General features: G+C 26.5%; 22 protein-coding genes across 22 annotated transcripts; 8 read left to right on the top strand and 14 right to left on the bottom strand.

The window, feature by feature from the left end:
* Positions 1–15,793: 15,793 nt before the first annotated feature.
* OCT59_015561 (uncharacterized protein) lies at positions 15,794–16,741 on the top strand (the record flags this gene model as incomplete). Its single annotated transcript, XM_025329599.2, has 1 exon — positions 15,794–16,741. One exon carries the CDS (start codon positions 15,794–15,796, stop codon positions 16,739–16,741), a length of 948 nt encoding a protein of 315 aa, XP_025166504.1.
* A 6,228-nt stretch (positions 16,742–22,969) lies between these two features.
* Positions 22,970–27,603, top strand: OCT59_015560 (uncharacterized protein; the record flags this gene model as incomplete). Its single annotated transcript, XM_066140098.1, has 5 exons — positions 22,970–25,380; positions 25,465–26,185; positions 26,265–26,383; positions 26,476–26,784; positions 26,872–27,603. 5 exons carry the CDS (start codon positions 22,970–22,972, stop codon positions 27,467–27,469), a joined length of 4,158 nt encoding a protein of 1,385 aa, XP_066002913.1. The 3' UTR covers positions 27,470–27,603.
* Positions 27,604–30,201: 2,598 nt separating this feature from the next.
* OCT59_015559 (uncharacterized protein) lies at positions 30,202–30,825 on the top strand (the record flags this gene model as incomplete). Its single annotated transcript, XM_066140097.1, has 1 exon — positions 30,202–30,825. The coding sequence occupies one exon, from the start codon at positions 30,202–30,204 to the stop codon at positions 30,823–30,825; it is 624 nt and encodes a 207-aa protein (XP_066002912.1).
* A 1,147-nt stretch (positions 30,826–31,972) lies between these two features.
* On the top strand, positions 31,973–32,602 carry OCT59_015558 (uncharacterized protein; the record flags this gene model as incomplete). Its single annotated transcript, XM_066140096.1, has 3 exons — positions 31,973–32,149; positions 32,365–32,454; positions 32,525–32,602. The coding sequence occupies 3 exons, from the start codon at positions 31,973–31,975 to the stop codon at positions 32,600–32,602; spliced, it is 345 nt and encodes a 114-aa protein (XP_066002911.1).
* Positions 32,603–41,925: 9,323 nt separating this feature from the next.
* OCT59_015557 (uncharacterized protein) lies at positions 41,926–43,347 on the bottom strand (the record flags this gene model as incomplete). Its single annotated transcript, XM_025328467.1, has 1 exon — positions 41,926–43,347. The coding sequence occupies one exon, from the start codon at positions 43,345–43,347 to the stop codon at positions 41,926–41,928; it is 1,422 nt and encodes a 473-aa protein (XP_025166509.1).
* A 5,131-nt stretch (positions 43,348–48,478) lies between these two features.
* OCT59_015556 (uncharacterized protein) lies at positions 48,479–49,771 on the top strand (the record flags this gene model as incomplete). The annotated part of the gene is made up of 1 exon (XM_025311972.1): positions 48,479–49,771. One exon carries the CDS (start codon positions 48,479–48,481, stop codon positions 49,769–49,771), a length of 1,293 nt encoding a protein of 430 aa, XP_025166512.1.
* Positions 49,772–52,130: 2,359 nt separating this feature from the next.
* OCT59_015555 (uncharacterized protein) lies at positions 52,131–52,364 on the bottom strand (the record flags this gene model as incomplete). Its single annotated transcript, XM_025328468.2, has 1 exon — positions 52,131–52,364. The coding sequence occupies one exon, from the start codon at positions 52,362–52,364 to the stop codon at positions 52,131–52,133; it is 234 nt and encodes a 77-aa protein (XP_025166513.2).
* Positions 52,365–54,789: 2,425 nt separating this feature from the next.
* Positions 54,790–55,219, top strand: OCT59_015554 (uncharacterized protein; the record flags this gene model as incomplete). The annotated part of the gene is made up of 3 exons (XM_066140095.1): positions 54,790–54,817; positions 54,888–55,052; positions 55,185–55,219. The coding sequence occupies 3 exons, from the start codon at positions 54,790–54,792 to the stop codon at positions 55,217–55,219; spliced, it is 228 nt and encodes a 75-aa protein (XP_066002910.1).
* Positions 55,220–60,776: 5,557 nt separating this feature from the next.
* On the bottom strand, positions 60,777–66,443 carry OCT59_015553 (uncharacterized protein; the record flags this gene model as incomplete). The annotated part of the gene is made up of 11 exons (XM_066140094.1): positions 60,777–61,236; positions 61,312–61,617; positions 61,708–61,807; positions 61,906–61,930; positions 62,002–62,885; positions 62,971–63,099; positions 63,164–63,596; positions 63,686–64,865; positions 64,946–65,075; positions 65,140–66,162; positions 66,266–66,443. 11 exons carry the CDS (start codon positions 66,441–66,443, stop codon positions 60,777–60,779), a joined length of 4,848 nt encoding a protein of 1,615 aa, XP_066002909.1.
* A 7,343-nt stretch (positions 66,444–73,786) lies between these two features.
* Positions 73,787–74,332, bottom strand: OCT59_015552 (uncharacterized protein; the record flags this gene model as incomplete). Its single annotated transcript, XM_066140093.1, has 3 exons — positions 73,787–73,882; positions 73,943–74,215; positions 74,294–74,332. The coding sequence occupies 3 exons, from the start codon at positions 74,330–74,332 to the stop codon at positions 73,787–73,789; spliced, it is 408 nt and encodes a 135-aa protein (XP_066002908.1).
* A 9,229-nt stretch (positions 74,333–83,561) lies between these two features.
* Positions 83,562–84,764, bottom strand: OCT59_015551 (uncharacterized protein; the record flags this gene model as incomplete). Its single annotated transcript, XM_025315543.2, has 3 exons — positions 83,562–83,808; positions 83,885–83,975; positions 84,050–84,764. 3 exons carry the CDS (start codon positions 84,762–84,764, stop codon positions 83,562–83,564), a joined length of 1,053 nt encoding a protein of 350 aa, XP_025182512.2.
* A 938-nt stretch (positions 84,765–85,702) lies between these two features.
* On the top strand, positions 85,703–87,751 carry OCT59_015550 (uncharacterized protein; the record flags this gene model as incomplete). Its single annotated transcript, XM_066140092.1, has 8 exons — positions 85,703–85,833; positions 85,900–85,946; positions 86,006–86,323; positions 86,404–86,451; positions 86,532–86,618; positions 86,706–87,098; positions 87,182–87,308; positions 87,379–87,751. The coding sequence occupies 8 exons, from the start codon at positions 85,703–85,705 to the stop codon at positions 87,749–87,751; spliced, it is 1,524 nt and encodes a 507-aa protein (XP_066002907.1).
* A 903-nt stretch (positions 87,752–88,654) lies between these two features.
* On the bottom strand, positions 88,655–89,222 carry OCT59_015549 (uncharacterized protein; the record flags this gene model as incomplete). Its single annotated transcript, XM_066140091.1, has 2 exons — positions 88,655–89,147; positions 89,218–89,222. The coding sequence occupies 2 exons, from the start codon at positions 89,220–89,222 to the stop codon at positions 88,655–88,657; spliced, it is 498 nt and encodes a 165-aa protein (XP_066002906.1).
* A 109-nt stretch (positions 89,223–89,331) lies between these two features.
* Positions 89,332–94,005, bottom strand: OCT59_015548 (uncharacterized protein; the record flags this gene model as incomplete). Its single annotated transcript, XM_025315544.2, has 10 exons — positions 93,766–94,005; positions 92,783–93,664; positions 92,589–92,718; positions 91,411–92,521; positions 91,065–91,320; positions 90,872–91,000; positions 89,903–90,789; positions 89,803–89,827; positions 89,620–89,719; positions 89,332–89,509 (listed from the first exon to the last, which is right to left on the bottom strand). Exons 1-10 carry the CDS (start codon positions 93,941–93,943, stop codon positions 89,332–89,334), a joined length of 3,876 nt encoding a protein of 1,291 aa, XP_025182514.2. The 5' UTR covers positions 93,944–94,005.
* A 2,687-nt stretch (positions 94,006–96,692) lies between these two features.
* OCT59_015547 (uncharacterized protein) lies at positions 96,693–98,197 on the bottom strand (the record flags this gene model as incomplete). Its single annotated transcript, XM_066140090.1, has 2 exons — positions 96,693–97,860; positions 97,944–98,197. The coding sequence occupies 2 exons, from the start codon at positions 98,195–98,197 to the stop codon at positions 96,693–96,695; spliced, it is 1,422 nt and encodes a 473-aa protein (XP_066002905.1).
* A 2,003-nt stretch (positions 98,198–100,200) lies between these two features.
* OCT59_015546 (uncharacterized protein) lies at positions 100,201–100,705 on the bottom strand (the record flags this gene model as incomplete). The annotated part of the gene is made up of 3 exons (XM_066140089.1): positions 100,201–100,433; positions 100,524–100,603; positions 100,680–100,705. The coding sequence occupies 3 exons, from the start codon at positions 100,703–100,705 to the stop codon at positions 100,201–100,203; spliced, it is 339 nt and encodes a 112-aa protein (XP_066002904.1).
* A 1,595-nt stretch (positions 100,706–102,300) lies between these two features.
* Positions 102,301–103,528, bottom strand: OCT59_015545 (uncharacterized protein; the record flags this gene model as incomplete). Its single annotated transcript, XM_066140087.1, has 5 exons — positions 102,301–102,730; positions 102,808–102,871; positions 102,982–103,042; positions 103,115–103,428; positions 103,492–103,528. The coding sequence occupies 5 exons, from the start codon at positions 103,526–103,528 to the stop codon at positions 102,301–102,303; spliced, it is 906 nt and encodes a 301-aa protein (XP_066002903.1).
* A 4,357-nt stretch (positions 103,529–107,885) lies between these two features.
* OCT59_015544 (uncharacterized protein) lies at positions 107,886–113,421 on the bottom strand (the record flags this gene model as incomplete). Its single annotated transcript, XM_066140086.1, has 11 exons — positions 107,886–108,387; positions 108,464–108,769; positions 108,869–108,968; positions 109,050–109,074; positions 109,150–110,021; positions 110,104–110,232; positions 110,297–110,609; positions 110,694–111,843; positions 111,917–112,046; positions 112,123–113,187; positions 113,289–113,421. The coding sequence occupies 11 exons, from the start codon at positions 113,419–113,421 to the stop codon at positions 107,886–107,888; spliced, it is 4,725 nt and encodes a 1,574-aa protein (XP_066002902.1).
* Positions 113,422–117,029: 3,608 nt separating this feature from the next.
* OCT59_015543 (uncharacterized protein) lies at positions 117,030–119,007 on the top strand (the record flags this gene model as incomplete). The annotated part of the gene is made up of 3 exons (XM_025325162.1): positions 117,030–118,267; positions 118,332–118,643; positions 118,728–119,007. 3 exons carry the CDS (start codon positions 117,030–117,032, stop codon positions 119,005–119,007), a joined length of 1,830 nt encoding a protein of 609 aa, XP_025182517.1.
* Positions 119,008–122,814: 3,807 nt separating this feature from the next.
* OCT59_015542 (uncharacterized protein) lies at positions 122,815–128,080 on the bottom strand (the record flags this gene model as incomplete). Its single annotated transcript, XM_066140085.1, has 12 exons — positions 122,815–123,103; positions 123,221–123,523; positions 123,598–123,697; positions 123,779–123,803; positions 123,886–124,195; positions 124,259–124,781; positions 124,856–124,984; positions 125,161–125,314; positions 125,572–126,685; positions 126,757–126,898; positions 126,973–127,842; positions 127,918–128,080. The coding sequence occupies 12 exons, from the start codon at positions 128,078–128,080 to the stop codon at positions 122,815–122,817; spliced, it is 4,122 nt and encodes a 1,373-aa protein (XP_066002901.1).
* Positions 128,081–131,151: 3,071 nt separating this feature from the next.
* On the bottom strand, positions 131,152–133,219 carry OCT59_015541 (uncharacterized protein; the record flags this gene model as incomplete). Its single annotated transcript, XM_066140084.1, has 5 exons — positions 131,152–132,083; positions 132,173–132,515; positions 132,584–132,756; positions 132,837–132,912; positions 132,995–133,219. 5 exons carry the CDS (start codon positions 133,217–133,219, stop codon positions 131,152–131,154), a joined length of 1,749 nt encoding a protein of 582 aa, XP_066002900.1.
* A 7,767-nt stretch (positions 133,220–140,986) lies between these two features.
* Positions 140,987–142,602, bottom strand: OCT59_015540 (uncharacterized protein; the record flags this gene model as incomplete). Its single annotated transcript, XM_025325165.1, has 5 exons — positions 140,987–141,534; positions 141,608–141,899; positions 141,976–142,157; positions 142,225–142,297; positions 142,387–142,602. The coding sequence occupies 5 exons, from the start codon at positions 142,600–142,602 to the stop codon at positions 140,987–140,989; spliced, it is 1,311 nt and encodes a 436-aa protein (XP_025182521.1).
* Positions 142,603–144,179: the final 1,577 nt, after the last annotated feature.

The following is a 144,179-nucleotide window of genomic DNA, read 5'->3' as shown; positions in this document are numbered from 1 at the left end:
TTGCATATAGGACAAAGAAGCAATCATCAACAAGAATTAAACCTTTTTATGCAACATACGGAAGAAGAGCAAAACTACCATTAGATAAAGACGAAAATAAAATAACATTAACTGATAGAATAAAAATATTAATTGAAGAGCTACCGGTAATAAGAAGGAAAATAAAAGAAAATGTGAAAGAAGCTCAAGAGAAACAAAAACAACAACATGACAAAAGAGGAATTAGAAAACCTAAATTTGAAATAGGAGAAAAAGTATTATTATATGAAGCATGGAGAGAGAAACAATGGTCTGGAAAATTACAGAGCAAATGGAAAGGACCATATTTAATTCACGAAGAATTTGGAAATGGAGCATACAAACTTAAAGAATTGGATGGAAGAATACTAAAAACACCACAAAATGGAGAATGGTTAAAGAAATTTTATGATCGAAGGGGATTTACACCAAAAATAGTAATTAAAGGAAAAGAGGTATTCGATAAGACCCGAGTTCGATTCGATTAAAATTATTATGAATGAGACCCGAGTTCGATTCTTTTAAAGTTATTTGTGAGGTCACAAATAGCGAAGAGGGGGATAATGTAAACGGCCGAATATCAAGCATGAGAAGATGATAAAACACCACCGCCAAATGTAATTATCAAGTATTAAGAACGAACAAATTAATCGTGGATTGGTGTGGATGGATAAATAATTAGCCGAAAAGGATAAACATTTAAGAAGAATAATGATCTGCATGATGTAATATTTATTGAATGATTGACAAAGAACCAATAGGATAAATAGAGTCGATCATTTGCGGCTTAGCGATCTTTAATAATGAGAACGATAAGAAAGAATAATTATAAGCCACAAAAGATAGATTATAAGCAAAACACATAAAGTGGATTAAAAGAATATATAAAATAATGTCGGAAAGATTGGAGAACACAAAATAATATAAAGGATAATATGAAAAGATGGCATAAAGATGGAATATAAAAGATAACATATTAAAAAGAATATATATAAAAGATAACACAGCCACAAAAGATGAATTATATCTTTACGACATAATATTTGAAAGATTATTTAAAGAAAAGGTAGCACAGCCATAAAAGATGGGTTATAAATTATTTCTTTGCGATGTAATATTTGAATAATAGAAAAGATAACATATAAAATAATATAAAAGATAGCATATTAAAAGATAGCGTATTTAAAATATAGATAGTATATTAGAAAGATAGTTCAAAGATAATATGTAAAGAACATAAAAAATAGTATATAGATAGAATAGAAAATAGCATAAGAATTGTATATATAGAGAACGGAATTCAAAGTAATTCCATAGTTCGCATCCACAGAACTCAATAAAATATAAGTTTTATTTTTTAATTATTAATGAAGTTTAATATTAATTAAAGGTAATAGGTTCGCCCTAAACTTTAATTAATGTTTGATTAATTAATTTTAATTAATGAAAATTTAAGAAGAATTAAATATATGTTTTGAAAAGTGATAATTCGTAGCGAGAGCTATCGAAGTTTGAAATTAAAGGTAAAAGTGGATATAATTTGAGGAAAGAGAAGTATATTTTATTTTATATCGTTTAATGTTTTGTATTACTAACGCTATTTATTTTATGAACCAAGAATGTTGTTGTACGTTGTTCGCTGATGTTGTTGTTTGTTAATTATGTTTTGATCACGTGCTTGTTCGTTTAATTGTTCGTTCGTTCGTTTGTTTGTTCGTTCATTCGTTCGTTCGACCATGAGAATGCCCGTTCGATGTGGCAACCTTGTAAATTGATGACAGGGGGAATTGGGGGATCTCAGCGTTCTACTGCGTTGATTTCTCGATTGAAAATCAACTATAAATCATAATTAAAAAATCAAATAAATTAATTAATAAGAAAATCGTTAGCGTCCTATTGCGTTGAATTCTCAATTGGAAAATCAACTATAAATCATAATTAAAAAATCAAATCAATTAATTAAAATTAAGAAAATCGTTAGCGTTCTACTGCGTTGATTTCTTGAGGAAAATCAACTATAAATCATAATTAAAAAATCAAATAAATTAATTAATAAGAAAATCGTTAGCGTCCTATTGCGTTGATTTCTTGATTGAAAAATCAACTATAAATCATAATTAAAAAATCAAATAAATTAATTAATAAGAAAATCGTTAGCATCCTACTGCGTTGAATTCTCAATTGGAAAATCAACTATAAATCATAATTAAAAAATCAAATCAATTAATTAAAATTAAGAAAATCGTTAGCGTTCTACTGCGTTGATTTCTTGATTGGAAAATCAACTATAAATCATAATTAAAAAAAACAAATCAATTAATTAAAATTAAGAAAATCGTTAGCGTCCTACTGCGTTGATTTCTCAATTGACAAATCAACTATAAATCATAATTAAAAAAGACAAATAAATTAAAATTACGAAAATCGTTAGCGTTCTACTGCGTTGATTTCTCGATTGAAAAATCAACTATAAATCATAATTAAAAAAACAAATCAATTAATTAATAAGAAAATCGTTAGCGTCCTGCGTTGATTTCTCGATTGAAAAATCAATTATAAATCATAATTAAAAAAGACAAATCAATTAAAATTACGAAAATCGTTAGCGTTCTACTGCGTTGATTTCTCGATTGAAAAATCAATTATAAATCATAATTAAAAAAGACAAATCAATTAATTAATAAGAAAATCGTTAGCGTTCTACTGCGTTGATTTCTCGAGGAAATCAACTATAAATCATAATTAAAAAATCAAATAAATTAATTAATAAGAAAATCGTTAGCGTCCTATTGCGTTGATTTCTCGATTGAAAAATCAACTATAAATCATAATTAAAAAGACAAATCAATTAATTAATAAGAAAATCGTTAGCGTCCTGCGTTGATTTCTCGATTGAAAAATCAACTATAAATCATAATTAAAAAATCAAATAAATTAATTAATAAGAAAATCGTTAGCGTCCTATTGCGTTGATTTCTTGATTGAAAAATCAACTATAAATCATAATTAAAAAATCAAATAAATTAATTAATAAGAAAATCGTTAGCATCCTACTGCGTTGAATTCTCAATTGGAAAATCAACTATAAATCATAATTAAAAAATCAAATCAATTAATTAAAATTAAGAAAATCGTTAGCGTTCTACTGCGTTGATTTCTTGATTGGAAAATCAACTATAAATCATAATTAAAAAAAACAAATCAATTAATTAAAATTAAGAAAATCGTTAGCGTCCTACTGCGTTGATTTCTCAATTGACAAATCAACTATAAATCATAATTAAAAAAGACAAATAAATTAAAATTACGAAAATCGTTAGCGTTCTACTGCGTTGATTTCTCGATTGAAAAATCAACTATAAATCATAATTAAAAAAACAAATCAATTAATTAATAAGAAAATCGTTAGCGTCCTGCGTTGATTTCTCGATTGAAAAATCAATTATAAATCATAATTAAAAAAGACAAATCAATTAAAATTACGAAAATCGTTAGCGTTCTACTGCGTTGATTTCTCGATTGAAAAATCAATTATAAATCATAATTAAAAAAGACAAATCAATTAATTAATAAGAAAATCGTTAGCGTTCTACTGCGTTGATTTCTCGAGGAAAATCAACTATAAATCATAATTAAAAAATCAAATAAATTAATTAATAAGAAAATCGTTAGCGTCCTATTGCGTTGATTTCTCGATTGAAAAATCAACTATAAATCATAATTAAAAAGACAAATCAATTAATTAATAAGAAAATCGTTAGCGTCCTGCGTTGATTTCTCGATTGAAAAATCAATTATAAATCATAATTAAAAAGACAAATAAATTAAAATTACGAAAATTGTTAGCGTTCTACTGCGTTAAAATTTGATATACTTTAATGCGGCAAGTTATACTTTGTCGAAATTTGCAGTAAAATCGAAAATATATTGTTATTATAGCAATACCACTTCGATTAATACAAAATTGTTACTTTTCAACTTTCGCTAAAATTTACAGTTTCTTTTGATAAGGTTTGTTTGGCATCCGAAAATGATAAAGGGATGATAAAGTGATTATCTTGTAAATAAAAGTTATTTTAAAATAAAATAAGCTTTTTATTTTAAAAATAAGCTTTTTATTAAAAATAAGCTTTTTATTTTAAAAATAAGCTTTTTATTGTAAAATAAGCTTAAATCATATTGCAATTTTTAAAAGTATATTAATTAGAAAATTCGCAAATTTATTATATAAAATTGCCAAATTTGCGAAAAAAAAATATTAAATCCTAAAAAATTATTGAAATAATCATAGAAGCCAGGATTACATTAATTATACATACAAATTATACAAATTTTGTGTTATTCCAAATTTTATAAAAATCGGCCTTTTTACAAATTTGGATTTTGCCAAACTTATTAAACTTATTCAAATACTAAACAAATGAGCAGAAAAAGGTCAGTCTTTAGTATACTTGACGATCTTGATGATGAAGAATCACCTTCAAATCAGCCATCTTCTACTCGTAGAAATAGATCAATTTCTGGTATAATAAACGAAGAAATAGTATCTTCTGCTAGACCAACAAGTAATAAAAGAAAACTAGTAGTTTGTAATTGTCCTGATTGTGATGGCAACTTGGTGGATTCTCGCACAAAAGAAATTCACGATTCTAGACATCAAGAATACCAAGATTCACAAGGTACAATTTCGTCTCAAGTTCGTCAACTTGAAATAGGTGAAACATCAATACCCGCTTCAGCTGGACGAATGATTGATGAATCTATTAGACAAGAATCGGAAAAATCAGATAACAGTAATCAAGATGATGTTGATGATGAACATCAAGATGTCGAATTTAACTTCTTACCTCGACAACGTGCAAGAAAGTATACAAATCGTCCGGAAATTTCAGAAGATCCAGAAGATTCATCATCATTCGAATATACTACAGAGGAAGATATCTACAGTGATACATTGTCTATAGGCAGTGAATCAGATAATGATCCAATTTCTGGAATTTCTGAAATTTTTGAAGACTATTCACCACCTAGTTATGAACCATTTCAAAACCCACCATATTTAGAATCGAATTATGATCGATTTTTATGGATTTTACTTTGGATAATGAACTTTCGAACAAGATTCAATATCGCAGAGACAGCTACTGAGACTCTAATAAAATTTATGAAATTGGCCCTGTGCGAGTTCAGTAGTGACGATTTTAATGATTTCCCAGATTCGCTTTACTTAACAAGAAAGAAGCTTGGATTAAATGACCAATTTCATAGTTTTGTACCTTGTCCGAAATGTCACAAATTGTATAAAAAAGAGGAAGTGGTAGATTTCAAACAAGAGGACAATCCTGCTATAATGAAATGTCAACACATAGAATTTCCCAATTCTTCAGTTTGCAGATCACGTCTTTGCAATACGGCATTGTCTGAAAAAATTAGCGCATCGACAAATCGAACAATAATACGACCTAATTTAATGTATCCATTTGCTGGAATCAATCAACAACTTGCCACTATGTTTTGTCGGCCTGGGTTTGAAAATTCTCTCCGACATTGGGCTAATCGGTCGAATTTTGATAATATTTTGACCGATATATATGATGGGCAAGTGTGGAAGAATTTTAAAGAATCGGACAATGAAGATTCGCCAAATTTTTTCAGAAGCGAAGTGGCCGATTCTCATCTTGGCTTGATGCTGAATCTTGATTGGTTTCAGCCATATGATAGTACCATTTATAGTATCGGTGTCATATACGCCGCTATATGCAATTTGCCACGCGATATCCAATTTAGACGTGAAAATTTATTGACTCTCGGCATTTTACCTGGGCCAAAGGAGGTCAGCCTACATAAAGTGAACCACTATTTAGCACCAATAGTTAACGAATTGAAAACACTCTGGGCTGGGTTAACACTAAATCGTACTTATGAATGCGAAAATGGAAAGAGAGTTCGTGGCGCTTTAATCTTAGTATCATGTGACATTCCCGCCGCAAGAAAAATTTGCGGTCATGTTTCTGCCTTAGTTTCATGTCACAGGTGTGAGAAAAAAGCAAATTATGAAAATGGGCAGCATAATTTTGCTGGAATGGATGATGTAGGGTATTCTGCTCGAGATTCAAATGAGCACCGGCAAAACGCATTAGGTTGGCGAAGATGCAACTCAGACGTTGCATGTGAATCTTTAATATTTTGTGAATTCAGCCAAAATCGATGCATCTCATCTGACGAAAATTCATCAGTAACTGAAAGGGACCCGATAGTACGCTGACTGTTTAGCAATTCAAGACCTTTTACTTCGATACCTGAACTTATGATATTTTCGATTTGTTTATCAAACATTAATCGACGCATAAGTTCAGACTCAATTTTCCTGTTGCTGTTTGGTAACGAACCTAAAAGTGCGAAATCAATAAATTATAAGCTAATATTGAAATCGTTAAAATCGTTAAAAAATCGTTAACGGATATTTACCTATACGTAAATCTTAATGGGTTTAAGGTCTTCTGGACTGTTTTCAATGTATTGATTGAGTGAGTCACGTGTTTTGAAGAATATGGTGAAATATCTATAAGTGGATGTTGTGTTGACTTCAAATTTGTAAGCATTACTGTCATTAAGAAATGACGTTTTTAATAGGTTGATTATTTCATTGTACAGATTTCTGGCAAAAAAGGCTTCCCAGGTGAATTTCTTAAGCCGGTATCTCATAATATACTACTTTCAAGTGAAATGTTAAATTTAATGGTCGAATATTACAATGCGACTTACGAATCATTTGGATTTCAGAGGCCTCTTGTAGAAGGTTTAGATAACGATATAATAATTAGGGTCAAAATTAACCAATTCGGAAGGTGTCGGATTGGTTCAGAAGTCTTTGGATCGTCATTATCGTTAAGACATGTAAAAAGTTCGTACGTCTTAGCGAAATTTATTACGGATGATGAAGATGTCGACACCTACCCAGGTCAAATTCAGTATTATTTTACTCACGTAGTAGACTTTCTGGATGGTCCCGTCGAACATTTTCTAGCATACGTTCATTGGTATAAACACGCAAATTCAACCAATATTTGATACTATTTCAGCAGTGATGAAATTTGTAATGTTGAGTTGTGGAATACCGAATTTTATCCAATAAGTCGTGATTGTATAATACCTGTGCATCATATTTTAGGTAGATTTGTACCAGTAAGTTACCAAATCTCAAACCGGCAAAATGCAAGAGAGTATTTAGCCGTAAATCCAATTAGTAGAAAATACCAATTATAAACTTATAAGTTTTAGACATAAATTTATAATAAATTGAGTAATTGACTATAAATTTGGTGTTGATTTTTCCGAATTTCTGAATTTTAATGACAAATCATGTTTTTCAAAAGTTAATTTTGATGACTTTTTTTGTATCAATCAGCCGTCAATCAAATATAATGATTTTTTGCCGAATTTTTATTGAATTTTTATTGAATTTTTATTGAATTGTCAATTTTCCATAAATTGGAAGTACATATTTGAATATTGGGCAAATTTTAGGTTGATTTGTCATTTTGTCTGATTTTTTTTTTGATTTCAACCAGCATCAATCAGCCGTCAATCAAATATAATGATTTTTTGCCGAATTTTTATTGAATTTTTATTGAATTTTTATTGAATTGTCAATTTTCCATAAATTGAAGTACATATTTGAATATTGGGCAAATTTTAGGTTGATTTGCCATTTGTCTGATTTTTTTTTGATTTCAACCAGCATCAATCAGCCGTCAATCAAATATAATGATTTTTTGCCGAATTTTTATTGAATTTTTATTGAATTTTTATTGAATTGTCAATTTTCCATAAATTGGAAGTACATATTTGAATATTGGGCAAATTTTAGGTTGATTTGCCATTTGTCTGATTTTTTTTTTGATTTCAACTAGCATCAATCAGCCGTCAATCAAATATGATGATTTTTTTCTGGATTTTCATTAAATTGTCCGATTGGCATCAATCAGATGTGCCGATTTGTAATGTCAGTCGATTTTGGTCTGATTTTTAGCTGATTTTCCATATGTCCGATTTTTTTGATTTCGACCAGTGATTCTTTCGGTAGTGGAGGGGGATCAGGCTGGTTCCAACTTTTTTAAAGAAGTTCAGGTCCGTCCTGGTGATGGATGATAGCTAGAAGTAGGATAACTCACGTGTGGTATATGTCCTGTTTAATAGTCTGTCCGGCTTCACATAAAATAAATAAATAAATACTGTAAAAAAAATCTTTTCCCCTTTTTTCCCTTTTTTTTCAAAAGTACAAACTAACACATAATAAACTCTTTTAACTCAGTTTTTATTACTTGTTCTTGTAAAGTTATAATATTTTATATAATATATAGTACCTTAATTTCTTCTTTTTACTTTTGTATTTTTATTTTCTAGTTTTGAAGCGTAATTTCACACAGAATCTCCTTTGGCCAAATGAAGCTATCTTTTATGAAGCAAAGTTGTCCAGCAATGTTAAATTATACTTATTTCATATGCATAGGTATGATAATTATAGAGGAAATCATGATTTTTTATAATAGTACTGGTTTTCAAAATTTTCGTTTTTCTGTTTTAAACTTCAGAGCGTAATTTCACCACTTTCACCAAATGAAATTACCCTTTTGTGCTTAAGTAAAGTTGTTCAATGAGGTCGAAATTACTTGTAACTTAGATTTTCATAAGTGTAGGTACAATATTCATAGAGTAAGTTGCATTTTTTAATTGAATACTAATTTTTAAATTTTACTTTTCTATTTTTCAACTTTAGAACGTAAGTTCATCACTTTATTCAAATGAAACTACTCTTTTATGCTTAAGTAAAATTATTCAGCAAGGTTAAAATTACTTGTATCTTAATTTTAATGAAAGTAGATTATAATATTAGTGGAGGCATATCGTATTAATTGATTAATTTATAATAAAGTTATTTTTTTTATAATATAATAAATAGTCTATGATTTTTATTGTTATGCTTTTAATTTGAATAAATAAATAATACTGCTAAAAAAACTATAAAGTAAATCATATAAGCAAATTACTTATTTATGAATAATCAAAATTTGGACAAATGACGGACAAATATATGGCAAAAACCGGACGAATTCCTTATTTATGAATGTCCGGAATATTGCAATATTCCGGATGTTTATAGATCCTGTTTTTGTCCGGAAAATATAGGCGGACGATTTCTGAACAAAAACTGGACATTTTTTTTTTATAGGGTATTTAATCCTTCATAAATATCTCAATGAAAAATAAAAATAATGTTAAAAGATCAATTTAAAGAGTAAAGCATAAGAATAAGTTATCTTCTGTATATTACTAACTATTAAAAATTGAAGAAATATAAATTTAAAAATTATCAATTTGAGTCATTTGTGAATATTATTGATGTTGTTACTAATGAGTAATGGTAAATCATATCCTGCTCTTTTTCAAAAACATAGTTTTTATATGTTTTTCTATTTGACAATAGAAAGTTAGAAATTACACATCTTTTTTTCTTTGATACCAATAAAAAATAATAAATATCTTTATTTAAACATTTAAAAGTAGTATTTTCTTCTTTTATTGTGTATTATTTTCATAAAGTTTGGGTATTTCCACCCGTTTATTGATATTAAATACTGATTATCATTCGCAAATTGAACTTTAGAATTTTATTAAATACTCTTCATTGAAATCTAAAGGAACGCTATTCGGTAATCTGTTGTACTCTCTAAAATATAATGATACAAATTTTTTGTGATCTTACTAGAAAACTGCCTGCGAATTTAATATCAGAATATAGGAATGAGGATAATGAATCCGAATCCTAAATCTATGAACATAATACCCACCTACCTTCCTAACGATTTTCCGTTACATAGTTTTTTTTTAAAAAAAGGGGTAGAAAAGAAAATTTGATTTGCATCATTTTTTGTTACCCAAAAATAATCATACAAACAATAAAAAACCGGATTAAATATTTGTTTCGCAACATTTTTTTTTAGTTGATCCGATTTCTATAAATATATAAATAAGAGCGATACAAACAATGGCTTTTTTATTTTGCGTATTGCGTGACTTTTTAAAAAAAATTGCCCAAAATAGAATTTTTTTACCTCTACAAGCAAACCTTTTTTATATTATCAAACAAAAAAAATACGTTCTACCTTTCTCAAATAAAATAAAGTAAAAAAGCCTGTTATCAATTCAATTTTATTTGGAAATACTTTATCAAAGAACAAATATGCATTATGATGTTGATACACGAACAAGAGGTCATTTTCATGAAGGGAGCTTGGCATGCTTTTAAAAGATCTTTTAAGTGGAAGTTATTGTAAAAAAAATGACCAATTTATAAATATGATCTTTTATAAATAATTAAAAATAAGCTTCGTTAAAATAAATAAATTAATAAAATAAATAAACAAATGATGTTTTCTATTTATAATGAGTAAATTAAGTATAGAGAAATGGCAGATTTCGGCTTATTATAAGTTAAAATAGTAAAATAGTAAAAATTTAAAGGAATTGCTAAACGTCACCTGGGTGATTGTTGCCTGAGTTTTTTTCAAATATGTCACATGATGTACAATATATAGAGTAAATTTATTGATCAACTTAGCTAATTTTTGATTGGCTAAACTTAAATTTTTATCGCAAAAGATATTTTAAAAAATTTTTTTTTACAAACATATTTATTCAAAATAATCTTATCTAATGAAATTTTATTTGCAAGTATTAAAATTTAAGTTACACATTTACAATTTTAAAGAAAAAATCACTGTATTTTTAATGAAGTGATACAAATAAAAGAAACAATAAAAATAAATAAAAAGATAAGTAAATTACAATGATCAAGGAGAAAGATACTAATAAAAAAATAAAATAACAATGGAGTAATGGAAAGTAATAGAAAATGAAAGGGAGTAAAAAAGAGTAGTGAGAAGTGTCATTATTTTCGTTTAAAAATTTTTCTAATGAGTGAAATATATATTAAACACAAACCAGAATTAACTGAAATTAAAAACTATTAATCTGTAAATTTCTAGTGCTAGTCGGAACTACTTGATGCATTACAATTTCCAAAGACTTGAATCGATTTGCAAAATCGGTTAAATCGAAGAAATAGAAAATTAATCCATATTATGGTTTAGTTACTTTAAATAACTGATTTCACTTAATAATTTGATCAAACGAATGATCAAGCTTATCAATTTTCACGTATCTCAAATTTTGTTACATTGTTGCAAAAAATTTTTAAGAATTATAAATTAATACTAAATTATAGTATTAATTTAAACTTATAATATACTATTAAAGCATATTAGCTAATATAGTCACGATCATTAGCCACATTAGTCAAATAGAGTTCTATATCTGAACTTATGTAACTTGATAATATTAATGACATAATTATAACAATTTGATTAATCATTTCATAAGCAGATAACGGAATACGCGCCATACGCGTCTATGTAAACAATAATAGCTATATAATACGGTATCTTATAACCTTCAACCTTCATTTCTTCAGTCTTCACTTTCTTTTCTTCAGGTACAAACTCTTGCCAAAGACAAAATTATATACAAGCAAGAATAAAAGAATAAGGCGAAGGAAATAATTTGCAACTGGAAGGTGCGTTTTGGTTAATGAGCGAGACCAAAGTGTTTCCTCTTTTATGCACTTTTTTTTTAAAAAAAATTTCCCTGTTTAAAGTCTACGGTTCTAGAGGAGGAGCCATTATGTACCTTCTTTAAACAGTCAAAAAAGAGATAACATTTTTATTTGCTTAAGTTACGAATAAGCTGGGAGAAAAAAAGCTTGACTGCTTGTCTAAAGCGAACTGCCAGTTTATTTATTCTTAGCAAAATAGATTTGTTATATTGGCATCGTTGTTCAATTTATGAATAAGCTGGGAGAAAAAACGCTTGACTGCTTGTCTAAAGCGACTCGCCAGTTTATTCTTTCTTGAGTAATGATATCAGTCAAGGAAATAAAGGAATTGCATATTTTACAATATACATGCCGAATTTTGGCTATTTCAGCCGCAAAGTCAACTAAATTCATAGATCTAAGGCTTCGAATAGGTTGATCAAGATCTGACGAACATATTAAGCAAGATTTTTTAAGGAGTTTCGCTTGTAAAATTTCGGCAGCCTCTAAAATTTCGGCAACCTGTATTTAATATATAGCCGAAACTTTAAATTCTACTCAATTCGATAATCGTAAATTTCTTCTCGTACTTTACAATAAAAAAGAGAAAAGCCTGACCGAGATTATTTCGGCTTTGCCCGAAACTTTACGAAGTCTGCTAAAAATTGCTGCAGATCTGGCACAAATTATTCGAGGCTTAAATAAATTTATTCCAAGATCTACATACAAGCAGCTTCTTTGAAGCCAAAATACGGCTGAAATTGAAAAAAAATTCGGCAACATGATATTTTATGCAAACTTCTAAATGTATTCAAAGAAAACTTAATTTCTTTACTTGATGAACAAGAGCACTTTTAATGTTTCTTTTTTTTTAGGATCGATCTCGCGAGTCTCAATAAAAATATGGATTTATGGGTAATTAAAAATATCTTTTACAAATTTTAGAATCTAAATTTCAAAACAATTTTTTTTTACAATTTTCTATATCTAACAATAAATTTGAACGCAAAATAAATGATTAATTGAAAAACTTAACTCAATATTTAAAGTTTCAGTTGAACGTAAAAGTTTAATTAATAAATTTGAATTGTAAAATTTCGTTTTAGGTTAATGTGAATTTAATAGTGAAATAACGTAGTTATATTCTTATTTCATAATAATCGGGCGGACTTTTAATACATTGAACGTCTTAAATAATTCGTTTAATTTAATTTGCTATTTGGTGTGAAATTTTGAAAAAATCCTATTCTACAATAAAATTCATATTATTAAGATAATTGCCTATGTTAGATTTTAACATTGTTTTTTGTCTAAAATATGTTTTTTTAAGATTATAAGATATTAACTTATTATTAAAAAAAATTTTTGATAGGAAAAAGAAATAATATTCAGCAAAATAAAAAGTCAAAATATTAATATTATTTTTTTATATTTATTTATTTTTTTTTTGGTTTCTTTTTAGACCAAAGTTTTTTTTTTAGGCTGAATTTTTTTTTCAATGGTAATATTTTTTTTCGGTTTTTTTGAAACTGATATTTATTTAAAACTGAATTTTTTTAATGTTTTTTATTTACTATTTTTATTAACTTATATACAGTATGTATAGATATATTATTATTTGTTACAGATATTTCACCGAAATTCATTTCACAGAAATCCATTTCGCACCGAAGGGATATTCACCGAAGGGAAGTTTCGCCGAAAGCGTATTTTATCGAATCCATTTTATCGAATCGTCCATTTCGCCAAATGGACATTTCGCCGAAAATGGTAGCGATTAACATTTTTACGAGAATTTAACTTTTATTTCCTTATTATAAGAAATAATACAAATTCTTTATAAATTAAATTTTAAAAATACTCTTAATAATAGAACGGAATATTTATACTAATATGCTTTTAAAATACAACCTTCACACAATTTTTACTAATAATACTATTTCTTCAAATGTTACTTAAAAGAATTAATAATATGCGTTTATTGTTTCATTTTACCATTTTACGTAAATGAAACCTTTTTTATACTTTTCAAGTTGTGGGTTTTACATTAAATACTAATGGGGAATATCATTTTTTTATTAAGTTTATAGAAATTTGGATTTACTACGAAATCCCGACAAATCATAATCCAGAAACTTCAGAATCCCGTAACCACATTATTCCCGACATTCATTATCCCGAAACTATCCTCTTAGCAATTGAAATATAATGACATAATATAGAAATTCTAAAAAATGATTTATTAAAATCTTTAATCAGTATATTAAAAAAATAAAAAAATTATTATATCTTTATGACGCAATAATTTAAATTTTTATTGAATTAAAAGAAAGATCTTTTTTTTTTAAAAAAAAATCAATCAAAATAAATAAAATTTACAAAAATTTATGATTTGCATTTTTACGATAAATCATTAATATTTGCGAAGTGATTCTTAATTTTTGCGATGTATTATTAAATTCATTAAAATATTAATAAAAAAATATTAATTTTACAATAAAACATTAATATTTGCGCAGTGATTTTGTAAAATCATATTTGCGAAGTATCGTTACAGATTAATAAAAACATTAATTGTTACTTAATTTTTGTGATGTATTATTAAATATTAATAAAAAAATAATAATAATAACATTTATTTTTGCAATATTAAAAAAAATTATTAATTTTTACAATAGAAATTTTAATTTTGCGATATTTTAAAAATTATTACATATTTATTATAAAATATTACAATAATATTACGTCTATAAAAAAAAAATAAAAAAAAATATCATATCAGGAATCAGAAGTGTCGGGATAATGAATGTCGGGAATAATGTGGTTACGGGATTCTGAAGTTTCGGGATTATGATTTGTCGGTGAGCGTCGGGTTTGTGTTGTAGCGGGATTCTGTGAAATTATTTCGTATATTTCGTCGCACAAGCACAATTTCGCGGACCCTATAAAAAATTTTATCTTTTCACACGGAAAATGTAAATAATTCAATAAATTCCGTGATATAAGGTAATTAATTCCGGAAATATGAGCCTTTTACGGAAAAAAGATGGAACATAAAAAAACGGATCGACTTTTTTACAGGGAGAAGATTTGCGGAGTATCACTTATTACATCATATACACTTAATGGGATCTTAATTTATGTTGCAGACAATACATGCATTATTGTGGGACAAATATATTATTTTATTAACTCCCTCATAAATAATTTTTTTCGGGGTGAAGGCTTTCTAATATTCCAGAAAATTTTTTCCTAAAATAGATGGCTTTTCTCCTGCAGAAGCTATGCTTTAAGAGAGTGACTAATCTGGAAATTCGACACACATTACCCCGCAATTATTCTCTTGACAAATCTACAATAGTCTCATTTTCCCGCTGGATAAAGCTAGGATTTTAAATTATTCATCAGCGAGTTACATGTGCCTAGCTTTTTACGATTTCCATTTCAAGCCACCCCCGTTATTAATATCGATCATTTGTAGATCTTATTTATTTTTTTATTTATTTATGTCAAGCTTGCCAACTGTAAATCGATCATTTGTAGATCATTGCTTTATTTAGAATTTCATAGCACGTGATACAACGATCCATTTAAAAAGAATCTTAAGACGAACCTAATTGAACCCTTTATAGAATACTTACTAACGCTTTAAGCACAAGTAAGGGCCTGATTTCGATTTTAAATCGTCTTTGGGTGGTAATTTCCTGTTATAGTGCTTCTTTCTTTTCCTTTGAATTGCAATAGTCTCAGTAAGCAATTTCCTGCTTGACAAAAAAATAAATAAATAATAAGTATTCTATAACAAAAAAGAACAAAATAATGTTCTACCAATTTACTTAGACTATAATAGAACGAAATATTTTTGCTACGATTACACAATTTATTAATACAAGCCACCCCCGCTATTACATTATTATTGTTAATTATAATCCGGCCGATTTAATATGAACATTTCATAAATAGAATGAATCTTTTCAAAGATGATCGTCAAATATTTTTTAAGATAAAAAGCCTCAAAAATTGAAAAATTATCTTCACTTTTCAAAACCAATCCTCCAATATTTCTTATTTATTTATTTACAATATTTATTTTTTATCTAATTAACTTTTATTAAAAAAAAAATGAACAAAAAAATTATATTTTATTTCTTGACTGCATTGGTTGTGCTAATCTTCAAAATCGATTCAAGTCATTCAATTCCAACGATTTCTAAATATGATGAGAATTATTGGACATCAGAAAAAATGAAAAAAGCTAAACCCTTAACAACTAAAAATATTGGATTTAGAACAAGAAGTGGTGTCGAAACTATTAAAAAAACAACTGACTCCTCTAAAGACACGAAATCTATGCAACCTTTGGAGAGAAAATATGATGCAAAAACTGGGGCAGCAACTGCGGATCAAGTTAAAGCTATTGCCGTTGGAAAGTTATTTATGAGCAAGAATGGTGAAGATTTTGTTTGTACCGCTAGTGTAATCAATACTGATGATGGAAATATTGGAGTTACTGCAGCGCATTGTCTTTATGATCATAATACTCAATCATATTTTGATAATGTAATGTTTTCTCCTGGATATGACAATGGACAACCTGGTCCACTTGGTAAAATTCCTATCGCCAAGATGGTAGTAACAAATGAATTTCTTAATCATAATGATGATGAATTTGATTGGGGCATGATGTTATTTAATTTTAACATGCAAGGTCTTCCATTAAAATATTTTACGGGAGCTCTCGGTTGGATATTCCAACCAGGAAACAATGTTCCAACAACTATTCAAGGTTATCCGGATGGAGGTAATCTTCCAAATTGTCCAAATAATGGACGGACTCTTTGTATGTGGCAAGGAGTAACAATATTGGAAGATGATTTTTATATCGTACATGACTTAAATTTAGGAGAGGGTGCAAGCGGAGGTCCTCTTATGACGAATTATGATCCAAATGTGAATTTGGGTCTTTTATATAGTAATTATGCTTCTTTTGATGATCTCAATGACCAATTACTTGGACCTATTTATGACCCAATAGAATTCCAAGCATTAATAGGCGAACTTACACTTTAAACTATCATGTATTTATCTATATAACAAAAAAAAATACAGTGTGTAACCGTAACGTTTAGATTAGCCTGTATAAATTAATTTTGAATTTGCTGATCCATATATTCTTTATAGCTAAGACCCGCTTGATCAGCAAGTCATGTTGTATATCCAATCCAATTCCGGTTTTTTTTCAAATATTTATTTTCATCATTTTTTTTTAAACCCTTTTCTTTTGAACCGATTTGAATTCTTTCAGTTCCCTTTTTTTTTTAATTTTCTTGAATCGATCTTTTACTTTCGGTTCTTTCTTTTTTTTTAAATTTCCTCTTTTCTCTTTCGAACCACCTTTTTCTTTTCTTTTCCCTTTTTTTTAAAATTCTCTTTTTTTCCTCTTTCCTTTTGGTTTTTTTTTTCCCAAACTGAAAATTTTTTATTTTTTATTTAATAATCCTATTTTTTTGGTCTTTTAAGACCGATTTTTATATTATTATTTTTTTTTCGGTCTTTTTTTTTAGACCATATTATTAATTTTTTTTATTCAGTCTTTTTGGACCGGATTATTGTCCTTTTTTTCGGAATTTTTTTCGGTACTTATTTTTTTTTACGGATTCCTTTTTTTTCGAAAATTTCCCTTTTTTTAAACCGATTTCTTTCTTTATCCTTTTATCCTTTTTCTTTTTCTCCCAAATTTTATTTTTCATTTTTTTTTTCAAATTTTATTTTTTTTTTCAGTTTTTTTCGAATTCTTTTTTCGCTTTTCTTTTTTTGGGTTGGCTTTTGACTTTTTTCCCAATCAGAAAAAAATTTTTTCACCTTTTCTTTTTTTTTCAAATCGAATTTTTTTTTCCCGAACCACATTTTTAAACCATTTAGATTTGGGTTGACGCCGTTTCCCGATTATTATTATTATTATTATTATTATTTTTATTATTATTATTTTCCCTAATTATTTTTTAGGCTCAATAATAGACTGACATATAATTTACTTATTTATTTATTTTTTGTAACAATGTAACAATAAACTACTTATACAAAATTGTTTTTGTAATGAATTTGTAAGTATATAAATAAATCATAAATTTCACAGTGCCGCAACATTTATTTCGTGTGATAAATAAACTTTGCGTTTAATAATAATATTTCATGTACTGTATAGCACTTGCACACAATTCATTGTTATTTGTATAATCATATAAATTGTAATTTATTACATTTATTTCCTACTAATCCCATCATAATAATAGTAAAAAACTAGCCCTATTTGCACTGCATGGCAAATAAAATATAAGTGTATTTATTATTACTCACTTACTTTATCGTCCCTGGCGCAACGCGTATTTTACTATATTTATTATTTTCTATTATCTCGCTATGGCGATAAAAAATAAACCCCTTAATTAAAAATATTTTAAAGATTTTAATCAAAATTCACAATTTTAACAAGATGAACTGAGAATTCCTGATGGTAAGTTCTTAATTAATTAGTTTGTTTTTAAAAAAAAAAATCTTATTTATTTTACCAATTTATTTTTAGATGGATTTTGAATAATCATTTAACAATGTTTTTTTTTTATATTTTAAATTATTATCATTTATTTATTTTATCTTGGATTATATAAACACTAAGACTAGATGGAGTAGTAAGTGTTTTACAAAATTCTTAGTTTGTAATTTAAATAATTTTAATAAATGTATTCAAATTATTAAATGACCTCATAAAAGTCGAGTATAACAAGATAATGTGCACACGTTCTATATTAAAAATTTGTTTTTAATTTTTTACAATAACCTCTTGTTAATTCCATAAAATTTATTATATATATTTGCATGATATATAATAAAATACATAATTCTCATAATATTAATTAATGAAAAAATTTTTATTGTAAATTACTTGATGCATCAAAATTCTTTTTCTATAACATAAAAGTAGGAAATTTAATTTGCTCAAACAGCCGCTTTAAGGTTAAGCTGTTTCAAGAAAAAGAACTTAAACGTACTAGCATTAATAAAAAAAAATAAATCATTATAAAACAATTTTTATTGTAAAATCCGTTTTCTATATTTAACATATAATTTCATAATATTACTATATTTAATGCTTATATAATTAAAATACCTACATATATATTAGAAATTCCATAGCATAAATGAAGACAAATAAAAACTTACACATAAAATGAATAAAGTATATAAATTAATTAAAAATGAATATTGAGCTATTCCTCGAAGAAAGTCTAATAATGGTCTTCTTTATTAAAGAATTTTGTCATCTCATTTTATTTATGAGTGGTAAAAAACGATTCAAACAATACATCATGGCGGATTTATGAAATACCTCAAAATTTGTCCGTCGTGTCAAATTAAATAAATATTTGACAGTCTTTTAGTCACCAAATTTTTATTTAAGTCCCAAATTTATTAGTGAACAGTCAAAAATGAGCTCTAAAAAATTTTTTTTATACCCCAAATCTTGCGTTTAACCAATTTTTCCGTTACTTAACCAATTTTTCCAGTGTTAAAGGTGCGTCATTATTTGACTTTTTTTTAGGAAAAAAGCTTAATGTTTCTGTAAGTCAATTTTAATTCCCGAGGCGCAGCAGGTTTTTTGCCACATTTCATAAATCCGCCGCAATGAAATAAAAAAATCAACATTTTATTATATTCAAATTACATAACATTTCTTTTATGTGTATATTAATAAAATTCTATTACAATAAATAATTCACTAATAATTGTGACTATGTTATTTCACAATAAAAACTATTAAATATTAAATTAAATAATTGTGGCCGTTATCGGTTATCAAATTACAGTAAAAAATTAAAATTCAGTGAAATGATTTTCGGTGAAACAGCCCTGTCAGTGAAATGAAATGATTCTGTCGGTGAAATTAAATGATTTTCGGTGAGATGATTTTCGATGAAATAACCCTGTCGGTGAAATGAAATGATTTTCTGTGAAATGACTGTCGGTAAGTTATGATTTTCAATGAAATAGTATATTTAACTTATTTAAGTATGCCCTTGTAAATCTCGTAGTACTAAATTTATAAATTTTTACCATTTTACAATGATTTATTAATAAAATAGATAAATAAATAAAATTCTATGGAAAAATTCATTCATCGGAATGGTAACTCATTTGATCTGCAAAAATCAATTTCCGAAAATTCTCATAGATAATTTGTAAATTATATTTTTTTGAGTTATGAGGTATATGTACATCTTTTTGAATATATAGTATACCCTGATTGTTGAAAAAAAAAAAGATGGACGTGATAAAACTAAAAATTTTATTAGGTGGCATTCACGTGAGAAGATAATGAAAGTATCTCGTGCAATTTAATTGCTAAAGCTTCATGAAAGGGACCTTTTAAAAAAAATTTAGGAGTTTTAAGTTATTATTGTATATAAAGAGAAAACAATAATACTCAAAATAGTCAGAACACGGTAACATAGTCATTTTTTTGCTCTAGTATTATCGTCAATCACCATTATACGTCAAATTACAATATTATTCTCTCAAACCTTCGGATAAAATAACTTTATAAAAGTTTTTTTCTAGATTAGAACATTTTAACTTTCACTTAATTTAAATTGTAATTTCCTGATAAAAGATGGCAAGATGTCTCTGTCCAACTTCTAACAAATTTTATTAATATCAAATTCTCAACCCTGATAAATTTGTCTAACAACCTAACTAATAACATTCTGTTAAATATCGAAATCACTGATACCATAATATAGAACCACACAGTCAAACATCCTTCTATCATAACTTTTTTTTTTTAAATTTCAATCATATAAACTGAATATGTTGGGTAAGGGATGCAAGTCTGTTTTGACTCAGAACAGTTTTTATGGTTAAAAGTAGCTTTAAACCTGGGAGATCCAGAATTAGGATCGGTTTCAGAATCAATTCGAGTCGACTCATTTTAATTGATTCCATCCCTATCTGTATGTTTCATCGTAAAGTTGCGGAGTAATATTTGGTCACCGGATAATAACCTGTAATAGAAATTCATCTGGCAAATATAGAATATAGATAATGACTTCAAGTCCAACATTAATTCTACTTTTTTATTAAAGAAGACTTTACAATTAAGTTTGAAAAAATTAAAGAAATCAAAAAATACTCTTGATTTTTATTCACATAATTTTATTTTCACTTTCAAACAATAATAATATATTTATCTTATATCTAAATTAGAGGTCTGCAAACGGGACCCGGAGCCCGGAAACCCTAACCCGGCCCGGACCCGGATCCGGGTTTATAAATTCATCCGGGCCGGCACATGATTTTTCGTTAAACCGGATTTTCGTAATTCTGGCCAAAATCGGCTTAATTCCGGCCGAAATTAAACTGGCCAAAATTAAGTTGGCTGATTTAATAATAATCCGGGTTAGGTTAATTAATAGGGGTCAATGTAGACCTCTAATCTAGATTATTATTATTATAATTATTATTTTTTTTTTTAACGGAGAAAGTGAGTCAAAAATATGATTAACATAATCAAGATATAGGAAGACCGTAACGATTTTACTGCGTCAAAATAAATCAACTTTTTAAATAAAACACAAAATCGGTAATCGGTATTTTTTTGGTTATATAGAAATTACCGTGCCAAAAAAAATTTATTTTAATTCTGATAAAGATTTTTTAAACCTGCAGCTGATTTAATAAAAAATAAATTGATTTAATTTATATGATTTTTTCTTATACAGAGTGAGTGATTGAGTGAATTTATAGGTGTCTTTTTTTATCGAAGAGATATCGTTTCGATCTCAAATATGTTTTTTGCGTAACACAAAACTTTCGACTTTTATAAACTTTTTATTAATATTTCAAGAAATGACTATTTACGGAATATAATATACAATATTTAAACAATTTGTCATACAAGTTATATTTTTAATAAATTACTTATAATAGTTAGTTTTTACCAAAACCTGGAATTTGTATAAAGGATTGTTTATTTGTATCAGATAATCAAATATAGTTAAGCTTCAATGACGTGATCCATTAACAGTTAGCGATCGGCACCATATTATATTTGCCAAGAAAAAAAATAAGCTGTACGATTTTTTTTTTTGTACGATATTAATAAATTTAAAAGCATTCAAAAACGTTTCTTTCTGATTAATATGTTTAACTTGTCTATCTTGAAAATCAAAAGGGATGCACCATTAAATCATTAAATCATAATTAGTCATTAAATACCTTTTTTTATGGTAATTATTTTAATAATGAAGATATTTTAATTATCATTGTTAAAGAAATTATATAACGAATATTTAAGACAAACAATTTTTTTTTCTCCAAAAAAAAAAGAAGGAAAAAGAACTTATACTTTTTCGAACTTATTGATTTTTAAATTTTTATTTAGGGTAAATTGTTGATATTGTTTCAAAGTTAAAACAGTAAACAATAATCAGATAACTTCGAAACTCCGAAAAGATCATAATAATTTAAACTCTAAATGTAAATGTGTAATACAAACAAATCGATCAGTACCGTTGGTTGTTAAATTTTTAAGGAACATCGTTACCATTTTCGATCACATTTTGCATTACATGTATGAAATTATGACCTATACTTTTCCATAAATAAATTCGTCGTAATCTATCGGTAAAGTGGTAAACCCCTGCTCGAAAGTTTTAATAATAAAGATTACGAGAAGAAAAAAAAAATGGCGGTTATATCCGCTATTATAACTGCTTTTCCATTGAATAATTTAAGTACTAGTAATGCAGACAATAAAGGAAAATTGTTTGTCGTACACATGAATAAACAAACATTCTTAGTGAATTGTACAACATTTAATGGTTGCTATATATTAAAGTCAAATACCAAATAAATACTGTGAGGCGTAATTAAATATAGTACATCTGTACATGGCTAAAAAAAAATCCGAATATATATTGTTAAATATAGAACGATATTTCATATTATCATACATGATTATGTAAAATAAGGTTACAGTTACATATAAATTGTCATGAGCGCGATAATTGCACAAATTTTTTATCAAACAAAATTCTTTATCAAATAATTATTATAAATAAAAAAATTATTATAAAAAAATAAAACCAAAAAATATATAAAAATTTTTTTCTTTTTTTTCTTTTTTTTTAAAAAAAATTCCTTTCATTTACCTTTTTAATTAATCCTTTGAAAGGATTAATAAAAAGTCTTTTTTTGAGCACATATAAAATATATAACGTATAAAAGAAAAATATAATAATCATGCTTGCATTCAAGAAAACTAATCAAACACCATCGCATTTATATAGTGACGAAGAAAAAGCAGAGATTAGGTCAATTGCTTCTTTTGAATCAAAGTATAGTAACAAAAGGAATATTTATAATGGTCATCAATATATAGCTATAAGTCCAGATGGTACTCAGATAGTAACATTAAGCACCACAGCTTATCAATTAAAATTATGTCAATCCGATAATATATCAAAATTATATAATTTGAATTATAATAGTTTTAAAAATTTTGATACTCCTGCTGTAATTTGGAGTTTAGCCGTATCTAATGAAATTACTTTACCTGATAAAACAACTGATGTGTTAATTGCCGTCTCTTGTTTTGATGATGATGTTAATAATGCTGATTCAACTATTAAACATACTTGGGTTATTTCTTCTGCTAAACAAGCGAGAATTTCATCTTCAATTAATGATATGGGCGGTATAATTAAATTCTTAGATGATGATAGTTCGGTTTCTGAAAAGACAGATTTAGCTCTTATAAATTCTTATGGAATTTCAAGATTTTCTATTCATCATGATAAAATCAATTCTATGATAAATGAAAATTATGTTCAAGGTTGGTTTGGTCTCTTCTCTGATAAATCCGTTGAAAATTTTAATTTACCAAGTAAATTATTAAATAATGAGATTTCTAGTTTTTCTATTCAACAAAATTTAGTAAAAGGTCGTTTTTTAGTAGAAAGTTATAAAAATAAAAGACAAACTGTTGAAATGTATAATTTAAAAACAAGTTTATTAGAAAATACTTTTCAAAAATCTGAGGAAACTGCTGCTTCAATTTCAGGAAGAGGTTATTCTTGTTATGCTATATCAAATAATGAATCTTTATTCGCTTATTGTCGTGGTGCAAATAGTATTACCATTTATTTAATGGAGAATGGTTTGGAAGTTACTACAAAAAAATTTAATGAAACAAATATTCAAATACTTTTTTTTGATTTCGTAAAGAATGATGAAAAATTATTGATCGTTATTGAAAAAGAAAGTTATAATGAAGAAACTTCAGAATTAGTTAAAACTCTTAATATTGTAGTTTGGGATTTATTTAGTAGTTCCGATAATTGTATTAGAAGGATAAATGATACTTTTTCATTATTTCCTAAAAAATGTGAGCATCATCAAAGGTTAGCTAATTCTTCAGGAAATCTTATTACAATTAATGATGATGGGAATATTATTTCTTTATTACAAGATTCTGAAATAATTAAATTATTAGATCCTATAAATTATAATACAAGAAATGTTATTCAACTTAACAATAATATTCAACTTAACAAAAAGTCCAATTCTTCCTCATCAACTGCTGTAACAACTAATACTACCATGAATTATCATTCAATTTACGATTCTTATGGAAAATATTTAGGTTCTAAATTCGAAAATAGAATTATTAGGAATCCTGAACCTTGGATATTAAATAAAAATTATGAATGTACTTCGGTTTATCTTGATGATAATAAATCTATTCAATTATTTATTGGTGGATCCACTGTTCAAGTATGGCGTAAAAGAAAAAGTGGAACGTCAACTACATCATCTACGAAAGTTCTTGAATATATTTGGACAAATAATTTTAATCGACCAATGCAAATTCAATCTTTGGAAGTTGGTCACAAAGAATTCTCTTTAACATTATATATTCCTTCCATAAATTCACTTTCTGAACTTGGAGATACAGTTACACTTGAATGGCCTGAAAAAGTTAATCCTTCGGTACATGCTTGTGAGGCATTGGAATTTTTTAATGAGAAAAAAGACCAACCTTTAGATCCAAAAAGGCAACATCAATTTGATGAATTGATTCAACAAACTGAACGAATCATTAGAAAATATTTAACTAAAAGATGTGGTTTATGGAGGATGTTAGATATACGTTATGATATTATGGCAAATCTAATTCGTGGTAATTGTGCAAACATTATTAGAAATATTTTATTTTCCATATCTGATGGAAAAAATAATTATTTGCATATTCCAAGATGTAATTCTTGGGGTGGTCAACTCGCGAAAGAGACTGATCTTGAAATCGCTATCGTATGTACAAAAGGAGGTTATCGTAAAGATACGATTATAGTTAAATATTTATTAGATTATTATTCTAATAATGCTTTAGAATCTTCAAATTGGATGTTTACCGTTGCTAAAGCAATTCCGATCCTTTATGAATATAATTTAGAATTTTATGTTGAAGAACTATTTCAAAAGCCTTGTTTTGGTGCCAGTGAAGTTTACTTGGATCAATCTAAAATTCGTGATAAAGACATGGATAGAAGTAATGAGAAAGATGTTCATGCGTTAAACGTAAATTTGGGTCTCACTAAGAAAAGAAAAGAGCGTAATTTCTTACAAAAATCAATCGTTAAAGGAAAACAAAGGTAGATATTGATATATTAATAATTAATGAGACAGACCATAAACGAAAATAATTAAATTTTTTCTTATCATTTTTTTTTTTTTAGTGGAGAGAAAATTATTTCAGATTTAGTGAGCAAAACAACTGCCCCTAATTCTTCACTAATTAATCAGGTTTACATGGTACCTCTTCCAGATTTTACCGTATACCCTGAGAAAGTTTTTGAGGATAAACGAGTAGAAAACTGGAAGATTCCTTTCAAATTTTTAAAATTGTTATTTTGGCCACGTGGTCATGTGCTTAGAAAAAAGCATCATATGAGTCCATTCTTGAGAATGATAAGAGAAGACAATGCTGCACAAATTTATGATAATCCGTCAATGGCCGCAGTAATTGATTTTAAATGGAAAGCGGCAAGAAATTATTTCTTAAGACATGCACTTATATACGTTGTATTTGCATTTCTTTTTGCAATTATAACCAATGCAATTAAAGGAATAAGTGAACGAATTAGTAGTGCTTCGTGGTTGGCACTTGTACTATATTTTTTATTTTATTGGTTTGGATTTTATTTATTGAATACTGAAAGAATTCAATTAAAATATGAGGGATGGAGAAGATATTTTGGACTTTATAATTTTTTTGATTTGTTTTCAGTCATTTTACCATTAGTGATAGCTAGTTTAAGTTTATACATTGGTTTTAAAGTCGTACTCGATTTTGATGAAGAATCTCAAGAGCAAATTGAAGAAATTATAAGAGACGTTCGAATATATACTATTTTTAATTCATTTGCGATTTTAGTAATGTGGTTGGAACTTTTTTTGGTAAGCTTTTTAAATGAATATTTAAATATACATATCGTACAAATATTTTGATACTAACTTTATTTTTTAATAAAAATAGTTGTTACGATACTTTGAAAAATCTGGAGCTTACATTTATATTATAGTCAATATTTTTAAACAAATTATACCTTTCTTAATTTTTATTCTTATGGTTGTCCTCGGATTTGGTCATGCTATGTAAGTGAAGGTTTTAAAAAATTTCAAAAAATAACGTTAACGATCGATATTTTTACTAAAACTTATAATAAAATTTAATTTATTTTTAATAGGTTTGTTTTACTTAATAATACTGAATCCATAGGCATCAAACCTGATGGTTCCTCCTTTCAGATCACACCTACTGATTCGAATACAAGTGAACCATTACCATATAAAGTGGAACAAGTGATTGATGTGAACAGTATATCAGATAATTATTACACAAATTTTATTAAATCTGTTGAATCAGTTTTCTTTTGGACCAGTGGTCGTTGGGATCAATTAGAACAATGGAATTTTTGGCCAGTAGATGTTTATTCTATTATTGGTAGTATCCTTCTTGTAACAATTTTACAGAATATGTTGATTGCGATCATGACGTAAGTTTTAATATATAAAAAAAAAATAATGCTTATTTATATTAATCATATTTTCAAATAAACTTATATATAATATTTAATTTTTAGTGGTGCATATGATGATGCTAAAGAAATTGGTAGACATGCTGTATTAGAATATCGAGCGGAATTGATCGAAGATTATGAAACGATCGAAAAACCTCTTGGAAGTAAAAGAGGAAATCCTCGATATATTTATTATATCGGAAAATCTGATTATATTGAAGAATGGTTAAGAAAATCTGAGAAAGCAAGAAAAAATCATGAGAATTTCTTATCAAAAGATGATGACAAAAATCCTTGGGATGATGATGATGATAATGACGATGATGATGATAATGAAGGAGGAGGATATCATTATCAAGATCTTTCATATTATTATTCAACTGAAACTGATTCTATTGCATCACCAAATAAAGAACAAGAAACTCCATTATCATTATATTGGTTTGTTGATGAAAATGATAATAAGGAGAAATTATCAAAATCAAAATCTTCATCTAAATCAACTAATATTATTCAAAATAATGATGATGATGATGAAGAAACTAGATTATTGAAAGAAAAAATTATATCCATGAAAAAAGAATTTTCTGGAAAATTAAATTCTATGGAAGAAACTATCAAAAATTTAATCTCTACAATACAAAATCAAAATATAATATAAAAATTTTTTTTTAATTGACCTGATAAATTTATTTAGTTTAAAAAAAAAAAAAGTTAATATTTTGACATAATATTATATACGTTATATAGTTCAGCAGTACTTCAGTTATTAAAGACTTTTATTATTTGTATTATAAAAAATATATAATTTCACTTATTACCAATTAGTACTATTAAAAAAAATATATAAATCATTTTTTAAAAGTTAAAAATGGCTTTTAAATGTAAAAATTTTAAGTACAATTGCGATTGCTGCGTCATCAACTACGCGAGAATTTAAGTATAAAATGATCACCAAAGTTTTATGACATCAATGTCACGGGAGCGTGTAATGTGTTTTGTGGGTTGAAATGAATCATTTGTTTATTATTTATAAAAGTTTAATAAAATGGAAACCTTTTTTTTTTTTTTGATTGCACTTCTGGTGAGTAACATCCAGAAACATTCCAGACTAAGGTAGAAACCCAACTGACCAAGGAGGTCATCTTTCATACCATCACAGACCCACCCAGAGTACGCCCATCTGATTGTACCATGCAGGCATAAAAAAAATTGTTTTTTTCTTGATGTAAGAAAAAATGTTCTTTTTTGGAATAAGAAAGTGTTTTTAAGAAAAAATTTTCATTCTTGGCTTAGTGATAAAAGAAATTAATTTTGTAGATTTTACGATGTGAAATTTTTCAAGAAAAAAGATTATTTGCGTTTCATAAGTTGATCAATGTTTAAGATAATCACACTAAGCACGTTTAGAAAACTAATATTTTTTTTGAAATCAGCTTGACAAACGAGTTGGACGTAAGAAACGTGTTAAAATAAGAACTTTATATATCTGATATATACTAAATTCTCCCAAGTCTTTTTTCTCCTCGTAAAAAATTTTTGTCGAGGGATCGACAGGAGAGTTTTTTTCCTTTAGACCTTTCCCTTTTAGTTAATAGATATGAAATATTTAAATTATCAAGTATTTTATTATAATCACAAGTTGTACTAAGTGTTGATAAAATACGATTAATAAACATTAATTATTTCTTAAAATTATAATAAATGATATTTTAATACCCTTGTTATTACTCACCCATATTATAATTACAATATATTATCCTATTTAATTAATCATAATAATATATGATTGAAACAAGTTTTTTATTAATATTATTAGATTCAAACAAAAAACATTTACTTATCATCACCATCACGCTGTGTTAAAAAATCATAAGATTATTTGGATTATTTGGATTGAACAATTAGTAACTTTATTCGATTAGAGTGGCCAAGAGCCAAGTAACAATATAAACAATACTGTAACAATAAAAAAGAATAATCCTATTTTAATTTTTTTTTTTTATTTTTGTAATTGTTGTTTCCAAATTTAGATGAATGTTTAAAAATCTTATCGGTAATCTAGCCGATTAATGCACGTAATGCTAAATAATTTTAATTATCGACTAAAAGCTAAAAATTTTTAAGTTTGTACGAATCGAATTTAACATCTGAGCATGTGTAGATCGTTTCATTTATTTTTCATAGCCCACCATTCTTTTTTATAATTAAAATTATCGTAAAATAGGAATGTATCAGCAAATTTGAGTAAACCCCTTACATATTGAAAAGTATCCAAGATTGTATTTATGTAATCGGCCTAGTCCGAATGGAATTTTTTTTTTTTTTGTCTTTCTTATGAGGCCAATGAATTTCAGGGAATACGGGTTCAAATTAAGCCGAAATATGATTCTTTACATTTAATATACGTTAACAAAATAATTTTTTTTTAAAAAAAAATAAAGAATAATTATGGATTATGAAAATAATTCTTCAAGATCTAGAAAAATTTATTATACTATATAATTAGAAATACTAATAATTAAATTAAAAATATAGTAGTTTCACAAAAACAATAGTTGCTAAATCAATTATCATTTTATTCTTTCGAACGGTACTAGAATTTCTAACTTCTATTAAATTCTTGGCTCTTGGCTGAGGCTAAATGCTAAGTTTTTACTTGGCTCTAATTACAAACTTTGTTAAATTCAGCCAAGATTTTATGATCTGCAACACACAGATGTGCGACTTCCTTCGGAATATATTTTTAGACCTTTTGGATTTTTGTGCGTGTAACCATATCATATATACGATTTGAAAGACTTGATATCAAATTTTCACACACACGAGCCAAGAGAGAGAATTATGTAAAAGTGAAAGATAAGGAGATGAAGAAATAAAAAAGGGGGAATCGCGCATACTTTGACACGAAAAACAATTCTAAACACGGTATGATTGAGTAATTATGAATAAACAAAACTTTCTTTCTTTATTTTATTCGTTCGCAAGCAATTAAAATTCCTTAAAAAAAAAAAATCAAAACATTACATACGCCAAGGATATATCCAGATAATTTATTGGTTATCATTGAAAGATTTTTTACCTTAATTTCGAATGCACTAATAATTATATATTTATTTATAATCAAAATTTCAAATTATGCAAAGGGCTTTCCGACTTTTTAACATACGAGTTTTAATTATTTGGTAAATTTTATCTATTTTTAAATTAAAGATTATATTGATGAATTTTTATATAAATATGATGCTTCTTTTCTTTCAGTTTTTTTCAAGTTAGCTTAATATCTTGAAAAGAAAAAAACAAAGTTACATATAATAGTTGTCTTATAAAAAAAAAAATAGAGATATTTTATCCCAATACCCTTTAGAAATATTTCGCTCAAAATCTCGTAAAATGAAGCTCTCTTACACTCTAATTTTGGCTATAAATTTAGCCCTTTTCGCTGCTAGTTCCGTTGCCACACCAATTGGAAACATGGAAAATGGTGTTATTAATAAAAGAGGTGATGAGGATAAACATAAACTAAAAATTCCTCCACCTCCTCCTGGTAAATTTCCTGATGGCCCCAAAGGTGGAGATTTTGATGGTCCAAAAGATCCCAAGGGTAAAGATTTCGATGGTCCAAAAGGTCCCAAAGGCAAAGATTTTGATGGTCCAAAAGGCCCAAAGGGTGAAGATTTTGATGGTCCAAAAGATCCCAAGGGTAAAGATTTCGATGGCCCAAAAGGCCCAAAGGGTAAAGATTTCGATGATCCAAAAGGTCTCAAGAGTAGAGACTTAGATGATCCAGCAGAAGGCCCAAAAGGCCCAAAAGGTGAAGATTTCGATGGTCCAAAAGGCCCAAAGGGTGGTGATTTCGATGGTCCAAAAGGTCCAAAGGGTAAAGATTTCGATGGTCCAAAAGGTCCAAAGGGTGAAGATTTCGATGGTCCAAAAGGCCCAAAGGGTAAAGATTTCGATGGTCCAAAAGGTCCCGGTCCTAAGGATGGACCAAAATTTCCCCCTAAAGCAAAATAAGTAAAATTTTAATCTAAAAAAATATTAGAAGTTTATAGTATGGCATTAATTATGAATTATTAGATTTAGAGATATGAATAATTTACATTATAATTCCTTAAATTCACTGTATCTAATTTTTATTTTTTCTATGAATAAATGATAAGTAAAATCGTATATTTATTTCAAATTAAATTGTCATGATACATGGTTAAAGATGCATGTCGAAAATAGTGATATTAATATATAAAATGCTAAAATAATGGCGAAATTGCCAAAATTGAAATGTAGTACAGGAATATTTATATATCTCATTAATCAAATATTATAATACCAGAACACCAAAAAAACTGATTTCCCATAAAATTTATTATTCAGTTCATTTTTATAACACGTTATAGATTTCATAGGATAGGTAAATCATTTCTTAAGTTTAAATGATAGGTTTATAATATTTATTTTTCCAAATTTCAAATTGTAATTCAATTAATAAAAATAAAGTACTCATAATAATCATATTTACGCACTCAATATCTCTAACTCTTCATTTCTATTACTTATTATTTACTTTATCGATGTAAAATTTTCACATAGTGAAAATAATTTTGTACATTTTAGCATTTTGTCATGTCAAGAATATTTTAACATTTTGTCAATTTTTCAATTTCAGAAATTTCGCCATGTCGAAAATATTTCGGTATTTTATTAATCTCGTCAATTTTAGAAATTTCGTCATGTCAAAATTATTTCGGCATTTCATTAATTTTGACAGATTTTTTTTTATATTTCGGCACAGCCCAATAAAATTTCGTCACATGGTTTTACCAACTCGTGATCAATTTATAGAGTTAGGCTGATAAGTAACTAAATGAAATTAATAATTTGCTTCAAATGGAATATTGCCATTAATCTAATCGTTAATTACTATTATCTAATTGTGAGCCTTCTGTATTAATTACGTTTATTAACCAATTACTTGTTTTAATCAATATGTGCGTAACATAATTTTAATGATCTGCTTTAGCAGATCAGAATTTATTGTAGAGTGAAACAAGAGACCTCTTTTTTTGCAACAATAGATGGGCAAAACAGTCAATTTCACGCTTGATCCAAACCTTTGCCAGCCAAATTCAAGGATTAGCCAATTTTTCTCCCTAAGACACTCTTAATGAGATGGAATCGTGTTGAACTTTTTACAAATTTTATATATCATAATGAGAAACCTGATACGACATCTCAAGAAGTATTAGATATTTATAACCAAAATTTTATTGACATTATTACAATCAAAAATATAAATTATGATATCGTTAATCATGTTCGTAAAATTCATGAGCAAAAGAATGTATGAGTTATTTATGTTCGGTCATAGTTTTCTTCCATTACCATCTAACAAACTTGCCTCCAAATGATCTCATCAGCAACTAAAATAGTTGAAAACCATTGGGGATTCATTACTAGATATAAGAAGGTCTCGGGCAAAAGTAAGTAGTACGAAATTCATTGCATAATTGGGCAACACATGAGTCATTCTTTATTAACATAGTTTCTTTATTTTAGAAAAGGGTAAATATAACAGATGATACACGAGAAGATTTTCAAAACGTAAGAATAAATGATCGAATGAACCAGAAATCTGATGTTTATGCTGTAAGATACAATTAATGTTTGTAATTCTTATAGTATACCCAATTGTGGTATTGATCTCATTCTTTCATAGGATTGGAATAGTGAGGTTGATAAAGCAAGTTCATCTGGACAATCGGAAATCACATCAGAACTGACATCAGAAGGATGAGGTATTGCCTTCACATCATAAGTAGATTGTCCAGTTATCATGATGTTCAATTGAGACCGAATAGTTGCGTTCTTTTTTTTTAGGAATCACAAGATCGCATATACGATGATTTGGAAATAAGTGATTTACTAAGTAAGGCCGATAATGAAGATAGTTAAAAACCTCTCAACCCCAGCTTATTAGATAGAAATGATACGAAAGATGATAAGAATGATTTTTAGTGTTATTCAGACATTTAATCAATAACTTTTTGCTGTTCCTGTTATTATGCAAATGGAACTCAAATACCTCCTCATAAAATCACTGGCGGTGACAATAATCCTGACGAAGATATTTTCCAATCCACTGTATCTATTGGACAAAAGCGAAACTCATTTCCAAAGGTTAGAATGAGAATATAACAATAAACTTTTGTTATATAAATGTCATCTTGAATTTTATAGTGAGCATTTTTAGTGACTATCATTATCTGCTCCACCTCATCAAATATATCAGTCAAATCAAGATATGGAAAAGGAAGTTGATATCAATTTACAGTCGAACCCATGAAGTACCACAACTATTTCTTCCGAAACAAGTACAGCCAACTCACAAACTGTGGATATCATCAATGGATTTATGATAGAATTAGAGAAAAGAGCAAATGAAACCGGTAGTTTTGCTTGATTTCATTTAGTACAATCCTTTGTTTCTCTAAGTAATTATTGATGACTTTACTTACAGATTAAAAGGCTTTTACATCTAAGGACCTGGAAGAGATATGGAAGTTGGTTATGGATCGTATGAGCGAAAAAAATATATAAGTTCAGTGAGTATTTTTCCATGTATGATTATGTGCAATTATTAATCTAGTAACAAATATTGTCAACGTCTTTTTGTAAATTCAGAGCAATAGAATTAAGAATAATCGATTTGACGAACTGGTCAAGTCTTGAGTGGTCACGAATTCTGAAGACTGAAGATAAAGCGAAATTATTCAGAACGTGTTGGCAAAAATTATTAAAAGATCAAATTGATGAAACTGTAATTCATTTAATTAACAAAACCAGTTTGGTAATAATGCTTATATTTGTTATATTTATTATTGTACCATGGTATGAAAAAATGTTAATTCATAATGTTTACATTATAGAGAAATTTAAACAGTTAAAAGATAAACTATCAAACATTGGATCTGAAGATGGCAATTTATCGGCCGAAATTATTTCTTTTTTGTAAGTCACTTAATACGCTTAATACAGAACAAAATAAAATATCTTAACTTCTGTTATTTTTTTCTACAGTCATAAGTGTTACAGACGTAAAGTAAATATATTGTCTCTCCCAACATGAGAAAGTGACCATATATTAAGAATTATATCTCCTATCTTAACTGATCTTTTGGAGGAATATGACAGCGGTCGTTTCCAAACATATTGGTACACTATCTGATACCTGATTTTTTTTCTTCAATTAGATGTTAAAACTTTGTAAATACTTAGGATCGAGAAAGAATCTAAAGCAGTGCATACTAGAAAAAGACGTAAAATCCATGCAGAATACGTTAAACTTGGGAATGAGTCTACTAAATTAGATGTTGTTATGGAGTTACGCAATTATGGTGTGAACTGTTAACTGCAGAAGTTGGCATCACTCAAAGAGACCATGATGATCTGAAGTTTCGTGAGGATCATACAGCATTAAAAATAGAATTGAAGGACATACATGATAGATAACTTCTATGATGTGCTTCATTTTTTTAAAAAAAGAAAGATTTAGCTGAAATCTTTGTCATGGGAATCCAATCAACTGGTATGAAGAATGTTTCGTGATTTTTGTTAATTCATCTGAATGGATGTGTATTCACTCTCGTCTCAATGAAATTAATAGGTCAAAAGTGGGCAATATATTGTCTATCATAATATTATGACGTTAATTTTTGATTTTTTATCAGAAGTTGCTATGTTAATTGTTCCAAAACCATGTTGGCAGCGGAAAGTTTATTGGGACCATTTATTAAAAATCTCCTTGGGTTTAGAGTGAGTTTTGTTATACTATTGATGTGTCTTTAATTTTTGCCAAGTACCAACAGATGTTTGTATTAATATAGCACACATTCTTGATGCTTAACACAAAAATTACAAGAATGGTAATAGCTCGCCAATCTACACCTTCTCCACTTCTGAAACCCCAAAGGTTGACCGAGTGAAAATGATATTTTTTACAATCTTCGACGATATTTATTAAGATTAATAATCTACTGCGCTACTTATATAATGTTTTAACTATAGAGATTTGCGTTACAATTCGAGCAAAATTTAATATACATTGTGTTTTTTAACTCATGTATGTATGATATGACTGTATGCGGAGTGTTGCATCAGAAAATAGTGTTCGTTTTAAAACTTTTTCTTGGTGATCAGCATTCCGAAACGGAATTTACACGTGATTTTTCATTACCTAAAATAATAAGTAATTATATAATAATTTACTAATTTCTGGAACATAAACGAAGTGGTAATCTAATTTCTAACTAAGGATGAAAAGACCGAAATCTTAAAGCAGAAAGTTCGATAATGTAAAAAAATAAATTTTTTTGCGCAATTTTATCCGTGCTCAGTTGCTACGGAAAATCTGATTGGTCGATCATCTCGTGATTTATAGCTCTAGAACTATCGAGGGAGGGAACTAGAGAGATACAAATTTTATAATTTAACCGTCTATGGTGATCGGATCTAATTAGCCGAATCCAAAAATTATTAATGTGGTTTCACCCGAAGTTCTTTGAACAATCGAATAAAAATGAATTTGGAAATCTATAAAAAGAACGAAATTCTTTGTGATCATCAGCTGATTTTTTGATTTTGTCGATCGCTGCTGTACGACTGTAATATGTTATATAATGCCGTGGTTTTTTTTTTAAAAAAAATCCTTTTTACTCTAGTTTAAACATAGAGCTGTACACTTTTATTATCCAAATATGGAAGAATTTATTCTCAGTGATGATGTACTTGAGCAAATAAAAGAATTTAACCACGAATACCCAACTAAAGAACAAAGTTTGCTAATTGATAAGCTAATATTAAATCAAGAATTGAAAGAACGTTATAAGAAGAATGGTCTATGCGAAGATTGTAAACAGCCTAAAGTTTCTGATGATTGGTGTCAATGTAAATTTCAAAAAAATTTCAAAAATTGGACTAGTGGAAATAATGAAGTTGATAAGTTTATTCAAAAAATACAACTCAAAGCTAAAAGAAATAAAGTAATTTTAGAGTGGATTGAATATGATAGATTTGAAAATATTGAATATTTTGCCAAAGGAGGATTTGGAACTATTTATAAAGCAATTTGGAAAGATGGATATATGGAAGGTTGGGATTCTGGAAATAATAAATGGATGAGAAGCAAAAGGTCACCGGCCAAAGATTATGAAAATTTTCCAGTTGCTTTAAAATGTTTGCATAATTCTCAGGACATTACAGCTGAATTTTTAAGAGAAGTAAGTTACTTATTTATATGTAATTTTTAAGATATTGTTCTCTTATAAATGCTAAACTAGCTAATATTTATTATTTATGAATTCATTTTTAGATTGAATTACATATTGTTATAACTTCTGTTAGTGGTTTTGTAAATCGCTGCTATGGTATTACCAAAGATCCAGAATCTAATAATTTTATGATGGTGATGGAATATGCAGAAAATGGCAGTTTAAGACAAATGTTAAATAATAGTTTTAACTCAATGAAATGGGATATAAAATTAGAAATTTTAAAAAGGATTGCAAATGGCCTTAAAGATATTCATGGCCAAGGATTAATTCATCATGATTTTCATTGTGGTAATATATTAAATAGCAATAATAATTATACTTATATTACTGATTTAGGATTATGTCGACCAGCAAATGTAATACCTTCTCAAGATGAATATAAAAAAATGTATGGAGTATTGCCTTATGTAGCACCTGAGGTTTTAATAGGAAAAGAATATACTCAAGAAAGTAATATATATGGATTCGGAATTATTGCATATGAAGTCTGTACAGGGCTTCCTTCTTATCATGATATTGCTCATGATAAAATCTTAGCTATTAGCATTTGTAACGGGCTTAGGCCAAAATCTGATTATAAAATCCCTAAACTAATTTTGGACATAATTAAACAATGTTGGGATGCTGATCCTTCAAAACGACCTAAAGCAAATGAATTATATGATTCATTATATAATTTATATTACAATAATATGCAAAATTATAGTGGTGAAATCAATAAGCAAATTGAAGAAGCAGATAAAATCAATGAAAAGTTTACTACTACTTCATTACCATATAATGGTACTACTCTTTCATATACTACAAATCCTCAAGCAGTTTACAAGAGTAGACTTTTAGACTTTAAAAATCTTCCAGAACCAAAAAATGCTATCGATAGCAAAGACAATGATTTATTTAAGTATTCAGGTAATTCATGTTTAGTTATTTTCACAAAATTCTTAAAATGCTTATTAATATAAAATTATCTTTATCCTATAGAATCCATAGAAGCAATAGATTTCACTAAACTCAGCCTAGGTACTCATTTACATGAACTTTTATATCATGTTTAATTTTGTTAACAATATTTAACAATTTACTTCAATAATTTCATTTTGATAGATAAAAACAACTAAAAGAAAGAAAAGGAAGAGAATTTACAATTTTCATAGTATATATTTCTTTATTAGTATCTATTAATTGTTATTTATTTTTTTTTATTACTACTACAGTATATATATTTTATTGGAATATTCTTTTTATGACAGGAACTTAAATAAGTATTGATAAACTAGTGTACATTTGATTTGGATCTGTGAGTTTTAATGCTGAAAATAAAATTTATGCTAAAAATTAGTAGAGGTTGATTGAATAATAATATTAATAATCTTACTAATCATAACTGATTAATTAATTTGGTTAATATAAAAAAAAAATATATTAAAATTTTTTTACTCATATGTTTAGTATAGGAAAGTGGTATTTATTAATTCAAATAAACAACAAAAAAATATTAATTTAATTTTTTCAAAAAAGCTCAAAGCATTTTTTTGCTTTGAAACTTACTGATAAAGTTTAGAAATCATTTTTTAATAACAATAGATCAGTGTATACAATAGATAGATATAAAAAAATTTTTCTAGGATTTTTTTATATTAGATGCAATTTATTATCTGATATTTCATCTAACCAAATATATTCTTTTTTGACTTTTACATCTGCTTTAAATGCATCCAGTGATTTATTTATAAATTTATTATATAAATTAATAATATTACATTAGTAATATAAATTTGTGAAGCACAATAGATTATTATACGAATTATACTATTGAATAATTTCCATTGTTGACAATATTTAACCATGATTTTATACTAACTGAACTTACTAACTTAATTTATATCACTTTTATCCTGAAGAAATTCAGTAGCTAAATCAGATATCTTTCTACGAGTTCTTTTTGATGGCTTATCAACATCAGTTGTACAACCATTGGTTTTTTTGTTATTCTTTTTTCTGCCTGTTTTTTGGGAGATAATTCTTTTTCTAAAAAGCAAGTTTAATAAATAAAAGAACTTGATATTGTTAAATTTTACAAATAAAAATAAAGCAGTAAAGACTTTATCAGCTTAATGTTATAAAAGAATCTGTACCTTTACTGGTATCATCATCAGATACTTTAATAATATCACAAACAACAATCATAATAAAAAAAAATTATTTTATCAGATTGAAAAAAATATTGCGTGATAATCATTTTATTAGCTGATTAATAATATTTGTTTTCAAGGAGAATGGTTAAATTGCACAATTTTTTACCTATTTTTAACGGCTTTTCCCAGGGTTTACCAATTGTATCTACACTTGGGGAATTGATGGCGCAGTGTTGATCATTTGATTTGCTGACTAATACCCGATCATTCTAGACCTGAAGTACAAACTGGGTATAGGAAACGGTTAATTGCGCAATTTATTTACTATTTTTAACAGTTTTTGGTGGGTTTTACCGATTTTTGTCAAATATCTAGCACTTTTTTGTCTTGGGAAAAAACAAAACAGGTATTGGCAAATTGGTGGCACAGTGTTGATCATTTTAATTAGCTGACTAATACCCGATCATTCTAAACCTGAAGTACAAACTGGGTATAGGAAATGGTTAATTGCGCAATTTCTTTACTATTTTTAATAGTTTTTGGTGAGTTTTACCAATTTTTGTTAAATATCTAGCACTTTTTAGTTTAAAACTAAAAAAAAGCATCATTAAAAAATTATATTGCGCAGTATTGATCATTTTTTAGCTTGATTAAAGAATTGTAAAGAAAAAAAAATCCTAAATTTTTTTTCTTTTTTTTTCAGAAAATTAAAAACCTATTTAAAGATTCTTTATTCCTTAAAAGACTGAAGGGGCAGTAAAACAGTTAATAGTAAAACAGTTAAACAGTTACAATAAAACTAAATTAGTTAAACAGTTAAACAGTTAAATAGATAACAGTATAACTGTAAAACAGTTTAACTGTTTTATAAAAACGGATGGAAGATTTTTTTGAAAATCCTTCCTTTTTTGCATATTGAAGGCAATGATCTGCAATGTTATGTTATACGAATTACTAAATAAGTCTAATTTATCACTTTAATTGTTATTAGTTTCAACAATTTTTTTCAAACCAAAATTAATATATCGTTAATTAGAAACAATATGATAATTTTTAAACTACTCAAAATTTTGAAATTTATGATTTTGTTTTATTGTTAATTACAATATTAGCGACGTGTGTGGCACATTATTATTACAGATACTTTTCCTTTATCCGGATTCCCATTCGTCAGAAATTTGCCTTACGTTTATTGGCAGTTTAATGGAAATGCCAATACGTTTTACAGTTATTGTTATGAGAAATATGGAAACATATATGAGATTTATGGTAATATGCGAGCTATAGTTTTATGTAGAGGAGAATGTATTGATGATTTTTTATCAAAAAATACGCATGGTTTGAGATTTCACAACTTCAAAGGACCAGAAGAATTGGGATTTGAAGGAAAAGCGAGGATTACAAATCATGGATGTTTAACCATCATTTTTTTAATAAGTATTTTGTCACCAAAATTTACTGATGAAGCTATTGATCAGACAAACTAACTTTTCAGTGAATTAGAAAGTTATTTGAGTAAGTTATTTCTTAAAGAAAAAATTATTAAAGAATTGGATTTTTCTAAATGGTTTTATCATTACACAAATGATATTATTGTTAGATTGTTCATTGGCAGCTTATTTTAATACTCTCAGTGATGAAAAATCTGATCATCAATCAAACAAGAGTCAAAGATTCTTTGAAATTATTTCAAGCACTTCGAATGCTTCTTATGGGATATTTAATATTTTTCGTAATTTCTCCTTTTATACGACATTATGTTCCATTTTTTAGAAATAAAGCAGATGACGTACTTCAAGGCATGGAATTTATTAATCAAATACTGGGTAGATAAGAAATTGAAAGAAATACCACTGGATGAACCCTTACCGCACGATATGTTGACATAAATGATTATCAAAAATACACTTCGTGACGATAATTATATTGAAACATGAAATCTATGAGTAATACCGAAATTCGTGTTAATATACTTGATGGAATTTTTATTGGAACTTATAAAGAAGTAAGTAAATTTTTAGAGAAATTTTATGTTTAGGTTTTATATATAATTTTATCATTAAAATTTAACATAAATGCAATCAATGTGCTTTAACTTAATTTAAACATTCTTTATTTTTTTTTTTCAAATATAGACTGGGAATATGGTTTCATTCATTGTACATTATATTGCACATAATCCAGATGTAAAAAAGAAAGTGCTAGAAGAAATTGATAGTATATTCCCAAGGTGACCAATTACTAAAGATGATTTTTATAGTTTAAGTTACTGTGAAGCAATTGTAAAGGAAGTAGCTCGAATTCTTCCAGTAGTATAGGACCCCGAGCAATATATATATAGGTAACAAGAAAGGTCAAAATTTTTATAATAGCTCTACGCAAGGTTTTTATTAAGATAACTAGAAAATTTTGTTTTTCATGTAGTTCCTACTGCTTCTGTGCTTCAGTTTCTTCTGTATAATAAAAATAAAAAAAATAAAATGATAATAAAACATACATTTTTCTAAAAGTGTTTTCTAATTATAAGTTATTGTGTCAGATGATCTGTGCTCCTTAGAATACTCTTGTGATTGGCTGTTATTAGTGATGCCGACGATGCCGATTGGTTTAACAGAATTATAATCAAAGATTTTTAGCTGTAAAAATTCGACATTCGACTCATTTGATATATATAGATTGTCATAAATTAAATATTACTCGTATTAGTCATATTACTCATGCAAATAATCACATGTAACACAATCTTAATGCAGGTTTGTCATGAGCGAGTATATCAACATAAATAATATATTATTGTTCATTTAAACTGTAATAATTATCTAAAACTAAAATAACAAATGTTAAATTAATTTTTATATTTTTCTCTGTTAAGCTGTTATGCTAAATGATGCTGATGCCAAACCGGGAGCGTCAACTTCAGTTGAAATTTTGCTATTTTAATCGTCCGAGAGCGAAGCGGAAAATAATATATTTATTTATGCGCACTATGAAAATTTGTGGTCACAAGTCTACTCACATGATATTCATCAGCACAACATTAAATACTCAATTTTTATGATTCAAACAAATTTTCTGATGTGAAATTGTTAAATTATGAATTTAATATTAATAAAGAATGTTATAAAGAATTGTAATTATATTTATTAATTGCCGATTCATCTAAGAACAGCACTGCGTTACTAATAAAATTCGGGGTTAAATTTGCCGATTTTGTGCTAGAACACACAATCTTCAAAAAAAAGGATATTTTCATAGACAACATATTAACTATAAATAAAAGACATGATATACTGAAAAATACTTGAAAAAAAAAAGAATTTGCAAAAAAAAATATACGTTCATATACAAAATAATGAGTTTACTATGTACGCGCGTCAGATTTACACCTTAAAACATAGGAAATTTCAATATTTTATTTTGCTATATTGCGTTATTTACATTAGAAACATATAATTTTTAGCTTTCAAAGTTGTTTTTAAAGACTTTTTTTTGAAATATTTTTATTATTAGAACCAGGTGAAAGTTTATGATACTTCTGTTTGTGAAATGGGTGGAAATAACGCTTTTTTTATTATTGCTATTATCCCAGAGTTTTATTAGTAACGCAATGCTGATTTTAGGCGAATTGGCAATTAAGTATTTTGGAAACACTATTATAAGTTAAATACTTTACCATCCATTGTATTGCTAGCTAACCAAGGGTAATTAAAATCTAAAAAATATCTATATGTTGATGTCGAATCAATACTAATTCTTTTTTTATCATATCTAAGTTTTAATTTTCTATTTTTTGTCATTTCATCAATATCTCTTTCTAATACATTAACACATGCATAATAATAGAAATCTAAATTAATTAAATTATCAATATAATTTTTTATAATTTCTTTTAAATGATCAAATTCAATTACTCCTTTAAATGAAAGAGATTTTAAAGTTTTAGGAAGTGATCTTATAAAAATCAATAATAATTCTTTAGGTAAATTAAAATGATGAAAATTTGAAGAAAATAAAATAATTTTTTGTAGATTTGGACAATTATTACAGAAAGATTTGAATTCATTTAATATTTCATCAAATTTCTCTCCATATTCTACATAACCAAAAATATGTTCCAATTTTAATCCAATCAATGTAAGATTTTGACAATATAATGATAAATCGTCAAGGATTGATTTCAAATTATTTTGTTTGACAGTTCCGAGCCTTAAAATTATTTTTAATTCCTTCAAAGTATTACTATGATTCATTAAAAATTCTGTAATATAAATTAGCCATAAATTTTTTTGATAATTATAATTAGATTTCGGAGAAATGAAATAACAATCTAATAATGAGAAAGAAAATAATTTTGGTAGATAAATATTTTTTAAGCATACCAATTGATCATAATCAATAAACATAGAATCTAAATGTAATTCTTCAAGATTTGAACAATTAGATAAAAAATTCAAATCAGTTTGTTCTCCATCAATACAACCTTTAATCATTATATACTTTATAGAATGAGATTCAGAAAGTTTAAAGAAAAGTCCTCTCCATTTTTCCATATGTCTAATACTACTTAGATTAGATTTAATATTTATGATAAAATATTCCAAATTATTTTGAACAGAAATAAATTCAATAAGATCCTCAAAAAATTTCACAACATTTTTATGATTATTACTATTGCAGTAAAAATTAATGGAAAGATATTTGATATTTTTAACATAAATTGATAAATTAGGAAAAAGTGAATAGTTTCCAGTAGAATTAAACTTCAACTTTGTGATATGATTAAGTAACATTTGTGATTTTGGTAATGTAAAAATACTTTCATAATGATTATCTCCATATTCTTCATATAAGAATGTTAATTCATCTAATCTTTTTGTTTTCATAAAAATAGTTTTGCTTATTGCCATGGTATATTTTTTACAAACTAACCAATATAATAAGGATATGTCAAATTGTTTAATAAACAATACATAATCAAACATAGTTTTAGTTGGAATATCTTTAAGATCTAAATCAATTCTCTCTTGTAATGAGATTTGTGAAAGAAGTATTGGAATTATTTTTTTAATTTTCATTGTTTCTTCAAGATTATGACGATTATGACTAAATGGTCTTCTCCACAAGATGGGGACGGCATTTTCACACCAATTTTAATTTACAAATAATAATGAAAATAAAGAACCAATATCATCATCAAGGTTATTAAAAATAATTTGTAATAATTCATTTAAAAATGGGTTTACAATCATGTTTATAGAGGTTCAATCGTGTCAAAGTCGAAGAAATTGAAATTAAAAACATTTTTTTTTGGAAAATCGTAATTATATATTACAGATTATAATCATAACGATAATAATAATGATGATTACTATAATAATAATGATTACAGTAACGTCTATAACAATGATCAAAATTATAACGACTATAATCATAATTATAATACGAATTATAATTATAATGAAAAAAATTAACAAATAATTGGTCATTATATTTACTATTATATTTAATATTTATTCAAATATAATATTATGTATAATTATCAAATATAAATTATGAATTCAAATAAATTATATAATGAATCTATATATGTTAATAGTCACGTGCAAGCGCATGATTTTTTTATATTATAAAAATAAGTTCTCTTGTTTTAATGTGATTCATAATGAAAATAACGCGGTTTTATCTATTTTGTATGTTTGTTACACAAAGTATATGAACGATGTCGATTAGTTTGGTCACGTGTTTGAAACTTTTATAATTTTTTTTTTTTTTTAAGAAAAAAAAATACTATTAATACTACTAATTAAAATTCCAAATTTTTACTATTATTATTATTTATTTATAAATATTACCAACCGTGCAAATCACGAAATTCAATTTTTCTATTAATTTTAGTTTTTATAAATTATTCAATACAGTTCCCCAAGGGTGGGAGCTTTGAATTGAGCGATATTTTAAATGATCATGTGTATGAAAAGTATTATATGATGATTTTATTAATAAAATTTTTATTAGTGCTTCATAATTTTGATATACGCATAATTTTTGTTATGTAATACGTAATACGTAATACGTCACCTTTAATGATCGGCCGCAAGTACAAATACTTACCTTGTGACTTTGTGATCATCAACTGATTAACGCTTTTGTTTAAAAATAAGATTTGTCCGTGCAACTGTAATAAATAAATAAGGCTGCTTTTTTTTTTAAAAAAAAAAATCCTTTTACTCTGTTTAAACATAGAGCTGACATTGAAGAATTTATGCTTAGTGATGATGTATTTGAGCAAATAAAAGATTTTGGTAACTATTACCATTTAACAGATGAACAAACATTATTAATTGACAAGCTAATATTAAATGAAGAATTAAAAAAATGGTATAAAGAGAATGGTTTATGCAAAGAATGTAAGCAGCCTAAAGCTTCTTATTTTTGGTGTCAATGTAAATTTCAACAAAATTTCAAAAATTGGACTAGTGGAAATAATGAAGTTGATAAATTTATTCAAAAAACACAACTTAAAGCTGAATATTATAAAGAAATTTTAGAGTGGATTGAATATGATAGATTTGAAAATGTTGAATATTTGGCCAAAGGAGGATTTGGAACTATTTATAAAGCAATTTGGAAAGATGGATTTATAGAAAAATGGGATTCTGAAAATAATCAATGGGAGAGAAGAAAAAATCCGATTGGCCATAAAAATTTTCCAGTTGCTTTAAAATGTTTACATAATTCTCAGGATATTACATCCGAATTTTTAAGAGAAGTAGGTAACTTATTTGTACTGTATATCACTGTTGTTAAACTTACTATTATTTATTATTATGGATTCTTTTTTAGATTGGATCACATACTATGATTGTTTCAAATCATGTAACTCAATGTTATGGCATTACTAAAGATCCAGAATCTAATAATTTCATGATGGTAATGAGTTATGCAAAAGAAGGTAGTTTAAGACAACATTTAAATAATAGATTTAATTCAATGAAATGGAAAAGTAAGTTGGAAATTTTAGTAGATATTGCAAAAGGCCTCGATTCTATTCATGAAAAAGGATTAATTCATCGTGATTTTCATTGTGGTAATATGTTACAAAATGATGGTTATACTTATATTACTGATTTAGGATTATCCCAACCAGCAAATGTTTTAAAATCTTCTCAAGATGAGTATAAAAAAGTATATGGAGTATTACCTTATGTAGCGCCTGAAGTTTTAAGAGGAAAAGAATATACTCAAGAAAGTGATATTTATGCATTTGGAATTATTGCATATGAAGTCTGTACAGGGCTTCCTCCTTATCATGATATTGCACATGATGAATTCTTAGCTATTAGCATTTGTCAAGGGCTTAGGCCAAAATCTAATTATAAAATTCCTCAACTAATTTTGGATAAAATTGAACAATGTTGGAATTCTGATCCTTTAAAACGACCTAAAGCACAAGAATTACGTGGATTATTACGTAAATTAAGAAATTCATATGATGATGAAACCAACAAGCAAATTGAGGAAGCAGAAAGAATTAATGAAAAGTTTACTTCTACTTCATTACCATATAATGGTACTTACTCTTTCATATACTACAAATCCTCAAGCAGTTTACACAAGTAGGCTTTTAAACTTTAAAAACCTACCAGAATCAAAAAATGCTATTGATAACAAAGTTGATGTTGGAGAATATTCAGGTAGTAATTAATATATCAACTTATTTTACAAAAATATTTTTAAAATACTTTTAATATACAATTAACTTTTATTTTCTAGAATCCATAGAAGCAATAGATTTCACTAAACTCAACCTAGGTACTCATTTACATACTTTCTACATGATTAATTTTACCAATAATATTAACAATTTACTTTAATAATTCGTTCCTATAGATGAAAACAACTAAAGAAAAAGAAAAGGAAGAAAATTTACAAATATTCTGAATATAAATTACATTATTTGTATCTATTATTTACTATTTTTTTTTTTATTACTACAGTATGTATATTTTATTGGAATATATTTATTATGGTTAGAATCTTATACTAAATAAAGTTTTTTTATAAATTTAAACTGAAAATCAATAGAATGTATTATATAACGATTATGTTATAAAATCATAATAAATAATAAATTACATTCTATATATATATTTTTTAACTTTATAGTCGCATTTTCAATTTAATATTACTAAATAATTTAACCCTTCTAATATTCCTTATATATGAAATCTTGATTTGAATGTATTACTTACGAATTAGTATGGTCGCCTTTTGCTGTATGTCAAATTGTCAAAGTATGTTGTTGCAAGTGATAGAGTTTCTTCAATTTAATTTATGTTTTTATTAGTAGTACCTTTGGAAAAAAAAAACTTATTCACGTACCTTTATGCTTTTTTGCTTAGGGAATATTCTAACCTTTTTTCTTTGTATTATTATTCACGTTCCAAGTAGTATGTAGTATGAATGAAAACCCATTTTATAGTTAGCAAACTAAAATAGTTTATTCACTAGTTTATTTAAAAAATTATAATTTTTTTAATATTTTTAGATATAACTTCTTTTCTTATTAATATAGCGATATCTTTTTATAATCATTGTCCATAGATAGTTGCAGTATATCAATAATATAATAATTATTCTAAAGAGAAACCTACTAACTGAATTAAATGTATTTTTGAGATTTATGACGTTATTAAGATACTATATTTTGAATACGTATTTGTATCATTAATAAAAGATTTACCATAAGAGTTTAAATACTATTATATTATTTTGAAAGCATTAAAGAAAATAAACAAAACAATAAAATGTCAATGTTAAAGAATGTTATTGAAATGAAAGGAAACTTTAATTCTGTTAAGTATGATTATTTTTATTTATAAGCAGTCAAAATTTTTCTATTTTCTTTCGTTAAACATAATTAATTTAACGATTAGTATTAGTTATATTATAAATAAGTTCATTTATTGAATTCCATTTACTTAATAATGACAAAGTTTTTTTTTTGTTATATATTATATTTATTTATTGAATTTTAGGTTGAAAAAGGTATAGTATTAAAGAATATTATTGTTAGAAAAGCTTGTATTATGAATAAACATAATTAAAACCATAGTTAAAATTGTCTAATATATCAAACAATTTTTTGTAAAATATTTTATCCAATTGCAAGGTTGCTTTAAAATATTTATATAATTCAAAAACTATCTCGATCTTTTAATCTATATCAGATCATCTGATATTAAAAGAAAAGAAAAATTATCGGAATTTACGATTATCTAAGTTTTTTTTTTCATTAGAAGTTAAGCTAAAAATGATTATCAATTATGCCGAAAATGGTCAAGGGATTTTTTTTATCAAAATACAATTTTACTTTGTAATATTGTTTGAGTTATGTAAACATTTTAAAACAAACTGGATAGCTTTTATAATTTATAATATATGATCTTTTACTCCTTTTCCATTGATTATTTCCAGAATTCCAATATTTTATATATCCATCTTTCCAAATTGCCTTATAAATAGTTCCAAATCCTCCTTTAGCTAAATATTGTTTACAGTTTATTAGTAAAACGCCATTATTTCAGATGATGTCGTATAATAAACTTTCTAGACCACAAGTGATTGTAGACGACCTTGGTTTATTGGAAACGTAATAAATCTATATCACATACTTCTGTATTCGCAGATATATTATGAGGTATTTCTCTTCATTAATCTGCTTCATTTCTTTTCCCTATGTGTTTAAAAAATTAAGAAAATAGAAAAGCTTTTTTTTTAATTTTATCTTTGTGGGGAGCATATCTGTGCTTTGACTAATTTAATTATAGTAAAAGGTCCCGTTAAAATCAATTTTGGGTTTTTATCAAATTATTTGGTATTCTGTACAATAAAATGGTACAACTTTTAATTACAAGTATATATTACATATAGGTATAAAAATGCAATGTTTTTGAAAATATCTTTAAAGGAAGTTAAATATTGATTAAATTAATTTTCAAATGACTGGGTTCGTATTAAAAAAAAATTATTTTATGAATTATTAAACTATTTCTTTTAATCAAGGGAACTTTTAAACGATATATATTTTTTTTTATAAAATATTTCGAATATTCGTTTAAAAAAAAAAAAAAAAAATTTCGTCGTTTTAGGTTTATTTAATTGTTATAATTTTTTTAAATCAATTTTCTTGCAACATTCTGTATCATGACTGATACATTAGAAAACTCAGAAAATGATAAGATTTCTACTGGCTTTTCTGATATCTTATCTTTTGATACTTTAAATTTAGATGCTCAATCATTTAAAACTGTTAGTACAAAATATATTTCAGAAATAGATAAAATGGATATCACATCCGAAGAAAAGCCTTCTATTGGTGGATTTTTTAAGGATTTAAAAAAATGGTTGTCAAAAGATAAGCAAAGGAAAAAGGAAAATGGGTTTAATGATTTCTTAGGTTATTACGAATGTTTAAATACTTCAGAATTATTAAATAAAAAAATTACTTTATCTACTGCTAGAATTGATTTACACGAAGGAGAATCTGTTGTTGAAGGGAAAAATATAGTTATTACAAAAATTCAAAATGTTCCTTATATTGAAAATGCTTCACTTTTTATTATTACAGGTAAAGGTAGGAATAGAAAGGGAAAATTATATAAAAATTTTCCTGAATGGATAAAAGATGATTCAATTAAAAATTTAATTGATGGTGAACCTATTAAAGGTGACGGTACTTATGAAGTATTTATAAAAAGGGTATATAATGGTGAAAATAATAAAGGTAATAATTTTTATTCAATTGACGATAAAGATTTAAATGAATGGAAAGAAAATGCTAAAAATAATAATAATATGAAATATAAGATGGCTTTAGCTGGTTATTATATGAAAGGTCCAAAAGAAAATCATAATGAAGCTAAGTTTTGGTATAAACAAGCTGAAAAATTAGGTTCTCTTGAAGCAAAATTATGTTTGGGTTATATGCATTCCATTGGTAAATTAGATTTTGATCCAAAGAAAGCAAAAGTTTTCTTTAAAGGTGTTATAAATAAACTAGAAAAACCTAAAAATGATGAAGAAAAAGAATTATCTAGAATTGCTATGAGGAATATGGCATTAATATATCATAATAGTCATTTAAAAAGGCCTTTAGAAGTGGGTAATCTTACTGAAGTAAAAAATCTAAGTGATTTTAAAGTTAATAATTTAGCTAAAATTAAGTTAAAAACTGCTTTTAGGTGGTATGAAAAATCTTTTGACTTGTATGATAGTCAATCCGCTTATAATCTTGGTTTACTTTACGAAAGTGATGATGGTATTAAAAAGGATGAAAAACAGGCTGAATATTATTTTAGAAAGGCTATTGATTATGATAAAAATAATATCATCGCCAAGAAAAAATTAGGAAATATTTTATATAATAAAGAAGATGAAAATGCAAAAGTGGAAGGGCTTGCATTATTGACGGAAGTTGCGAGTATTGGGTTAGAATGAATAATTTGCTAATAATTGAGAAAATTTTGATTGTAACCAAATTTAGCTGATTAAGGCGATAAGATAGAATACAGAATATTTTAAGTTGTCAAACTAAATTATGGTCGTTGTAGTCATATCACAAAAAGGTTTAGGAGTATTTATTGACTAATGTTATTTATAGTTGGATTATTTATATTTATATATATTATTAAGAAAATTATTATTATTATTATTATTATTTTATTTACTTTATTAATATGCGATTAAACATTAAAGTATAAATAAATAAATATTTTTGTTGATATATATGTTTTTATTTTATCACGCCAAGAATCATTATTAAAAGTTTCTTTTAACAGATTTGAGGATAGGATAAATTAATAAATCGATATCAACAAGTTTAATACCGGATATTTTTAACTTGTACGTAAGAGTTCATTATTTATGGCCCGCTTATGATAATAAGCTAATTACAGTATTATGTCTAACAAAAATGACTTGTTTACACTTAAACCATTAAATTAATGGAATGTATTTTTTCTCGGCTCTTAATAAATTATCGTATTTAAAAATCTTGCAAATCACAGATCAATTATACCATCAAATAAAAGATATAGATTGAATAATGAATAACGAATAATTTCTTTCTTTTCAAAAAATGGGGCAACCGATAATAAAAAGAAAAGAATTTTTGCGAAAGAAAACTGTTAATTTATTTTCATTCTAAAATCTCATGGTATGAAAATTATACCAAAAAAGAACATTGAAATTAGTGGATTTAATGATTTAATCAATGATTGATTCAAAAAAAAAAGTTTGATCACGTTTAATTAATCACGTGTAATATAATTTGATTGGGTATACACGTGATTAGAAATCAATCACTAACTGAAAGTTAACGGAAATTTAATGGTGAAATTGTATTACAAATTTTCTTTATTCTTTCATTAATCAAAACGTTGCAGTATTAACAGTGTAAGTGGTGCATCAACAAAGGAAAATTGAAGTAGTTGTTTTATTTTAACATTTCCATTATTCTTGCTTTTGTCCGATAGAACCTAGTATTAGATATTATGATTTCTTTTTTTATCACTCACTAATTACTTTAATAAAAACTTTCTTATAACGCCTACATTATAAGCAACTTACATATAAATAAGTCTATTAAAAAACATTTATGGACTTTATATTGATCCTTCATAGTTCATACTAATAAAATTATGCAGTGATTACTTTTGACATTTAGTGATTACAAACTACGGACTAAATTTTTTGCAAAATATAAATATAGTTAAGTATTATAATGATTATGAGAATAAAAGGCAACTCTTTCTATATCTTAGTGACTTAACGTAAGAATTTGGATTCATGAACCGGTATGTGAAGAATTTAAACAACTTAATACTAAAAAAAGCATGCACTGTACATTATTGTATAGTTAAGTTAAAATTCTAAAAAATTTTCAAGTGCTGAAAAATTGGAATTTCGATACTTTATTAATTAATTCCAAGAATCCTGAAAATCCATCCTTGATAATTCCAACCGGCATTACGTAATTATCTGAAGTATGAGGACATTCTACTTCTACGCATTTCAAATGCAATGTCGTTCTGTACTAATATTGATGATGAAATTTTTGCTGAAGAAGAATTATCATTAGAGGAAATTGTTAATATAGTTAAAGGGCAAAGTGCAGTAGAAGATGAGATGGAAGAAGAACATGAAATTATAACTACATCAGACTCATTAAGTAGCATTGAAAAATTAATTAAAATATGTTCGGCAAAATGATTTAGGTATTAATAGTTTGGATATGCAAAATTTGGTTAATTTAAAGAAAAAAATTATTTCTGATAGTAAGAAAAAGCAGAAGCAGGGTAGATTAGAAGATTTTTTTCAACTTTAGTTGTTTTTAGTATATGTAATATTTTGATAATAAATAAAGAGATTTTTTAAGTTTTTAATTATTGTTACGTCACATAAAAATTTGATATACCGGATTATCACATGATTTTATATGAAATCCGGTATATCAAAATTTTTTCGATATACCAAATACAATAAACCGGATATTTTTAGTGGAACCGATAGATCCTCTTTATTATTACACAGTGAAATTCGATAAACCGGAAGTTAATTTCTCATTAATTTTATCTGCTTCTTCAATTTGCTTATTGATTTCACCATAATGTTTACGTACATATAAATCATTTAATAAGTTATATAACTTTTTTGTTTTAGGTCGTTTTGAAGGATCTGTATCCCAACATTGTTAAATTATATCCAAAATTAGTTGAGAAATTTTATAATTGGATTTTGGTCTAAGCCCTTGACAAATGCTAATAGCTAAGATTTTATCATGAGCAATATCATGATATTAAGGAGGAAGCCCTGTACAGACTTCATATGCAATAATCCCAAATCCATAAATATCACTTTTTTGAGTATATTCCCCTCCTCTTAAAATTTCAGGCGACATGTAAGGTAATACTCCATATACTTGTTTTTCATATTCATTTTGAGAAGATTTTACATTTACTGGTCGACACAATCCTAAATCAGTAATATAAGTATAAACACTATCTTTTAACATATTACCATAATGATACATTGAAAAAATCTTTGTTTAATGAACGAGAAAAATTCGCAAAATAAAAAGTTATAAAAATAGAATAATTCTAGTACTTTTTACTGTTTTTTTTTCAAGAATCCGTGCAGAAGTTTTTTTTTAAAAATTTTTATTATTTCACCAAAATTGTTTAGGCGTCAATTATGATTTTAGCATCAAAGTACATAAATTTCCAAATTCTATTAAAAGAATGTTGTTACTTTATATCATTTTCCAAATCTTTTAATTGAGACCATTTCACAATCTATTTTAAGAAATACATTGATATTAATTACTAAAACGGAGGGTTAGAACGTTACAAAAATACAAAAACAACACAAAATGATCGGCAGTCATGCGATACATGACAATTTTTATATATAGAATCAAAATTTTGAACAATTTAAATATAGACCACATAAATAGAATAATTGTTCATGGCGAAAGTATAAATAAATTAATTACAGAACAATGTTAAAAAAATATATTAATTAAAAAATAAAAAAAAATACACAAATTTATGAAATTTTTTAGTTAATAACATAATTTTTTTGATTTTTCCTATAGTTTGTTTAACCAAATAAATGTAATGATTATTAGATAGATTTCAATAGATTTGTGCAATATATTTTATAATAAACTTCTCCAATATGCCAAATTTTTAGAGAAATACGCAATAAATATTTTCAAACATCCACTTTATCGCTTCTAAATAGATTAAAGAGCAACTTTCATTACAGAAACTTCACTATAATTCCTATTTTTCTTCAGTGTGTTTTTAAATTGTTATCTCAACAGTTAAAGGATACAAATACCGGGTTTCTTACTATATAAAGTGTCAAATATTAAAAAGAATTTGCGGACATGTGGCTTAAATATTTTGATTGACATCGCATGATCGGCATAATCACCAAAATATATCAGCTAATTGAATCAACTTTGGAAGTATTTCTTTCAATGACGTGTACGTGTTGAAATTGAAACTGGATTATAACCCAAAGGAAACCTTTGGCATTTTAGACAATTACAAGAGTCTTTTAATTCTTTGTTACTTTTCTTTTTCCTTTTTCTTTGACGATTTTTTGTAATCATTTTTCTTAAAAAAAATTATTTAGAAATTATTTTAATAATTATAATTTTGATAATATTTTTAATGATTATAAATGATATGATTTAGTTTAAATAATAAAAAAAATAAAAGTGTATAGAAATAGTCTAATTATGAGCACTCCCTTTTTTATATAATCACGTGAAATTTATTTATACAGTTTACAGTAGGATCGTCGTGCATGAATAGAAACCGCGCCCACAAAACGGAGCTGCAAGACATTAGCTAATCAATTATGTAATGTTTCGATGCTACATTCCTTAATTATAAGTAATAATAGGATATGAGAAAAAGCATAAGTTTATTTATTACATAATAAAATACTGCACCACCAAAATTGATATATAGTTTAAGCATAGTTTCGAAGTTTCGTGATTATAATAATTACATCTTTCATCCTTTTTTTTCCAAAGCGAGGAAAAAAAAATAATAATAATAATTTCGTACAAGTTTATATTATCAAGTTATTTAATATTTATTATTTGCTATAATAATATTTAAAATGGAATATAATGATAGCGAAACATCTAACTCTTTTAACAGTGAATATGAAGAAAATACAATGTCCAAAAAAATTGCTGAACTTAAAAAAAAAAATTGCAAAATTAGAAAATACTAACAAAATAAAAAGGAAAAAACAAAAAAGTATTAATGTTAAATCAACCAAAAATATCAGAAGACAAATCATCACGAAAATGAAAAAGGGATCATCAAATCAAAAAAGTGTTACTGAATTCTCCTGAACAGGTGAAATTGCAAAGAAACAAAACAATGGAGCGTAAGATAATTAAAAGAAGCGAAACTTTTTTTTTAAAAAAAATCCAAGTAGGCGCAAATTATGTGAATCATTGATTACAAAATGGTAAATAGAATGATTTAAATAATTAACGATTAACTAGAACAATTACATACATTGGTTTATTATTCATCTTTATTATACATCATAATAGCCAATTTTCAAAAAGAAAATATAAACTACCAAACATTCCTTCTTATCTTCGTATACCAAAAAGAATTTGGCATTGTTATATGGTATTGTATTATTTATAATTGAATTTTTTTTTTAAAAAAAAGATTGTTTAACTTTAAAAATTGCAGGGTCTACGAGGCTTTTAGTGGCTGAAAAGCTCTATCCTTTATTCCCTACTACTGAATATCGTGATATACCTCTTAGTGAAATTAATAAATGTATCGATAAGGTAAATAATTGAATTTATTAATTTGATTTTTTTAACTTAATGTTTAGTTTTTTATTTGCCTTAGTTTTGAAAAAAAAATCCATCTTTTCCAGAAACTGTTAGTGATTGGGCAGAACGTGAGATGATCCGTCGACATGTTAATTATAAGCGTAAGTCATATGTTTAATTTTTAAATTAATCAGCTGAATTGTTTAACAATATTCTTTTCTAAACATGTAGGATCAACTCTTAATCTTAGTGATAAAACTCAAAAGATATCTAAGTCTCGTAAACCAAATGGAAATAGCAAAAGATTTAAGAAAAGAAAATTGATTGAATCTAATAATGAAATCAATGAAGAAGGACAACAAGCAAGCGGACCAACTTTATCAACAAAAAATTGTGGTAATTTTCAAATATTATATGAAATTTTTTTTTGTAAATTAATCAAATGAATTATATAATGAACTTACACAAAGTAAGAAGTATAAATTATTTTACAAAAATTAACTAATAATTATAATATTATATTGAAAGCAGTTGATAGAGTAATACAACAAAAGAGAAATTGATCAAGAAGTTTCACAAGTTAAAGATTATGGTAACAAGCATAAAGCAACACACAATAACACAATAATGAAAAATGAAAAGAAACTTCTCAAGTAAGACGCTCTAGTCACAAGTGTAACGTAATACAACAAAAAGTGATGAAGAACGAGACATGAAGATGATCAAGAGGCTCCTCAAGTAAAACATTGTGGTCGAAAGCGTAAACAACACAAAAATTACATAATGATGAAGAGCAAAAAGAAATCCCTCAAGTAAGGCGTTTTAATCGTAAGCGTAATATAACACGACAGAAAAATGATGATAATGAACGAAAATATGATAAGATTCAATGTAATAAATAGTTTTATTAATTATTTTTAGTATAGCATATTATAAATATTTTTAGCAAATTAATACATATTTAACATATTTAATATATTATGTTTATATAATTTACACATATGTAAAACAAAAATCTAATAAGTAATATACAAACTTACTTTGAATGCTAAATAAAAAATACTACATATTTATTACAAATATTGTACGAATGGATGCTTATAATTGTATTAAATTGATTATATTAACATATTTTACATTTTTTATACGAAAACTTGATAGGAACTTTTTACTGTGTCCTACTTTGACAGTTTTACTAATTTAAGATTTTTCAATTAAAAAAATTATTTGTCAAAAACTTTCGTACGGTAAATCGCCTGATTCTTTATTATGACTCCTGATTTGAAATTTTGTGTCATCGCAGCTATTAAAGATTAGATCGATTTTTATTTTTAAATATTACAGTAAAAATAAATTATGTCAAATTAATCTGCGAGATTCATATTCAATAAGGAAAGGTTTATCCAAACAGTATTTCAACAATAAAAATGAATTAAACTGCCTAAATGATGTTTACAGAACATATAACGTTACAATAAAATAAGAAGTACGTAAATTGAATATATGATCATATACTAGCTACTATATAAATTACCAAGCCTCTATTATTAAAGCGAAATCGAAAAATAAAAAAGATGCACTTATAAAATGTACATTGACATACAAAAATGGCTACTCAATTTTAAATAAGGTTTCTTGAAATTTTGGATTGTAGTTTTTACATTTTGTAACCAAAAATAATTTTTTATTTTTAGAAAAAAAAAAGAAAAAAAAAGATTCCAAATTTATATTCGGAAAAATATTGAGTTTCCTTATTTTCAGTGATAATAACATGAGTGATAAAATTATCAAATACTGAAAAATGAATCTGTTTTTAATAACATTGTAATGTTTATTATATTTCAATTTTAATACTAAAAAAGTGAGCTCTTTTTTTTTAAAAAAAAAAGAGTTATAAAAATAAGAATTACTTTGTAGGTTTTGTAGGTTAACACAGTAGGTAGAATATGCTGATATAAAATAAATTATTAAATTTGATTTTAGATATATTGCAATTGATATTATTTTATTAAAGTATATTTTCTGTAGCGTTAATATTAACCGATTAACAAAATTACTCCAAGATTACGAAAAAAACGAGAAGCGGCGTAGTATCACGCACGTGATCATAGTAGTCCCATTATGTCACACTATCCATTTTTCGGTTTAGTGAACACCTAATCGTCACCCAATTGTTTGTCACATTTATGCCGTAATGATGGTCACTTTAGATGATCCCCAGAAAAAGTATCCTAAGCGACAAGCTAAATTAACTGACCAAAAATAAAAACTGATAATAAGCTTTTAACATTAATCAGCTTTTAGATAATGTTAATTGCATAATATAATAAAAAATAAGAAATACTTTAATCTACAAAGTCTTCAAAGTCATATTTATTTTGGAGCAATACAATAGATTATATAATATTGTTGATTACGGTAGTGTTTCGCAGTATTGTTTTTTTTTATCTTTGATGTTGTACTGTAGTAGTAGTTAAAGGAGTTGTGGCGAGTTTTTTATATAACATTACCGAAGTCCATACGAATAGTAGTAGTTATGCGGATAGTTTAGTGAACCTATTTGGGTGAGCAGGATGGTAGATAGTTCTTTTGAACATAAAATCTTAAGTCCCTAATAATATTATAGTATAGTTCGATCGTGTTCTTTACTAAATGTTATAAAATGTAGATCTTTTCTTTTTTTGTAATTTTTCTTATTTCTAAATAAAGTAATATATTTGACTTCGTTAAAAAAAAAAAAATAATAATAATTGCATAATATAATTAAATTTGGCAACTCAAAATAAACGTACGCCACATTTCTTTTTTTTTCTAGAATCCAAATGAAGGGATCAAATTCATTTTTAATGAAAATAAATCGCCCAACTAATGGCGCAGTAAAATTAATATGTAGATCATTGCCACTGTTACCGAATAAAGGCGGCAATTAAGGGACGTATGGCGGATAACTTATATCGTATAACTACACGGATACCAACGAAATTCTTACTCAATACTACCTATCCAAGGTATTTCCGGTATTGTTCGTTAAGAATCGTCAAGGTAACCAACTATAAAACACGATTAATAGTAATACGCGATATATATATAATAAATATTATATGGAATATATAGAAACAATGTAAATAGCCAAAACGTAACGATTTTATTTAATAAAAAGGATCCTTTCGGTTTACAATAAAACGAATAAAAGGATAGGGGAAAATTCTCTAGAACAACTATATAGGTCCCTTCCCTTATCATGGAGTTGGTAGAGGCATATTTATATCTTACTGCCATCTCTTTTTCTAACAATCAAAGGCGAAATCTAATCTATAGATGTCCAATCGTCAATGTTTCATCATAATATTACAATAGCGATAATTTTTATTGTAAGCCACTTTTAAATAGAACACAATTGATAAATTTGGACAATTAATACTATTGAACTAATTCTCACACAATTATCTTCTAATAAATTCTAATAAAATTGTATACGTATAAATAATACAAATAAAGAAAATAAAGAAAATAACTAATAATAAATAAATAAATTGAATAAATTAAAATAAATATAAAAACAATATATAAGTAAATTTATCATATAGAATCAATATCTTTAATATAGTTAACTGATATACACAAATAACTATACATCGGCGTAAATCGTCTCGTAACATCGGAAATCGACGTGTACACAAATGTACCGAAATTTCATCGGATCATCACACAATATCGGAAATCACATGCACATAAAATTCGCGTAACACCACCAAAAAATATATGATTTAAGCTTTTCTTTTTCTAGTGGTACATTTTTAGTGGGTTCGTCTTTTTTAAAATTTGTAATCTGCAAAAATCAAAGTTTATTCACCATGATGATCGCAACCTAACCTTTAATATTTGTTGAAAGAATTGAAAACTCAAATATAAATTATAATAATTATGAAGAAATGAAGAATTAAAGTAGAATTCATTTAATGTTTAATGATGGCAACTAAATTTTTATGATAAATCAATTAAAGATATTAAATACTTTCATGTTTACAATTTTTACTTATGCAGGCTGGCTGTTAATATTTGAGCGCTTATTTTTCAAATTAAAAATCCGGAGACAAAGTACTTTTTCATCCGCCATAAAAAAGATGGCAATTTTAACATTAAATGTAAAGTTCAATTAACGACGTTACTTTTTAAGACATACTATGATACTACTGTAGTATGTAATCATGAATTATGACATATAATAATATTTATTTAGGAAATGCTCGTATTATAGTAAAATAAAAAGAAAAGAAAATTCACATTCTTTCGATTTTTTGTAAAATAAAAATACTGAAATTATTGTATAAAGTTGAATATTTTCGGACTAAATTAATTTATTTCTTTGGCAGGTTAGGTTTGTGGTGAGTTTTACATCCTTCTCATAAGTTGATAAAATTTACAATAAAATTTCTCTAATATTCTCTTTATTTAATGGCAAAAAATTTTATTTTTTTTTTTAATTTTTTTTCCACAACGCAACGGTTGATCAGATCGATCAGCTAACTCGGTGCAACCCTAATTTATTAATTTGCTCTTATTTTTAGTCGGATAACTAGTTTTCATTCTTAATAGATATACTAAAGTAAATGTTAAAAAGCGGGATAGTTATTTTCTAATATATAAACGTTTTTTTCGCAAGTCTTTTAATATAGTAAAATTTATAAATTATTTGGTTTACTACGGTTCGTGATAATGAAAAAATTCAATAACTGAAAAACATATAAATTAAACTTATATATATATAAAACAAATACAGTGCCCACCAATAAGTCACCGGGCACCTTTAAATTCGTACAACTATTGCGCAAATATGATCATATGTTAACTTTTTTTTTAATAATAAACCTGCCTTTTATCGTATAATTAAAGTTAATCATCTAGTTGAATTACATTTACTCTAAAAATTATATGTAATTTTAATAAGAATTGGCCATTATATTCTAAATTTTATTAGAAAACTTAAGATTTCAATAGAGATCTTTAGGTATTAATAAAAATTAAATAACTTATTCATCAATGCTTTAATTTTTTTAATAAAATTGTTTGCTATAATTTATAGCACATTATTGTTAAAGTATCATCAAAATTAATGAAATGATTAGAAAGTTATGCACATTTAGCCAGCATTTGCTGATCATTTGTAGATCATTACCAAATTATTTATCAAATTTTAGCGTTAACTAATGCATTGAATTTGGCCAAATTTTTTTTTTCAAAAAATATTTGGTTACAGCCATTTATTCTTCAATTTTTTATCATAATAAAATTCAAGATTATAATTTATGCTTAATTTGATAATTTATTAATAATATATAGATGTAAAATATGTTTGTAAAATATATGTAACTTATCAATTATTTTATTGATTTTAATAATACTTTATAATAATGTACTAAAAATCGTGGTAGACGATTTTATTCAAAAAAAAAAACATGATAAAACAAATTATTTTAATATTATGATAATACCTAAAGATTTCTATTAAAATCTTAAATTTTCTGATAAAAATTTAAAATATAATGGCCAATTCTTGTTAAAATTATGTATAATTTTTAGAGTAAATGTAATTCAACTTGATGACCAACTTTATTTATGTGACAGAAGGCAGGTTCATTATTAAAAAAAAAAGTTTACATATGACCATATTTGCACAATAGTTGTACGCACTGTAGTTTATTTTAACTGAAACTTTTTATACAGTACTATCACAAAAATAAAGTTTCAACAGAAATTTTATATAATTTAATTATTATTGACTAGTTCTAATTCCTTTCTCGTTAACAATGCTATAATATCCAATTTCAAATGTCCACATAAATATTAGATATAAGCTATTAAGCAAATTTATTTACATTTTCTATGACTGAATATTAAATTTCGTTTCTATATCAATTATCTAATATATTATCATATTTTAAAAAATGCGAAGTAATACAAATATTCAAAGTCACGTGAACTTCAACGACCCAAAAAAAGTCGAAAAAAAAATAAATAAAGTAAAATAACTAATGACTTAAACAATTACGATTAATAAATAATTATTAAAAATTAATAAAAAAAAATTGTAAGATTTTTAAATAATATACAAATCAAATTTTACAAATATTTTTTCTCCAATTTTTCTAATATACGCTTTAAATCATCTTCCACATCATCAATTTCTTCAATTGAATTTTTATCTATTGCTCTTTTAATCAAATTCTTAGTATTATCATTCACTGAATTAATAAAATCTTTAACTATAATTTTAATATTATCATTATATGTTAAAAATGATCTTTTGTCATAATCACGTTCTTTAAAAATATCGCTTGTCGTAAATATAGATGATTCTTCTTCTTCATAATCTTTATAAATAGCACCTTGTTCTCTTTTTCTTGTATCATACCATTCTTCAAAATTTTTAGCTAGACTAAAGTAATATATATGTTTTGGTTGAGGTTCAGGTTCAGGTCCCGAAAAATGAATATGTAATGCTTCAAATGTTGCTATATAATTTGCTTGATATCTTAATAATTTTTGTTTGCCTTTAGTTTCTGCTGTTGTATAAACACCACTAAATAAAGCAAATAAATAAATATAAAAGAATGTCAAATAATTTATGTTACTAAATTTGTAAAAAAATACTTACTTCATAAAAGCAATCAAGATATTTTGTAAAATGATTACAAGGAATATACTAGCAATCAAGGTAAAGAAGTCAACAGCCCAATATTCAAAATCATCTCTTTGAACCCAATCACCACTAATCCAAAAATATGCGGCTTCCATTGCTGTAGAAAAGGTTGAAAATGGATTATCATCACTAGATTTAGGATTAAAATCAGATTTAAGTGTAATATTAAGTGTCTCATTTGTTGATAAATTTGTAGCATTTCCACTATATGTAGAATTTTTAATTGTTATGTTTTTATTAGGATCTCTAAGCAGAATAAACCTATATATTATAAAATTAAAAAAAATTAATTATATTGAAATTTGGAAATGAAATCAATAACTTGGAAATAATAATAAAATATTTAAATACATTGTGTGTGCAAATGCAAGTATCACAAAAAACATAAACCAAAGAAATGGAATTATGGCTTCAAAAATAATTACAACGTAATAAATATAAATTCCAATATCTGATGCATAATGGAAAAATAATATAATAATTAATAATTCATTGCGAAAATATATGTATATATACAAATAATAATTAAATAAAATGTATTCTTTTTACTTGTTTTTATACGGAGAAATAAAATCTAAAAAATTAATAAATTGTTTAATTAATTTTATATAGAAAAAAAGTATTCATTTATAAATAAAAACTTACAAATTGAATCCAAATTAAAAAAATTGAGAATGATATCTCTACAACTAATTTGGAATCAGATTCTTCAATAATTCCAAAACCATCAGAAAGTTGAAAACTATCAAGCATCATCGACATTACCGTTACAGGAAGTATAATAGAAATCATATCAACAATGTTAAGTAAGTCAAGCATATATTTTTTAGGTCCACGATAACGAATCTGTTTCACTTCAATAATAAATAGATAAATTGCCAAATAATAGAATACAATAATCAAAACTAATAAAAGATTTCCATTTACAATAAAACTACGATCCAAATATGCCAAACTAACTAACATAAAACAAATGCCAAAAATCAGAAAACGAAGGCAGAGAAAATACAAGTAATATTTTGTCTTTTGCCAACGAAAATTGATAACTGCTTCAATTGCTGGATTGTCATAAACATCACCATTATTCTCATAAAGTATCATCCTAGAAAAAGGACTCAACTTATTCGTTTCACTTTGTTTGATTTGACGCGGTTTTGGTATAAGTATAGACAAAAGGGGACTTAAAAATTCTTCAAATAAGTTAAGTTTTTTTTCGTTCTTTTTAATGCTATTTATAGTAAAACCAGGAAATGGAACAATTCGTAAAGCTAATGGTGATTTTTCGAAGTTTCTATATCCTTTGAGTTTATTTATTAAATCTTTAAATTTGTTCCAAATCCAATTATGATCGTACCACTTAAGTTTAGCAGATTCATCAGACTTCAACTTAACTAAAGGTATCAGAGCCCTAAATTTGATGTCACTATTGTAATTTTCTAGGTATCCTTTTGGAATAATTTCGTCAGGATCTTGACCTGAGAGATGACCCTCCGCAAAACATCTGATAAATAACTTCCTGGCAAAATCGTCTAAGTTTCATGTAAAAAAAAAATATATATAAATTTCACAAATTTTGGATGAAAATAAAATTAAAATTAAAAAAGAAAAACGAACCATAATTATATTTAAATAATAAAGGAATTGCCTTAGAAACGGTACACATCCAACCCACACAATTCGTAGGATTTCTGGAGTAATATTCCAAAAGATAAGCAACTTTAATCGCATCTTTAAGCTCACGACCTATAAATAAAATAACGTTATTTTGATTATAATCAATAATATTGCATCCTGAAGTTATATTTACCTCTACAATAATAAATTGCTAGTTCCATATTATTTTCTGGCTCTTTTGGCTCTCTTTTGAAAAAGTAAAGGTAAATCTTTTTACAATAATAATAAATTGCTTGTTTCATACTATCATTTTCTGGCTTTCTTTCGTTAAGATCATTATTTTCTTGCTTTTTTAGACCATATTCTCTTTCGTCAAAATCAAGGTCATCATCTTTTAAAAACTTTTTTCCTGGCCATAATTTACTACTTGGTACATGTCTGTAATCAATTTTATTTTTGGCGGTTTCTTCATATCCAAATAATATAAATTTTATTAAACGATCACAATCAGCAAGTATTAAACTTTTCATAAGATTATATCGAATATCTAATAATCTGAAATTTTCTGGTTCATATTTAGCAAATCTCCAGATTATATGTTCGATATAGTTAGAAAACCTCTCATACTTTTTATTAATAAGAAGCGTTAATGAGTGTTAATATTATTATTTATAAAAAAAAAATAAATAAATAAACTTTAATTAAATTAACTTACTTTATAATTATCCGCATCGCTTTTACTTTTATAACGCTTTCTTGTATGTTCTAATGCTTTGCAAGCGTGTCTTGCTACATGAGATTTTTTAATAGCATCTTTTCCTCGAATCACTTTTTCTCGTATTTTTACCTTTACACAATTATTTATTATTTCTTGTCTTTTTTTCTCTTTTTCCGCTTCGTTTAGGTCATTATCTTTACTATTAATCTGTTTTAATTCTTTTTCTATACGATTTATTTCATCGTCTTCTTCCTTTATTATTTCTTGCTCTGTCATTTTTTTACGCTCTTCCTGTTTTGAACTATCATTTCTTTCAAACCAATAAACTTTTAAATAAAAATCATATTCTTTACTTTTTGATCCATAATTTGGTCCATATTCAAACTTTTCAATTCTTAAACTCGTTATTTCTCTTTCTTGTTTTACTGGAATACGATTTGACCATATATATTCAAGAAAGGCTTCTCCTTTGTTAGGAAGTACATCTTTGTTTTTACTATCATTTACTTGATGCCAAATTTGAACAGTTGATCTACCAACAATAAGCTGTAAAGTTTCTGTTTCTGTTCCTTTTTCATTATAATAAAGACAATAAGAAGTCCTTTTACTACCACCCGGTAACCATGGCTCTCTGTCATTACATATTTGTTTGAAATTTATGTTTTTATCGTAATATAAAGTATGATTTTTATCATCTTTTCCATTTAACTTTCCAAAAATGTTCTTTAAAACTATATTTGGACCTGCAGCTTTATCTAATTTTTTCTTATTGATTTCATTTTCAACTTTTTTAAGAACAGATGAAACTTTTCCATCATCATCGATTTGTAAAATATTTCCCGAAGTTATGGCTAAACGAGTGTAAATATCATCCATGTTAGTTTTAGTAATTGGAAAATTATGTAACTCCACTAATTCATGTTCGCCGGTATTGTACAGATCCCAAATTATAAACTTCAGCACTTTTTTGTCTTCCTTATCTTTGTTACTTTCTTGATCTTCACCTTCTTCCAGATCTTCTACTTTTAGCTCGTCTTTTTGATCCTCGCCTTTTTTTAGACCTTGGCCTATTATGAGTAATTTTTTATCACTATCAATAAATTCCAACAAATAAATTTTTTCTAGTTCTTTAAATTTTTTTGATGCGATTTCCAAGCCATTTTCTATATGAAATAATCTAATAAATTTATAATTAATAATGTGAAATTATGCACCAATCAAAGATTATTATTAATAACTTTTAACATAACAACTTACTTAACAGTATTAACTTGAGTAAAGCAAAGTTGCAACCTACTAACTGAAAAAATATATTCAATATATTCATCTACAATATTTTTAACAAGTCTTGCACCAATTTCATGTTCCATTTTTGCCAGATCATAAACTAAAAAATATATTATATTATAAATATATTTAACATTATTAAGACGAGATAAATAAGCAATTACCTTCAAGCGATTGCTCGCTATTTTTATATCGTGTAACCAAAAAATATTTATCATAAATACACGAAAGAAGTCTATTCGTACAATCAGCAAATTCAGCAAATGTAAGCCAATGGTCTAATACAAATCTAATATTTTGTGGATATTCAAATTTTTCATTCAATTTCAAAAAATCATAATCATCATTAAATTCAATATTATATATTCCACGGAAATTCAATATTGTAAATCTCTTCAGTTCAGAATTATGTGAATCATCTTTACTTGAATCATCTTTACTTGAATCATCTTTACTTGAATCATCTTTACTTAAATAATCATCATTTGAAGCTTCAATGAATTTACATATTCCTGAAATTTTTTCATAAGAATAACAAGTCACAGCACTAAGAACATAATTTTCTTTTTCTTTTTTCTCATTTAATTCAATACGATAAATAGCAACTCCTTTTTCAACTCCTTTTTTACTTTCATCTGTTGTGTTACTAGTTGCGGTAATATTTTCGTCAGTTGATGATATATTTATTCTAGTTTCATCGTTGGATAGTATATTTTCATGTTCGTTAGGACAATTAAATATCCTTTTTCTAAATGGTTCTCTTTCATAATCAGATTTTCCATTATCATCCTTTTTCTGCTTTTTCTGCTTATCGTTTCCTTTTATATCCTCATCCTTTTTCTTTCCTTTCATATCCTCTTCAATGTTTATACGAGATACGGCGACAAAAATAAAATATTTGTCATTATTCTTGTGCATGTTTGATATATCAAAAGACCATCTAAAATTGGATTTTTTTGTTTCATTTTCATCATTGTCTGAAAAGCCAACGTTGTTGCCATCAAATGGAGGAGGGTCTTGGTCGTAGAGCTTGTCAATACTAAAATCATCTTTTATTTTAAAATAAGCGATTGTTTTATCAATTTCAACGGATTCTTCAAGTTCATTTTCATTTCTGAAATTCTTTTTCTTATTGAATATAAATGGACGATAATCAGTATTCTGCAATATTTTGATCCGAAGGTTTGCTATTTAATTTTTTTTAAAGAAAAAAAAAAGGTAAAGGAACTTATCGATATAAGTTTAAGTCACATAATTGTATACTAATAAAATTCATGAGTTTTTTTTTACCTGTATCGAATGTAGCAGCAAATCTTCCATCCAGACAAAGTTCAATTTGATAAACTTCTTTATTCATAGTGATATCGTCTTTTCCATAATTTATGTCTTTTTCGTCTTTATGCTTATTAAAATTAAGATAGTTTGCAACATTTTTAGTAAATGTATTATTTCGTTGTTTACGTTCCATGTTTTTTGTTAAAAAAGTTTTTTAGCTAATAAAAATATAACTGTATTTTTAACTCAAGAAGAGATGAAGAAAGTAAAGTCCGTGAAAGTGCACAATTTATTTTAAAAAAAAAAATCTACTGCAGTAACACGGTAGGCTCCGAGCAATATAAATATAATAAATACTCATTTATAATTAGCTACGCATCTCTTCTGGGCCAGAATTATGTAATGCTGCCTAGCATTATCCAAAAAAAGAAGGATCTACGCGTTATTAATTTATCATTTAAAAAATCCAAATTAGTAAAAACTGTGCACGTTGATGATTGAATGCAGATTACATGCATGCATAAGCAACAAAAAAGTACATCAGAACGAAATTATAATTTTTCATTTTTCTTTTGAAAAATCAAAATTGGTCTAACATGACAAATCATTATTGTTACTACTTTTTTTATTATTATTCAATAAATAGAATTCGGTATGTGCCCTTTGATTTTCATATGATCGACGTGGAAAAAAAATTCCTGTTGTACTAAGAAACAGGAAAATATTTTTATTGTTCTTTTTTTATAAATTTTCAATGAAATGATGAAATGATAATCGGTAGTTAAAGATCGGAATAAACATCCAAAAAAATTTTTTAAATAATCAATTTTAGTATAGTTATCGGAATTCGGAAGTATAAACGTTTATCGTTATTTGTAACAATGATGATAATGATACATTCGAAAATCTTTTGTTTGTTGAACAAAAAAAAATCATGAAATAAAAGAAGTAAAAATAGAATAATTAAAAGATTGGTTTCTAAAATACATAATCTTCAAATTTATTACTTACATAATGTTCCGATGATAGGATAAAGTTTTTAAGCGAATGCTTGTTTCTTGTAAATTTTTTCTTTTTTTTCTTTTTTTTTTTTTAAAAAAAAAATCTTGTATTTTTTACTGTTTTTTTTTCGCATCCATTTAGAAGAATTCGTGCAGAAGTTTTTTTTTACTTTTTATTATCTTCGCCAAAATTGTTTAGGCGTCGAATATGATTTAGCCTCAAAGTATCACAAATCCCAAATTCTATTCATTAAAAAAAAAAAGGATTATTGTTTCATTTCCCAATTCATCGTTTCATTTTCATTTAGAGCTGTATACAACTGTAATGGTCTTTCATAGTCTATTTTAGGAAAAATGATATTATTTCGTTATTTAATTACTAAAAATTTTTTTATTGTGATTTCTGATTTGGGATTTGATTCCGATTTGTGATGATCGAATCACAAACAAACACAAAATAATCGACAAGGCCTAGAAGGTGTAGATCGTAGCCCTATTGGTGGTAGATCATGATTTCACACAGACTTCGGTCACAACCAACCGTGGTATACACAACACTTTATTTACTTCTAGTTACGCATCCCCCTGTTTTTACTTTAGTTTCTAATTCCCTTCGTTCGCTCCCTGCTATGGGCTATGGCAACTAGTTCTCCATTAGTCAGTTCTTTCTAACGAAAGGTGAGTCCGCCGGTTGGATTTTGTATATCTAGTCTAGATTTGTACTTATATTATGCCTTTTTGTCATAACGAGTCAGTATCTGACGATGTATTCATCTCTTCTAAAGTAAAATAAAATAAAATAAAATAAATAATGTTAAATAAACATTAATAAAAAAAATACAACAAAATAAATAAATTTATGAATTTTCTTAATTGCCAACATAATTTCTTCGATTTTTCCAATAGAACCAAATAAATATTTAATAATTTATATCATATTTATCATATTCTACTGATTTTGACGGAGTGATAAATAATTGATATTTTTTTTTGTAACTGACGCAATAACTATTATATATATATTTATTCTGATCTTTACCTACTGATTATCATTTCATCGAATATTTACAAATAAAAGACAAATAAAATTTCCTGGAAATTTTTTCGATGTTGATCATATTCGACGAATAATAAATAATAATAATAATAATAACAGTTTGTCATATCAAATCATATTAAACTAAATTTTGATTTTTCAAAAAAAAAAATAATTTCATTCGGATGAATATTTTTGTTGCATATGCATGCTTGTAATCTGATTTATAATCACTGTCATGCAAAATTTTCATATATGGTTAAATCCCACTTTCCCACTTTTTGAGTTTTACTAATTTAGATTTTTTAAATAAGAAAATTAATAGTTAAAACCTTTCGTGCAGTAAATCGCATAATCTTTTTTATTATGACCCCTGATTCGAAATTTTATGTCATCGTAGCTATTAAAGATTAGATTTTTTTTTTAAATGAAATGTAGTACAAAAATATGAATAAGATTAACTGCCTAACCTAATTAGATTTGGAACAAATCTTAATTTAAACCAAAAATAGTTAATTATTATTACCTTCGAATCGTTCTATTTTTTTTTTCTTTTTTTTTCTATAATCTAAATGGAGAACAAGTATTAATAAAATTTATCCCAAGCTTCCGAAATTCTAATATTCAATTTAAATAGATATTTTATCGTCAGCAATTTTTTCTGATTCTAGAAGAAAAAAAAAAATTTGTTATTACAAATTTTAGAATTTGAATTTGAATAAAAAAGATTTAAAAGTTTTTATTTTTAACCCAGTTAGTATTCGGTTAAAAAAATCCGAATATATCCGGAATTACGGTTAATTTTGGCAGAAATGATCAACATCCGGAATGAAGGCAGCTAATAATGTCAGCCTAATTTCCATGATCTAAACTATTGTAATTCCGGCAACACAAATCCGTCTCTACGTAGTTTATCTCTTATTGGTAATTTCTGTTGCCACCTGATAAACTATCACTTGACTAAATAATAAGTTGAGTCAAATCTACATTTGCATTATTCAACGTAAAATAGACAGAGAAAAAATCATTCGCTAAATCTGTATTACTTTGTAGCGTGTTATTAGAAAATAAGTGTGCTTTGATAAAACTAAAATTTATAGGGCCACAATAGTTATGAATATTCATAAAAGTGTTTTAGGACTCAATGAATATTATTAATTTAGGTGTATAGTAGGGAGCAGTTTTTTCTTTTTCTTTCGGCGTCCTTGGGGGGTTTTTTTTTCAGCTTCCGCTTTTTTTTATTCCCCCCTTTATTTGGTCATATTACTGGTCCCAGTTTTTTCTTTTTTTTTCGTTTTCTTGGTACGCTGCCTGGGCGTATGTCCATGACTCGCGCCCGCGCTTCTTCGACATACTCTTCTAACGAGGTGGCATCGCATCAGTTCCGCAAGGTCTGATCGCGATTTGGTTTACAGTTGCGGAATTGCTTTGGTCTTAGACTCTTAGTAATAGGATATTAGTAATTTTTACTGTAACTTTGTTCACTTTAAGTAATAAAAAAAAATTTAAAATTTTATTATTTATTTTTTATTTTTTTATTTTTATGATAATTTTTATTACAATCAATTATCTAAAATACAAATATTCAGTCACGTGAATATCACGGTTTTTAACGAATCCAAAAATAAATAAATAAAAGCCAGCATAAAACTACTATTAAGTATAATCAATCTATTTTAATAATTAAATATTAAAAATTAAACAAGTCAAATTTATCTAATATACGATTCAATCAATTTTCATACCTTCAATTTAATCTTAATCTCTAACTCTTTTAATCAGTATTATATTTCACTACATTAATAAAATTTTTAATTATCATTTTAATATTATCATTATATGTTAAAATTAAGATTTGTCATAATCTATTTCTTTAAAATTGATTTTTAGAAAAGTGAAATTTACTCTTTTCGTAATAAAAATTTTTTCAGGAAATCGTTCCCTATTTTTGATTTATCATTTTCAAATCATCATAGCTATAAATTTTAATTAATTAAAATGAAATAACTCATACCTTTCACGTACAATTACTAATATGTCAATGATCAAATGATCAGTTTTTTGGTAAATCAGAACCGATATAACGTACTACTGTATACAAGTATAATTAGTGAAAATACAATATTCAAATGCATAATTAGCTCAAATAATAATTAATTACTAATAGAAGCAAGTTATAATAATCGCGTTTTCTAATGTTAAAATTTCGAGCAATGAAGAAGTAATAATAGGTAAAGCACTGGTAACTCGATCAGAGCCAAAGCCATAGTATGGGACAAAAATGAATCGTAATTTTGTTCTCAATCTAACGGTAATGTAGGCTGACATTACTATAGTTCTGTCCAGCTTTACCGATCACGTGGCTTCCATTTGTGGATAATGCCGACCAGCATTACATAGTGCCGGCCTAAAGAAATGCGTAGAGCTAATAGTAAATGTGTGCCGATCTCCCCTATATAACTCGGGGTCCTTTATTATTTAAAGACAACTTTCTCACTTTATCTAAAAAAGTACCTTATAATAATGACTAAGTTTATGCTAGAATATTGTCTAATAATTACCTGCTAACTTTTTTCCAGGTGATCATCGAAAATGTAACGGTGAGTTCACTGAATACGACGGTTACGTTGTAAGGTGCGATAACTTAACAACATGCACATGCGATGAACATTATGAATGTAAGTACGATACAACAGATAAAATTTTTGAGACTCAATGATGACTTAATGACATTGTGACACTGTGACTCTATGATTTCTATTTGTCTTATTGTTGATGTTTAAATACTCCTCCTTCGTTAAGAAATTCAACTTCAAATTTAGATGTATTGTTGAAACTGATCTAAATATCGGTTTAAGTCTGTGGCTGGATCATTAACTTTGTCTATAATCAATAAAAGTTATACATTAGAGCAGCAATGTAATTTCTGTAAGTTACTAATTGATTCTGTAAAGAATAAGTTGGGTTCTAAAAAGCGGCTAAACTGGTTCCAGGCAGAAAAAAATCCATCATTAAAGAATATTAAATTCGGTCCGAACCAATTTAGTTCTTAGAAAAGAAATTACTAATAACTACACGTTGCATGACAGTTAAGCAATATAACAATTTTAGGATCTCAGAGGTGGGTCAAGGATTAAATAAGCATAGCGCTGCCCGAATTTATAAATAATCCGTCGTAGATAACTGAGTGGATCTACATGATTTTGGCTCATTCTAAGCAAATAACCAGGACCTGACCAGTGACCTGACCATTCTATGTATAGCTCGAGGTCCTAATAAAAAGTTTTCTCACCGGAATGAAGAAAAACCAATAATCGACTTTTAATAGTATACTGTGTATGTCTGTATGAATACCTATATTACATAAAGTTTTTCGAAGACATTGTACTGTATGTGAAAATTACCATTATCAGAATTTGACGTATTCCAATTACTGTTTATAACCTAATTATATTTATTGTTCGAGTGACATTATATTTTAGGATTAGAATGAGACGTGGATTATGACTTCAAAGACGCGAATATATCAAAGAAATCTTTTTTATGAATTAACATGACATTTTTATTATGTATCAATTTTTTTTCTCAAAAACATATTAACCTACTATCTGTAAACAGCTGATTGCTGACCCTAAAGCATAAAGCATAAAAATAAGAATAAGCATAAGCATAAGCATAGGCATAAGAATAAGCATAAGAATAAGCATAAGAATAAGCATAACTCTGCATAAGTATAAAAATAAGAATAAGCATAAGGATAAGCATAAGAATAAGATGCATGACAGAACTAACCATAAATTGGTTAGCATGATCATCACGTCAAATATTAAAATAAGTAATATTTACAAGATTCTTCTTATGCTAAACAGCTAACAATAAGGAGTTTATGGTGAATTTTTGCATATTTCTAATAATTTCAGTGAAATGATGGGTTTAAAGGGAGAATTTTCTATTTTCTCTTTCATTCAATGACAAGAAAATTTTTAGTTTTGTCAACGAAATACAAAGTAATGAGGTGCTCTATAAAAGATTTATTCCGTATTTTTTTTTATTCAATGTTGTTTACTTGTTTCCCGTAAATGTATCATATTTACGGAATTTATAGCCTCAAAACATGGAAATTATCCAAGTTGTTTAGATTTTAGATAAATGTATCATAATCACAGAGCTTTTACAGAAATTATGGATAAAATTTATAATTATTTTAATTATCTTAGCAGGATAACCTGATTTCAATTTTTAAATAGTAAAAAGTTATATTAAAACAAATGTTTGCGAAAATTTTATATATCAGAAAATATTTTAAAATTAACTTATAAAGTATATTATACTGTATCACTCTATTGTCACAAAAAATAATTGACACCAGTTTTAAACAATCTTGAGTAAATTTATTGGTTAAATCTTAAATTTCATTTCGACATCAAATTACTACTTATCTACTGTAATATATTGTTCATCACATTTTATAATATGCAAATGAATATTTTCTTTCAGCGGGTTTATAAGTAACCTTATTTGATTGTTCTTTCGTTATATATTCCGATCCCATCATATTCACGGAATTTATAGCCTTCAAACATGAAAATTGCTTAGAATTTGTTATTTTCCGTAAAGATCACCGAGGGTAATCATCACCGTTGGCCAGAATTATCAATTTTTACCGGCACTATATTTTTTAATGCTGGTCGATCGTCATAACGGTGATCATCACCTCCGGTGATAGTTAGAAAAATTCTTCCGTAAATATATTTATATATTCACGGAATTTTACAGAAATTATGGATAAATTTTTTTACAGGGCACATTTGAGTTAATGCCCGAAAATCACGTGCCTTGTTTCGTCACATGGTCCGTTTTTCCCAGCGATTTCATTTTTTTATGGATTGCTATGTGTGAAATTCGCATCTACTTTTATGATCCACACATTATTACAAACCCAGCTCAGTTTTTTAAAATAAAGACGAAGGACATTAGTCGTGTTTGATTGCATAAAAAAAACAAAGGACATGCGTTGAAAATTTTGTTGCCACATGAAAATTGTTTATTGAAATATTGAAAATCTGTTGAATAATATAACTGTTGTCAAGCTATCGTACAATTTGTGTATGAAGCAAACTCTTTCTGATAAAAAACGGTAGATACATTGTCAGAATCAATGATACTGAGTTCTGAAATTACTTGGCGAATATCTGTCGTTTATCTGGTTCATGTTTTAACATTCTATTCAAATGGGTCACAATTAGTTTGCAATGCATAAACCTCAAAGGAATCATGCCCCGAAAGTATTTCATATTTACGTTGATAAAGTTTTTAATAAATTTGATATTCGTGTTTGGAATCGGTTCTTCTCTTAAACCACTATGAATATTCAACATAAGAGTAGTGTGATCGTTTCTCGTTTCATAGTTTTTCATAGTTTGAAAGGTGATGAGCGACTTGTTAATTCACAGAATATTACTCCTAAACGATTAAGCATGTTGGAGTCCACATAGGGTATTACACCATATACTCCGGTATCATTACAGCCCTTTCCTTTTTCAAATGAACGACCAAAATCTGAGCATCTTTGTGTATTAAGATATTATTGGGATGCTAAAAAAAGAATATGTTAATTACGTAATATAGTAAGATAACACAAAATATTTTATTCACAAGATCCCCATGTACGATTCCCTTAACATCATGTAACCATAAAATCGCACTTGCAATTTCTTTTGCGAACCTTAATTGTTTCTCCCAATTAAAAGTCATAGTATCGTCCCTTAGATATTTTCCTAATGTTCCACAGTCCGCATATTCAAGAACAAGCGAATACTTTTCTTCATCTATAGAAACTGACATGTCAATAATTAAGTACTTACAAATATATTGCAAAATTGTTATATTACTTTCTAATTTCGTAACTCCATAATATTTATATGCGAGCTAACTATTTTCGTTAATTAAATCTAAAAGAAAATATTCTTAAATAATATAAAAACTATTATCGATAACACAACACACCTCTTTATCATCAACCCGTCTTTTGAGTTTTGATTGCATAACGTATTACCGTATTCCTCCAATTTGCGACATTACAGCTTGGGAGTATTATTCTGGGAGTTTACAAGTCGAAAATCACCTTCTAAATATAAGATAGGAGACGATTGCGCTCTTAGGTTCCATATCCTTAAACAATAAATTTTTATACTGCAAGTAAGCATATTAAATTATTTAATTCTTTTCCTAAAAATATATTATGGCGCAGTTACACGTAATTAGTGAGTTCATAGACTACTCACGCGACTGCTGCCAAGTGCCTTTGCACTGCAGAACTATTATGTAATATATGTAATCGTAAAACAATAAGCCACTTATCAGTATTGTTTAGCGATAAACATTTTTTAAAAAATAAATCAACTCCGATTTTTTTATGATACATACAAAAGCTTTTTTTCTTTAATAAATAAAAAAAAACTTATTCCATGATTTCTTGATAAAATGTAACGGAATGCAGATTATAGTTAATATGACTCACATTGACCTATACAATATTATTATTATTATTAGAGTCAGTTAGGCAATAATTGTGTCTGATCTTTCCACACTCAGCCTCAATCGCGTAATCGCGTAGAACACAACGTGTTTGACTCAATAATTATACAAGATGAGAAAAAAAAGTATATATACCCTTATATTTTTTTAATTTTTTTGTCTCTCATTCTTCTCATCTCAATTTTTTATCTTCTCTTTATTTTTTTTCGTCTTCTCTTAATTTTTTTTCGTCTTTTTTTTTCGTCTTCTCTATTTTTTTTCGTCTTCTCTTCATTTTTTTTTCGTCTTCTCTTTATTCTTAGGCCCCTTTTCTTTACATCTTTCTTTAGGTATGTGGGTTGTTGTGTGTAGGTTGTGTATGGGTTTGTGTGTGTGGGTTGATTTAATGTTTAAACTTATCTAACAGGCTGATAACAGGAGATAATCACACACATATTTATCTCACAATCAAGACACAATCAAACTTTACAGTAAAGAAATGAAACCTTCACCTGTTGCAAATTTCAAGTGGCATTTTGCGCCAATTACATCTATCGAATGGCACCCCATGGAAGAATCAATTTCTATATAGGATCTTTTGGTTGAACATTGTAGAAGCATCATTTATATGTCAGCACCAGTATAAAATGGCAAATTAAGGTACTATCTATTCATTAAATTCTGTGAGGGTTGTTGAAAGACAATTCCAAGTACATCTAATTGATTATTGCACATTTGCACCTGGTGCTTTAGTTGATTAGTGTGTGATTTAGATGACCGATTTCGGTTCCTGTTGAGGTCTACTGTTTCGCAATGAGGAATAGTTATGTACCTTCCTCAACATCAATTTTTTTGACATCTATTTCATGCAATTGATTTATTCTCATTGAGAACTTTTTGGATTCAGAGAACTGGAAGCGCTTCGTGGCCACAGTTTTACTGTGAACGTCCTTTTCTGTTTTCAGAATTTCCAGATGATAGCAAATTTCTGTGTGCAAGGTATTGGCTATACTGGGTATACATGATAACTAGGTCATTATTAAGTAATTTCTAATGAGCGTATGCTTAGAAATAGGTGTACGGCATTTATCCTTTTTTCTGGAAGACGCCCATAATATATTCCAGATTAAAGCCTAAATGTTTTGATAACATGTTTTCATCAACCATTCATGTTAAGTTTTTTTTGGTTAAATAGTACTCACATTTCTTATTTTTTAGATTATGATGTATTTTTATTATGACGAAAATTAGGAGAAATTGATGAAGTAAGTTAGTAAGTTATAACTTTTATTTTATCTAAAACAAATATTTTGATATGCAAATTTAGGAAATAAAGTAAATGTAATCTTGATAATATATATGAATACGGAAATGGAATTTTGGTATGAAAAATCAGGTTATCAAAAAAAATATTTTGAAATTCTTTCATTAAAAACGTATAAAAATTGTAAATCAATTATTTTGTATTTTGTAGCATTATTAAAAAATTTTATAGGAAATTTTAAATGTTGACTTCATATTTTTAATAAAAAAAAAAATGGTTTTTTTAAAAAAAATTTCTGACGAAAAAAATTTTAACTAGTTTCTGCATTACTTTAACATTTACTAATAAAATTACCCAATTTATCTAATAATGGTTTTATGAAATTCTGCTTACTAGTTATTTTCTTTATTAATTTATTAAATAAAAATATAATAATTTTTTTAAATTTTAATAGATGTATATTATAGTCGTTGAATAGCTTGCATCTATTTTTTTCGTAATTTAATAAAGATTATGAATTAAAAAAATAAGCGTCAATATATAAATTTAAACTTATATATATATTTTTTTATGCCACAGTAGTAACGCATTTCTTATCAAAGTATTACACAAAAAAACAATAATGCTCTATAACTAATAACTACTGTACTACTATGCACTATTTGAAGAATTATTTCTTTTTAGTCTTTTTTGTTTGTTGTCTTGTCACCGTGAACTTTTTATTAAGCTTTAAAGTTTACGCTATTTTATTTACAATATATCGGAAAAACGTTTTAGAATCGGAAACTCATGAATTAAGGAATTACTCCAAAAATCAAATATTGAATATTTTACATTTAAATTCTTATTAATGACTTTTTTTATCATGGAAAAAGAAAATAAGTGTGATCATCATTTACGTCACGATAAATTTGGCTTATCAGTTATCACACAATTTTAGATGATCTAACCAAATAGATAATACATATTCCTGCAGATGCTTGTACGACTATATTACGTTACAAAATTATTTGAATCAAAGTCAAATTGAATCTAAGATATACTGAAATTTATGATAAACATATTTTAAATGACAGTTGCGAGGAATATTTTAATAATTAATTATATTTAATTAGAGAAAACCCTTGAGCAATCAAATAGGATAATTAAATGAAGTAGAAAGTTAGGCCATTCCAAACTAATAATTAGTTTAACGTCCTTTCTGGCTAAAAAATTTTAAGGGGGGGAGGAGGGAATAATTTAAACAAACATAATATTAAAACTTTCGGAAGTTTTCTGTAAAGTCGGAAATATTCGGTACACCCAATTTCAGAAAAGAGAGGGGGTGCTTTAAACATATGTGAACATATGTGTTTAAATTATTTTAAAATTTTCAAAAATAGAGGGGGAGTAGGATGTTAAACTAAAAATTAATTTGGAATGGCCTTATGAAGGAGAAAATTAAAGCAAGTCCCTATAAAAAAATTGGATACGTTTTTTATAAAGTTTTTATACGATTTTTTTTCCTTAGAAATAACGTATCATAATAGGATACGGAAAAATGCACAATTTCGTATCACTAAAAATATGGTTTGGATACGGAATTTGCACGGAATTCATATGGAATTTACATGATTTGATCACTGATTTTATCACGAAATTTATACGATTTGGTCACTGAATTTACTATTTGTATTACAGTTTACTATAATTATATTTACATAAATCTAATTTTACTTTATTAAATTAAATAAAAAATAAAAAATAAACAAAATACAAATACATTATGAAAATTCCCTCTTTATTAAGGCCACCTATTGCAACCAAAATTATCTATAGGTTCAGGTTCATTTGGAGTCAAACAACCTAAAAAAAACAAAAAAGAACGTCTAACTTAATTGGAAACAAAACCCCCCCTTCATATAGTATCTGCAATCGTCCAAGTCACCAAAGGTCAGCATTCCTACAAAAAAAGAAAGAGAACTCCAGAATGTCTGACCTGCATAAATGAAAAGAATTATGAAGCATCTGATGAAAAAGAAACCAAAACAACAAAATAAATCCAAAACTGACCTACAAAAAAAGAAGACTCTGAAGCAACAAAACTGAAACAACCTACAAAAGAAAAGAATCTGAACCCAACTTAAGAAAATTTGAACTGACCTAAAAAAGAAAAAAATCCTGAACAATCCTACAAAAAGGAAAGGACTCCCAAACTGATCTATAAAAAAACTGAATCTTCTCACAAAAAAAAATCTGCTGGCCTATGAAATAAAAAAAAGGGATAAATATAAATAAAAAAGAAAGGGGAATAAAGAATAAATCAAAAAAAAATATTTTTTTAAAGAGGGTAACGAAGTTAGGAGAGTTAAAAAAAATTTTTTTTTAAAGGGAGGACGTCAAAGTTAGAAAAATAAAAAATTTTTTATAAAGGGGAAATAGAAATAGAAAGAAGGAAATTTTTAGAAGAGTGGGAATAAAAGAATAAAATCAAAAAAATTTTTTTTTTTAAAGGAGTGACGAAAAAAAATTTTTTTTTTAAAGGAGAGTGATGAAAAAGAAAAATTTTTAAAGTGAGGTACGAAAAAAAAAATTTTTTTTTAAAAGGGGGGTGACGAAAAAAGAAGAAAAATTTAGAAAAAATAACAAAAATAAGACAAGAGAAAAGAGAAGAAAAGGAAAGACAGAAAGGAAGATCGGAAGATCAAACTCTTCAAAGTATTCAAAGTAAGGGTTTATATAAAAAAAACAAAAAACGTATCATAACAAAACAACAAACAATCACGTGATCTCGTGTTATGATACGAGATTTTTGTAAAATTATTTTCTAAAAATATCAAGTTTAAAAATTCCGTATACATTCCGTATGATTAATTTTTTCCGTATACATTAGTTTTTTTTAAAAAATGTTCAAAAATGAATTGCTTATTAAATATACGGAATTTGTATACGGAATCTATAGAAACGTACATAAAATGTATACAAAACGTATCCTTTCCGTATACATATTTCTTATAGGGAGTGCTCCATAGTCATAAATAATGAGTAATTACACCACTAAAAGATTTGTTAATAAATTTTTTTTTTAATTTTTTTCTAATAATAACAATAGATTGGTATAATACATAAGATGGGTATGTATTGTATAAATTTTTTTTTCTAATAATAGGTATAATATGTGAGACAGATATTGTATAAATAAAATTTTCTGATTTTTTTTAAATAATACCAATAGATCGTTATAGACCGAGAGCATAGTAAACATGTAGTGTATGGTTGGCTTTGTATGTAAGGTATGGTTAAACATCACCTATAAAGGGTCACGTGACCATACGTGGTACAGAATAGAACGGTCTAGGCCTTTCCTTATTTGGTAATAAACAATGTAGATCTGTATGGAACGTTGCATACCCTACATACATAGGTATCCATACACTACATGTTATCGTAACACCCGTTTTGTCACAAGGTACAGTCAAACCTTTATATAACGATATGTCGGGACATATATGAAATTTTTAGAAAATATCGTTATATCAAAGTTATACCGATATTTATATGTCCTCACATATAGTGGAAAAATAAAATTTTATCGGTATATCAAGTTTTTAATAGTATATCGGTATATCGAATATCGGTATATCGAGGTTAGACTGTATTTGGAAAATATTGGAACTATTCAGATTTCCACAATATCTAAGATGGATTTGCATGTGGATTTTACGTGAAAAAAATTTTCTGATGTTCTAAAACATGCCAAGCTTCCCATGGAAATGACTAAAATATTAAGAAGGATGGTTATATTATATTAGATGGAATCGGTTTTAAAATTAACGAGAACTTAGATAGCAATGTGGAATAATGGCAAGGAATCGCTTTAGACAATCCAGCTATTAAGATATTGGACGCCACAGAATCAGTGTTGGCAATTGGACTTATTGGACAATTGGACCAATTGGATATTGGACTTATTGTACTTGTACCAATTATACCACTTAAACAGTTGGACAATTGGACTTGGTCCAATTCCAACAATAGTTATCAACCAATAAAAATAAGCAATTTTATTTAATGACCATCAATTTATTTATTTTATTTATTTTCAAAATTTATTACATTTACATTAATTACCACCAATAATAAAATCTTCTAAATAATTTGGTAATTCTAAATTTTCTACAAAAATATTTTTTAGCTCCCATTTTGCTTGTAAATCAACAGCGGGATGTTGTAATTGCTCAATATTATCAATTGAGATATCATAAGTATCAACAATACTTGCTACTTCGTTATCTTGATCTTCTTGTAATTCATTTTCAATCATCTCTACCCAATGTGTTACCATATTTCTCCATTCATTAATAGAAGTAAGTGGTCGTGTATAGATATCTCTTTCATTTGTTTCATTATCAATATTTGTATCTTCATCATCAGAAAGAACAAACATATCATCATTACTCTCTAAATTTGTATTATATGAAGTATTTTCTATAATCGTTTTGTACTGTTTCGCATGAAAATCCAATTCCCGAATCTGTTGTTGTTTTTGCATATGTGCACGAATCTGTGCTAAACCTAGCACTTTCTCCGACTAAAATATCAAAAAAAAAAATTGTAATTAGTTTATTTATAATTAATTTTATAAATTATATATACCTTTAATCTATTTCTTTGTTTTGAATGATACCACCCCATTGTTGAAAACAATCGTTCCAAAGATACAGTAATTGAAAATATTCGTTGGGCAACTCTATATAATTCCTTTGAATATCCTTTTGTAAAGTTCCAATAACCCAAAATATTATTTTTAAATTGCTTAGAAATAGATTCAGTATAGGGATATTTTTTTGATCGATAATCTTCAAGCTCAGATAATAAAATTGTTGGCTCTTCTCGAAACCATGCACAATAATAATACAAAACCCATTTTGCCAAATGAGGGAATGATAAGTTTAAAATAGCAGAATTAAATTTTGTATCACGATAAAATGGGTGCAACAAAAATGATAATAACAAGAGTGGTTGCTCCCAATCCTTCCATCGTCGCTCAATTTTTGTAATAAGTTTATTGGCTAGTTCTTGGTCATCAAATCCCTTAAGTATCATAATTACATTACCAAACCCATGAAGAACTTCATGCAGTCGTGAATTTTGCCGTTGAAGTTTATTAAGCGTCGCACAATATGGAACTAAAAGAGTCTCGATTTTTTTAATACAATTCCACCAATTATTATCAAAAATGCAAGTTAAGAGCTTTCTGGGAAAATCTTGGTTGTCAGGAATAATATTTTCATCTATTTTTGTTGCGAGATTCTTAAATGTAAAATATATATTAGAATCAACATTAAAATCAATTCAATAGCATTTGTTAATTGTTATACATACACGTAAAGCTGCTTTTGTTTTTAATAAACTAGCGAAACAGTAATAATGTGAGTTCCATCGGGTAGTAGCTGGGGTAACTAATGCAATATGAGTTTTATAGGCAGCTGCTTGTTCATTTTGAAGTCGTCCAAGCCATACTTTTGATCGATTAAAAAAGGTAATCAAATTAATAGCTTCTTCAGCAGCAATATTTAAACTTGATGATTCTTTAAATATATCGCCAATACACAAATTCATCTGATGTGCAAAACACGGTAAGAATAGCTTATCCCGATATTGAAGACGCAATCGTTTTCTAATATTGATAATGTTAATTAAAATAAATCTTTTAAAAATTAAAATCATATTAATTTATAATTACCTTGCAGCGGCATTTTCTGAAGCAGAATCTGTAATTAATCCATTAATTTTAATCTTTTGTTTTTCAAGTTCTTCAAAAGATTTTTTTGTTTCATCTATTATAATATCTCCTGTACATCTTTTTCCGCTAATATCCTCTACTTTCCATATAATCATGTTATTTTCTGAAGTAAATAAAACGGATCCTAATAAATTCTGACGAGCAACATTTTTCCAACCATCAAAGGCTAACATGATTCCAAGATCATCATTAATAGCGTCATTAAGAATGGTTTCCGAAAGTGACTTTGTAGTTTTTTTAAGAATTCTGCCGCCAAGTTGTTTTCGATCTGGTAATTCTAACATTGGATTAAGCCACTTAAAAAGCTCTACAACTGCTGGATTATCAATCCAACGAAAGGAAAAACCACATGCAACTGTAACATTCAATAATAATCGCTCAAATATTTCCATTTGCTCAGGTCTCACTTCACGATATGCATAATTATCAAGTGGACCGAAACTTTGAAAAGAAATTTCTGATATACTACTACTTATACTATTTGTACGCGATGTTTTATAGAAAAAATTGTTTAAATTAGAAGAACCGTGCGAAGATGGTGTTATTGATGGCGATTTTAATTGTAAATTTTCTTCAACTTCACTTTCAACTATTCGTTGCCGTTTGTATGGTTTTTTTGAACCATAATCCATTGCTTTCTGAATAATTTCTAGAGTTTGTTCCGGAGTGTGTCTTTCAGCCCAATGAGGACAATTTTCAAGATGTTTTGCACATGCACGTTTAGTATTAGTAAACTTCTGTTTCATAGCTGCTTCTCGACCTAAAACTCTAATACAATCTTGACAAACTACATAGTTATTATACTTGTTAGATTTTTCTTCTAATATCAAAAAATATCCACTAAGCTTATGCTTTTCTCGCATTTTAATAAAAATTCACAATCTTAAAAAAAAAAAAAATGATCGCCCAAAAAAAGAGATTATCAATTATTCAATTTATTACACAAAATTTAATTGGTTAATTGAATTGGACTAAGTCCAATTGTTTATCCAATTGGTTCAATTGGACGATTTGGTTATAGTCCAAATCCAACAAATATTTATTGGACTTATTGGACAATTGGATGCAATTGGTCAATATCCAATTGTCCAATTGTCCAATAAGTCCAATTAAGTCAATTGGAATGAGTCCAATGCCAACACTGCACAGAATCGATCCGATTAAATAATTGGATAATTATAGTCTGTGAAGATAATGTATCCGTCAGTTAACGAGAAATCATTAATTGATAAAACTTTTTGAACTGGTTCCAAGTTCTAAATAACATTTCGTTCCATACATGAAATTTATGAGAATGAAAGTTCCTATATATTTATAATAACCCAAATTAACCTTTTTTGTCATGATCGATAAATTTTACAATGTAGTTAACATAACAAAGCGTTTCCCGTGCACTTATATTAATTTAATTTAATTCAAAGATCGACAGTATTTTTTATAAAAAATTTGCGTAGTGAGGTAATATCCGTCTCTTTCTGAAAAACTTCCAAACTCAGATTTTTTAGTATTAATATCTACCATAATTATAAAAGGAAATTTATTGGTTTGCATTGATAGATAAAAATTTACGTATCAGATTAACAAAATAAAATAATGCTTAACCACAAATGTATTTATTGTTACTGACATTTAATAATGTTATACTAGAACTACCTAATAATAATTATGTAAACTTGTAAAACTATTTATATTGCATACAATCACACTATCTAAACTTTATTATCGGCTTTATCATTGACTTTATTATTGCCTTCTACCAATAAATTCAAAAAATCAGTATTAATATAATATTCTTTAAGCATATTTTCCATATTTTGGACTCGTTCTTCCAATGTAACATCTTTGGTCCTTCCACTAATGAATGGAATTGGTTCATATTTATTTTTGAGCTTCCTTAAAAGTTTTCTTTGATATTCTATACATAAGTAACTAAACACATATGTTTGTAAAAATCCCCTATTATCAAAAGAAATAAAATATTATGACTACTAATCTATAATTACGAATTGTAAAAATTATTATTTTAACTTACCATGGCGCTAACTTAGTTGCTCCAAATAAAAATATAAAGATTCCTGACAAAAAACTAAAGAATCCACCGATTCTTGATAAAATTGAGGCAACTAAAGAGAAAAATAGGAATAAAGATTTTTAATTTTTTATTTTCACTGAAAATTAAAAAAAAGTTGATAATTACGATCATAATAAGATTCCTCTCGATAAAAAATATCCTTTGATACTGGTCTTAATATAAGCATTGTTGTATTTGGGGATGATAAATTTGTTATATGATCAGTATGTGCATTAAAGTCAACGAATTCTTCTTCCAATCCTCCCACAAGACCGTAAACATACTTGCTAAATATACGTTTGTTGATTATAGGTGAATAATATACGATTGTGGCCTGTTCATTCACAATAAATAAAGGAATAATAGAAACCAAATTAAAGCTAGAAGATGATGGATAAACTTTATCTATTTTAAATCCATCTAAATAAGCTTCAGTGATGTTAGGGGTTATTACTATTCTATTCTCCATCTGATAGTCAAAATTATAGTAATAACTTTCACCACCATTATTACAAATATGAGGAACATAATTATTTATTATAGACCCAGTTGTTTCGCATTGACTTGAATTAAAGTCAATATAATTATAATTAACAGATAAAATATTAGAAGAGTAATTACAATTTATAGGAATTAAACTACAAATTCTAATAACAATTTTGCCGAAATTTGCATGTTTTATACTGGAAATTAGGTTAGGCTCAGTAGTCGAAATAGAAAATTTTGAAAACTGACTATAAGTATAAATAAGAAGTACAATTATAAGTGAAAGAGAGCATAATTTTTTTAAAAAAATAAAAGAAGAAGGTTCAGTTGATGATTTAGCTTCTGGGAAAATCATTTTTAAATTTAGTGCAAATTTTAAAAAAAAAACAAACTGTCCAGTATTATGTATTATTGATGATCGTCCAGTTCGAATTCTTGATTGATGATCACCGGCTCAGGAATGCGGCTAAGTTTAGCGGATAGTTACGCATTATATAAAATTTTTTTTGTAGATCGGCTGTGCATTTTTTGTGGCTTGATTACATCTATTTAATTAAAAATTTAATTATTATAATCGAAATTACAATTAATCTGGTTTGCTTTATTTAGCTAGCCTTCCGAGCTGGTCAAATAGATTCGAGTTATTTGACTCAAATTGATTATTTAAATGCAACGAGTATTAACCTGTCGAATCAGAATCATATTTGGTAATCAATATTTATTCGGATAAAAATGGATATATCCAGCTTCAGCCGGATATGATATTACCTATATAATAAACAGATAATAAATACAATTCACACGATAGCTAATTTCCATACCAAAGGAATAAAACATGTTAAGCGTTAAAAATTTAAGAATATTAAATTTTCTATTGATTTTTATAATTATTTCCGAAACTGTTCTTCTTATTATTTACCCTTTTTATATTAAATTCCGAATAACTTCGACATCATCATTATGGATCACAGTTCCATTCGTTCTTTTTAATGGATTATCTGTAATCTTTTATAAAACCATATTACATTTTGTTGCATTTTTAATTGTAAATTTTGCTCCAATTGGGATAACGCTTTGTAATATTTTCAAATTTGATTACTTTTTTGGTAAATATTTTTTTTTAAGAATTGCTTATGCATAAATATTATTAATTGTATTTTGTAAATAATTCATTTAAATAATTAAGAATTTGGTAGTCAAATTTTAATTGAATTAAGCAATGGAACGGTTAGTAAGTATATAGAAGAAATTAATAAATTAAACAACATTATCGACCCTGATAATAAAACCGAAATGATAAACAAAGCTAAGGATGAAATAAATGAAATTTCATCAAAATATTATATACGCGAATATATTCCTTTGATGATAATTTTAGGAATATTTCAATTTACCCTTATAGTAATTTGTGTTTTATTGTTAGGGTAATTATTAACAATTATTTTATATTCTAATTTTTTTAATATAAACTAAATTTATTACTTTATTAGATCTTGGAAGTGGATTAGGGAGTCTAAATTGAGTGATAATCGGAGAAGTAAGTTAAAATTATTCTCTTTAATTTCATTATCAACATATTAATCTATTTTTTATTAGATATCAATATTATTTATCAACTTGAGAGGATATTGCTTCTAATTTCAGTTTCATTTAGTGGAATTGCGTTATCAATATCATTATTTGTATTTGGGATTCTTATAAATATGAATTCCAAGAGTATACTCGTTAAAATTATTGAAATATATAGTGTTATTGTAATTATTCTAATTTCAAATGTTTTCTTAGTGATACAAAAATGTTCAAAAAAACTTTATGTTTTATTTTATCTTGCAATTATAATTGAAATAGTATTACTATTTGTAATGTTAATTGGTTATAATTATCCATCTATTATTTTTAGTAATATTAATAACGGTAATTAAAAAAAAGTTTTATCTTTTTTTTTCTCAAATGATTTTTTAAATATTAAATTATTATTATCTGATAATTTTTAGGTAATATTACTAGTGGTGGTGTTACACTTAGAGTAGAGATATTTATGAGTACATAAATTCTTATTTAAAATTCTTATTATTAATTGATAAAAAATTTAAACTAAACTTTTTTATATATATAATTTTAGTTACACTCTTTTTATTTTTCCTAATAATTTTAATTATTAATACTCGATTATGTCAAAATTATATTGATGAAAATATCATTTTACAAAGTAAGTAAAAGAAATTTAAAAATACTTTATTATTTTATTAAATTATTTTTATAAATTAACTTATTTTATTTATTTATTTTTTTTTAGTATATGGTCCAAAAAATAAACAAATTCTATTACAAAATATTAAAGAATCTTTAAAAAAAAATTTAAAAAAATTTTTAAACTTTTTAGGAAAAAAGTCAAAATCAGATGAATCTTACTTAAAAACATTAGGAATCAATGCATGGAAATTTATACCTGAATCAAGATTTTTATTATTAAATATAATAAAAATTGATGACGAGACTGATAATGAAGATGATGAGATTGAGAACGTTTATAACGGAGAAACCGATAAGATTAAAATCGTTGATAATGATAAAAATGATGATAATATTAAAATTTATTTTAATGCTAAATCAGACGTTATGATACAAACAAATTATCCTTTATCAAATATTAACAATATACCATTTGATACCATTGCTTTGAATATGCGTAAGAACTATTTATATTAAGTCAGTCTTATTACTACTTACTAACTAACATATTTGCTACCGAATTCTAAATACTATTAATAGATACTTCTTCCACACAACCAATAGAGTATTGGTTCTATTACTATGAAATAACAATTTCTTCGAATCCGAATAATGATAAAACAATAATTGCTATTGGTCTTGCCACGAAAAATTATTCAATTAACAGGTATTTATTTCTACAAAAAAATTTTAATGATCAAATTAAACGATTACTAAATTTTTTTTTTTAATTTAAGATTGCCTGGTTGTGATACACATTCTGTTGGTTTTCATTCAGACGAAGGTAGAACATTCCACAATGAAGGATATACTGGTTCAAAATATGCTGAAAAATGGGGCAAAGTAAATGATGTAATAGGTTGTGGTTATTGTCCAAATACTGGACAAATTTTCTTTACAATGAATGGTAAGAATTTGGGTATCGCTTATACCAGTCTATTTTATAATTGGTATCCTACAATTGGTTCTAATGGATTTTGTAGTTTGAATGTTAATTTTGGCCAAAAAGAATTTAAGTATAAAGAAGCTAATGGTATGAGCGTTGCTGGTATAATTTCTCAAGAATTATTAAATAAGATAGAAAAAGAAATTATTAATGTAGAACAGTAATATCATTATTTCTAAATTTCAACTATTAGTATACCTTGTTATATAATCACAAGTAAAGCATCTAAAAATTCGATAAAATTAAACTTTAAACTCGTGTATATTTATGCACATTGATTTAATCGCATCTTAAAAATCTTTTGTACTTTTCGTAATGACCGGCCTTACTTCCAAAGAAGAACACTATTCTTCACCATAAAAAATTACGCAGAACATTATACCGTTCCACAACCAATCAGTCCTATCGGCTATCGAAGATTGCAACAAAATATCATACTCTTATAATCCCGACACCAGTTCGTCGATAAGTTTTTTTAAATATTACTCGTAAATTATTCATGTTTTATTTTTTTTAAATAAACAGCCGCAGTGGGCGCAGTAAAGTATAAATAAAATTACTATAAATTGATAAATTGTTTATTTTTTTTTTAGGTAAAAAAATGTAGCTCAATAACAAAATAATATTTTGATATTTTCCGAAAAATCAAATAAAAAATTATAAAATAAAATTTTACTAAATGCAATAAATTTTATTTTACAAGAAAAAAGAAAAAAAAAGAAAATTTAATAATAATAAATCACGAAAAATATTATTTTCACTGTATTTGTAATTACTGATTTTAGATGGTTGATTATAAAAACGCAATTTTATTACGCTTTATTGATCTTTAGTAACGAAAAAAAAAATCTATTTAATGATGAGAATACTCGCAATCACGTACATATCACGTTATTAAACGATTGTCGCCCATAAAAAAGGGTTGATTAATGACTTAAATAATTTATGAAGCCAGATGAAATAAAGAAGCATAAAAATAAAAAATAAGATAATAACTTTATTTGAAATAAATAAATATAAATAAATAAAAAAAAATCACAGAATTTTAAAATAATTCACAATAGAATTTACAAAGAATGTTTCTTCAATTTCTCTAATATATAATTCAATTTTCTAACTTTAGTTTCTAAATCAACTTTAATACCTTCAATTCCTTCAATTTCATCAATTGAATTTTTATCTATAACTCTTTTAATCAAATCCTCAGTATTAATATTCACATTATTACCTAAATTAATAAAATCTTTAATTATCATTTTAATATTATCATTATATGTTAAAATTGAATATTTGTCATAATCTATTTCTTTATAAATACTATTTATCATAAACATAGATGCTTCTTCAAATTCTTTATAAATAACACCTTGTTCACCTTTTTTCGTATTATACCATTCTTCAAAATTTTTAGCTTGACTAAAGTAATATATACGTTTTGGTTCACATCCAAGTTCAGAATCAGAAAAATGAACATGTAATGCTTCAAAAGTTGCTATATAATTTGCTTGATATCTCAATAATTTTTGTTTGCCTTTAGTTCCTGCTGTTACATAAACACCACTAAAATAAAGAAAACCATAATATAAGAAAATGTCAAATAAGTTATTAAAGTTGCAAAAAAAATACTTACTTCATAAAAGCAATCAAGATATTTTGTAGTATGATTACAAGGAATATACTAGCAATCAAGGTAAAAAAGTCAACAGCCCAATTACTAAAATTATCTCTTTGAACCCAATTACCACTAATCCAAAACCATTGCTGTATTAAAAGTTGAAAATGGATTATCATCACTAGATTTGGGATCAAAATCAGATTTAAGATCAATATTAAGTGTCTCATTTGTTAATGAATTTGTAGCAACCCCACTATATGTAGATTCTTTAATTTTTATATTTATAGGATCTCTAAGTAGAATGAACCTATATATATTATAAAATAAAGAAAAATAAATTATATTAATTATATTGAAATTTTTGAAATCCGAAAAGAAATCAATAAATTAGAAAATAATGAGAAAACATTTAAATACATTGTGTGTGCAAATGCAATTATCACAGCTAACATAAACCAAAGAAATGGAATTATTGCTTCGAAAATAATTACGACATAATAAATATAAATTCCAATATCTAATGTATAATGGAAGAAAAAATATAATAATTAATAATTAGTTTAGAAAAAATAATAATTAAATAAAATGTATTATTTTTACCTGATCTTAAACGGAGAAATAATATCTAAAATTATTAAAATTGGTTAATTAATGTTACATAAAAAAGATTTATATATTTATTTTTAAACAAAAAACTTACAAATTGAATCCAAATTAAGAAAATTGAGAATGATATCTCTACAACTAATTTAGAACCAGTTTCTTCACTAATTCCAAAGCCATCAGAAAGTTGAAAATCATAAAGCATTATCGACATTACCGTTACAGGAAGTATAATAGAAATCATATCAACAATATCAAGTAAGTCAAAAAAATATTTTTTAAGTCCACGATAACGAATCTGTTTCACTTCAATAATAAATCGGTAAATTGCCAAATAATAGAATACAATAATTAAAACTAATAAAAAATTTCCATTTACAATAAAACTACGATCCAAATATGCCAAACTAACTAATATAAAACAAATGGCGAAAATGAGAAAACGAAAGCAGAGAGAATACAAGAATATTTTTGCTTTCTGCCAACGAAAATCGATAACTGCTTCAATTGCTGGATTGTCATAAATATCATCATTATTCTCACACAATACCATTCTAGAAAAAGGACTCAACTTATTCGTTTCATTCCATTTGATTTGGTTCCGTCGTGGTATAAGTATAGACGTAAGGCGATTTAAAATGGTTTCAAACAAGTTATAATTTTTTTTGCCCCTTTTAATGTTATTTATAGTAAAACCAGGAAATGGAACAACTCGTAAAGCTAATGGTGATTTTTCAAAGTTTCTATATTCTTTGAATTTGTTTTTTAAATTTTTAAATTTATCCCAAATCCAATTATGATCGTACCACTTAAGTTTAACACATTCATCAGACTTCAACTTAACCATAGGTATCAAAGCTCTAAATTTGGTGTCATTATTGTACCTTTCTAAGTATTCTTTCGGAATAATTTCATCAGGATCTTGACCCAAGAGGTGACCCTGATCTGCAAAACATCTGATAAATAACTTTCTGGCAAAATCGTCTAAGTTTTATGTAAAAAAAAAATATAAATTTCATAAACTTTTTGGATGAAATAAAATTAGAATTAGAAAAGGAAAACGAACCATAATTATATTTAAATAATAAAGGAATTGCCTTAGAAACAGTACACAACCAACCCACACAATTCGTTGGATTTCTAGAATAATATTCTAAAAAATATGCAACAATAATTGCATCTTTAAGTTCACGACCTATAAATAAAATAATGTTACTTTATGTTGCAGTATTATTAATTATAATTAAAGTTAGATTTACCTCTACAATAATAAATTGCTAGTTCCATATTATTTTCTGGCTTTTTTAGCTGTTGATCTCTTTTGCCAAAATCAAAATCATCATCTTTTAAAAAATTTTTTCCCGGCCATGATTTAAATTTTATTAAACGATTACAATCAGCAAGTATTAAATTTTTCATAAGATTATATCGAACATCTAATAATCTGAAATTTTCTGGTTCATATTTAGCAAATCTCCAGATTATATGTTCGATATAGTTAGTCAACCTCTCATGCTTTTTATTAATAAGAAGTGTTAATGAGTGTTAGTAGTATTATTTCTAAAAAAAATAAATAAATAAACTTTAATTAGTAAATTAACTTACTTTATAATTATCCGCATCGATTTTACTTTTATAACGTTTTCTTATATGTTCTAATGCTTTGCAAGCGTGTCTTGCTGCATGAGATTTTTTAATAACATCTTTTCCTTGAATTACTTTTTCTCGTATTTTTACCTTTACACAATTATTTATTATTTCTTGTCTTTTTTTCTCTTTCTCTTCTTCGTTTAGGTCATTATCTTTACTATTAATCTGTTTTAATTCTTTTTCTATACGATCTATATCATCGTCTTCTTCCTTTATTATTTCTTGCTCTGTCATTTTTTTATGTTCTTCTGGTTTTGAACTATAACTTCTTTCAAACCAATAAACCTTTAAATAAAAATCATTTATTTTACTTTTTGATCCATAATTTGGTCCATATTCAAACTTTTCAATTCTTAATCTCGTTTTCTTTCCTTCTTGCTTTACTGGAATACGATTTGACCATATATATTCAAGAAAGGCTTCTCCTTTATTAGGAAGTTCATCTTCTTTTTTACTATCATCTTTTATTTCATGCCAAATTTGAACGGTTGATCCACCAACAATAAGCTGTAAAGTTTCTGTTTCCGTTCCTTCTTCATTATAATAAATACAATAAGAAGTTCTTTCACAACCGCCCGGTACCCATGGTTCTCTGTCATTAACTATTTGCTTGAAATTTGTTTTTCCATCATAATATATGATATGATTTTTATCATCTTTTCCATTTGGTTGTTTTCCAAAAACATTATTTTTTAATGGATCTGCAACTTTATCCCTTTCGGTTTTTTCCGTTTTCTCTATTTCCTCTTTCAATTTTTTAACTTTTTTAAGAACTGATGAAACATTTCCATTATCATCGATTTGTAAAATATTCCCCGAAGTTATGGCTAAACGAGTGTAAATATCATCTATATTAGCTTTGGTAATTGGAAAATCGTCTAACTCTATTAATTTATGTTTGCCAGTATCATACAGATCCCAAATTATAACTTTAATCATTCCATCCGGACATTCTCCTATAATAAATAATTTTTCATCATTATCAAAAAATTCTAATAAATATATTTTTTTGATTCCATCAAATTTTTTTGATGCAACTTGTAAACCATTCTCCATATAAAACAACCTAAAAAAATTTAAATTAATTAAATTTTACAACGCCAATAAATTAATAAGTGAATCATATAACTTACTTAATAGTATTAACTTGAGTAAAACCAAGTAGTAACCCACTAACTGCAAAAAAATAATGATTATATTCATTTACGATATTTCCAACAAATTTTGCATCAATTTCGTGTTCCATTTTTGCTAGATCATAAACTAGTAAAACATATCATATTAATATATTTTTAGGATTATTACGATGAGATAAATTAATAATTACCTTCAAGCGATTGCGTGCCACTTATATATTTTGTAATCACAAAATATTTATCGTAAATACACGTAAGAAGCCTATTCGTACAATCAGAAAATTCATCAAATGTATACCAATTATCTAATACAAATCTAATAATTTGTGGATATTTAAATTTTTCATTAAAATCTAGAAAATCAAAATTATCATCAAATTTAATACTGTATATTCCACGGAAATTTAATATTATAAATCTTTTTAGTTCAATATCGCTTGATTTTTCATCATTAACATCATTTGATTTTGATTTTTCATCATCATCATCATCACGTGAATATATGAATCTACATATTCCTGAAATTTTATTAGAATAAAACCGAGTTACAGCGGTAAGAATATAATTATCCGCTCCTTCTTTTCGTAGTTCAATACGATAAATAGCAATTCCTTTATTACTTTTATTTGCTGTTCTTATATTTTCATCTTGTAATTTACATTTGTTAGTTGGCTCATATTTCGTTTTATCAAGTTTATTTTTATCATCATTATTCTTCTCTGTTCCTTTCATATCCTCATCAACTTTTATGCGAGATATAGCGAAAAGAATAAAATATTTGTTATCTTTCTTCTTGTGCATATTTGATATATCAAGAGACCATTTATAATTCTTTTTATCTTCTTTTGAATCACTTTTCTTTTCTTTTGTTATCTTTTCATCACTATTTGAAGAACAATCGGTACTATAAAACGTTTCAATAATAAAATCAAAATTTATTTTAAAATAAGCGATTGTCTTATCAATTTTGACGGAATCATCAGATTTATCCTTATTGCTGGAGGGATTCTTTTTCTTGTCGTTTATAAATGGACGATAATCAGTGTTCTGTAATATTTTGATCCGAAGGTTTGCTATTGATTTATTTATTTATTTTAAAACAAAGCAAAAAAAAAATTATCAATTTATATTAAGGGACACATAAATATTTTATTAATAATGAATCTTTATTTACCTGTATCGAATGTAGCAGCAAATTTTCCATCTTGACAAATTTTAATTCGATAATTTTCCTTCTCAGTGATAACATTTTTTCCATAATCTACTTTAGAAGTCGGGTTTTCGTCTTTAAAATAATCTAAAAAAGTATTTTCATGTTGTTTGATAACTTTGATCTCAGAAAGGTCGTTCATGTTTTTGCTTAAAAGTCTTTTTTTTCGAATTATCAATAATATTATTTTATTAGATAAAAGACGGGAAATAAAAACTGCGAAAGTTACTCAATTTATAACATAGAAGGTGACCCGAGCAATAAAAGATCGGCCTCTTCAGACGTAATGCCGTTCTGGCATTATCCAAAAAAGGAAGAATCCACACGTTATTTTGCTATACAAATTTGCCTTTTTGATTATTGTATTGATCGGGGTCCTAACACAGAAAATAATTATTACTTTTATGAATGACCAATTAAATATTTTTCATTGAAAATTCTAAATCAGTAAACTAAGAACTTGTGAGCTAACCATATAGTGAGTGATGACAATGCAAGATTACATACATACAATATACAAAAAATAGAAAATTAATTCGCTTTATTCCTATTTTGTAAATATTGACTAATGTACTTTGAGGCTAAAACCAGCCATGATTAGCACCGAGACTATTTTGGTAAAAAAAATTTTCTGCACGAATTCCATCCACTGAAAAAACGTGGAAAAATATACAGTACTAAAACTTTTTTTTTTTAAAAAAAAAAAGAAAAAAAAAGGTACGAAAATAAAACAAATATTCAACATTATTTGAAACAAAGCCTTTTTTCCATTTTCTTTTTATCAAAAAAAAAAAAAAATTTTTCGAAAATTACATTACCATTGTAATAATGATAACCGTTTATGCATAAAATTTATTTTAAAATATTGACTTATTATTAAAATTTAACAATTTTTGGTTTAGATACTTATTTAAGAATGAATTCCTAATAACCTAAATCTAATTAGGTTAAAGCAATTAACATGAGTCAACTCAGCCAAGTTGGTTTATGATTAATTTGGTTAGTCGATCTTATTTAGCCGGATATTTCGGGATTTAAAGGTTTTGTTCTTTCAACAATAATGTTTTTTCTAATTAGTTAAATATTACGTTATTTGCTAATAGACTAAACTAATTCCAACTTTATTTTTTTTATATTCTGTAGTACATTCTATTTTGTGTGATGACGTATTTTATTGGACAGGTTCAAATTCCCCAAAAAAAAGAATTAAAGAAAAACAGAGCATTAAATATATAACGCCCACGAAACATAGCATATAATAAATATAGCAATTTTATAAAATACAATTTAAATTTATATTAATAATTATCTTTATTTTTACAATTGAGAGAAATGTAATGTTGGTTTATTTTAAGGATCGCTGTGTTTTAAATATTACTACTTTTCTATTTGAACTGTAAGAGATAGTTGATACTTCCTCATATGTATGGTGACTTATCTTGGATTTATAACTCTTAAGTACTTGTTAACACGATCGAAATAATATGTTCTTTTATGATCGGCAGGGCGAATGCCCACCAATTATGTATTTTTTAATTTAACATAAGATTTAAAAATCCAAGAATGTACTAATTTTAATTAATAATGTATGGTTAAAAAATAAATAAATAAAAGTTCATTATAAAATTATAATAACCTCCAACAATCATAAATCTCATAAATCACAATATGCAAAAAATTATTTTTATAAATATTCACTATCTAATTGGAAATCAGCAGCTTCTTTCAATAAAGAAATAATCATAGGGAACGAAGCTCCTAAAAAGTATGTATTCTGATTATTGTCCGGAGCGTAACGAGGGTCATTCTATTGTTATGTACTAGTACAATTATGTCTGTGTACTTTATTATCATATATATAGCCTCATACGCTCATACACATTTATACACAAAAGTTTTCCCAAATCCAATCAATTATAAAGATATCATGAATGTAAAAAACGGTATTATTATTTTTTTTTTTAAAAAAAAAGCTACATATTTAACAAAATAACATAAAATTACTGAGTCAATATAAATGTAATCTCAAACAGAATGAGAAACGAAAAAGAAAAAATAGTTATATCATCTCGACCAGCATATTTATTTCTTGAGCTATGGGTATCGAAAACCTTTTGCTCTTGGTGGTTTGTTTAAATATTTGCTCGACGTTTTCTTGGACAACATGACGCTTACTTTTCCCTATCTTATTAAAGTTTTTAGATAGGAACTTAGATATATCTTTGTAGAAAGTATTTACGAACTCTTTCGGTTAAATAAGGTCCATTTTATATAAGTAATATCTTATAATAAGAAAGTAAATAGTACCCTATTAAAAAAAAGTAGTATTTTGCATGAAGAAGATAAATAGCATTCTATCAAAGAAAAGTAAAATTAAATAGTATTCCATTAAAAGAAGATAATATTTTGTAAATAAAAGGTAAATACAGAAATAGCATTTTATCAATTACTGGAAAGCTTAGTGTTTTAAATTATTTGACCATGATAATAATCCAGATCCTAATAACTGGACTAATATCAGCTAAATGAAGAAAAGGTTAAGGAGTTACAGGATTATTAAGGCAAGAGATGAATTTGGGCTATCGATTTTATAAATTAATAATGGATTTTTTATTCCTATTCCACGTAAGTTTCGCGATTCAACTCATTTTTTAATAAGCGATCATTTATCAAAATAGTTTTAAATTTATGCATCTTTCAAAATCTCTTAAAATCACATCTAACATAAAAGGCACTTTCACCAATATGATTTTTAAATTAAGTAAATGATCAGTTGAAATAAAAATTTATTTCAAGAAAAAGCAACGTCATTTTTTCGCTATAAAGCATTATAAAATGAATAATGTACAGATTTTAAAACCTAGTAATAACATTTATTTATTTTAAAACATTTATTTCAACATTTGAAATACTTCATAATCTTCTATAGACAAATATTCTTCAGTATCTCTTATCTTTTTTTCATAATAATTTTTGCTACAATAAAGTGTAGTATAATCAGTAGATTCATTGGAAGAATATATGAAAATATCATGGCCAAATTGTGGTCCAAAACTAGGACCATAAACTACTGCATGTTTTTTATCTTGTACATTACTAATAATCGAATCTTTAATATCGTTATTTTTAAAAGAAAAAATAAAACTGTCTATAGTTTCACCCCGATCAACAGATGATTTCCATGTTATCGGATTGTATCCACCAATAACCTCCTCTATTCCCTTTATTTTAATAAAAGTAACAGTATTAGGTTTATCATCACATAATTCATGAAATATTTTAGGTGTAAATCCATCCCGACTTCCTCTTAATAATAATTTAAATTTGTATGATTCTTTTAAATATGCAAAATTATTTCTGATATCCATTTTATCAATTTGTCTGGAAATAATTTTAACAATACTCAAATTAGTAACGATTTTTGAATCAATAATTTTCTCAATTTTAATATTTCTAGGAAGTAAAATATTTTCATTTGGTATACTATCAGGATCCATGAACGAGTCTACTAAGTCTTCATAAAGTTGTCGGTTCAAAAGTTTTTGATATGGACGAACTTTTTGTGAGAATTCTTTAGTCGATAAACTATAAAATCTAACTAAAGGTAAACAATGTTCTAAGGTATTTTCCATTTTTTTGAAATCATCATCTGACCAAGTTTTAGGATCTGGAATTAGGGTTGGATTTTTCGCAAGTCCCCATTTTAATACATGTTCCCATACTTCAACCTCTTTCATTTGTAAATCACCCCTTTTAATAAGTGAAATTAAAGATTTTTCAGAAAGTAATGTGAAGTTAAATGACAAAAGTATTTTTTCAGGAGATTGAGCCATTAATTTTGTACAGAAGTTTTGAAGGTCTAATAAATTATTAGATGTTGAACTAATTTGTTGAGTAAATCCAAAATTTTGTACTATCCACTCTGACTTATTTTCAATTAAAAATTTTTGTAAATAATTAATTAGTTCTTGAAGATGAAGGTTATCTGCGGCGGCCAAAATTTTAAGAAAATCTGAAGTGTCATGCTTATTCAACGAAAGAATACCACCATAAATATATCTATATTACAAAAAATTTAATAAAATATTAGAAATAATATATTATCCACAATAATTACAATAATTCATATTAAATTTACTTACTCTAAAATAATTTGAAATATTTCTGGTGAAATATTTGGTAATTTAATATGAGTTAATACGTTATCGTTTTTCTTTTTATTAGAAGCTAAAATTCGTCGTAAATATTGAGAACGGTAACATAAAATATTCATGTGAGCACGAAATATTTTTACGTTAGGATCTTCACCAACTTCAATTGTAATATCATAGTATTCATCATCTTTCAATAATTCAATGTAATTTTGACTTAATTTCGAAAAAAATTGAGCAGACATTTTTTTTTTTAGTTTATTTAAAATTGTGCGTTTTTATAAACAAGCTGCAAGATGACGTTTTACGCTGTACAGGTACAAAAAAAATTTTGCGTCAGGTGACAGCTGACGTGCATCGTTTATCACCATGATTTAAGAGTGATAGATGTTCTCGATAATCGATAAACTAATATTATAATACGATCTATATAATTATAATAATTTATATTGATGACAGCAAGCTTTTTCATGATTATCGTACAAATTACAATCAAACTCCGATATAACGATACGTCGATACCATATGTAGATCATTGAATATTATATCAAATTATCGTTATGCCGATATTTACATGTTCTCTCATATGGTGGGAAAGTAAAATTTTATTATTATATCAAGTTTTATAAATCACAGTCACAGTTACTAATAACAATAAGAGAAAAGTCTATATTGTTATCACAAAGAGTTTGTACAACTAAAAATATTATAAAAAGACCTATTCTTTTAATTTATTTTTCAAATCCCATCCCATCTCTAAACTTTCACAATAAAAATTTCGTTTTAGCTTCTATTCTGCTACTCCCTGGCCAGTTAAAAGAGTATTTAAGTGGAAAGAGAGAAAGGGAGGAAAGGAAGTATGTGAGAGAGAGACGACAAGAGTGGGAAGACAAAAGAAGTATGTAAGAGAGAGACGACAAGAGTGGGAAGAAATTAAAAAAGTAAGAGGAGATTTCTTCTACTTTTCTATGCAATTTTTTTCGTGTTTCTACCACTTCTCCTGTATTTAAAATGGATTCCTTTTTTTCCCCTACTCGCAATAATTTTCAATATTCCTTACACCTCACCTCCGGCTCTTATCATAAATTAAATTTTGGTTAAAAAATTTCGTTCCAGCCTCTATTCTACTTCTCTCTTTCCGATCAAAAGAGTATATAAGTGTAAAGAGAGAAAGGGAGGAAAGGAAGTATATGAGAGAGAGATGACAAGAGTGGAAAGAAAAAAGTTTGAGGAGATCTCTTCTACTTTTCTATGCAAATTTTTTCGTGTTTCTACCACTTCTCCTGTATTTAAAATGGATTCCTTTTCTTTCCCTACATAATACTTTACCCTGAGTCCTTTCCTTTGTAGGTGCAACTTTGGTTCAAAGAACATTACAACTGTCAATTACCTTTATGCAATTTGATAAAGGTGAAAGTAAAACAAGGTAAGAGACCTGTTCCTTACTGATAACACATGCGTCATCTCAGGATACCGAATCATTATAATTTAATGGTTAAATTATAATGAGGGTACCGCAAAATCTTCTCTTACATAGCAGGACCATGATAAGGATCCTCATACGCATACTTTATTGGAGGTTGGAGGAAAGTATGTTAAGTGGGGTGGTTAGTATCTGATTGGCGGTCCCTAATAAGGGTGACGTTAAATTCCTTGATTCCCATTCGTTTTCTTGATAGACTATTTATAAATTACCTTTTTACTAATTGTCGTTACAGTGACCCGTGTTACTCATTCATCGGTACTCTTTAATTTTATAGGACAATAACTAACTGGTAATGTTTAATACACGCAGTGTGTTCTTCATTATAGTAAAGTTGTTCAAGTAAAGTTGTTCAGCTGAGAAACTTAGATAGATAGCTAATATCTGTTCCCTTGGGATGCTGCAGAATTGTTTAAATTTTTTTTTTTTTAAAATTTAAAAAAAAAGTGATTTTTTAATTTTTACTTTTGTTATTCGTTACAATTTTAAAAAATTATGACAATTAGGGTTCTTTATAATTAAATGTATAATAATTTACATTTGAATTAATTTTCATGATCCTTTGCTTGAAATTTGAGATATGTGAAAAAACGTGAAACATGTACACAAAAAAAAAATAGGTTATTTTTCAAAAAATAGCGCATGTATGAACTATTTAACTGATCCAAAATGTAGTGAAATTTATAATAAACGCAAATATTAATAATATTTTCAAACTAGTTATTTATTGCGCTATCAATATCATAAAGTTTGACTTACTATGGCTCATAAATAAATATTTTTGATTATAAAACTGAATAAAACTGCCAAGCTGTTGTTAATATCGAGTTCTGATCCCTGAGGCTTGTAAACGTTTTCATTTTCAATAATAAAGTCGTTATTTATTTCAAAATAAGCGATTGTTTCATCTATTTCAACGGTCCCATCTAATTCTTTTTCTTCACAAATATAAAATGGACGATAATCAGTATTTTGTAAAATTTTAATCCGAAGGCTTACTATTTTATTTTTTTTTAAAAAAAAAAATTAGTATACATATATATGTTCAAATACATAAATTATTTTTAAATAATAAATTAATTTTTTACCCGTATCAAATGTAACAACAAATTTTCCGTCTTGACAAATTGCAATTTGATAATCTTTCTTCTTTTTAGTAATATCTACACTTTTAATTGAACCATTTTCGTGCCCAAGTAAGTTTGAATCACTATGCTCGGTTTGATGAGCTTCAATTTTTATACCGTAATCGGTCAAAGTTTTCGCTCATGTTTACAAAAAAAAATTAAGATAATTCAAGAAAGGAAGTTACTCGAATTTATACAAATCTAATCAATCTAATCTTTTAATAGCTGTGGTAACACAGGTAACACAGAATCTCAAATCGAAGTAAAGTTTTTTAGCTCTTCTAGATCTAATTTTTATTGAAAAATTCTAAATTTGTAAAACCGAGAAACGGTCAAATGTCAATTATGATGTAGATCACATGTGCATGCGTAATTTCTAGGTAATATCATTTGAATTTGTGATACCTTTGACTGCATAATTAAATTCTCGCACGAATTTTATAAAAAAAAAAGAAAGAAAAAATGAATTAAATCAGTTTAAAATCATATCTGTTATTCTTTTATCTAAATAAAAAAAAAAGGAAAAAGAAAAAAATATACGAAAACGAAAAAATACTCTCCCGAAATCTTTATCCAATCATTGAAGTACTATGTTAATAATAAATTTGAAGGTTATGTATTCAGAAACAAACCTTTTGGTTAACATGTTATTGTTTCGCGATTTTTTCTTTTTCGTTAAAACAAAAGATTTTTCGAAACTTACATTATCATTGTAGCAAATAACAATAACTGTTTATCCGAACTCCGTATACTATACTAATATTAGATTAATTAGAAATTTTTATAAATAAAAATTTAATCTTATCTTTAAATAATGATTATCATTTATTGAAAATTAACAGATTGAATTTTAGAATTTTGGATTTTTGGAATAAATTTTATTGAAAATACTGAAAAATGAATGTGTTCATTTAAAAAAATCAAACTAACGGAACGAACGGTCATTATTTTCTTCATACTATCGATTTTTGGTTTAGTAATTTATTTAAATAAAAAGCACAGACAAATTGTCCAGACCTAATTAGGTTAGAACAATTAACTTGTCAAGTCGGGTCTATAGCACAAACAACGATTAATTAATTTAAGGGGTAGATCTTAAAAGCTTATTATTAATTTGGTTAGCTAATCTTATTGAGGCGGATTCGCGGATCATTTTTAGTAATTTTTAATTACAAAAAAAATAATTATTTTTATTTGTTTAACCTACTTTCAACAAACTAATTTTCCTGGGCGTCACATGTTTAGTACCGTAAGTTCGTTCGTAATCAAAGTATTCAAATGAGAAATTTTTTCTACCGATCGGCGGGCGTTGATTTTTTAATTTCGGCCGGAATTAAGTGATCGACATGAAATATCCTTTTTTGGATTCTTGAGTTTATGTCGATCAACTATAATGTAAGGTACGTAACGTAAAGTGAAAAATTTTTTTTTTTTTAATACAAGTCACGTGAATTATACAGAATCTTGTGGCGCGATCAGCCTACGAACTCATTTTTTTATTTATTCTTTTTTCCATATTAAAAATATTAAATATTCTTAAAGAACTTAAATATGTATGGAATATTATTATTAGACTGATATATATTTTGTTTATAATAAACGTGTTTTTTATAAATTTTATAATATTAATTTTAATACTTCGGTTTAATGAAGCAAGACTTGCAAGACTTGGGTGACTAATAAGAGTCATTTAACAAGTATGGAATATTTTCGCGAATATATAATTAAATTGAATTTTTTACTTTTGTCCAAATCCTCTACCATGACCATAGCTTCTACAACCACATCTGCATTTGCGTCCACATCCACGTCCACAACTTCCATTTGATCTTGAGGATTCCAATAGATTCAGATCAATATTATTAGCATAATTTGTTGCATTATTATGTGGAAGACGGAGATCACAGGTTATATAGTCTAGGGTTTTAACCTCATTTAAAGCTGGTGCATTTGATATATGAAGCTCTTCCTTACATTTCAATATATTAATGATATGAATTTTAATTGCTGACACAATAAGCATCCTGAACGCATCTACTGTGTCTTTATCATCTTCCCACCATGAATCAATTACTTGTGCAATTGGATTTCTAAGGCACTGGAAAATTACCGTATCATCTACATACGACCCTAAGTCTTCAATACTTGATATATCATCTGATATAATACTAAAATATATAATACACTTGTTAGTTAATATTATAATAAAGGAAAAAGAACATAATTACGAAACAAACATATTTACTCATTATTAATAATATAATCTTGACCATATGCTCTAGCCTCAGTATTTAAATATGACCGATAATCTGCATAATAAGTGTTTAATTTAGAAGAAATGATGCTGTTTTACTGGTTTCAGTAAACCCTTGCGCCACTAATTTTACCAGCGTATTGTATGCAGCTGGTGGGAGATTACGTGCTCTTAAAAACATTATTTTTGCTTCATTTACTAGTATTGCTAACATTTCTGGTGTGGCCTACAAAAAATAATAAATTAATTTAATATTATAACATATAAAATATGACTCACACAGTAAATATATTCATACATGGTTAATTGAATTATCCAAATTAGTGGATTTATTCAAATTAGTGGGTTTATTCAAATTTGACTGAAATGTTGCTGGACTTGTTTCATAAGAATGTGATGTAGGTTCTTGTTTTATTAAATCAGATGAATAATGCAATACAAATTTTAGTTTATAAGCTAGAGAATTGTGATGAGAATTCTCATCGGAAGTATCATCATCAATAATATGAATAATATCCTTAGGAAAATCGTTAGGGATACTGCCAGGGGTATCATCAGAAGTATTGTCAACATCAGTATCAAGATTGAAGATCTTTGGTTTTTTAAATTTTTCTTACTAATATTAGGATTAGTGTATTTTAATTTATTATTGGAATTTTTTACAGAATTTTTTACGGGATTTTTTGAAGCCGCCAAGGCCAAGTGAGAACATGGAGCAAAATCTTGATTTTTTATTTCAGATATGTAACACAATAAATTATTAGTTACGTTCAAGTTGGAATTCGTAGCAACAGGTTGATTATCAATATTTGACTCAGGTTCGATAATATCATTACCCTTTGCTACAGCTACTTTAATTATTAAAGTTAGGCCGGGCAAAGTTAATTTTTAGATTCTCGTGACATAAAATTTTAAAATTGACACGGTCACCCAGTTTTTTTTTTTCATATGTAAATTTTTTTATATGTATTTTGTATTATATTTTGTATTACAAAAATATATCTTGTATTACACAAACAAAGATAAAATTGTTAAATCTATGTAAATCTATCTTCTGCCACTTTTTATTAAATAAAATCCGATATGCCGATAATAATTGTACATGTTTTGCTTTGTTCTAAAACAGTATTTGAGTGGGAGGGGCTTCCTGTTGATGAGGATATGAATATAAAAGATTTTTTAATGATGTAGTAGTTAATGAATTAAAGATAGAATTATGGGGAAAAAATTGTATTGCATATTTTAGTCCTACAAAAACGGGTGAAATAGAAAAATAGGACTGAGTAACTGATGCATGGGAAACTGTTAAACCGTGCGGATAATATGTAACATTTAAATTACTTGATGACTCTAATAATGAGCCAGCTATGAATACAATCAATGCATTTGAATTAATGAAATCTGCTTCAATGCTTAACTACCTTCCAGAATTTAAATTACCAGCAAAAATTCTTTGGATCAACTATGCATAGATGGAGGTGGCTGGATAGGAAAAGATAATGCAAATAATAATATTAGAAAAAGATTTGTTTCTAATTTAACAAAATCTACGTATATGTTGATATTTGTTCTTATAAAACATTAGATGATAGATACAAAATTCCGGATTTATTTACTAGGTTTTTTGATCAAGCCCATCCTGAAAGATACAAAAAATCAAGAAGATCATTTAATTCAGAAGAATTACAAAGTTATTATAAAATTCCGATAAATTACATTGAATTACCATGGATGGAAAAACCCAAATTTGCTTGGCTTAAAGAACCTATGCTGCTTTATGCAACAAATCTTCTGAATACTTTATTAATCAAAGAGCTATAACTGCAGATAATCAAAATTCGTTAACTCCTATAGTTGATGAAGGAAAAGCAGGATATATAGGAAATATATGGAGGAAAACTGTAATTATTAAAGAGTTTCGCATTCTTATAAAAGCTTTAGAGAAATTGGAATATTGGAAACTTGTTGATATAAACCAATTCTGTCCAGTATCACGAAAATAAGATTTTATATTTACGAAAATAATATGTAACTAAAGTATATGCAATTTTATTATGTTAAGTCACGTGATAAAAAATTTTACTATAAAAAAAAATCCCTGAATTTTTGTAAAACTGACACGGCCAGGTCACGAGAATCTAAAAATTAATTTTGCCCGGCCTTAGATTATTTTCTTTAAAAAAGAATATTCAATTTTAACAAATTTTTATATTATAATTTAAAAATAAATCTAATTGCTAAAAAATAAAAGATAAAAAAAATATTTTCCCAGATTCTTCAATAAAAAGACTAAAATTTGCAGAATTTGGTAATACATTATTTGTTTTGCGACGCTTGGTTATTTGTGAATTATCAACTTTATTTTTTGAGTTTTTTGTGCAATTATTTGAATCTTTTTTTGAACTTTTGAGAGTTTTCAAACATGTGTTTATTCCCATTATGAAAAAGAAAGTTAAAGGATAAAGAAAATATTCAGATTGAAAAAAAAAAAATTGGTCGTCTTTTATGTTGTCATGATAGACTAAATTAGACTATTATTCATCATTGTTTATACTTTTAACTAACTATATTTGCAATTAAAGGCCACTCACTCATCATATAAAAATTGATCATTCTTTTCCCTATATAGAAAATAATCATACTATAGTAAATTATTATATTATTATCCGATGGAAAAGAGTGAATAACATTATTTTTACTTATGGAGGGTAAATGATTGGCTGAAAATAAGCCACGAAGTGGCTTATTCAGCCAATCATTTTCCTGTAATAAGTAAAAATAATGTAATCATTAGTGCCTCGACCCGTATCTGGATCAATCCGGATTGATCTGGATTTTTTTTTTTTGGATATCCGGATTTTCACAGTTTTCATCCAGATTATAAACCGGATGAAAAATATCCGGTTTGACCCGGAATCCGGATGAAATTTTTATTATTTTTTTTTTATTAATAATAATTTTGCTGATCCATAAAGATCTATATCTAAATGATATTATGGCTAATTATTTTTGCACCTAATACCAATTTTTTTATTAAAATTTATTAAATTTATATTTGTTATTAAACTTTTTAATACAGTAAGTTTAAGAAGATTTTTCAATTATAATTTATTTATTGAAGTTTGTATCAGATTTGTTTATTTAAATTTATACATTAACAAATAACAAATAATTTTAGATTTCACATTCAAACGTTCAAAAGAAAAAAAACTTTATATTATTTTTGTTGCAACAAAATAATAATTATTGTTTTAAAATGAAAAATTGTTCAATATTATAAATTTATATAATTATAACAACTTTTTTTAAAAATTAAAACTAGTGTTATGTAATTTGATTCAAATGATTCTTTAATTTTTGAAAGAAGAAACAAATCCTTAAAAAATTGCCTTACTAACCCAACACATCTATTTATAGTAATCTTTAGCTGTATATAAAAATATCTTGTTTAAAATTTCATAATTAGTTAATTTACAAAGAAATGCTAAACAATAGTCTGAGACAATGCTGAAATAATATGAAATTGTTTTAAAGAAAAGTATTTAATGAAATTGGAATTATGTAAATTTCGTGGTTTTGGATAATTTTGGCCAAATTTGTAATTCTGGCCGAAATTAACATCACGTGACACCGGGAAAATAGTTTAGCCACCGGGCAAAAAATTTTTTATCGGCTGGCATGAAAATTTCAATTTGTAATTCTGGCCGGCGTTATGAATTCTGGCCAGAATTATTGCCGATCATTTGTAAATCCAATCCGGTTTCCGGTTTCTATCCGGATTATCTGATCCGGATTCAAAATCCGGGTCAATCCGGATATAATCCGGATTTTTTTTTTTGTGTAATCCGGATGACGGTTTTCATCCGGGTCGAAGCACTAGTAATCATTTTCTATCGGATAAAATTAACTATACCCTAATTATTAGTCATTTTTTAATCGGATTTTTTTTTAAAAATCTTTTTTTTTTTATATAATTAATCATCAGATTTTTTTTTAAAAGACTTTTTTTTATATAATTAACTATACCCTAATTATTAATCATTTTAATCAGATTTTTTTTTTAATCAATTAACTATACCCTAATTATTAATCATTTTTAATCATTTTTTTTTTAATCAGATTTTTTTTTAAAATCTTTTTTTTTTATATAATTAACTATATCCTAATTAAATCATTTTTTAATCAGATTTTTTTTTAAAAAATCATTTTTTTTTTAATCAGATTTTTTTTAAAAAATTTTTTTTTTATTTTTCACGAACATTATAGTATAAAATTCTAAATTTTTTTTTTCACAATCATTTTTCATGAATATTGAATACACTAATCGAAATAGTCCAATTCGGTCAAAATTTCGTACAGGCAGACTCGGATATGCCAATATGGTAAGTTTCTAATCGAATACTTATCTAGTAATTTTTTTAATTTGTTTTTTAAATTTTTTCTTTTTATTTTGTAGGTATCCAGTTCCTTCACCATTAGACTTTTTAGTTGGATTTCTTGACGTTGGACGCCACTTGGACAGTACCTTGCTGTAAATCAATGTCTTGGAATGAATCGGTAATTTTGAAGCGAATCTTTGCTTCAAAACTTTTAAAATTTATTTTATCCTTTTTTTTAATTTAAGAAACGAACTAATATTTCTTTTTTATTGTTTATTTTGTAGGAAGCCGGCTTGGTCACAAAACCGGACTTTACGGTAAGAAACGGAAGGGTGATTTATTTTCATTTTATTTTTAAGAAAAACTAACATTTTTTTGTTATTTTTTTTTGTAGGGCGAGTAGGAGTACGCCAGCTTAAACATGAAACCGGACTTTAAGGTAAGAAACGGGTAGCGTTCATTTGATTAAAATCAATAATAGTTACTGCGAAGGACTTAAATATTTATGAAGATGGATAAATAAAAAGCAAAAAATTATCACTTCATTTGTAATCAAACCAATAAAATAAAAAATAAATACTACATATAAATTTGGAAAATTAAAATATTTTTTATAACGATTATTAACTGTTAACTTTACTACTTCAATATTAATACAGTAATTGAGAAGTTTTAAATTTCAAATAAAATTTACAAATCTTTTTTCTTCAATTCCTCTAATATATCATGCAATTTTTCAACCTTAACTTTTAAACACTTTTTCTTAGCTCTAACATCAATTTTATCAATTTTTTCAATTGAATTATCACCTTTAAATATTTTAATCAAATTATCAATATCTACATTCAATTCATTACCAATAAATAATAATTCTTCGATTACCAATTTAATATTATCATCACATTCATCATATTTTAAATGCGAATGCTCATCATAATCCTTTTCTTTAAAAATAACGCTTGTTGATGTTACTTCAAAATCATAACCTTCATAAATAACACATTGTTCACCTTTTATCTTATTATCCCATTCTTCAAAATTTTTAGATTGACTAAAGTAATATATATGTTTTGGTTCAGGTTTAGGTTTCGAAAAATAAGGTTTGTATAATGCTTCATAATCTACTATATGATTTGCTTGATATCTCAATAATCTTTGTTTACCTTTAGTACCTGCTGTAGAATATACACCACTAAATAAAGCAAAAAAATAATAAAGTGAATTATATAATAGATTATGTTTACAAAATTGGTAAAAAAATTACTTACTTCATAAAAGCAATCAAGATGTTCTGTAAAATGGTTACAAGGAATATACTAGCAATCAAGGCAAAAAAATCAATGGCCCAAAAATCAAATTGTCCTCTTTGAACCCAATTACCAGTAATCCAAAAATATGCAGCTTCTATTGATGTAAAAAAAGCTGAAAATGGATTATCTTTAGATGTGGGATCAAAATCGGATTTAAATTTAATATCAAGTATCTCATTAGTTAATAAATTTGTAGCAATTCCACTATATGTAGATTCTTTGATTTTTATGTTTGTGTTTTTAGGGTCTCTAAGTAGAATAAACCTATATATATATATTATATAAAATAAAGAAAATTAATCATATTGAAAATTTGAAAAAAAAATAATAAATCAAAAAAATAATAAAAAACATTTTAAATACATTGTGTGTGCAAATGCAATTATCACAGCTAACATAAACCAAAAGAATGGAATTATGGCTTCGAAAATAATCATGACATAATAAATATAAATTCCAATATCTGATGTATAATAGAAAAGAATATATTAATTCATAATTCGTTGTGAAGAAATAATAATTAAATAAAATGTATTCTTTTTACCTGATTTTAAACGGAGAAATAAAATCTAAAGTTATTTAAATTGGTTGATTAACTTTTACATAGAAATAAAAAGAAATATTTATTCATGAAGAAAACTTACAAATTTAATCCAAATTAAGAAAATTGAGAATGATATCCCCACAACTAAACTAGGATCAGTTTCCTTAACACTTTCAAAACCATTAGAAAGTTGAAAATCGTTATTCATTATCGACATTACCGAAAAAGAAAGTATAATAGAAATTATATCAAAAATGGTAAGTAAGTCAAGAAAATATTTTTTGGGACTACGATAGATCAACTGAAAAATTTCAGTCAAAATTTGATAAATTGCCAAATAATAGAATATAATAATTAATACAAGTAGAAAATATCCATTTATAATATTTCCACGAGTCAAATATGCCCAACTAATTAATATAAAACAAGTGGCAAAAATAAGAAAACGAAGGAAGAGTGAATACATAAAATATTTTGCTTTATGCCAGCGAAAATCGATAACTGCTTCAATTGCTGGATTGTCATAAATATCATCATTATTCTCATGTAATATCATCTTAGAAAAAGGGCTTAACTTAAACTTTTCATCATGACTAATCCTGTACCTTGGTGGTATAATTAAGAATACAAAAACTTCAATAAAAAATATTGAATAATGTGATTCTGAAATTCTGTTCGCAGTAAAACAGGGAAAAGGAACCATTTGTAAAACTATTGGTGATTTCTCGAAGTTTCTACTTTTTTTGAATTCATTTTTGTAATATCTAAATTGGCTCCAAATCCCATTATCGTACCACTTAGACTTATCAGACTTCAGTTCAACTTCAGGTGCAAAAGCTCTAAATTTGGTGTCATTATTGTAACTTTCTAAGTATTCTTTCGGAATAATTTCATCAGAATCTTGAACTGAGGGATCACCGAGAATACCCTGATCTGCAAAACATCTGATAAATAACTTTCTGGCAAAATCGTCTAAGTTTCATGTAAAAAAAAAATATAAATTTCATAAACTTTTTGGACGAAATAAAATTAGAATTAGAAAAGGAAAACGAACCATAATTATATTTAAATAATAAAGGAATTGCCTTAGAAACAGTACACAACCAGCCCACACAATTTGTTGGATTTCTAGAATAATATTCCAAAAGATATGCAACAATGATCGCATCTTTAAGCTCACGACCTATAAATAAAATAATGTTATTTTGATTGTAATCAATATTATTGCGTCATAAAGTTAGATTTACCTCTACAATGATAAATTGCTAACTCCATATTATTTTCTAGCATGAATTTGTCATCATCGCTTTTGTCAAGGTCATCACCTTTTAAAAACTTTTTTTCTGGCCATGATTTATTACTTGGTACATGTCTGTAATCAATTTTATTTTCAGAGGTTTCTCCATATTCAAATAATATAAATTTTACCAAACGATCACAGTCACCAATTATTAAATTTTTCATAAGATTATATCGAACATCTAATAATCTGAAATTTTCTGGTTCATACTTAGCAAATCTCCAGACTATATGTTCGACGTAGTTAATCATCTCCTCATACTTTAATTAAAAGAATTATTAATTACATTATTTCCCCAAACAAATAAATTAAATTTAATAAATTCATTTTTTTATACAACTTACTTTATAATTATTTTTATTATTTTTATAACGCTTTTTCATATGTACTAACGCTTTGCAAGCATGTTTTACTGTATGAAATTTTTCTATAACATCCTTTCGTCGAATTACTTTTTCACATCTTTTTATCTTTTCACTATTATTTATTATATCTTTTATATCTTGTTTTTTTTTCACTTTTTCCGTTTCGTTTATATTATTGTTTTCATCGATATCTTTTAAATCTTTTTCTATTTTATTTATTTCATCATCTTCTTCCTTTATTATGTTTATTATGTCACGCTCTTTCTTTTTTGCATGTCCTTTCTTTTTTGTATTCTCCTCATCATCTTTTCTTTCATACCAATAAACATTCAATTGAAAATCATCCACTTTATTATGTAATCCATCAGATTCAAACATTTCAATTCGCAACTTTGTTTGGTCCCTTTCTTGATTTACTGGAATATTATTTGACCATATATATTCAAGGAATGGTTCTCCTTTGTTAAGAAGTTTATCTTTTTTTATACTATCATCTTTTTTTATACTATCATCTTTTTTAATACTATCATCTTTTTTTATACTATCATCACTGATCAGACGCCAAATTTGAACCGTGGATCTACCAACAGTAAGTTGTAAAGTTTCTGATCTTGTTTCCTCTTTGTTACAATAAAGGCAATAGAGAATAGGATTAAAACTTAATATCCATGGTTCTGTGCCACTACTATTCACACGACAGGCGGTACGTGGAATCCTCTTTTTTTCATTCTCCACATCTTTTGGTTTTAACTTTTTAGCATTTGCAAGAACAGATGAAACATTTCCATGATCATTGATATATAAAATATTTCCTGAAGTTCGTGCTAAACGAGGATAAATATTCTCTCTATTGGTTTTAGTAAATGAAAAATCGTCTAACTTCATCAATTCATATTTGCCGGTATCATATAGATCCCAAATTATAAACTTCAGCAGCACTTTATTGTCGCCTTTTTCCTGATTTTTGTCGCTTTCCTGATCTTTGTCGCTTTCCAGATCTTCACCCTTTTTCAGACTTCCTATTATAAGTAGTTTTTCATCGCTTTCAATAAATTCCAATAAATGTATTTTTTTTATTTCTTTAAATTTTTTTGATACGATTTGCAAGCCATTTTCTATATGAAACAATCTAATAAATTTGAATTATTAATAGTGTGAAATTATTTGTTATTTAAAAATCATTAACGGATAATATAACTTACTTAATAGTATCAACCTGAGCAAAGCAAAGTTGTAACCTACTAACTGAAAAGGTATAATTATCGTATTGTTTTACGATATTTTCAACAAGTGTTGCGTCAATTTCATGTTCCATTTTTGCCAGATTGTAAACTAGAAAAATTATATTATATTATATTTTTAACATCATTACAATGTAATAATAAATAAACAATATTAAGTTAATTACCTTCAAGCGATTGCACGTCATATTTATAACGTGTGATCAAAAAATATTTATTGTAAATACATGAAAGAATTCTATTCATGCAACTATTACGACCTATATAATAATTATCTAATTCATTTCTAATATTTTGTGGATATTGAAAAATTTCTGCATTTAATTTTAAAAAATGATCAAAATGATCATTAAATTCAAACCCATGTATCCCATGGTAATTTAATACTATAAATCTTTCTAGGTTGGTATCACGTGATTTGTCTTTGTCTTTTTCATTTTCACTTGATTTTTTATTACATATTTCCATAAATCTTTTTAGGATGGTATCACGTGATTCATCGTCTTCGTCTTCATAATCTTCACTTGCTTTACTTGAATATATGAATTTACATATTCCAGAAATTTCATCAGAATAATAATAATCAGTCACAGCGGTAATATGAATTTTCTTCTCTACATTTTCTATTTTCTCAGAATCTTTTTCATTTTCTTCACTTTCATGCTCTTCTTTTTGATTTAATTCAATACGATAAATAGCGATTCCTTTTTTACTTTCATCTCTACTGGAATCTGGTGATATATTCACTATATATTCATTTCCATTGGGTGGTGAAGGGTATACCTTTTCACTAGGTTGCACTTTTTTATAATTGGATTTTTCATTGTCATCTTTTTCCTTCTCGATTTCTCCTTTCATATCCTCGTTAACGTTAATGCGAGACAAGGCGATAAGAATAAAATGTTTGCTTTCTTGTTGGGGGTTCAATTTCTCCTTCTCCTGATAGCATCTATCATTCATTTTGTACATATTTGATATATCAAAAGACCACCTAAATCCATCACTTTTTGTTGTGTTTCCATCACTTTTTGAAGGACTAACGTTGCTGTGATCAAATGAAGGAGGATCATGGTCATAAAACTTGTTAATAGTTAAGTCTTCGTTTATTTTAAAACAAGCGATTGTTTTATTAATCTCGATGGGTTTAAATTCGTTCTCATTTCCAAAATTATCCTTTTTCTTATTTAATGGACGATAATCAGGGTTCTGTAGTATTTCTATCCGAAGATTTACTATTCAATTTTTTTTTTTTAAAAAAAAGAAAATGATTTATCGATATATGTTTAGAGTTCGCATAATTAATTACTAATAATGAAATTCATATGTTTTTTACCTGTATCGAATATAGCAACATATTTTCCATCTTGACAAATTACAATTTGACGATCTGAAATGTTATCAACTTTTTTATCTGGATCTTTCTTCGACGAAATGTTATCATCTTTTTCATAATCGATATCGTCCATATCTTTCGTAAAAAGTTTTTTGTTAAATAAATATAATTATGTATTTTTGATAATTCGAGAAAAAAGATGAAGAAAGCTAAATCCGTAAAAGCACTCAATTTATTTTAAAAAAAAAAATCTAATCTTTAATATCTGCAGTAACACAAAAGGACCCGAGAAATATACAAAAGATTGGTCACTCATATATGAAGATTATCCGTATTGTTATTGTTACCTTTTTATGTATTGCTCAATCAGAAAATGATTGATTATTACTTTTGTGTAAATTTATTGAAAAATTCTAAATCAGTAAACTAAGACTATCATGATAACGCAAGATTACATATACTGTACAATTGTAACATATTTTCTTTATTTATAGATAATCACTTTTTTCCTATTTGGTAAATGTTAATGAATGGAATTTGGAATTTTGTGAGAAATTAGCCACCGAGACAATTTTAGTGAAAATAATAAAAAAACCTAAAATAAAGCAAACATTCAATTTTATTCAATGATTAAAATTTGAAACAGTGTAAGATTAGTTATCTTATAAACAAGCCTTTTACAAGAATGAAAATATTATGAAATTCAGACAAGGAAGCACATTTTCTTGTTAATTGTCATTGAATTTACTATTAAAATTTCAATTTCATGTGGGTTCTTACATAATTAACGATTTAATAAAGAATTTTCGAAAATTACATTATCATTGTTGTTACAATGAAAGATAACCGTTTATGCATAAATTTATTCCCGAACTCCGTTGACAATACTAAAAAATTTGATATTTGGAATTAAGTTTCATTAGATATTTCTCATTTGGATATCGTATGATTGAGTTATTATTAATTTGGTTAGTCGATCAGTCGATCGATCTTATTGAGGCTGGTTTTGCGTATATATATATTTTAAACATTTTTCCTATTTGGTAAGTGTTAATGAATAGAATTTGAAATTTGAGAGAAATTAGCCGACGTGACAATTTTGGTGTTGAAACACTGTAAGGTTAGTTATCTTAGAAACAAGCCTTTTACAGAAAATGAAAATATTATGAAATTCAGACACAGGAAGCGAATTTCTTGTTATTGACATTGAATTTACTACTAAAATTTCAATTTCATGTAATTAAAGATTTTAATTTTTTTTTTTCGAAAATTACATTATAATTATTGTTAATAAAGATAACCGTTTATGCATAAATTTATTCCCGAATCCGTTGATAATACTAAAAATGAATTTTTAGTTAAATAATATAAGCCTTTTAAATAGTGATTATTATTCGTTAAAAATTGAATTCTAGAATTTTAGAATTTTGGAATTAATTTCATTAGATATTCCTCATTTATAATCACAATAACAATTTTGGTTTAGTCGATCTTATTGAGCGGATGTCGCGGATATTACAAATATCGCGGATATTTTTTTTTAACAATTTTTAATGGTTCTTATTGTTCTTTCAACATTAGTGTATTTCCTGATTAAGGTTCGATGTAATACGTTTTCCGAGTGTCACATATTTGGTGGATACATTTTTTTTTAATTAAGTTTATTTCGATGAGAATTTGATAATGATCGGCAGGGCGAAATTTATGTCGATCATCATAAGGTCAGCGTTAAGAAGATTTACCATTGTAACCAATAATTTTATAATTAAAATTCTACCCCACGTGACGGTGATATTTAAAGGGACGTGAAAAAAATAATTTTAGGAGGCAATAAAAAACTGTCCCTCAGATAAATATAACCAGTGAAAACGCAGTAGGGTGATGAATATTTTAGGTCACGTGGGGTAGAAAATTTGTTGGTGTTACTGGGGAAGATATGAGGTGATGCCAAATATCTCTATACAGCAAATTATTAATGAAAGTTTAAATCATATTTTATACAAATAAATTTTATTTACACAACGAACTTAAGAAAATAATATTACTTTATGAGTTTTAGGGAAATTACAGTTTATTGCGTGCAGAATTCGGAATAGGTACATTGGAGTTTTATATTTCGTGGTCCGCTTTTCTTTAATTCTTTTTTTTTGGGGGAATTTAAAACTGTTTAAGCAATCTTATTTCTTAAAGTATATTATCATAATCGTCATAATCTAATTTGGAAATTGGCTTCTTTCAATCAATTTGCAATAAATCATATGGGACGAAAGCCTCCTAAAAAGAATGTTAATATCCGGTATGTGGTTGATCAGTTACTGTAATTCAGCGCAACTCTAAATTAATAATAAAAATAACTGAATTATTTTAGTATTATAATTAAATAAAAGAAAAGATACTTACTAATTTTAACTCTGAAAAAAAAATACTTTTTTTTTATAATATAAAATAAATAACCAAAAAAAAACTCATTCTTAATTTTCATTTTTATTATTATTATTTTTGGACGAAATTCTTAAAATAATTGTATCAGTTAATTAATGTAAAATCACTATAGCGCTGCTGCTTCACCCATGTATGATATTCAAACTCATCCGACCCGGCCTTCATTTTTAATTTAAAAAATCTACAAAATGGTATAATAATCACGATATAATGTTAGAATTAATTTGCAATGTGAAAATAATTATAGGAAATGAAGTTGCGTATGATGATTTATTACTGGTTGGTAAACTAATGTTGATTTCTTCTGCTTCTTTAATTTTTTTTCCTATTTCTGATTGATCGTCATATCCAACTTATGGTCGATTTAATGGATTTGCATCCATTAGCACCTTTTAATTAAATGTATAATTAATTGGGACACTTTAATATTAAATCTTGGTCTAAGACCCAGACAAATTTTTATTGCTAAAATTTTCTTCATGACTTAAATCAATAATACGGAGGGTAATCTAGATATTACTTCATAGTTCATACATAATTATGCCATATATATTGTTTTTTGTATTTTCTAATGCTTCATAATCTGCAGGTTTACATAATCCTATGTCAGTTATATCTTGAACTTTTAATATATTGCCAATATGTGAAATTTGATAAATTATGAATTTTAGTTTTCAAGGCAAAATATAATATCATATAAATCACTAAATTTAGTATAATAATCTGATCTATCATAATTTTTATTTAAATAATTTCGTAAATTTCCACCCTTCGCATATTCTAAAATCATCATATAATTTTTTTGTTTCTGGATCTTTGTATAATTCCATAAACTTTAAATGACAAAAGAAAATATAAAACCTTTAGTCCTACAACCCATTGTAATCTAAATATATATACATATTAGTAAAGTCATATTTAAAAATGTCATCATAAACTAAGAAAATAGTTTTTACCTCATTGATAAATTTAGCGCTGAGATAAAAAAAAATAATACTACGATATATATATATACAAAAAATTGGGCTGATGTTATTATCCCGTGATTCCAAAAATTTAGCAGATCAAAAACATTCAAATATTTCCTTTTGATATAAATAAAAGTGCTTAAATAACTCTAAAAACGGACTCCTCGACGTGAAATACTATAGAAAATGTCAACACACGGACATAATACTCGTTCCAAGAGTAGACTTAGACAGCTCGAAAAAAACTTTCTCAAATGAAGAAATAAACTCAGAAACATATGGTATCCATAAAAAAAATACGGACACATCCATAGAAGAACGTTCGTTCAAAATGCAAGCGTTAGACAAAGAACAACTTGATAATAATAGTTTACCTTCTAATAATATGGATAATACTGAATTTTCTTCTCCTCACGCGCTCTCTTCGGAACATGATATCTCATCACATGACATCTCAAATGAAAAAAGAGATGCACCGATTACAAACGAACAAGATGCGATGAGCATTGATCATCCTGATGAGTTGCTTGATCAAAATAAAACAAACACTGCTAATCCCAATACAGACGGATCTGCAGCAATTAATAATTCTACACGAGCTATCACTACTTACGAAGTTTTCATACCTCGGGATAGTTTCAACAAAGAAAAATCAAATAATGAAATTTTAGATCAAATCAAAAATGCATTTGTCAATGACAAATCAGCTATCAAATTTAAAATACATACCTCAATGACGTACACATATTTTGTTATTACACTTACGTCACAAGAAACTTTTATCCGATTAACCACCAAGCCTATAACTAATCTAAATAATATCAAAGCATATGAATTAACACAGCAAAATATTGAATCACGTGCATTCAAAATCTTTAAACCGCAAGACGATAATATTTTAAGAGTATTGGACGTCCCATTTAATTATGACGTTAAACTACTAGTATCACACATTGCTACTACAACTGGTAAAATTATAGTAACCTACAAAGTGCTCAAAAAACGTCCTAGAGAAATTAGAAATAGATTCAATAACAAAAAAATTTTTATCAACCCACCATACAAACTAGTTATCATTAAATTTGATAGTAATGGTGCCTTACAATATCTTATGGACAAAGATATGTGGGGAATTCTTATAGAAGACTTTTTAGTCAGGATTGTTCCAGGAAACATGCAATGTGATGAATACAAAAAGCGCACTTCATCAAGTTTCTTAGTAACTGGTATTCCGCTTAACGCGAATATCTTTGACCTTAAAAATCTTATTACCTATTTAAAAGGACGCACTTGTACCTTCACCCAAACCAAAAGGACGTCACTACACAAAAATGCTTATATATATTATGATTTGAATGATTATAAAGATTCAACTCCAGTTCCAAAATTTTCAACTGATTTCAATAACTCAAAATTATTCATATATAAATCAGAAGCCCACGTTAGAACATGTGGTAATTGTGGCGACTCTACTCATCAAATTAATGAATGTCCAGACTCAAAATTTTCATTAGGTCATAGAGGTCAAAAATATTTCAATAAGAAATACAGTATATCAAACGAAATAATGTTAAAATTACTTTTGATCAAAAGATAAATATATGATCACGTGATCAAACTCTTACAACTATAGAAATTCACAAAGCGTTAATAGAAACAATATTAATTCCAATAATAACACCGCCACTACATCCAATAATGCACGTTCAAATAATAATAAATCGAATTTTAATACATCAAAACAAGGATCAACTCCCCGTGGCAGTACGTCAAATTCTTTTGATGTAAAAGAAAAAGAAGTTTTACTCAAAAGAATTAATAATCTTGAAGCGGCTGTTAGAGAGCTTACGGAAATGGTCTACATTCTAAAAGAATCTAAAGATTCTACCAAAAAAGATATTGCCATCAATACACACAATATTACGTCGTTAAACAAGAAGTTTGAGTAACTTATCGTACGACATAAAAGACTAGATGAAGAATACTCCTCTACCTCCAAAAATATTTCTTTAATTTTAGAGAAATTAAGTAACAATTCCTCTTCTAATGATACCCAAATACGTACTCATAAACATAATACCAGACATAATCCTTATGGACAATCTTCTTACCAACAAACGAAAAATAGACACATTCCTCAACACGAAGAAGTCGTATACGAAAATGATAATGTTATGGAAGAACAAGATGAAACATATGCTGAACATGAATATGACAGCACATATAAAACAGAACAAGTGAACGAAGTAATCCACCCTAATCTTAACAATTCTACTCCCAAGAGATCGTTTCTTGTACTAGAATACTAAATAATCGATCGATCAATCTTTTATTTTATTTTTGGCTGATTCTCCATTTTTGATTTTAATCCAACCTTGATTTATACACATCTTCTTCAAATTTTATATTTTTCTAATGATAGTACAACAAAATAACATTGATTTGGATACGAGTTCCTCCCCTAAATTTTCCCAATTTTCTTCCATGAACATTACTAATTCTTATTTTTCACATTAAATACAATATCTCTTTTTTACATTAAAACCAATATCTCTCATCATTATTTTTCTTTTTTACATTTAAATACCACTTTTATTATTAGATGGTTTTTATTATGATGTGTAATCAATTTTTAAATAAATTAAATAAATTTATAGGAATTCTTGCAAATTATTTAATTATTTATTGTCAATCGAAATTTTATGATCAGTGATAATTTTGGCCGAATTTTTAATTCCAGCTAGAATTAACGAATACACATATCACATGATTAGGAAATGATTGGATTCAAAGTTTATAAACAAAATAAATAAATAAATAAATTAATAAATAAATAAATAAAAGAAATCAAATTAATATTGTTTCTACAAGATAGAAATATTATTACAATTTATAAACATAAAATTGACGCCATTAACATCTCAGGATTTTAAAGTATGCTATCACCAAGAAAATCGTTCATCTATCTATAAAAAATATAATTAATAATTTACATTAGAAATATTTCTTACCAATTCTAGATAGTTATTGCGTCAATCAAAAGTTCAATATGACTCACCTATACAATATTATTATTAGAGTTAGATATATTATGTAATAATTGTGTCTGATCGATGATCTTTCCATACTCAGCACACTCAGCCTCAAACGCGTACTATAGAACACGACGTGTCTCAATAAATACACAAGATGAGTCAATTTTCAGAAAAAAAGTATATATATCCTATATTTTTTTTTCATACGTTTAATTTTTTTGTATGGTTAAAATACTTTTTCGTACGTTTAACTTATTTTTTCGTACGTTTTTTTTTATTTCAATAACTCGGCAACAAACAACTGTTGTTTGTCGAAAAAAAAGTTTTTTTTTTCTTTGGTCATTAAATGAGGCAACTAAATTCCTTAAGGGTGCAACAGTATGCAAGAAAAAAAAAAAAAATTTTTATTCTTCAGCCAACAACTACTGTTTAATACTAAAGAAAATAAAACGTATTTCTGGGTGATTGATTATGTTCTGCTTCAGAATTATTATTATTATTATTAGACCTCTCATTTGGTTTTCAATACTCTCAAAAACCAACGTGATCTTCACTATGAAGACGAGAAGGTACAATAGAGAGCCACAGTACGGAAGTTAAAGGACTTCTTTCTTGAGTGTAAAATGACTCAAGAGACTTTAAAAGAGGTGTGTATTTTTTTATTTGCAAAGTGGGTAACTTCCTAAGCTAAAATTAGAACGGATAACTCATTTGAGTCGGGGAGTTCACAAATTTTACTTAGGAGGGTACTGGATTTATTTGTTTTGGTTGGGTAAGGGTGAACAAAGTGGGTAATTCCTATGAAATTACCTGCTTTTTTATTTTTATTTTTATTTTTATTTTTTTATTTCCTTTTTTTCTTCTTTTTTTTTTATTTTTTTTTATTTCTCTTGTTCACTTGATAACCAACTCAAGCAAATAATATCCTACTTTGTTATTGATAAAGTCTGCTAATTCTAAAGGAGGAATTGGCTATGTCTTCTTTACCATTAAATAAAAATTTAGCACACTATTAATAATTTTTTCTTTCTCATAATAGGTAAATGCAGAGATTTACAATCACTGGTAAAATGAAGAAATTTCCTAGAGGAATTCTTGAAAAAGAGTGCATATCAAGTATTAAAAATGTGAAAAATTTTTTTTATGTTTATACTTTATATTTGTTATCTGATTTCTTATTATTGAATTGTATTCAATTATTTATCAATTACAGCATTATTTTGTATTGAAATACTGGACAACAGATGAAAATTCTCTGAATGAAGCATTACTGACTTTTAGATAAGTGCAAATGGCTTATTAAGAGACTTTAAAAGAGGTGTGTATTTTTTTATTTGCAAAGTGGGTAACTTCCTAAGCTAAAATTAGAACGGATAACTCATTTGAGTCGGGGAGTTCACAAATTTTACTTAGGAGGGTACTGGATTTATTTGTTTGGTTGGGTAAGGGTGAGCAAAGTGGGTAATTCCTATGAAATTACCTGCTTTTTTATTGTTATTTTTATTTTTATTTTTTTATTCCCTTTTTTCTTCTTTTTTTTTATTTTTTTTTATTTCTCTTGTTCACTTGATAACCAACTCAAGCAAATAATATCCTACTTTGTTATTGATAAAGTCTGCTAATTCTAAAGGAGGAATTGGCTATGTCTTCTTTACCATTAAATAAAAATTTAGCACACTATTAATAATTTTTTCTTTCTTATAATAGGTAAATGCAGAGATTTACAATCACTGGTAAAATGAAGAAATTTCCTAGAGGAATTCTTGAAAAAAAGTGCATATCAAGTATTAAAAATGTGAAAAATTTTTTTTATGTTTATACTTTATATTTGTTATCTGATTTCTTATTACTGAATTGTATTCAATTATTTATTAATTACAGCATTATTTTGTATTGAAATACTGGACAACAGATGAAAATTCTCTGATTGAAGCATTACTGACTTTTAGATAAGTGTAAATGGCTTATTAAGAGACTTTAAAAGAGGTGTGTATTTTTTTATTTGCAAAGTGGGTAACTTCCTAAGCTAAAATTAGAACGGATAACTCATTTGAGTCGGGGAGTTCACAAATTTTACTTAGGAGGATACTGGATTTATTTGTTTGGGTTGGGTAAGGGTGAGCAAAGTAGGTAATTCCTATGAAATTACCTGCTTTTTCTTTTTTATTTTATTTTTATTTTTATTTTTTTATTCCCTTTTTTTTCTTTTTTTCTTTCTTTTTTTCTTTTTTTTATTTCTCTTGTTCACTTGATAACCAACTCAAGCAAATAACATCCTACTTTGTTATTGATAAAGTCTGCTAATTCTAAAGGAGGAATTGGCTATGTCTTCTTTACCATTAAATAAAATTTTATCACACTATTAACAATTCTTCTTTTTCATATAAGATGAACGTGAGAGGTAAAGGTAAGAGATAGTAACTTATTGGATCTAGTATATTGAGATGTACAGGGATGTTGTACATATTAAATATGCGCAAAGTAACGTAATTATGCGAATTTCATTACCTTACGTTTGTTACACACTTAGCCAATCTATGATACGCGTTTGCTACCTGCCGGTTTTTAATGCTGGTCCATTTTATTTAAAGTATTGAGTGTATTAATAGTATTGAGTATAGCTTTAAATTATGAGGGACATTAGATAAAAGCATAAGAAGTTGTTCAATCATATCATTTTTTCATTTTTTAGTTTATTCCAATCCTTTTATCCTCTCTATTGATTCTAGTTGATATTATTAATATTTAATACTGTATAATGTAATAAAATAAATTTTATAATTTCAAAATCGAATTTATTTATTAAACCAAGTATACTGTACATTATGTTATGTGAAAAAAAAAGACAAAAAGATGATGAGAAATAAAAGAAAAAGAAAAATAAAAAAAATAAAAAAAATTTACAAGAAAATTATATTAAGGTACTATATAAAATTTACAATAAAAAAAAAAAAAATTTACAAAAATAATTAAAATAATTTCTCATTTTCCTTCATCTTTTTTTTTTAAAAAAAAAAAGTTTCTTCTTATTATCAATTTCATAAAAAAAAAAAAATACTATTTAATAATAATATTTATCATTCATTCATCATATACCCAAATTGAAGCTTCATCAAGACTTTTTTTTTTAAAATCATGTTTTGTAAAAGTGGATTTTTCTTCAAAATCTTTATAAATAGCATCATCTTCTTTCCTATTATTATACCAATCTTCTAATGTTTTAGATTGTCCAAAATAATAAATATGTTTTGGTTCAGGTTCATGATTACGAAAATGAATATGATGTAACGCTTCATAATCTGCTATATGATTTGCTCGATGTCTTAATAATGTTTGTCTACCTTTAGTTTGTGCTATTTCATATACTCCACTAAAAATAAAAAGAATGTAATATATATATGAATAATAAATACGAATAATAATAAATTTTTGTCTTATAAAAAAAAATATTAAAATATTCTTTTTTTTTTAAAAAAAAAAAACTTACCCCATAAAAGCGATCAACATATTTTGTAAAATTATTACAAGAAAAATACTAGCGATCAAACTAACTAAATCAACAGGCCAAAAATCAAATGTATCTCTTTGATTCAAATTACCACCTATCCAAAAATATGCAGCTTCTATTGCTGTTGGAAAGAATGAAAAAGGATTATCTTCTTTCGATTTAGGATCATAAACAGTTTCAAGTTCGATATTAAATGTTGTATTTGTAACAACATCTGCGGCACTACCGATGTACGTCGTTTCTTTTATTTTAATATTCTTAGTATCTCTAAGTAAAATAAACCTATATATGAAAATAAAAGTTAAAGTTAATTTTATAAACGAAATGAATAAAATAATTAAGGTTTTTGTAATTACATTGTATGTGCGAATGAAAGTATAACAATTAACATAAATAAGAAGAACGGGAAAATTTTCTTGAAAATAATTATGACGTGATAGATATAGATGCCAATAACTATCAAGTAAAATAAAATAAGTCAATTAATAAAGTTATATGTAAAAATTATTTAATTTAAATCGAATAATTTTTTTTTACTTGATATTAATCGAAGGTATAAAATCTAAAATAATAAAATCTTGGTAAATATGTTTTTATATATAGATGATGATCAATTTGATCAATTTGCAAATCAAATAACCTACCAGTTCGATCCAAAGTATGAAAATAGAGAAAGATATTCCCGTAATTAATCCAGTATCAGATTCTACAACACTTCCAAAACCATCAGAAATTTGAAAATTTTTAAGCAATTTTGTCATTACCGTTACTGATAGTACAATGGAAATCATATCAAAACTGTTAAATATTTCATTAAAATATTTTTTAGGTCCACGATAATGAAACTGTAACAATTCAGTTACAAGTTGATAAAATGCCAAGTAATAGAATATAATAATTAATGTCATTAAAAATTTTTCATTTATAATAGTACTATGATTCAAATATGCCCAGCTAATTAATAAAAAGCAAATGGCGAAAATAAGAAATCGAAGAAAGAGAAACAAAAAGAAATACTTTGCTTCTTGCCAACGAAAATTAATGACTGCTTCAGTTGCTGGATTATCATATATAATGTCATTGTCCTCATATAGAATCATCCTAGAAAAAGGGCTCAACTTATTCCTCTCATTTCTACTGATTTTGTATGTTCTTGGTATAAATATTATCCACAAGATGTTTAAAATAATTTTTTTAAAATCGTAATTTGCTATTTTTTTCTTTGTAATATCGTTTATAGTAAAAGCTGGAAGAGGAACAACTCGCAAGGCTAACGGTGATTTCCCGAGATCATTGTCAAAGTCTTCAAAGTATTTATATATTTTATGCTTAAATGACAAATTGAATAAATTTAAAATCCGATCGTACCACTCATATTTATCAGATTTTAGTTTAACCATAGGCCTGAACGCTCTAAATTTGATATTATGATTACGTCTTTCTAAATATTCCATGGGAATAATTTCATCAGGATCTTGTGCTGAGAAGTGGTTTTGGTCCGCAAAACATTCTTTATTAAATAATTTTCTAGCGTAATCATCTATTTTATAATATAAAAATTATAAATTTCACAAATTCTTTCTGAATAAAAATAAATTGGAATTAAATACGAACCATAATTATATTTAAATAATAATGGAATTGCCCTAGAAATAGTATTCATCCAACCCGCACAATCCGTTGCATTTTTAGAATAATACTCCAAAAAATAAGCAACGATAATTGTATCTTTAAGTTCACGACCTATAAATAAAATGATGTTATTTCAAATTGGTAATAAGGTAATATACACAAATTATAACACCGTCTGGCCTAGCAAATCCTAATGCTGGCAGGCGACGGACTAATTGATTTTTTAACGGCGACTATTAATTTCTGCGCCATATGGTTAAGCAAAAAATTAATAAAATTAAACTTACCCTTGCAATGATAAATTGCCAATTCCATATTATTTCCTGGTTTGATTTCTTCATTATCTTCTAATTTGTTATCTTTACTATTAAATCGATCAAGGTCAAGGTCATCGTCCTTTAAAACTTTTCTCCAGGCCATAATATATTTCTTGGTATATGCCTGATTTCATCGCCTCCAAATAACGTATATTTTATCAAATGATTACTATCACCGAGAATTAAACTTTTTATGAAATTATATCTAAAATCTAACAGCATAAAATCTTTTGGTTTATGCTTAACAAACCTCCAGATTATATGTCTGATGTAAGAATCAATCTCCTCATACTTTTTTAAATTTAATAAGAGTAGAGATAATTTAATCATTTTGTTTTTTAAGGAAAATTAAATTAATAAAATATATTAAAATCAACTTACTTTATGTACTCTATTATAATTGTCTGCAAGATTTTTATTTTTATAACGCTTATTAAGATGTTCTAATGCTTTACAAGCATGCCTTACCGCACGAAAATTTTCGATAATATCTTTTCGCATAATTTTTTTTTCCCATCTTTTTACCTTTACGCTATTATTTATTATCTCTTCTTTTCTTTTCCCTTTTTCAATATCATCTATTTCATTGTTTTCATTTATCTCAATTATTTTTTGTTCTATTTTATCTATTTCATCATTTTCTTCCTTTATTATGTCACGCTCTTCCTTTTTTGCGTGTCCTTTCTTTTTTGTATTCTCCTCATCATCTTTTCTTTCATACCAATAAACTTTTAAAAGAAAATCATTTAATTTGTCATGTAATCCATCATTAAGCCCAAATTCAAATTTTTCAATTCGTAATCTTGTTTTTTCTCTTTCTTGATTTACTGGAATACGATTTGTCCAAATATATTCAAGAAATGGTTCTCCTTTGTTAGGAAGGTCATCTTTATTTTTACTATCGTCTTGGACTTGATGCCAAATTTGAACAGTTGATCTGCAAACAATAATTTGTAAAATTTCTGTCTTTGTTCCTTGTTTATTATGATACAGGCAATAAGAATTTCTTTCATAATCACCCAAAACCCATGGTTCTTTTTCAATAACTATTGGTTTGAAATTTGAAATTATATTTTGATCAAAGTGAACAGTATGACTTTCATCCGGATCTCCATTTAATTTTGTACCTTTAAATTTTTCTAAAAGTGGTTCTATAATTATTCCTAATTCCTCAAGATTTTTTTTATTTCTTTGTTCCAATTCATTCTCAATTCTTTTAAGAACTGATTTAACTTTTCCTTCATCATCAACTTGTAAAATATTTCCTGAAGTTCTAGCTAAACAAGTGTCAAGATTCTTTACACTAGGTAACATTGTTGATTCGACTTTTCCGGTATCATATAAATCCCAAATTACAAATTTCAGTCCTTCTTCTTGACCTTTACCTATAATAAGCAGTTTTTCGTCATTATCAATAAATTCTAATGAATAAATTATCTCTATTTCATTAAAATTTCTTGATGCGACTTGTAAACCATTTTCCATATAAAATAACCTAATGAAATATAAACAAAGATTAGATTATTAAGATAATTTAAGGATAATATGAACCACTTAGGCATTTACCTAATATATCTAATTCCTCTAGTAAAACAAAGTTGTAATCTACTAACTGCAAAGGTATCAAAATTGTACTGCTTTACGAATTTATTTTTATCTTCTACTCTTTTTGCAGTAGTTTCCAATCTCATTTTTGTTAGATCATATACTAAATGGAAAATTATTGTAAGTATATTTTTTACGATATATATAATGTTCGATACAATTAAATTTTTTTTTTACCTTCAAGTGATTGTGCATCATTTTTATATTGTGTAGCGAGGAAGTATTTTCTATAAATACAAGATAAAAGTCGTTTCATGCAACCATCATATGAATGCCAATTATCAAATTCACGTCTAATTATTGTTGGATAATCAAACATTTCGGTCAAATTAAAAGAATCAAAGCTATCACTAAATCCAAAGTTATATATCCCTCTAAAATTCAATACTATAAATCTTTTTAAACTATTAAATTGATCAACGCCGTTTTCAGATTTAGATAAAGCGTCCGAATCGGTTTCTATAAAGCTACATATTCCTGAAACTTTATAAGAACGATAAGAAAATACAATATCATCTTCTAAATTTAACTCTTTTTTATCTTTTAGTATAAGACGATAAATGGCCGTTCCTTTTTTTTCAACTCCAATCTTCAATTCTTTAGCTCGTCTGTTATTAATTGGTGGTTTGTTTGATTTTATATATTTTTTAGTATCAAGATTACCTTTTTTATAATCATGTTTATTATCTTCATCATTCTTTAATTGTTTCATGTCCTCGTCAATATCTATACGAGATACAGCGACAAGAATAATATCAACGTCATCTTGCTTTTGTACATTAGATATACCAATAGACCAACCAAATTTGGAACCATCAGCTGATTTATTATTACTTAAGGGATCATCATTTTCAAATAAAGGGGGAACAAAGTCATTACTATAAAACCTATCAATAGCAAGATCATCATCTATTTTAAAATGTGCTATTGTTTTATTAATCTCATCAGAATTAGAATTATTCTGATGGACAGGAATTTGTTGAGGAATATCAACCTTCTTGAATGGACGATGATCAGTATTTTCTACTATTCTAATTCGAAAGTTTGCTAAGAAAAAAAAGAAAAAAAAAATTAGCATAGGTTATATATACAACATATATATTCCAGAGAAATAAAGTATACCATTATCAAATGTAACAGCATATTTTCCATCCTGACAAATTGCAATTTGATAATCTTCTTTCTTCGTAGTTATATCATTATTATGAGTATAAATTCTTGTAGTGTTATTTTTTGGATTATTTTTGTTTTCATTAAGTAAATATTTTGTAATAAAATTCGACATATCCCTAAACCGATTACTACTAGTTATCAATTTCAATATTGTCAAATTTAAGTTTTTTTTTTTTTTTGGTAATTTGGCAGGTTTTATATAACGAAATTTGACTTGTGGTATCGTGGTATCCGTGGTATCGTGGTATCACAACATCTGAATTAAGAAATATATGAATGGTGATTCAATTTAGTAATATCCTGAAAGAGATTTACATATTAGGAACACAATCACACAATCTTATATATTCAAATTCATCATAATGTTTACAAGTATTTTTTTTGTGTAAAGTTTATTATATTCTATCGATTCTTCTGTGTTGATAATTCTTTGGAAAAAGAAAATAAAGACTGCGGTTGTCTTTTTTTTTTTGACGCATTTGGCTTAGTTAAAGTTTGATGAAAACACAGCAATTTTTACCACGGAATTTTACCACGGAATTTTACCACGGAATTTTACCACGGAATTTTTACCACGGTAATGAGGGCTAATACTAATTTGGGTAACGATATATTATTTGAGAGCGCAGCTATGCTTTCGTTACTTTTTCAGAAATTCTCCAGAAAAAAATATTTTGAAAACGTAATGAATACGTAATGTTAACGTATTACCATTTGTTTTGTTCAGAATTCTGATAATTATGGCTGAATATCCGTACCTAGTAACGAAACTTAAAAGCGTTAAATTATTGTTTTTCCTTACTTTTACAAGTTACTAGATTAAAACAATTAATACCTATATATACGCCATATATAGCAATTTATTCATTGTAAAATAAAATTTTAAAACGATTATTTACTTTATTTTCTTAAGAAGAAATTCATTTTGACAATAAGTATAATAAGTGTAACTATATGTATTTTTAAATTAATAATTATTTACCAACTAAAAATGGTAAGTGTGGAAAAATAAATTCCGTGTTTATTCTTCTCTTCTACTCTTCTATAAAGAATAAATGCAATTCAAAAAATAATACAATGACTTATAGGTGAACAAAGGTCGTACCACAAAAATAAATAAATAAATAATAAATAAATACAACTTAAAAACCGTATAAACCGATTAACCGGTTAAACAAAAATCGGTTAAATTACCATTCTAATTCAATTTTCTTGTTTTCATGTTTTCAAAAAAAAAAAATAAAATAAAAACAAAAATTATTTTAAGTGTTGCTAATTTTAACAGGGGGAAGTAAGGAATTACGTTAATTCTGGTACAATCCAGTTTTGAAACTTGGCTAGGAATTATGTAATTCTGCACACCTGTTAATTTCCCCCCGGTTAAATGTAGCTGGTAGTTATTCTTATTTTGAGTTTATCGCGCAGCAATTAAAATGTCACGTGATGGTAGCTTATTGGTAACAAGCACTTCTTTATTGAGCTCAGTAAAAAAATTATTACATCAAGCATAACACAAAGAAGTGCATAGATCGAATATATGATAAATATATACATATATACCAACATACGTTACGTTGTGGCACTATCTAACGTCCATAACCGTTTAGGCGGAAATTCATCAAAAATTTTGGTGGAAAGAAAAAGTAACAACATCTTTAATATTCTAAAGGAATAAAAGTTTCATGCAGTAAATCCATAGAAAGTATTTTTGAGAAAATCTTTCTCTTGGTTTATCTGGCGAACTAGGATGTAATTATTTATTCGTTAAATAATTCGAAGGTAATAATGTGGAATTTCTACAAATACTTTTAAATAACTGAAAACAAATGTTCAAAATACATTATTAAATGACATTATTAAATGAACCAAATGATACCAGTTATAAATACTTATGTATAATTTTATTCTTAAATAACACGCGCGGTTATAAAGAAAACTATACGAATTAGTTTCCGTAACTGCGAAATTTTAAACTCCCCATTTACCATAATAATTGTTCAACTTTTTTTGCTTATCCTATTTTTCTTATAATATTCTGCATATGTGATGAATTTTATGGCATATAATTAAGTTTTAATAATTTTAGTGTTTACTAATCTTGCAAAAAAAAAACGCAAAATAAAGCCACATCTAATAAAAATGCGATTTTTTTAGTTTATTCTTTTTCCTTGAGATTTTTTACATACATAGTATGATTTTTATGAAATAAAAATAAGCTTTCGCGAATATAGTGTTTGTTTATTTATTGCGAAACGTTAAATTTCACCCGATTTTTTAATATAAAGATAGTGCCAAATGCCAATCTTAGACGGATCAGTAATTAACGTTAAATTGCGAATATATATATACGTAAAAGTCCATTCGAAAATATTCTCTTACGTGCTTTTGGGTACTTATCATAAAGCTTAAATTGCAAATAAAAGTATATATATCTTAAAATCTTATAAAATGAATACAAACCGAAAATTTTGTTCGCTTAAATAAATTAATAGTTGAAAAATACTAATGTCTTTGTCTTGATCTCGCAATCGCCTATTAAAGAGATTTAAGACAATTAAAAGTCCACTCGAAAATCTTGTCTTACGTGCTTTTGATTTATTAAGCTTAGTTTCGATTTCTTTGTCTTCATTTTCTGCTGCTTTGTTATATGCAATATGATTTTCTCTTTCAGCAGCAATTTTATATAACTCAAACGCGTTCATTTTATTAATGTCAATTCCAATTCCTTCATTATAACAGTTACCAAGCTGATATTGTGCATTTTTACACCCTTGCTCAGCTGATTTATGATATAATTCGAAAGCTTTTCTTTCATCTTTAGTTACGCCCTCCCCATTTTTGAAGCAATTACCTAAATCATATTGTGCAAATTTATTTCCATTTGTCGCTGCCCTTTGGAAATAATTAAATGCTTTTTCATAGTTTTGTTTTGTCCCAGTTCCAAAATAATTGTTAATCCCAATCCGTCTTAATCCTTCAAAATAAATTAATTTATGAAATTTAATTTTCGTACCTCTATCCTTTTTAATACGATTGATTTTTTTATTATAATATCGTTCAAAAATAATTTTTGCGATAATATTTCCATTATTAGCTGCTTTTTCATACCAATAAAAGGCTTGTTTTTTATTTATTATTGTTCCAATTCCATAATAAAAACAATTCCCAAGTTGATGTTGAGCATCAGAGTTTCCTTTTTTTTGCTAATGTCTCATAATATTTAAAAGCTTTAATTTCATTTTTTTCAACTCCGTTTCCTAATTTGTAACAATTTGCAAGGTAAAGTTTTGCTGTCCCATTTCCATTTTTAGTTGCTTTTTGATACCACTCAATAGATTTGGTTTCATTTTTTTCTGTTCCAATACTAAATTCGTAACAGTATCCTAAATAAAACTGTCCAATGATGCTTTTGTTTTCTACAGCTCTTTGATACCAATTGAATGCTAGATTTTTATTTTGTTGTGTTCCATATCCATCATTATAACATTTGGCAAGATAAACTTGTGCTATTGAGTAATTATCATTTGCTGCTTTAAAAAACAATTCAAACGCTTTATTGTCATCTTTATTTACTTCAATTTCGTAATAATACAATAATCCAAGAAACCAAACATATTGTATTATTGATTGATTTTTTATGAGCCAATTTATGAGAATATCTACTGTTTGATTTAATTGATTTAATTGTGATATTTTTTGATCAATGAAACGTTGAATCTTGTCAAAAGTATAACCTTGATCATGTTTCTTAATTATAACTATTATTAATTTATCAACAATTGTTTTATAAAATGTTGAATCAAAAGAATCTACTGATATCAATGATATTGATGAATTATTATTAGTATCTATTATCATCTGATTTTGTGAAATTAAGTTATTATTAATATCTATATTATTAATGTTTAATCCATTATTTGATAATATTAATTCATTATTTAAATCTATGGTTCCTTTGTTTGATTCAGTATATATTTCCAATGAATGATTATCCTCTTCTTCGTTAATAATAGTTTCAATAATTTTATCACGTTGTTCAAAAGAAATCATTGTTTTAAGTTCTGAAACAACATTTCGCATATTTGGACGTTCATTTGGTTCGTATTTCCAACATCCTAATAATGTAAATGATCATTAATAATTAATATCTATTATAATAGTATTTGTATGGTTACTTAAAAACAAATATTATTTTTCATTTTACCTGTATATAAATTGCTATATTTGACAGGAGTACCATCAATAATTTCTTCTCTCCCACCATTTATTATAGATAAGATCAAACGTCCATCGTAATTGGTGCATTTTGTAGATTTTGAAAAAAATGGTAGATATCCACTTGAAATTTGCCAAATTAAAATTCCGACGCTATATACATCAGATTTTTTATTCAATTTGTAATTTAGACCTTTATCTAAAGCTTTTGGATCCATATAAGGTATCGCACCGAATATTTTTGATGGATTACTAGATGAAGAAATTTTTCTTGATAAACCGAAATCTGCAAGTTTTATCTTTTTCTGGTGTATAAATATATTATCTGCATGCTATAATAATTATGTTAGTATTAATTAGATTTTACAAAAACCAATAAATCAGGATTAAAAATTGTTACCAGATCGCAATGGATAATATCACATTCGTGCATACATGCTACTGCGCTGGCTAGTTGCAACGCTAACTGGTATTTATCATTCCATTCAAGCTCATTAAAATGTTCATTTAAGTAAGTTGTTAATGTGCCACTGTCTGCATATTCTAAAACCAGCGAGTATGTTCGAGTTACATCTGAACACAAATCAAAATAAATTGTCTCTATTAAAAAGATTTGTTTAATAATAATATAACACAATACACTATAGAATTACCAGTTTCTTCTACTTTTGTGATTCCATAGAATCGTAAAATATTTTCATGAAAATCAACTCTCTTATGTAATTTTATCTTTAAATAAATTAAAAATTAGATTAATAATTATATAAAAAAATATATATATCATACATTATATGATGATGATTCCTTATACCTCGTTAACAACCCCTTTTAACGTCGTTTTATCGTTATTAAACTTTTTTATAGCGAAAATTGTATCAGTATTTTTCCAATTAGCACGTAAGACACTTCCAAATGAACCTTTTCCTATTGGTTGGAAATTATTGAAGTCTGAAAATTCATAATATATAATATGTTCTTGATTAATTGATTTTTCTAACCAACGGTGAAATATTGGATTGGTTTCATGGTTTGTCATTTTTTTTATTATTATTAGATTAAGGGAGTAAAAGGAAGAAAGAAAGAAATATTCACCCTTGATCGACACTTTCATTTAATGCTTTTAAGTTACACTACATAGTACTCGTGGCGAAATCATCGAAACTGGTAATTAATGAATGTAGTGAATACTTATTTGTTATGCATTTGATGCATTACAGCATTCAAGTTAATGTCACGATCAAAGATCTTGGCGGAAATCTATGATTTACGTAAACTAATTTAGTTTAAGCTTTAGAATTAGTGGGAGCCAACTTTATTTACCCCAGTTTTATTTACCCCAATTTTATTTACCCCAATTTTATTCACCCCAATTTTATTCACCCCAATTTTATTCACCCCAATTTTATTTACCCTTTTCCTTACATTTTTTTAAAACGTTAGTTATTTGGTTTTTCAGGTGTAGTCGTATAGTTTAAAAAAAAAAAAAAATTATTGGTTGTCATATCATATGATATTTTTTTTCGCCTCCGCGAAAAATTTGAAAATATTATCAAACCTAATATCTTTTATGAAATAATAAAATTAACCAAAAATTCAGTAACGCACGCACTTTTTTTAGAGATTGCTCTAAAAAAAATCTGACCGGCTTAACCGGTTAATTAACAGGTCAACATTATAACTGAAATCTTCTTGGCCGCAGAGTTTACATATTTAGCTATTGGGGAATTATATTTCATTAATGCCGTTATCAATAAATAAAAAAAAAAAATATTCGATTTTAAATTTTTTGTAACACGTGACCACAATTACATGATTGTCCTTATAACAGTCAGACTTGTCAATAATCACCACTTTCGGTAAAAGTGATAATAGGTTATAATAGATAGGTGTGATTATATAGTGAACTTCATATCTAATCACAGTATGTAATAAGATTATATTATGATTTGTTATGATTGTATGCAGCTTTTTTTTAGATGATATTTTCAAAAAAAAATCCGAAAATTTTATTTTACTAATTAGATTTTAAAATTATAATCCTGGCTGGCACTATGTATTTGGCCCAATTTTAACTTATTATAAAATAATTGTCATGTGATATGTGATTATAGATAGTTTATTTTATAATAAGTTGGACCTAAATTTTTCTTTTATACCGGTGACAGTGATTAGCAAATGATAGTGATTAGTGATTAGCATATGATAGTGATTATAAAAGGGTATTTGTCGTGACATTAAAATTCGGTGATAATAGACATGATGTGATTATATATGAGGTGATTATAGACAGTTGCGAAAACCACTATCAAGATCTGCATAAACATTTCATTTAAATCACACAAATACATAATCATTATTGTTTAGGTATTACCGTAAAGTCCCGAATATAAGCACCCCCGGATTTTTATATTACCCGAAAGTAAGCACTATGATAATTTTGGCCAATACTACAATATACCAAATATATAAATTTACCCAAATATAAGCACCTATAACAAAAAAAGGTTGCGACTTTACGGTAGTAATGTTTTAGCTTCATTTTAAACGCAAGATGTTAAAAAAGAGAACTAATGGATTTTTGAGCGTGGAAAATTTATTGGTTTTATGAACGAACCATTTCAGAAAAAACAGGCTATAGTAAAACTACTATACATAATATAATAACAAAATATCGCGAAAAAGGTGCTATTACCGTTGCTTCCCGAAGCAAGTGAACGCCCAAAAAAGTTGACTGAACGGGATAAACGACACCTTAAGGCCATTGTTACCAAAAACTGGCGTAAACCTGTGGAAAAAATAAGAGAAAATTTCAATGAATCTACTGGTAATAATGCATGTAGGTGTACTATGCAGCAAAAATTATATGAAATGGGCTATAACAGTTGTACAGCCCTTAGAAATCCTAGTATTAGTGAAAATAATCGAAAAATACGAATACGTTTAAATTGGGCTCGTGGAAGACGTTTATCGACCATAGATGATTGTAAAAAAAATAGTATGGAGTGACAAATCTCGATTTACTATGTTTCAAAATGATGTAAAAATTTCGGTTTTGCCTCCGGGAGGAAAAATATAACGTTAATTGCCTTGTTCCGACAATGAAGCATGGAGGGGGTATGTGGGTGGTTTTCATGGTTTATTAGGACCTTTAGTAAGAATTGATGGTCGAGTTGATAGCACAAAGAAATACGTGATCCATTTTTTTATAGAGCTAAATGGTGATTATCTATTCAAACAAGATAATGCACCCATTCATACAAGCGCGAGAACAAGAAATTTTCTAAAAGAAATGGGAATAAATTTATTATAATGGCCAGGACAAAGCCCAGATCTCAATCCTATTGAGCACTTTTGGGATGAACTTTGAACGGCGTATACGGGAAAAACCAAACAAACCAAAAATTTAGGAGAAGTGGAGGCACTTCTTCAAGAATGTTGGTCTGAAATTTCACATGAGGTTTACCAAAAGCTTGTAGAGAGCATGAATCGTAGAATAGAAGCAGTAATAAAAGCTTGTGGTTATCCCACCAGGTACTGAGGAATGTTTTATTATTACTTATAATTTTCACCAAAAATTAAGCATTTTTATTAAAAAACTTTATCAATATTGTAGTTTTAAATTTTATGAAGTTACAAGCTGGGAATTTCTTTTTGTTATGTTGTACATAATAAGAATTTTATTTAAAAAGAGTTTTATATTTTATTTTTTAACGATTTTTTTTTTCTCTCGAAGAATCACGTGATATAAAACAATGTCACGGGACTATGCGAAACATTAAATGCTAATAAATGTTTTGTAATAATAAAAAAATTATTCTTTATTAAAGTATACATAATTTTTTACGGCTTATTAAAATATTGATTAATTAGAAAAAGCCATTTTTTCTACAATTTACCGGGTGATCCTAAACTTTTTGCGCGAGAATGCATTCAGTAAAATTTATGGTCAAATTAGTTTTAACCGGTCTCTCCCATTTGTTATGGCAATGTGGGATATTGGTTCAAATAAAGTAATAAATGATTTAGTTAAGACATTATAAGCGAATTGTGAAAAAGTCATTGTAATAAAAAAAAGAGCGTCCTTAACCTAGACCCCCGGTTCAGGATCATTATCCTAGACCCCCGGGGTTCAGACAAAGCAAGCTAGACCTCCTTCTTTTTTTAGTAAAAAATTAATTACCAAAATTGTACCTTATTTTTTTAAATAAACATTTTTTTATCGTACACTTTTCTTACCGACTACCAAAAAATTGGCTAGCGAAATAAAATATTATTATATTTATACTTAGGATGCTATAACATAAATATGCCAATTTAAAGTGATACGGTATTTCTTTTAGTCTTCAGAACTCTATTAAATTTTTTTTAGTTTTTTTCTTTTGAGAGCGATGACTAACAAGCACATTTGTTTGAACCTTTATATTTACAATAAAAGAAGACGAATACTGCTTAATAGAACATTTTTCTTTTAAGATTCAAGAGGTATTTTAAATAAATTTTAATGGAATTTGTAGATTATACTATTTATTTACATACGTTAAATTTCTTGGTGCTGTTATAAATTTTTGGGATATAACACTTTTAATTATCTTATTCTCTCCTCTTGGGCTGTGAGTTGGTTTCAAAAAGTGGTTTAATTTTTCTTGAGTATTTTTTATTTTTTATATTAATTATTTACTTGGTGTATTTGAAAATAGTGTAATAAAGAAAATATATTTTGGTAAAATATAATGCATTGATTAAACATAATTACAATACATTGAATAAGTAAAATTACGTATTACTATCTTTATGAACATAAAATCCAAATTCAACACTATCGTTCATAACATTTTTTGCCATATTTAAAGGAATACCTCCAAGATCCTCTGCAATAAGCCTAATCGCAGTTTCAGGTACCAAAACTTGGACTAAATACTGTGATGAGGATTGTGGAGCACAAAGGTTTTCGGTCAATATTCTAGGTTGAACAAACATTTCGATCAAAGTCTTTGAGATAACTTCTAAACCTTTAGGCCCGTAATATCCAGGCTAAAAATTGTGAATAAAATTTATTAAAATTAAATTAATAATATTAAACGAAAAAATGCCAATTTTAGACTTACTTGAAAAGATTCAAAATAATTGATTTGATATAATGGATGATCCACTTTTGATTTACCTATTTCTTGAATTCTTTTAACTGCATCTACACGAAATTCACTATAACGTTGACCTTTTATAATTTTTAGCAAATCTGACTTCAATTCTGTAATTCGATTAGGTAACTTTGCAAAATCTATATACAATGGATATCCTTTTTCAATCCCACAGGGAATGATTGTTCCTTCACCTTTATGAACTAGACAAAACTCATATTGTTCAACTATAGTACAAGCTGATTCTGTTATATAAATCAGAAAATTAAGTTAATCATTTTATTAAAGGGAATTTTATTTAAAACATTGTAATACTTACTTTTTCCCGTTGAGATATCATTTAAATACTCTGAAACTTTTGATGGTAATGGATTTGGTAAAGTTTCATCACAATAAGGACATTCAATATTTTTGTCTTGATCGTTTTCTTAATTTAATGATTTTTAAAATTAATGATATACTAACCATTAATATAAAGGATCAGATGCATGAACATTTAAAAATACACTTACCTAAATTTAATTTATTAGAAAGAAAATCAGGTTCGTCAAAATGTGGAACTTGAGGAGAAGGTAAAGTACAATGTTGTGAAAGTGTTGTAAGATTTTGAATTTCATGTAATGGTTGTATATTCTGTGTTATGTAAATTGGTTCACAATTATCAAAACCAATGTTTTCTGACATATTATTATTAGTATTTTCATCAGTTTTTTTCTTTTTTTTATTATTAGATTTATCAGTTAATTCTCCTGCACTTTTAATTCTCTTATTAGATGGACGACCTTTTCCACGAACTACTAAGGGATTTTTTACTGTTGGTATAATATTCAAAGTGTTGGATTGTACTTTGAATTGTGCTTTATTCAGATTTTCAACTTCAGAAGTAAATATTTCATTGAAAGAAATATATAAAGTTTTAGATATTATAGGATTTTGCGTTACAAATCGTTGTATCTTTTGTAATAATCGTGTAAGCATATATTGATGATTTTGATCTTGATCATCATTAGATTGATTGTTAGATAATTGTTGTGAAGTTGGTGAAGTTGAAAAATTGATATAAGCATTAATAAGATTTTCTTCACTTGGATTTTTTTTCCATCGTTCATAAAAAAGGCTAGTTGGAAGCTCTTTTAAATTTAATTGTACTGCAGTACGAAAAATATGTCGGCATATAAAACCTGAAAATTGAGTATATCCACAAGAACATGTAAAACAATTAGAATTAGAATTGTATTTTACAATTCTTCCATTTGTTTCTTTTTCAAATCTTTGAACTTGAAAAATTAATTCAGCATTATTTTCTTGACTGTATAAATGTAAATAAATTTATTACTATAAAATATAATTAATTACAATAATTGTATAATAAATATATAATACCTTGAAATATTTTCACAGCTATATGTAAAAGATTGCATCAGTTGTTCTTGAGTTTTTTTAAGTGAATAGGTAGTTAATATTGACGCAGCTTGACGTTCAAATGGACTTATAGTTTTGTATAAAACGTTAAAATTATCTTGTTGATATACATAAAATTCAGTTTTTTCTATTTGCGCGTCTAATGCTGATTGAAATGCAGTAATAAATGTCAATAAAGATGTGCTTGCATCTAAGTAACCTTTCATCATATTATTCATAGACTCTCCACGTTGCGTGGTAGTCATATCAGCCATAAATACATTACAATTAAAGCAAGCTGCCCACTTTTCTTTTGTTTTTTCCATTCGTGATAAATAAGTTGATGCAAGTGGATAAGATGTTTTAATCACATCCCATTGAGAGAGAAATTTTGAAATATCCATTTCTCCAAAGCATTTATAAAGGTCATTTATAAATGATGTCCATTTATTACCAAGTTTCGCAGATAAATTTTTCATAACATTTTTCATTAAATGCCATTGACATAAGCGATGCTTTGTACCTAATGGTCGCAAAACTTTTGAGTAAGCATTAGCCATTGCACGATCATCATCAGTAAGAATAACTAACGGTGCATGCTGATTAACCATTTCAAGGAATTTGGTAAATACCCAAATAAAATTATCTTCTGTTTCATCAATCATCAGCGCGCCGGCAAAACATATACTATGCCCATAGTTATTTACTCCCGTAAAAATACCAAATGGCATTTGAAAGCGATTTGTCTTATACGTATTGTCAAATACCACTATATCATTAAATCTACTATAATTAATACGTTGTTCAGGGAACATCCAAATTACACGCTCTAATCTTTGTGTATTATTATTAATATCTATATAATAAAAAAATTCGTCATTATCATATTTAAATTGCTCTAATACTTTTATAAACTCTTCAGCGTCAAATTCCTTCTTTTCTGAACCAGAACCTTCCAATTGATAGATAAAGTTATAAATATCATTGTATACCCATGTAACACAATCACCAAACTCCTCTTTTAAAATTGCACGTATAGTTGGAACATCTACACCAGCACGACGTAATAATGCAATTCGTTGCTTAACATCATCAGGAATATTCCGTTCATTAGACATGAAAAATCGATGGTATTCATCAACCATTTGATGATTATGAGTAAGGTTCATGTTAATAATATACCATAAACCATTGGAACTATCCAAAGAAGCACGAATATAAAAAGAACAGTTACAACGTTGAGATTTTCGATTTCGTTCTTTGATATTTGAGTTTTCATTATCTAAAATATATTCCTTTGGCTCAGAACAACCAGCTCTAGAGCATAATAATGTTCTTTTTCGAAGTTTTTTTGTTATATTCTCTTGTTCTTTAGTATTTTTATTTTTGGTAGTATTTACATATTCAACCTTTCCAAGTCTAATAACAAAACCAAGATTACGTGCATAACTTTTAATTTTATTAACAAACTCATCATGATTTTTGAAATTATCGCCAACTTGAGGTTGATAAGTTTGGGGGGAGGTCAAGTCTTTAGTCATACTGTGGCTCTATTATATTTTACTACGATATATGGAAAAACTTTTAGGAAAAACTTTATTCCGAAAATACTGCGGAAGACTTCGTGTAAACTTTTACGCGTAATTTTTTTTTATTATATAAATAACCAATAATAACTGTAAATACTGTATATGGAAATAAATCTTCTTTCCAAATTAAGTTATAGGTCTAGGATAATAAACCTGAACCCCCATGGTCCAGAATAATTGACTTGAACCCCCGGTCTAGGTTAAGTTTTCTCTAAAAAAAAAGAAAAAAAAATTTAATTTCAAAGTCACGTGAAAAATTTTGCTTACTACTGTATTTACTATTTAAATATAAAAATTAAACTATCACTTTTTCTAATTATGATGAATCAGAAATATCGTCAAATGCTTTTTTTTTAGCTAATTTAAAAAAAAAGTAGAAATTATAACTAATCTAAAATATGCAATAAATGCCGCTTTAAAAGAGTTGAAAAAAAGGTTAAATGCTCTAAGGCGCCCTAACTGTCCGTCAGGCGGAGGAAGTTAAAGACTAGTATATTATAAAATTCGTCGATGTTTAGTTTATACATATTGTACATAATGTGATTTCCAACTTTAACTAGGCTACATAGAATCACGTGTCACAGCACATGCGAATTTATATAGGACCCATGAATATAACCTAATACGTGATGGATCTTAGGATCTATTGAGTAATTATCATCTCTCAATCTTTGCCTACTCATCTATTGAAATAATAAAAATAACCCAAGAAACAAATGATATTATAATATTAATAATTTTTTTTATAATGAAATTGTCTATTTCTTGATTTAATTGATTTAATTGTAATACTTTTCGATCAATTAGTCGTTGAACTTGATTAAAATCATAATCTCGATAACGCTTTTTAATTGGAATCATTATTAATTTTATAGGTGGAATTAATTTATTAAATATCGGACCAAAATAATCTACCAATACTGATCTTCTTGTTGAATTATTACTAGAATCCGTTATCATCCGATTTTTTGAATTTATTTTATTATCAATATAGATATTTTCAATATTTAATCTTCTATCATTTGATATTATTAATTCGTTATTTAATTCTATGGTTCCTTTGTTTGATTCAGAAATTGTTCCATATTTTACTAATAAATTATATTCCTTTTTATTAGTAGTAGTATCAATAATTATATTATATTCAGAAGAAATTATTGTTTTAAGTCCTAAAACAACATCTTGCATATTTGGACGTTCATGTGGTTCATATCTCCAACATTCTAATAATATAAATTATTGTGAATTATAAATATAACTTCTATAAAAACAAATAGCTTCAATTTATTACCTTACCTATATATAAATTACTATATTTAACGGGAGTGCCATCAATAATTTCTAAACGTTCATCATGATTAGAAAATGGTAAATATCCACTTGAAATTTGCCACATCAAAATCCCAACGCTATATACATCAGATTTTTTATTCAATTTGTAATTTTGACCTTCGTTTAAAGCTTTTGGATCCATATAAGGTATTGCACCGAATATTTTTGATGGATCACTAGACGAAGTAATTTTGTTTGACAAGCCAAAATCTGCCAATTTTATCTTTTTCTGATGTATTAATATATTTTCCGCATGCTATAGTAATAATTATGTTAATATTAATAAATTATTTTATACAAAAATCAATAAATCAAAAGTTATAAATTATTACCAAATCACAATGAATGATATCGCATTCATGTATACACGCTACTGCACTGGCTAGTTGCAATGCTAACCGATATTTATCATTCCATTCAAGCTTATTAAAATGCTCATTTAAGTAAGTTGACAATGTACCACTATCTGCATATTCTAAAATCAGTGAGTACGTTCTAGTTGCGCGTGATTGACCTGAATAAGAAATTTATCTTATTAAAAAAGAATCATTTACGCATGATACACTGACGGTAAGACTTACCAGTTTCTCCTTTTGTGATTCCATAGAACCGTATAATGTTTTCATGAAAATCAACCCTTTTTTGTAATTTTAACTTTAGAAAAATTAAAAATATTAGTTAATAATTACCAAAAAGTCATATATCAGCATATTTATATTTTATTATTACTATGATTTTAATACCTCGTTCACAACCTCTTTTATCGTTTTATTATCATTAAACTTTTTTATAGCAAAAATTGTATCATTATTTTTCCAATTGGCACGAAAGACGCTTCCAAATAAACCTTTTCCTATTGGTTCTAAATTATTGAAGTCTGAAAATTCATAATATATAATATGTTCTTCAGCAATCGATCTTTCTAACCAATCCCGTGATTCGTTTTCATAATCTGACATTTTTCTTGGAATTTTTATTAATATTTTTTTTTTTTGGTTTTTATTAGGTTTATAAAGAGAGAAGAAATTTAATTTATTTCTCATTTACTAACACTATTTAATAATAGTTATTAAGTTAGTTACACTACATACTCGGGGCAAAATTGTTATGCTTCTTGACCAAATAGGGTTAGTAATTCAGTCACCGGACATGTCCACCCTAAATAAACATTTGTTGATCACTTGCAAAATAATCATTTATAACAAATAAGGGGAAATTGTTGAACATATTTGTATTTTAAGTTTGTATCATTCAATGGTTCAAAGAAATTTCTTCCAAATTTAGATGCTTTCGTGTTAAAAAAGACTGAACGGTACATTATTTGATATATTTTAACACACATATTAATCAAATTTCTGCAAAAAAAAATTTTTCATTTAACCACATATGTATAGTTTAAGCACTATTCATTGTTAAATGAAATATTATTTTACAGTTAAAAAGTGTTTGTCATGATATTAATAGTTATTTTTATAAAAATTTATTTTTTTTTTACTAAAAATAATGATCAGAAAAAAAGTGTAGCACACTAAAACATTAAATGCAGCTATTACTGTATTCAGATCAAAAAAGAGAAAGTTGAAAGATAATAAGTATTTAATAACCGTTATTACTTTTTATCCCCTAAAAATTTCGGAATATTTATTTATGACGTATAATATTATTATAACACGTAAGGACCGAAATTTATCCATTATTGACCTGTCTTATTAAAGTTATATTAAAGTAAGATTTCATTTTTTAAATGCGTCATTTGTAGAGCGCATGACAGTCTATCAAATTACTTAATTAGCATGTAAACGAAAATTCTAATCAGACGTAAATAGAGTATAGCAACTACAAATAAAGGTAACACTAGCGAGATAACCTTAATTTAGAAGTAGAATTTAATACTAATAAAACTATATTAAATATAACAACTGTATTAATATACAGCATACTATGTCGGTCCAATCAACTTAATAAATATTCTATTACTAGATATGATGATTTTTGGAACATCATAACAATATCTGATATTTCATTAAAAGTATTTCATAGGCCAGAAAAAATTTTTCTCATGAATTTTAAATTATCGGATAATGTGGAATTGGGAATAATCATGATACGTAACCCTGTACCGGGTGTAACCATACGTAAGCTTACGTTATAAATTATAAAAACAAATTTATGCAAGATTACACCCCGTCGCCTAAAAAAATTTCCAGAATGCTAAGTACTTTAAATTTAAATAATTAAGTTTAGTATAATAAATATTAAATCATATTTTTTCAAAATAAGTTTAAATTAATTCATATTTTGTATACTGTAAAATAATTTTCTTGTCGATATATTTGATTTTATGATTTTTTTAAAATTTTTTGTTTTCAATTCTTATTTTACAAATTGCAATATATTTTAATCATCATTTTTCATTTACAAAATTGAAGTTTCATCAATTAAAATCATTTGTAGATTTTCTTTTGGTCATCTTTTCTATTAACATATCAATCTTCTAATGTTTTATATTGACCAAAATAATAAATACGTTTCGTTG

Source organism: Rhizophagus irregularis, chromosome 23, assembly GCF_026210795.1.
Source record: "Rhizophagus irregularis chromosome 23, complete sequence".
NCBI lineage: Eukaryota > Fungi > Glomeromycota > Glomeromycetes > Glomerales > Glomeraceae > Rhizophagus > Rhizophagus irregularis.
This window is presented reverse-complemented; position numbering and strand designations above follow the sequence as displayed.